Source organism: Sarcophilus harrisii, chromosome 3 (assembly GCF_902635505.1).
Source record: "Sarcophilus harrisii chromosome 3, mSarHar1.11, whole genome shotgun sequence".
Taxonomy (NCBI): domain Eukaryota; kingdom Metazoa; phylum Chordata; class Mammalia; order Dasyuromorphia; family Dasyuridae; genus Sarcophilus; species Sarcophilus harrisii.
This window is the reverse complement of record NC_045428.1, coordinates 315,055,333-315,199,511: the sequence shown is the minus strand read 5'-3', so window position 1 is coordinate 315,199,511 and position 144,179 is coordinate 315,055,333. Positions and strand designations below refer to the sequence as shown.

Genomic DNA, 144,179 nt, shown 5'->3' with positions numbered 1-144,179 from the left:
CATACATTCATATACCATAATTTGCAGCCTTTCCCCGGTTGGAAATACCCCATTAGTTTCCAGTTTGATGTCAAAACAAAAAGAGCTATTATGCTATCAATCCTTTTCTCTTTCTTTGATCTCTTAGTAGGGACCTTGCAGTGATATTCCTGAGTCAAAGACTTTGGATAACTTTGGAGGCATAGTTTAAATTGCTTTCCAGAATGGTTAGGCCAATTTACAGTTCCACAAACAATTTGTTAATATATCTGCTTTCCCACAATTCCTCCAATACTTTTTATTTTCTTTTTGATCTACTTTGTCAATCACCTAACTCATTTACACCAATAGGTATTACATGGTACTTCAGAATAGTTTTAATTTTCATTTCTTTGATTATTAATGATTTGGAGCATTTCTTTTACTTAACTATTGCTATCTTGGATATTTTCCTTTAAAAACTTCCTAATCATATTCTTTGACTACTTATTAATTCCCTTATTTTCAAGTTGACAAAGCCGAGGCTGAGAGAGATAGAGTAACTTCCCGGAAGTCACACAGTGAATTAGTGGTAGAACCAAGATTAGTCCAGGATCTTCTGACTCCCAGCTCTGTACTCTTTCCTCAGAGAGGACTTCTTCAAGCATGAAATGTGAAAGGAATGTAGTTTATCTGTAAAGATCCTTCTTCTATTTCACAATGTTTTCATGGGTGGTCCTCTTCAGCTAAGTGCAAAACTATTCCAACATACAAAGCAGAAAAGAGTGATCTTAGAATCATGCAATCTTAGAATATGAGAGCTAGAAGATATCCAGGAGACCACCTAGTCCTGTCCCCTCAATTTACATATGAAGAAACTAACATTGGATCCAATAAAAATTTGCTCTTTGATTAATTTATAATGCCTAAAAGTGTTTCTACACTAGAGGAAGAAAGAAAGAAAAAGGAAGAAAAGAAAAGAAGGAAGGAGGGAAGGAAAGAAAGAAGGAAGGAAGGAAGGAAGGAAGGAAGGAAGGAAGGAAGGAAGGAAGGAAGGAAGGAAGAAAAGGGAAGAAAGAAAAGAAATAAAAAAGAAAAGAAGAAAAGAAAATATGTAATCTGTCAAAATTATAAAAAAAATAATGATTTCTTTTTGGATTTGGGGTAGCTCTTCAAAACTTATTAGAGACAGTATCATAAAGCTTTAGCAAATACCACCTTCCCCCTCCCCCAATTTAGACACATCTTTGACTATTGTGCAGTTCTATATTTGTTGGGACAATAATGGAGATTCTGACTAGACCCAGAGGTGGAAATCAGTCAAGATGAATGGAAATACAAATTTCATTAAAATATCTGGAAACATCCAATCTATCACCACTTGAACCCTCCATGCCACTCCAAAAGCAAAACAAATGGGGAAGGGGGAAGGAGGAACTGGAGTAAATAATATGCCATTTTATAATTGGTGAACCACTTGCATTCTCATAGAATCTTTCAAATAATCCTCTGAAGAGAATAGTGCATATACTATTATTATGTCTTGTCTATAGACGAGAAAACTGAAACTCAGTTTTAATAAGCATCTATTATGTGTCCAAACCCCTTGTGAAGGGTAATATAGTGGTAAGAGAGAAGAGGGGAGAAGAATTACAAGAGAGCTAAAGAAGAAAAAATCCTGTCCTTGAAGCAGTTTTCCCCTACACTATGAAGAGAAGCCCATTTTTTAATAACCAAAAAAAGTTGTCATGCTTTCTATACTTTTCATAAAATAATGTACAAAAATAACTTACTTAGTATGTATTTTAAGTAAAATTAACTATTATATAATAATACAAATATCTCAAATACACAATAATGTTAACAAAAAATAATGTAACACCTTGATTTGTTTATAAAAGTCCTTTATAATTTTCATATTTTAACAAATATGAATGATCATCATAAAAATATTGCATGACAGATAAGCTTGATTTTTGGCACAAAACTTCTTTTAAAAAAATTAACATGTATAAAGTATTTATTAGTGCCAAGAATTGTGCTAAGTGCTTTATTTACTCCATTATTTTCTCATTTGATAATCACAACAACACTGGGAGGTAGGTGTTATTACTATTCCCATTTCACAGCTAAGGAAACTCAGGTAAGTGATTTGCTCAAGGTCACTTACCTAATGTATCTGAGACCAGATCTGAGTTTGTCTTCCTTACTCCAAGCTCTATGTTGTATCCTACTTGTTTTCATAAAAGCGTAGTTTTTATCAAAGTAATATATCATAAATGATAGACTATTTATATCACATTGATAGGTAAAACATAAAATGATTTTCAGATTCAAGTGATTATTTCAATTAGCTACACAAATGTATTAATTATCTTGTTCAATTGGAAAACCCAAAACATATATTTGTCTGTAGTCAATGGTTTTCTTACCCATATTTAGAAATGTCTTGGTCTTTAAAATAAAATGATCATTCATTCTGTATACTACTCAAATAATTAATTAACTGATTTTCACTTTATTTTATTTCACTTGAAGAATAGATTTATTTAAATTGATAAATGACTCAAAAGCTCTGAAATGACTCAAAAGGCTCTGAAAGAAGAAAATCACCTCATCTTGCCGCCAAATCACACCACTTTCCAGCCAAAATCAAACTCTGCCAGTTCTTGAGTACACAAGGACTCTACCTCTGCTTTCTTTTCTTTGTTTCTTTCTTTTCTCTTTTTTCTTTTATTACAATTATCTAAACCTCTTCATGCATCCCTTCATTCCCAGACTCCTTAGAATTATTATTTTCTTTTTCTTACTCCTATTTATGATCTGTTACTGATCCCTGCAGTCAAACAAGGTTGCAATGAATTTGCCACCTGTGCTTGGGGAAAACCCTTAGAGGTTCTTTTTTCTCACCATGGATGATTACCTTTTAACCTTCCAGAAAAATGAATATACTACACATTTTTAAGAAGTATAAACAGTCTGGGGGTCATGAATACCGGTGCCTTCTCTATCCCCAAAATTAACTTTGTTTGAAATTGTTTCATAAGGTTTGAATGAATGAATCAAAAGCTCCTTTTAAAAATTTTACATTCCAAGGAATTGGAGAGAAAATTTTATTTTTTTCTGCAAAGTGCATTTGCCTTTTTTTGTCGACATTGTTATTCTTTATCTCCTCAACCTTTAAAGTCATTCAATGAAGTAAGCATTTATTAAGCACCCACTTTGTACAAAGTATTATTCCAATATGTGAAGTAATATAAAGCTAGATGAAAATGTGAAAAGGGAATAGAAAGGTTTTTTATCAATTATTCCTTTGTAAAGGAGATCTGACTATAGGAAGGAAGGAAAGGAAGCTCTATAGGGAACAGGTAGAATGTGAGCTTTAAAGACTTCAGAAACTTCTTTAATGCATTAATGTAGCATCGGTTCTCAAAGACTATGCCAGTGGAAGACAGGCTCTTACAAGTTCTACCAAGCAGAGGTTAAGAGGTTCCTGAGTATGAAGGATTAAATTTATTTTCAGAATTTTTCAATGGATCAATCAAGTTTTGCTAAGAGTATGGGGGTTATTTCTCTTCTTTCTCTTTTCTTTAAAGAAACATTCTTTTTTATATGGTATTACTCTCTGAGAGGAAAGGTAGAAAAAGAAAAATAATTGAACCTTTATGAGTGAGGTGCCAATATTTTAGGGATATAAAACTTTGCACACTAGCTATAATACTATTGACTCAAGCAATAAAACAAATTATAATAGGTTACTATAAATATCCACTTAAAAGTTATCATAAAGAAACTGTTTTGAATTGTTAGAAAATATACTAGGGAAACTGTTATCAAACCTAAAGTACCAAAAAAAAAAGGTTAGGGTTAGGGTTAAGGTTAGGATTAGGATTAGGATTATCCTGAGCCAGGCCTAGCATGAAAGAGATACTCTTTAGAGTATCTATAGTAGTATAGAGTATTCCCTATAGGAAATTTAAACATGCACAGATTGTGGTCTGAACTAATAGCTTAAAAGGAAAGGGAAAATGTGTCAAGTCTTTTCCAGTAGATACTAAAAACCAGGGAATTTAAAGTGAATATGAAGCAACAGAGAAAACATTAACATCTACTAACCCATATGTGTGCTTTATAATTTCTATTAAGTCTTTATTAAAATGGTTTACATGTACATCAAGATCATCCTTGATGAGAATATAAAAGGGGAACAGAAACACTTTTATTTCTAACTTTATTTTTATTTTTTTATTCTGACTTTAATAAATACAAAAGAATAAAATCACATTTCTATAAAAAAGCATTTTATTTATAAGGAAAAATGTATTATATTGGAAAAAGTAGATATCCATTATGTAGAGTTTGCTTTTTAAAATGTATAATAAATTTGACGTGTTACTTTCAAAACTATCCTGCTTGCCTATATTTCTTTCTAAATTTTCTTCTGTTTTTTTTTTTTTTTTGCATTTTTTTGGAAAACTCTAACTCATGTGGGCTGGAAGTACAGGTGTCCATTGTTACACAGCCCCACTGCTAATCAGCATAAAAACTTTGACCTACCCTGTTTCTGTCCCTTCTTAGGCATCCTATGGTTTCACCACCAGTACTACCAGGGGCTCACTATTTTAGTGCCCTAATGAGGTTTCTTTTCTTTGAAATCCTGTCACTAGATTTCACACCCACACAACTAAAAAGAAAAATCTCTCTCATATTGCCAGGCTTTGAAAGAAAATTTTCTATGACTGACAATATCTTCATATTCACATAACTGACTAAAAATATAGAGAAGCCTCCATACTGAAAAGCACAGGAATCATATTGCATTTATTGTTTATTGGTTCCCCCCCACCAAGCAGTAAAATAAAATGCAAACTTATATGTTCTTCTCCAATAAACTCACTTATGCATGAATTAAGATGATGCATGATTCTTCAATGGCCATAACAAGGATAACTTTATTCAAGTTACCTCTGGTTACCAAAATAAAGCAAGGCATAAAACATAGAGATGTGTGCTCACCAAAGGCCTTTCTTATCCACATGAAGCATTCCTGGAAAGACTCCAAATGGAAGAAGTTCTTATAGATATTGAAATTTTCCAGGTGCTCAATTGTAGATGACTTTGTGCTGATTACATCAAGCCCCAGAATTTTAGAGGGCCTCCTCAAGCAAGTCAGCTCACTGTCCTCCTTTCTCCATATTTTTCTAGTACAATTTTTTACACTCCCCTAAAGAGTTCATAGCACTATGAAAAATCCCTCATCACAATGTAGGGGGTACCCCCACATTAACAGCTCTCATTCAAGATCCACTCCCTAATCACTGGGAGTCAAACTTTCAGGAATTATGCAGCCAGGGTGGAAATCAGCTGAACCATCATCATGGAAAAAACTAATAAACAAAACAAGAATATTATACAGCATGCATTTGGCTGGGCAGTTCATGTCCATCAACACACATATCTTGGACAGGCATTATAAATGAGCATTGAGCTGGTTTTGTAATTAAATACTTAGAAGGAAAGAAGGCTGGATTGCTTAAGAGAAAATGTTCAGTATTTTCAGTGCTCTCAAGCTTCTACTCGTTACAAAAATTCATCTTTTTAATACCATATCCTCACAGTAATGCTATGTGGCTGTGAATGAGCCAGACAAGCCACAATCTCCAAGGGATCAGTATTGCAGGGGACTTTAAAAAGTAGAATCAAGAGATCTATCACAAGTAGATAAAGGCTATAGCAATAATGCATTAATAATGACTTGTGTGCAAGAAAAGCATAAAAAATTCATCATCAAGGAAATGTTTGATCATAAAAGGAAATGTAGCAAAAAGGAAGGTTTATATATATATATATATATATATATATATATATATATATACACATATATATGCATGTATATAGATATATGTATGTACGTATATTTCAAGACCTGCTTGATTTTCATAACATATTAAAAGACCTAAGGGAAGAACTACAGTGTATTGATCAAATATCATATAGGAAGAAATACGCTCCCTCCACTCCTCCCTCTTCCCCATGCAAGTTGTATTAGTTTTTAATTTTCTTTAAAAAGTATTAAAACCATCCTAATAAGGAGACAAACGGCTCAAACTGTTGACGTCACTTTCTGATCATCTCAGTACAAAAACAGTTACAAGATACTTCATCCTTTTTCTGAGGTTTGGAGGAAAAATGGGGAACTCTGATGCAGGGAGACCTTTATTCAGCTGGACCAATACTAAATAACTTTGATGCAAATCTTTGTTAAATCCAGTTCTCCTATTATGAATAAGAAAGTGCAATGTTGTTAAATATTGAATGATCTACTTGGGTCTCATTTGGTTCTAAAATCAAACCTAGGCTATCAAGGGAGTAGCCTGAGTCAGACCCAGATCAGAAGCTTCAGGGGAGATTTATGAAATGACATGGATAAAAGGAAAACCAAATAAGAAGGCTTGGACAGATAGTAGATTTTACTTAGAGGAGAAATAACTCTTATCAGAAGATCACGAATCCCTTGAAGCATTAAAGTATGAGTAAAAATTCAACAAAAAAAAAGGTAGGAAAAGTATTTCAGTTAAAACAAACACATTGCCCAGATTATGACATGCAGTTGGATATATGATTCATAAAGTTTGTTCATCACCACACACACACACACACACACACACACACACAAACACACAAACACAATAACACAATCTCTTGGACAATTATTGCACTTTGACTGTGAGCTGAGATTACACTTGAATACGTGAAGGTGAGAAAGTTATATTGCCTAGTAGGAAAAAAAAAAAAAGAAGTGAAAATCTGAAAGGTATATTTAAGGGGGAAAGAATGGATGAGTTCAATAGTATTGTAACACACATAATAAAGCTCAATACAAGATATAACTGCAAAAATAGCCACACCAGCTTCTCTTGAGCTTTTTTATTGTTTATGGCAGTTCACATTTTTAAGACACCATTAAGTATTTTTAAGACTTTCATTAAGGTAGACATTCTTAACCTGGGGCCCATGAACTCAGTTTTTTTTAATATTTTGATAAATGTTCTTCATTATTCTTATAATTCTATGTATATTATTCTATGCATTTAGAAACATTATTCTGAAAAGAGGTCCACAGGCTTCACTAGGTGGCCCAAGGACTCCTTGACACAAAATAAAATAAGGATGTTAATAAAATATTAATAAGATTTAGAAATTGCTTTGTATAGAAGTATTATTTTGAAGCTATCATTATTAGCCTTCTGCTCATGTCAAATGCACAGAAGGCTATTAAAGCCTAGGATATTAATTACCACAAGTAAGTAAATGTAGTATAGCATCTGGAACAGAGTAGAAGATATAAGTTCTAGTCTCAGTCAACCAGTAACAATCATATGACCTTAGACAAGTTATTTCAGCCTCTCTGAATGTCTGTCAATTTCCTCATCAGTTAAATAGTGTTAATATTACTACACTTCCTAACATCATAAGGATAAAATGAAATAATGGATTGTAAATCACTTTGCAAAGTGAAAAGAGGAACGTTGTTATTAACTTCAACTTGAGACTTCACTCTGGATCAAGTTATATTTTTGGCTGGTTTAAAATCAATGTAAACTTCAGGAACAGTTTGACAATGAGATGTAAATGGGACCAAAAACCTTGAGTACAGGAAATCAGGATAAGGGTAAAGGTGTTTGTCTAATGTCCTTCCTTCCTCTCTTGGGCCCCATTTTCTCATTATATTTGCAATGATGTCACTGTTACAAATCAAGTTCTGGAAGTATTTTAAGACTGACAGCCGTACAATTTGGGGGGTGAGGAATGAAAACAGTTATGGAGATTGACTCAGAAATGCCTGCCAAACCAAAATACTCCCTGGAGGGTCATTGATGTCAGCCTATAGTGGAAGCCTGAAAAATGTTGTATCCATGTGTCTTTGTTCTCCCAGCTCCAAGTACTGTGCTCACTTAGAGACCCTCATGCATATGCTGGCCAGGGGCAGAACTTCAAAAATTTGCAAGGGCTGCATTCCTGTGGTCTTGCACTTACGGACATAGAATGAGCCCAGAATCTGTGGAGAACTTCCACAAAATCATGAAACTGGTCAAACTTGTCTTTTTCAAAGAAGAATTTTGATTTGGGTGACCTTGGGTAAATAAATCACTTGGGTTCTCCAAATTGTTTTACTTGCTTCATTGATAAAACAAGAGAATGGACTCTAGGTGTCCCTTATGGATTAAAAGTTATGATCCTACAACTTATACTGCAGATCTCTTCCACTTTCTGATGGTTCTCTCTTTTCTGCTTCTACTTATTCTCAGGGCACAATCAGTGCTATTCTCTGGTTACCCAGATCCCTTCACAGGGCACTCAGTTCTGTTGGAACGTAGGCTTCAAAGGTTTTTCTACCCTTCTCAAGAAACCTGCCTCCAGAAAAGTCTGTCCCTGAATTGTGAAGTGTGTCATAATGGAAAAAACATTTAATTAAAGTTAGAAGATCTGGGTTTCCACTGCTAATTATTGGTATGACTTTGAGCAAGTCAATTCCCCTCTCTGAATTTCAGTTTTCCTATCCTTAGCATAAAGATGGACTTGATGATCTTTAAAGTTCATTCTGAAAGGAACAGCTAGAAGGCACAGTGAATATAATGTCAGACCTAAAGTCAAGATGAATCATCTTCCTGAGTTCAAATCCGATCTCAGACATTTACTAACTGTGTGATTTTTGGACAAGTCACTTAAACCTGTTTGCCTCAGTTTGCTGGAGAAGGAAACAGCAAACCATTCCAGTGCCAAGAAAACCCCAAATTCAGTCACAATTGGACACAAATTTTTTAAAGCTTTTTATTTTCAAAATACATGCATGGATAATTTTTCACCATTGACCCTTGCAAAATCTTAAGTTACAAATTTTCCCTTCTTCCCCCATCTCCTCCCCTAAATGGCAAATAATCCAATATATGTTAAACATGGTGAAAATATATGTTAAATCTACTATATGTATATATATTTATACAATTATCTTGCTGCACAAGAAAAAAGGAAAAAAAATGAGAAAGAAAATAAAATGCAAATAAACAACAATAAAAAGAGTAAAAATGCTATGTTTTGAGGCACCCTCAGTTCCCACAGTCTTTTCTCTGGGTGTAGATGGCTCTCTTCATCACAAGATCATTGGAACTGGCCTGAATCATCTCATTGTTGAAAAGAGCCCCATTCGTCAAAATTGATCATTATATAACCTTGTTGTTACCTGTACAGTGGTCTCTTGGTTCTGCTCATTTCACTTAGCATCAGTTCATGTAAGTCTCTCCAGGCCTTTTTGAAATCATCCTGTTGGTCATTTCTTAGAGAGCAATAATATTCCATGACATTCATATACCATAACTTATTCAGCTATTCAACTGATGGGCATCCACTCAGTTTCTAGTTTCTTGCCACTAACATTTTTGGGCTGCCACAAACATTTTTGTACATGTGGGACACTCTCCCTTCTTTAAAATCTCTTTGGGATATAAGCTCAGTAGAAACATTGCTGGATCAAAATTGCACATTTTGATAGCCATTGGGGCATAGTAATTGGACACAAATTAAACAACACACCAACAAGATGTGAAAGACTTCTAACCCTGACCCCGACTGGGGGTAAGTGTACTTTAAATGACAGTAGTTGTTAAGTCAAGAGATTGACTAATAGAGTTTCAGGCAGTGTGAAAAAGTAATTAGAAGTGTTTCTATTTAGTAGTCAGTTCTATAAGGATATTCTTGGTAGAGGAGCTTTGAGCACCATTCATTTCCAAGTGTATGGCCAAAAATACTCATACAGGGTTAAACAATAGGATACTTCCATATGGCACTATAAAAGAAATCCTAGTTCATGTCAGTAGGTTCCCATTCACAGAAATATATGTGCTTTACTAGGACTTCTCTCAGATGCAATTTTGAACTAGGTAAAATTTATATTTTGTTCCCTTCTACCTTCCAATCATCACATACTGTTAGCTGCCTATTGGATGCTCTTTTCCTCCTCTTTCTATTGTGGCACTTTACCCAAATCTGTTCTCTTCCAGTGGCATTCCATACTTTGGATCTTTCCTGATTTCTTGGTTTTCTCTTTCCCTTCCCTATAGCCTATCAAAATAGACTATCTTGTTCTCCATGTTCCAACCTTTTAGGGTTCTGATCTCTCTGCTTTCTAAAGTGACATCTAGCTAATCTAAGAAACAAATATACTCTAACTAGTCAGTGGAAAAAGGATAAACCTCCTTTGCTGACAATTAACACATATGGGCTGTGGCCCTTTCTGACCACATAGGGATCAGCCCTGCCTTTGAGCTGATTGTAAAGGACAAAATATGTATATCCATTTTTAGGTGTCACTCATTGTCCCTGTCCTAATTCTAGGAGAGTACTCTAATGTGTCAATGGAAGAGGAATAAGCCTCCTTTGCTGACAGATATCTATGTATTTTTATAGTATCCTTCTTGCCACAAAGAAAAGATTCTGATGTTTGGAATCGTAGAATAGATAATAAGAGAAGATGGACTAGTCAGCTGAGAAAATATTGTGAAGCAGGTTGACTTAGCACACCTCCAATTAATCCATGTAGGCTGTGGCCTTCTCTGACTACATAGGAAACTAGCCCTGCCTTTTTGTCTAGGGAAGAGGAATTGAGTGCAATATGTAGAAAAAATAAGTATATTTATTTGTTGTGTCACTTATTGTCCCTGTCCTGACTTTCCATCCTCACCACCCTTTTGAAGGGCTGATTCATGCTCCTGTTATATCCTTAGACCAGGTGTGCAGATGACAGGTTTCATATGAAGCAGAAAATTTTGCAGTCAGCACTTTAGTCACCTGAAAATAGGAGGAAGATACTTATTTAGGTTTTTTTAACATGCAATTTTTTCCTCTCCTATTTCCCCTCCTCAGCAAACCATTAAAAAAGAAAAGTAAAATGGAGTAAATATTCATTGCCCAGCAAAGCAAATTCCTCATTGGCCTTTTGTTCAGAAATGTATCTCTTTCTATGTTTTAAGATTATTCCTTCTCAGACAGTGAGTAGGTAACATGTTTTATCTTCATTCTTCTAGATTCTTCGTTTGTAATGATAATAATCCCAGTTCTCAAATCTTTTAAAATTATTTTTCTTATAACGTTGTCATTGAATTAATTGTTTTCCTATTTCTGCTCATTTCACTTGGAAGTCTTCTCAATTTTCTCTTTCAGTCTTCTCTCCCATTTCATCGATTCCAAATGAGACAACAATATTCCATTACATTCATAGATTATAATTTAGTCATTCCTCAAAAAGTAAACAACCCTTAGTATACAGTTTTTTGCTATTACAACAATTCACAGAAATATCATTGTACATATTCTCTTATCTTTTTGGGGTATAAGCCTCTTAATGATATTGATGGGTCAAAAAGTACATACAATTTATTGGTTTCTGGAATATAGTTCCAAATTGCCTTCTCCATCAACAGTACATTATAATGTTCCTATTTTCCCACACCTTTTTCAAACATTTGTAATTTTGCTGAAAGACGAAGTTAATGAGCTAGATTCTTTGGTTCAAGTTCTGTGATTATAGTAAGAGGGTAGTTTCCTAGTAGCATGACTCATTGATCAGTCACTATAATATTTATGGACTTTGAATTTGGTGCACTCATTGGGGTCTATAATGCATTAAAGATACAAATTTTGACTTCACAGAGCTTACAGTCCAGTTGGGGAGATAAAAAAAAGGACAAATTATAAAAACAGACTAAATGAATGGTATAGATATTGCTTCTGGAGTTCAAAAAATTTAGAAATGAATGTAGCCTGGATGAGTCAGATAATGAAAGGGATGAATTCAGAGAAATGTGGAAAGACTTGTTTGAACTGATATAAAGTAAGCAGAATCATGAGAACACTTTATATAATGATCTATAATATTATAAAAGGAAAAAAACCCAACTTTTAAAGATTTCAGAATTCTAGACAATGCAATGGCCAACCCTAACTCCAAACAACCAATGATGAAGTAAGTATGCTTCCTACTTATTGACTGAGAAGTGATAGATCCATAGAGTGAGACATATCTTTTCAGACATGGCCAAATGTAGATTTGTTTTGCTTTATTATGCTTTTTTGTTTTAAAGGGGGAACAATAATTGTAATTGTGAAAAAACTGCGAATGAAATATTTTTTAAAATGCACAGAAGAGAACAGATAGAAATCAGAAGGAAAGACAAATAGGACAGTTTTAAAACTAACCTTTCTAATTCTTTTTTAAAAACTAAAGTTGATACATAATAATTCCACATAGATTTCTTTTTTTGTAGAAGAAAATGTTCATATTTATTAATATTGTCAAACTCAGCATAATGACAAAAATTAAAAGCTTGAAAGAGAAAAAAGAGTTGGGAAATGTTTCTAGGAGGAAGTAGTCTTGAACTAGTCATTGAAGGACAGATATTATTTGAAGTTCATATATATTCACCAATTATTAGGGCTAGAATTGCCCTTATAAATTACTTGATATAACCATTTCAGTTAATACCTAAGCAACTGAGATTTAAGAGGTTGTGACTTACTTATGGTCATGAATCATTTTACTAATAGAGAGGAACCAACATTTTACAAAGGCACTAGAACAAGATGAACAATTACACCGAAAATGATACCTGTTAATGGCCTATACAAGCCTATCTCTTGACAGAATGTAGTTTACTAAAAAGAATACTAAAATTGGGTTCAAATCCCAGAACTATCATTTACTATAACTTTGGACTAGTTACTGAGTCTCTCTTTTTTCCTCTGGAAAATGGAAATAATAATACTTGCAATATCTATCTCACAGAGATGTTTCTAGTAAAGTATTTTTCTTAAAGCTTAAAAGCACTATGAAAATATGAATTATTATTATTATTGTTAGAGTCCTTCTATTCCTGAAAAGAAACTAATCTATACCCTCCTCTTGGTCCAAAGCTGTCCTTCATAGGTTCAGACTTTTCCCCAGACAAATGTTACTACAACATCTCCAAGTGATTTAGCCAATTTGGTCAAGTCAGAGAAGAAATCAAACTAATTAATTGGATTTGGCTTATTCAATCCAAATGCTCAAACCATATTGTTACCATAAACTGACTCACTATAAAACTGTGAAACCAGAGAAATTTGTTCTGGGAACAACTGACGAACCAGCACTCACTTCTGTATCATTCATTCTCCAATCTTTTGAGGACACTTCTCTTATCCAGTTTATATCCTTCTTCTTGCTCTCTTGCCTTTTAACCCTAACATACCAGGGCTCCAGGGAAATCTGATTTCATTTATTTGTACCCTATATCAATATAAATTAATATGCTTCAACTGTTTCCTAAAAGTCTCCTCTTTCTTTGTGTAATGATTAACCTCTTAAAGGAATTTGAAACAAAAACCTGTAGAACAAGTGAGGGAGTCATTTGAGGGAATTAGAAAGCTTTGTGAAACTCTGAAATCACTAGTCTAGGTACAAAGGGAAAAGAGTATAAGATCTGGAATCTGACAGCCTGGGTCCAAATCAGTCACTCAATCAAGATGTCATCCTTGACTCTTCATCCTCACACCCTGTATTCAATCATTTGTCAAGAGCTATCATTGTTACCTTTAGCATAGCTCTTGAGAATGCCCCTTTCTCTCATCTGATACCATTACTCGAAGGAGGTCTTCATCATCTTATACCTGGATTTTTTTACAGTAGTTTACTATTTGGTCAACTTGACTCAAATCTCTTCCAACTCCAATCTATCCTCCTTAGCTATTAAGTCAATCTTCCTAATGTCTCCATGTCACATTTTCTTCCACCTCCATTCAATTAACATCAGTGACTCTCTATTGCATCCAGGATCAAATATAGCATCTTCTTTTTGACTTTTAGAGCCTTCCATAATTGGCTTATTCCTAACTTTATGTTCTTCTTAATCCTTCACTCTCTCACATGGTTGTTGTCCTTCATGTTTGGAGAAGACAAAATAATATCCCTATGTCCCAATCAAAGGACAATGTATCTGAGTGAGGCTGGAAAAAACAATATGAGCTCAGAAGGCTCTACAACAGGTTAGGCACAGATAGTCTGTATGAATATTTGGAATTGAGAGATCTCTAAAATTGCACATCTGACATGCTGATTTCAACCTCATTGAAGGCTCTGATAACCATTGCTGATATCCCCTTATATCCTTTGCAATCCAATGACATCGGCTTCCTTGCTCTTTTTCCAATATGTATCTCTATTATCTTCCATTTCTGGACAATTTCATTTACTATTCCCCTTTATCCATGCCTGGACCTCTCTCCCTCTCCATTTCTGCCTCTTGATTTCTTTGGCTTCCTTTAAGTATTAACTAAAATTTCACCATCTGCAAGAAGCCTTTTCCAATACATTTTAATGTCAGTGTCTTCCTTCTGTTGATTATCACCATTTTATTTTGTATATATGATGTTTATATGGACTTGTTTGCATGTTGCCTCCCTAAAACTCTGAGAGATAAAGGATGATCTTTTATCTATCTTTGTGTCCCTAATACTTAGCTCAGTGACTGGGACACTGTAGACACTTAATAAATGGTTGTTGTTGATTGTTTAAAGGGATGCAATTCTGGAAGACAAAAAATTTAGTCCATTTCCAAGGGAAGCTAAAATGATCTAGTAGCATGAAAATAAATACATCAGGACATATATTTTTAAAAAGGCAATATGGAAAACAGAATTTAACTAAACTTTAATATGCAGCATTGGCTATCCTAAATTTATTTGGCATCAAAAACAACAAATAAAATGCATAATGCATTATACGCTATGTACAAAATATGATATGACTAATATAATCAAAATGTTGGATACTTAGAATATACAAATCTGTATGTCTGAACTTTTTTGGCAGTTGTTAAACTTGAGGATTGTACTTGAGAAAAATTATCTCTATTTTAATGGAAAGGAGATAATTCCATTCCACTTTTCATGCAAACTCCTCAAATTAAGGCTTCCTAAAAGAAGAAATTAATTTATATTTAGAAATTTTGTCTGCTTCTCTGTAGCCTAGAAAGAAGCAGGTCACTATATGGAGCAGCTCTTTTTTGAACTCAGCAAATTCCCAGGTGGCCTCATTCTGAAGTAACTAATGATATACCTTTCACTGGCCTGGTCATCTGGGGCATATGCAGGTCTAGTCCAGTAAGCAAATACTTATTAAATAAAGCACCTGCTCAATAAGTATATCTTCAGTGAAGAATGGAGGTAAATTATGAGCTGCTCCAGTGCATAGTGAGATTCTTGAGGGCAGGAACTATTCCCTTTTTGTCTCTATTCCCTGGCCTACCCCAAGGCCTTGCATATAATAACCAAATATTCATTCAATCTCTAGCTAACTAATTAAGTAATTTAACTCTAGCTAGACTAATTGATGGCAGAGACTCAAACCTTTAAGTCCTGCTCTAAGATTATGATAATAACCTTATTAGGTTCCTTGCTTCCAGTCTCATAAATCTAAAATACAGTATCACAGGTTTTCTTCACATTGATTTCAGATCTTAATGCACAGGTCTGACTTTGTCAATGGTTTGCTTAGTAAACTATTAAGGGCTCCCCATAATCTTCAGAATAAAGTCAAACTTCTTTAGCCTAGAACTGATGATTTTCTATAATCCAACAACTTAATAAATGTGATGACCGCGTATTTAAAATCAGCCGGAGTCAGGAATTCAGGTTAGGGGAAAATCTTCGATCTTTATCCTTAGTGGAGGTGCAGAAGGATCCCGATTGCAATATGAGCAGCTGCAACAAGAAGCTACCCAGCAGTCTCTCCCCTCCTCTCGTCCTGCCCCTCTGCCTCCACCCCCCAAAATCGTCATTTCCTACACAACACATCAGGACTTGCACAAAGAGTGGGCAGGGGCCATTCTTTCTCCAAGCATATATATTAATAGAGTATGGTCCAATTACTATTTAGCCTCACGTGCTTGGGACCTCAGTGCAGCAACTCGAGCCTCAGCCCATTACAAATAACAATAGTAATAATATTTCTGCACCTTGATCTTCTGCAGTCTCATTCTATGATTCCTCCAGGACAGTCGGGTCAGTCTCTTTTATATCTGTGGAATGCATCATGAACGTTGCTATGTCCATGCATGTGTTGGGGCTATTTCTAATACATGGAATCTCCTCCCTAATCCTCTCTAATCTCAGTTCATACTCATCTCTTATACAAATTCCTTCCTAATAATTCCATTCCTCACTGGCATTCCATTTCTGGCCACCCCTAACTTATAATGTCTGTACCAGACACACTGGGACCTAATTGTATTTGACTTAGGAACTGATCTTTTGTCTAGTACCTGTGTTTGATTGAATTATCTTTGCAAATTGTGTTTCCTGAAGCCAAGTCCATGATATGGGTTCAGAGGCAGAGAAGATGCTAGAAAGAAGAAAAGCAGGAATGTCAAGGGATTCTGAAGTTCATAAGAACACAGAACAGGACAGGAAAGTATTTAGAAGTGCTCATCTGAACTCTCATTTTTTTCTTTTTCATTTTTAACCATTCCAAGCATTACTCTATTAGACTGCCAGCCCTAATATCATATAGTAAATGTACTGTGAACATTTAACTATAGAGGAAGACTTTGATACCTGGCTAGAAAATGCTCTGAATATGTTGAAGGATCAGGAATGAATCAATACAGAGAAATGAAATTGATTTCTAGAGAAATTCAGAGGATCTGTCTTTGACATCTGTAACACCTGATTGGGAAAGTGCCTGATTTTTTCCCTTGGCTGATGATCTTACACAACACAAAGATCAGCAAAGGAAGCTGATCCAGAAAAAAACAGAAGTGTTCCTTAACTGGACACTTGTAAAAAAATCTTTAAGGCTTCAGAACTTTTCATGAGAGCAAGAAGAGTCTGTGTGGTCTAAATATTCTCAAACTATTGGGAGATCATTGGAATGCGAAATTCAAACAATCAGGTGCCTCACACATGCATCAATGTTGGCCTAGGCCGGTGGTCCTCAAACTTTTGTTCTCAATATCTTTATCCTATTAAAAATGATTGAGGATCTGTCCAAAGAGTTTTTGTTTATGTGGTTTATAGTTATAGATATTTATCACATTAAAAATAAAAACCAATTATGAATTTGTAGACTCTCTGAAAGGATTTCAGAGATTCCGAGGATGCTCTGGACCAGACTTTGAGAACCACTGGCCTAGGCAGACTCAAGAAAGCCCTTTCTCTTGCATTCTGGCTGCACCAAATAGCTAGACTCAAGCTATAACCGATTCTCTACATGGCATTAGGAAAAACATTTTATTATGTAATCATGGAGGCACTGCATGATGACTTTGGGATTTGGGATCAAAAGAGAACTCCTGAACTAGTAAGAAACTAGTTACCCAATATGACAAGACATCACTAAGAAGTATGAAACCTGTAGTCAGGGCATCTAAAGGAAAGAACAACCAACTTCTGCTGAATATTTTAAAAGTATAAGCACCACGTTTTTGGAACTTGTGCACACTGACTTTGCATCTCTGGAGAAAGATAGTAAAAATATAAGCCATATCTCAGTGGTGACAAACCATTTCACCAGGAATGTTAAGGATACCCAATCAAGATAAAGAAAGTTTCTAAAGTTGCTAAAATTTTAGTGGAGAAACATTATTCTATAGAAATATCTAGTATTGGGGCAGCTAAATACAGTAAATAAAGTACCAGTCCTGAAGTCAGGAGGACCTGAGTTCAAATCTGGCCTCAGACACTTAACACTTCCTAGCTGTGTGGCCCTGGGTAGTCACTTAACCCCAATTGCCTCAGCAAAAAGAAAAGAAAAGAAAAAAGAAATTAAAAGTTAAAAAGAAATATCTAGTATTTCAGCAGAGGCTTTAAGAAGATGCTTTTCAGAGAAATAGTCAATACTCAATAAATATTTATTAAATACCTACTATAAGCTGGTTACTGTGCTAAGCAAAGGAGATACAAATACAGAGAGAGAGAGAGAGAGAGAGAGAGAGAGATAATTTTCAAAAGTCTTACAATCTAATGAAGGAAGAAAACACACCAAAAAGCTGAAAACCAGGAAGCAAAGGGGGAAAAGATTCCCAGCATGGGGGCATGAGGGAGAAATTGAAGAAATCCAAAAGGAGTGTAGTCAGGTGGGAAATAAAGAAACATTTGCTTTGGAAAGAATCAAGAAATCTGAAACTATACTTCACCATCCCCAAGATGACCCACAGCTGGAGCATTTTAATCACACATTACTAAGCAAGCTAGGAATTCTAAGGTCTGAACAGAAATCTCAGTGGAAGCAACTTGCTATATTTCTGGTACATATATATATATATATATATATCAGATTACCAAAAATGATGATATTGGATGAGTTTCATGCCTTACGTTTTCATTATTACTTAGGCATCTCAAAAGATAATGAGAATGTATGGATAACTAGTCATCTGTCAGCTGAGAGGTCAGCTATAGGAAACCTTTTGACCAGCTAGAAGTTCAGCTGGTGAGAGCTCCAAAATATCAAATGGTGGTATGATGCTTGAATTAATTGTTATTGTGAGATGAGAGTCTAGAGAAAGGTTGGTGCTCCAGAAACATACAAGTGATTTTCTCTATTGCAAGAAGTGGAGAAAGTATTCCCAGAGATTACTTGGAGGAAGAAGAGCCTACAAAGATAATTAATTTCAAACACCTATTACCTAGAGAGGAATTATTTGAAGTCCATGGTGAGCAGAAGGAATAAAAGGAAGAAAGAGCTACTTAATCAACTAAACAAATCCTGAGAAGAGACTATTCACTAATGGGTAAAGAAGCCATCTAAATGAGACAGAAATTTTCTAGGTAACAATTCATATGAAGAAGATAGTGTGGTCCACTGACTCTGCTTCAGCCTGAGGTGGACCTCAGTCCAGAAGTCAAAGGGACAAGAAGACTAAACTCGAAATTTGTACTTTTTCTTCCTTATTGCTTCCACTTTGGCATATTGGGGAACTGTGACAGTCTGCTATGTTTGATTGTGATAATAGCTTCTCTGGGACATCCACCGACTTATGCAGGTGGAATCTAGGTATGTTGATCTGGAGTTGTTGATCATCAGCCTAGACCCTCAACCAGCTCATGCACATGTGCAGAATGGTCAATAAGTCACAGAAGAACTAGAATTATCTGTCCATTAAACAAGTTAGCATAGAATAGCATAAGACTTGGAGCTGAAAGGAGTCTTGGAGATCTAGTTAAACACCCTCATTTTGCAAATGAGAAAACTGAAGACTAGAGACATTAAATGAATGCTAAGTGTGAGAAATAAAATATAAGCTTAGGTCTTCCTGATTTTCCAAGACCAATGTCCTACCCACGGACCTTGTTTCATTACAGAAGTAATTGCAGAAAGAAATGCATGTTGCCATATGACATTAACAAATGTACCTGAAAAATGTAGACAATTAATATTAACAAATGTACCTCTACAATCTAAAATCTAAGAAACAGGGAAAGCAGATAAGTCCCCGTGCATAATTTCTGAAAGAACTCAAATGGTTATCAAGTGCTCACTAATCAAGAAGTTTGATTTGGTAACCCTGCCTTGGAGTGCCACCTGGTGGCAGATTTTACTCTGAGTTAATTTTTAATCTTACCACTAAAAAAGTATGTGAGCAATACAAATCCAACTATCTGCCCTTCTTCACTTTTGACCAATAAAGATTAGGAGTGCTCCCATGGATGGAGAGAAAAGTCCTATACCTTTCCACATCGTATGTACTTCAAAGATGCAGTGACCCTAATATGACAGATCTCAAATGCTTAAGAAATGATTGGGTGCTACCAGAGAGAGAGGAGACAGAACAGAGATAGAGACAAAGACCAAGAGATACAGGAACAGAGATAGAGAGAGATAGAGAGACAGAGGGAGGGAGGGAAAGGAAAGGGAAGGAGAAAGGGAAAAAGAAAAGTAGGAAGGGAGAGTGAGAGGGAAAGAGAGGGAAAATGAGGGAGAGAAAGGTAGAAGGAGAGAGAGAAAGAGAATATTTATGTGAAATTTTCAGCTATCTTCCAAAAGGAGGGAGAAAGACTCTCCAGTTTTGTGCTAAAATTGACAGGACTATTACAAAGGACAAAAATCAAAGGTGAAGTGGCCAGGAAGTACAGGAACTACACTGAGCTGAGTAATTTTCTCAAAAGCCTATAGTTGAGCAAATATTTACATGGTACCTACAGTAACTGTACAAGCTAAGTTATTCAGGAATGATCTGATTGATCAGGCTAGTAGACTCAAAACATATGGGCAAGAAGAGAACTTGGAGAGTAACAAAAAACAGGTTCTACATTGTCCAAAGAAAGCTGACCAAAAGGAAGACCAAAAATCCCAAGATAGTCCACACTAAAGAAGAAAAGAACAAAGGCTACTGGAACCCAGGCTATTAAGCCAAGGTTCTCCCCTCCCAAAGAGACTAAAAAGTTTAGCACGGAAGATCAAGGATTCCCTCTTCAGGAATGGCATCCAAAGAAGTCAAGCAGTATTTTGCTCTTGCAAAGAGTGAACTAGGTACATGTGGACTATGTGAACTCAACAAGTAGTTCTAGAAGTTGTAATCTACTGGATTGACATAAGGGACCAGAAATAGGATTAGAGATAGTGATTGCCACAGATCCCTAAATAATTAGATTCTGTCCTCATTGACTTTTCCCGGATCCTTTCCACCTAGACTTAAAGGATTCTGTTAAGCTCTGACAGCAAAGTTTGAAAATGTAGTAAATCCAGTTTTGATAGACAATATATCCCAAATAACAATTATATCACGGTCATTTTATGGGGAATATGAAGCCTACAAAGTTTATGCAAGCACTTGACTTCTATGGAACAAGAAAGAACCTATAATTTAGGTTATATAATACTATGTTTTCATTTTTCCAGGGAAGTTGTAGCCACCCACAAGAAGGTGGGCATGGTGGTCCTGGTATGTTCAAATATAGAAAACATTTTCAGGATTTCTGGAACCAAAATCAAACCAACTCTATCATTATTTCTTGAAGGATTATGTCAGTCTACTCTCCTTGTGACCTCAATTACAATCCCTATATCTTTCAGGACAAAAATACCCCTCCCTGGCCACTATTACCTTTTACATGTTGTCTCTTTCATTAGAAAGTAAGCTTTTTGGAGGAATCCATCCACATCCAGAGAGAGAACTATGAGGACTGAATGTGGATCACAACATAGTATTTTTACCTTTTGTTGTTTTTTTTCTTTCTCATTTTTTCTCTTTTGATCTGATTTTTCTTTCACAGCATGATAAATGTGGAAGTATACTTAGAAGAATTGCACATGTTTAACCTACAATAGATTACTTGCTGTCTGGCGTGGAGATGAAGAAAAATTTGGAACACAAGGTTTTGCAAGAATGAATGTTGAAAATTATCTTTGCATATATTTTGAAAAATAAAAAGTTATTGTTATTTTTAAGAAATTTTTTAATGCAAAAAAAGAATATAAGCCTTTTGAGGACAGAGGCTGTCTTTGCTTTTATATTTATATCCCCCAGGACTTAATACAGTACTTGGAATATAGCAAGCACTTAAAAATGTATTTTTTTCATTCAGTGATTCATTCATTCATGATGATTTTGAACATTTTAGCCAAGAGAAAACTAACTCTAGTGCAGAAAAAATTCTGCTGCTAGCTCAGGATGGCAAGAGATATGTGCCAGAATTTTAAGACCTGTGCTGGCTGTGTTGATAGAAAAAGGGCATGAACTACTAACCTAGAGACTATGAGTAGCAGCAAGACTCTGGGTCTTGTATAAAAGGACTTCTCATTGCTGCATAGGGATAAGAAGAATAGAAGTAATTTCTTAGTGAAGCACACAGCTCTACCCAACCAGGAACCAGAGTTCCACAGTCTCTAAGGCTTGATGGAAAGAGAATTTTTCTCCTTGTGTCTTCTCTGCCAAAATCCATCCTGATCAGAGTCAAGATTTTGAGAGAAATGTACTCAAGGAGACACTTGATTTGGCAGTAATTATGTTATCTAAGATTATATCATTCCATTCTCAAGGAGACCTACACCCAATCCCATCTGGTTGAACCCATTGAGAACTCTGAGATCTGAGCAAGAGGCTTCCTAGGGGAAAAAAAAAAAAAACTTTATAATACCTGTATATGGGAGTGACATTATTCATTTCAGTCATGTGCTACTCTTCATAATGCTAATTGGGGTTTTCTTGGCAAAGATCCTGGAGTGATTGGGCATTTACTTCTCCAGTTCATTTTACAGGTGAGGAAACTAAGACAAACAGGATTAAGTGATTTATCCAGGTCACAGCTAGTAAGTAAACTCTGGAAATTAAGTCTTCCTAATCCCAGGCCCAGTGCTATCCATTGTACTATCTAGCTGAGTTGATCTCATATATTGACGTTTGGGAGGTATTTAGTAAAGGTGCCTTGCTAACCCAGCCTCAAGCACTCTTCTGCCCAGGAAGAGGAAAGAAGCTAAAGACAGAGGTTATTCCTTCCTACCAATATTCAAGGTATAAGATTTTTAAGGGGATGCAATGGTACCTCATTATATGTCATCATTAATTGATTCCAGGAAGCATGACAAGAGGGAAAAACATTGAATATCAAAAGAATTTTTCCTATAAAGATTACATCTCCAGTCTATAGCCTAATCATTTAGACTTGATAGAAAGCCCTGCCCAGAGCTCCTTCCTTCTTGATGTAACTCACTTTCTGAGAGGAACCTCAACCTTTGTATTCTTCCTCCACCCATCTAAGCTTCCTGGGGAGAGAGCAAGTTTGGAACAGGACCTGGATGTGGAGGCAGAAGCTATGGTACTGAGCCCTCTGCTGTAAAGGCTTTTGGCTTCCACCCTAGAGCTAAGGGTTGCCAGAAGTCCTGGGTCTTCCACTTCCTCCACTTCACCTTCACCTGGGCTCCCGCTGCTGCTGCTCTAGCCACCACCACTGCTCTTGCTTCTGTTGCTTCTCTTCCCACTGAGAAGGCGGCTCCATGCTTCTTCCAGCATTACTGTTTTGGGAACCAGGCTATATGCTGCAGCCACATGGTCCTACAGGAACTGTTTCATGAAGCACACAACCTCAGCATCATAGGTTCCAACCTGACTGTCCTGCCCACCACCACAAGAGCAGCTATGCTGAGCTAACTTTACATTCTTACTGCTCAACCAAAAGAACAACCAAGTACGATGAGTGCTGAGCAAGGATCAAGTGCTGAAACATTTTTTTTCTCCTAAAAATGCTCAAATACCCAATTTGATGAGTTTTGGAGATAAAAGTACCAAGGTATCACTGAAAGGGTTGATTCTTTAGGGGCTGGAGAATGAACCTTTCATTCTGGAATAACCATTGTCCCATAATTGAGACTGCAATCCAATGGAACTAAACATAATGACTCACAGAGGAATAAGAGTATGAGAATACAAAAGTGACAGTTGGTCACTAAAAACATGCCTTTATGACTGGTATATTGGCCAATGACAAGGCTGACATGCCAATACAACAGTTGTAAAGGGCGAGAATGCTCCTCTTCTAAGTCTGCTGGTCTGTTGATGTGCATACTACCTTTAGGAAAGGATAGCATATAGATAAAAGTGTATGCAAATTATAATTGATATGTAGTCCCTATCTGCAATAGTTCTGTCATATATCATGTGCATGTGATTTCTGTGCATGCGACTATATATGTAATCTGATCAATGTTATAGTTACACATACATACATATACAATTTTTATTTAACATGATATATGGATGGTATATCAATATATATTTATATCTATACTCTGTGTAATTTGTAGGCACTATAAATTTTGTAACTGAAGGAGTATTTTATTTCATTTCATTATATGTTTATTAGAAAGGGACTAATTTTCCCATACTGTCATAATTCTGAGATTGAGGAACTTCTGAAAAAAGGGAAGCTATGCTCAGGGATGCCAGGGGCTTTCAAGGGATTCAGGGTACACTGATGAGGAACCTGGCATGGGATAGACAAGATAAATAGACAAACAGACAGTGGCAAAGAACACTTCAGTCAAGCAGAACCTGAAAGCTATCACAATCTGGTGGTGCTGGAGAAAACAGATGGTAGGGGGTCCAGCAGTTGAGATAGAAGCAGATCAGACATTCAGATATATCACAGCAGGAAAGGGAACACACTGAGATTCTAGAGAAGCCAGACCATGAGACAGAATTAGACTTCATTAGGATTTCCCATGACACTCATTCTACTGGGACCTCTACTCTAGTATTAGTGAATTTTGTTTGAGCATAAATACTATCCCTCTGGGATTAAAAATCAGGAAGCATCCTTCTGTCCTTGCAACCTGAACTAAGGTACAAATCCCATTCTGTTCTATACATGCTTTGTAATAACATACTCAATATTCAAATGCTTGTTTGAAGATTTTTGCTTTCACATGTGGGAATGGAAAACTGAATGGACCTAGAGGAGATTGAAAATAAGACAAATTTAGGAGTTCCTAGAGAAACTTCTGAGAGGCAGCAAACCTGATGCATACCAGTGGACACGTAACTTGTACAGTCATCTTCATACCAATGTTTCCCCTCATCCTTGTTCTCTCTCTCTTTCTCTCTCTATCTATCTATCTCTGTCTCTCTCTGTCTCTCTCTTTGTCTTTGTCTCTTTCTCTCTGTCTCTCTCTCTCTCTCTATTTCATCTCTGTCTCTGTCTTTTTGCTTCTCTCTATGTCTCTGTGTTGTCTCTCTGTCTCTCTCTGTCTATGTGTCTTTCTCTGTCTCTCTGTCTCTCTCCCTCCCTTCACCCCTCTGTCTCTCCCTTCCCCCCCCCCGTCACTCTCTCTCTCTTTCTCTGTTTGTCTGTCTCTCTGCTTCTCTCTCTGTCTTTCTCTGTCTCTGTCTGTATATATGTCTTTCTCTGTCACTCTTTTTCTCTCTGTGTGTGTCATTCTGTCTCTCTCTGTCTTGTCTCTGTGTCTCTGTCTGTCTGTCTCTCTCCCCCCTCTTCTCTCCCCTCCTCCTCTTCTTCTCTCTCTCTCTCTCTCTCTTCCCCCCACTTCCCCCTTTCAGTAGAATTAAACCTGGTTTGCATGCTTCCTTCTCCCAGGAAAATATTACCTGATAATGTTGCAAAAATGGGATAAATAGAAACTAAGTTGAATTTATGGGAGTATTGTTTTATTTGCTGTTCAAAATCCGCTTAAAAGTTATAATTAGTTGAAATGGGTTATTGGTATTTTTAAAAAGTAATTTTTAAATAACTGGCCGAGGCAAGTTTTAAAACCAGGCAATTTTTTCAGTCCATTGCTACTAGCAACAGGATATTGTAGAAGTGTAATCTATTATATACAAATTAAGCCAGCAACTCCCCTGGAGAAAACTAAAATTGGAGAAGCATAGAAGGGAAATTAGGAAAAAAAATCCTTTTCTAATTAGATTAAAGAAAAAAAGACAAAGGAGGATTTTTACAATTTCAGTGGCATTTGACAACTTCACAAAAATGTATTAAGTTCTCAGCAATTTGCTAGGTTCTGGGAGAGAAATTATAACATCATATTTCTAGAATCATAGAATCTTAGAGTTAGAAAGTTAGAAAGGAGGTCAAAGATGATCCAGTTCAAGTCAGTCATGTCCATGAAAAGTAGTTATCTACTCTCAGCAGTTAGGTGGGAGAGTACTAGGCCTGGAATCAGGAAGATATGGGTTCTAATATAGCCTCAGACATTTACAGTTGTGTGACTCTGAACAAGTCACTTAAAAAAAAACTCTTCATAGTCTATGCCTGCTGAAATGAAAGTGGGCAGAAAAGGAGGGAGAGAGAAGAACAGAGGGAGAAGGGGGATGAAGGAGGTAAGAGGAAGAGACAGAGACAGAGACAGATACACAGGAAGATAACAGAGTGAGAGACAAAGAGAAAGAATAAAGATGAGAGGAAACAGATTGGTATGAAGATGACTATATAACGCATCTGTCCATTAGTATGCATCAGTGTGCTTTTTAATATATTGAATCAAAGTTTGCCTCCTTAAAACATTGTACCCATTATTTTTCTGCACCCAAGTAGAACAAGGCCAATGTTTCTTCCCCATGAAAATATCCAACATGACGGATAATCACTTATTATGTAACTAACAGTCTCTCATCATATCAGTCTATTCTTCAGATTAAATATCCATGGTTCCTTCAAATCATCCTTATAAAACACAGTTTTGAGCCTTTTCACCAACTTGTTAACATCCTGTGAGGCATTTCAATTGATCAAGAACTTTCACCTCACATTTCTGAACACTATATTTAACAACATGGAGCTTTTGGCTGTCCTTGCTTACAGTTTGCAGTTTATTAAAACACATGCCTTTTTCAAATTTCCTAATCATATCTCTTCCATCTTGTCCTTGTATGGGGAAACTTTTTTAACCTAAATTCAGACTGAACTCTCTGACCCTAATCAAGTCACTTCAACCTCTATTTCATAGTTCTTCAGCTATAAAATGGAAATAATAATAGCATTTGGCTTCCCAAAGTTGTGAAGATCAAACAATATATGCAATATTTTTTAAATGTTTGGCACAGTACCTGTGACATAATAAGCATCATATAAATGCATGTCTCTTTCCCCCATCCCTAACTCAGGAATTTTACTTTGTCCCTACTCAGTATCATTTAAGTAGATTCAGTCTACCATTTCAGCTTTTCAGGATCAATTTTTGAATCATGATTCTGTCATTCAAGGTATTAGCTACATGCTATGTGCCTTCTAAAAATCTGATAAGCATGCCATCTATGCCCCTATCAAAGCTATTAGTAAGAATATTGAATAAAAGTGAGCCAAGGACAGATCTCTATGACACTTCAGCAGAGGAATCTTCCAGCCTGACACTGATCCATTATCTGCTATTCTTTAGATCTGATCAATTAGCTAGTCCTGAATTCATTTAAGAATATCAACACAGAGACTGTAAAATGGAAGCTGTGGTACCATTGTAGCTGGCCCCCTTCCTTAGGGACAAAAATCAGAAATATACTCAGCAGGATAATTCAAGTAGATAGCTCTGAGCAAGACTGGAACAGCCCTTTCATTATAACTGATTTCTCCTATCCTAGTACACACTGCACTGGGACATTGGAGCACCAAGATCTTTGAACACACATGGATACAGATTTCCCATGACAGTTCCTTAATGCCAGAACAATATAACAAGGAAAAAACAAGGACCAGTTACCCTAGGTAATCAACCAACTTAAAGCATTCACTGGAATCTCCACTGACTTTCATCTGAACCCACCACCACATTCCCCTTTGAGGCTGATTTACAGAGGCCATCAGATCCTACCCAATCTCTGGCATCTCCAAATTCTGTTCAGAAATGCGAGCATTACTTCTTGTTTCAAAGGTTTGCCATACTAACAAAAATATTGGAATGAGGAATCCCTTATCTTGGACACACATCACTTGAGCTCCTTTCTGGTTGCAAGCACCCCAATCTCCCTATTCTATCAGCACAGCCTATATCTCTCCCTCTGGTCAACAATGACAGCATGAAATACTCTGTCAAATATTTCGCTGACAAAGCATTAACTCCTTTCTCTAAGACAAAGTTATTTTGTGAAGTCTTTCCTTATCTCCTCCCAAATCACCTCATATTAAACTAATTTGTAAATATTTATATTTATTAACTTTATTGCTGCAGTAGATATCTTTATGGGTACTGGTTGCCTCCCCAATTGGAAGTCTATCCCCATTAAGAGTAAGATCTATGACATGTGCAAAAATGTTTCTAGCAGCCCTTTTGTAGTGGCAAGGAACTGGAAACTGAATGGATGCTCGTCTGTTGGGGAATGGCTGAATAAGTTATGGTATATCAATGTTATGGAATATTATTGTTCTATAAGAAATGATCAGCAGGATGAATACAGAGAGGCTTGGAGAGACTTAGTGTGAACTGATCCCAAATGAAGTGAGTAGAGCCAAGAAAACATTGTACACAGAAACAACAAAATCATACAATGATCTATTCTGATGGACATATCTCTTCTTGACAGAAAGATGATTCAGGCCAGTTCCAATGGTCTTATGATGGAGAGAGCCAGTCATCTGTATCCAGAGAGAGGATTGTGGGTCCTAAGTGTGGATCACAACATAGTATTTTCACTTTTTTGTTGTTAGCTTGCATTTTGTTTTTTTCATTTTTTTTCCTTTTTGATCTGATTTTTCTTGTGGAGCATGATAATTGTGGACATATATATAGAAGAATTGCACATATTTAACATATATTGTATTGCTTGCCATGTAGGGGAAGGGGTAGGGGAAGGGAGGGGAAAATTTGAAACAAACATTTTGCAAAGGTGAATATTGAAAATCATCTAAAAAGTTTTATTTAAAAAAAGAGTAAGAACTATTTCATCCTTTGTTCTTTTATCCTCAGCACATAATACAATTCCTGATACATAGTAAGCACTTAATAAATATTTGTTAATTGGTTTATTTATAGTAAGCATGTCAAAAAAAGGAAAAGTCTGGCATTACTAGGTTATGGTGATCATTCTTCCCCTTTCTAAGTCAACTTATAAATATTTATTAAGCATCTACTATGTGCCAGACATCATGCTAATCATTAGAGGTACAAGAAAAGCAAAAGAAAGCTTGTGTTCTCAAGAAGCTCACAATCTAATAAGAGAGACAAAATACAAAACTATGTATAAACTATGTGTGTAACTATGTATAAATAAGATATATACAGTGTGGCATATAACAAGTTCAAGAGATATAATTTCGAGTAGTTATTTTATTAATAATTAATCATTAATAAAAAGAATCAGAGGCCTCTCAAATGCCAAATTTTGGCTCATGGAACCCCCTCAATGCTTATATTTCCTTAAAAAAGGAGGTGTTCCTGAAGATAATAATTGATTATGATTGGTCAACAATTAATGAGAAGAATGAATATTATAATGAGAGATGGAACTATTCTAATGAGTGGTGGGATATGTGATTATGTCATTTCCCCAATCTTGGGTAATCTGGACAAAGAATCTATCACCTCCTAAATTTAGAATTCATCTTAGTTTAAATTATTTGTAAGATTCACTTACTTGTTGGGTAGGGCAACAATTCCCACCTAGGATCAAAAAGCATAGAAAGGAATTTGGGCAATCTCATCTACCAACAATGTCTTTCATTTCAGAACAACCTACAGATTTCTGAAAAATCCCAGTCCTAATTCAATAATTGATTCTTAATATGAGAGGAACAATAATTTCTCTCATCAGAATAAAAAAAGGGATAATCTCAGAGGAAAGACAGTAAAATTAAGGAGGACTGGGAAAGACTTTTTGCAGAAAGTGCAACTTTAGCAAAAGACTTGAAGGAAGCCAGAGAAACTAAGAAGTAAAAATAAAGAAGGGCATTCTAAGTATTCATAAATCATTCCTTTAAGAAAGAATCCTAAAATGTTACTGGGAATCAATCATGCTCACTAGCCTAGTTGATGTTGAATTTTTTTTCCCCTAATAAAAATTGGGATGACTTTTACCCTTTTCTTGAAGTACCTCTCCTATTCTTTCATCATAAGGAGCAGCTTCATAATCCTATCTTCTAGTTCTTTCAGTTACTTAGAGAAGTTGTCTAGACTCATTTATCTGAAATAGAGATCAAACAGTAAATAGAAGTCTATTAAGTGCTTATGTTGAAGGCACTATGCTAAATTCTGGAGATACAAAGAAAGGCAAAAGTTATATAACCCTTGTCCTCAAGGAATTTATAATCTATTGGGGAAGAGTCTAAAATAAACAGTAGAAAAAGTATTAATTTGTCATCAAAGGATTTAGGTTTGTATGATCTATGTGACCTAACCTCTGTGACCTGTTATTTCCTTCTCTTGGAACTTAGAAATGACAGACTAAATGACCTTTAAGAGCTCTTCAAGCTCTAAATGTATGATCCTAATTTGTGGGAAAGACCTTTGAAGAGTTCCAAGGATTGATAAGAAACACATCCAATGAACAAGCATGTTAGTGTGCAGTAAGTTAAAAGGGACATTATTCCTTTTAAATAATATCCATTCTCCTGTCCATAGGGAAAAGCTCTCAATATGCAAATCTCAAGTGAGAATGTGATCACTTGGATGCTGGAGACATCTGATAAGAATAATACGACAAGGAGATAAACATTATGTATTGTGTTGAGGGGAAGGTTAGAGCAGAGAATGGGGGAGGGGGAGACACAAGGGGAACTTAGGGGGAAGGGCAAACAGATCAGTCCCTGGGAATAATCAGTGATGAATCTCAGAACCTTTAGAGACCATCCTGCTGAATCATTAGAAGAAGAATCCTTCCCCTTATATGCTAATCAAGAACATTTTACTCTCTTTTTTCCTTTAGACTTAATTGTAGGAAAGTCACCTAGAAATAGCATTTTTGCACAGCTACAAACGCTCAGAACTGACAAGGTGGAAAATATAATATGCAGTATAACCTTTCTAGGAATGAGTGGGTTCAACTCACTTTTTAATGTTGTAGCCTTTATTTTTTTAATTGCAATCAGCAAATGCATCTATATAGATTTTCTAATCTATAATGTAAGTGAGTGGTCCTTCCAGAACACTTTCCAGTGACATTTAGAAGATCAGAATCTTCATGGAAATGGAAGCCAAATTAACCTACAGTTTCCACCTTTTCATTCTAAACTAAAATAAACTAGGGAGAATGGAGAACTGGAAACTGGAAACTCAGGAGGAAATCTATAAATGTCCCCTTATTCTTGCAAAAGGTCAGAAATATATTTACATATATTTTACATATATAGTTTTCTTACGAAAACTGACTGAAAGGGATCTGGAAGCTGGAGCAACTTTACCTCAGAGCACCACCTTGTGGTTCATGTGGTATTAGTCTCCGATCATCTATTCCACTTGCACATTTTAGTGCTATGAATAGATAAAATTCCACTCCTGCCAATGTCAAAATGAAACATAGACTATCATCTAAGTGTTTCATGTAGCAGGTCCTCAAAAGTATTTTTTTAATTTAGAAGTCTTGTGAATTTTAAGCTTGAAAAATATCTCCTTTTATCTGATTTTTTAAAATTGTATTATTTCAGTTTCAGTTTTTCACATTCTTTTTTCACTAGAATTGTTTTCTTTCCAGTTTAAGATTTAATGTATGTTTTTCTGTTAGGATTGTCCCCATCATAATTTTGGTGATTTTTTAAATTTCCTTTTTTAAGAAAAAATACATTTCTTTCATTTTTCTCTCTCTTTTTCTCACTAGAAGCATTTTCTTTCCGGCTTGGGATCTGCCATTGTTTTTTATGGGAATGTCCTCTTCTGAACAACCCAGCCTGTCTCATGGGATTCCAAATGCATTGTATATTGTGAGTACCAATATGCTTTGGCCTAATAAGATACTGACTCTCACTAATCAATACTTCTTGGAATTATGTATCATTCATTATGTTGGTTTTTAATTGAATGTGTAGTTAAAATCATTGCTACTGTCTATCTTATTTTTGCTAGTTGCTGTTTGTTCTTTAGTATATCATTATTGCAAGATATATACTATTTCCATATACGAAAAGAATTTTAACCCAAATTTGAATTCAATATGGTATGTAGTGTTATCTCTTAAAACACAAAGAAGACTAAATTCTAAGAATACCTTGAATGTAGAAATAAGAACATTGTAAAAAAAAATTTGGAAGGGAAAAATGTAGGAATATAAATAAATACTAACAGGAATAAGGAAGGCAGAAAAGACTTAGCTTGTTTTTTTTTAATTGCCAGAAATATGTGATTATTCAAAAATTAGTGATGTGATCAAAGCAGGAGAATGTAGTCAGAAACTGGTCATTAAACCTTTCTCTAAAGAGGAAGATTTCCTTAGACAATTTCAAACCATTATGAGCTGAGGATTGCCAGTGAACACAGTGAAATGTCTAATTAAGCTTGAAAAAGATAACTACAGATTATATTGAGTCTAAATATTCTATACCATAGAGCAATCATAGGCCCAAGTGACAATTTTTTTTTCTGAAAAAGACCCATTCCTTTAGGGAAGAATGAATGGATAGTTGAACCACTATGCAACCAAATTACTACAGTTACATTACAGAATTACATGAGATAGTTAGATGGTGCAGCAGATATGCTCTAAATCCAAATCCAGCCTGAGACACTTAACCAAGTATAACCATGAGCATTTATTCATTCTATGCCTCAGTTTTCCCATCTGTAAGAGGATAAAAATAGTACTTCCCAGAATTGTTGTGAGGGCAAAATAATATTTGTAAAGTATTTTCAAACCATAAAGCATTATATAAATGTTAACTATTCTTATTAAAGGGACATCTTTAACATCTAGCAGAGTCTAAAGGATACAAGTTCTGAAATCACATAATATCAATATTTTGAAAGACTAGAGAGAAGCAATATAATTCTGGCCAAGATGCACATGAAGTGTATTCGAGTTTCTTATGACCACCATTCAGCATATAGGCAAAAATCCTTCTGAATTTGTAGGAATCTATAGAATCCAATGAAGGCTGATAAAGGAAGCTGATGTTAGACAGCAAGTGGGCAAAGGTTTACACCATCACTGCAAGAGAGTACAATTAATTATTAAAGAGGAGGAAAATGGATGAATTATAATGATTTATTAGAGTAAAATTATATGATGAATGACTGGGTTTGCAAAGAAAAAGCTAACAGAAAAATACTAATTCAATTACAAATTGAACTCAACAAGTATTTGTATTTATTTATTATCTACCACTTGCAATATATTGTGTTGTGTGCTCAGGATACAAAAAAAATGCTCCAAACATCTTCTGAATAAGCCACAAAAAAAAGACAAGAGAACACTAATATAATAAAGAACTGAAAACAAGCCATATGCCCTCCAATGTGACAATGGCTAAACAAATTGTGGTATGTGAATAAAATGGAATATTATGAGGCTATAAGAAATGACAGATGTGATGACTACAAAGGAGACTTAGATGAACTGACAGAAAAAAAAGTAAGCAAATGCAAGGGGAAAAAATAAAAACACAATGTCTACAAAAGTATAAATGGAAGGAACAACCACAAAATAATCAAAATTATGTTGCAAATATATTACAAAATTACAAAGAATAAGCTTAGCCCCGAAAAAGAGATTAAAAAATACACACTTCTTCATTCTTTGGCAGAGGTCAGGGATGGGAGAAGGGTTTCTACAATTGTAGAACATTTTTTATATAATCAAATTTTAATGTATTATATATGTATGTGTACATTGTATATGTTTTGCTGAATTTTTTCCTTCCCTTTTTCTTTTTTAAAAATTATTTGTTATGGGGGCAGATAGGTAGTACAGTGGATAGAGCACCAGCCCTAAAGTCAGGAGGACCTGAGTTCAATTCTGGTCTCAGACACAACACTTCCTAGCTGTGTGACCCTGGGCTAGTTGCTTAATCCCAATTGCCTCAGCAAAAAATAAAATAAAATAAAATAAAACTAACTAAATAAATAAATGAAATATTTTTATGAAAGGGAAAAAAGATACAACAGGAAATATCAAAGCAAAATATATCAATAAAAATCTATTTTTCGGCTATCCACATCCAAAGAAAGAAATATGGAATCTGAATGCAGATCAAAAGCATTCACTTTTTTGTTGTTTTTTTCTTACTCATAGTGTCTTTTTTTCCTTTTGTTCTGAGTCTTCTTTCACAACATCTAATGTGTAGATTGTTTGTGTAGGTGTGTACATTGTGTAATGTGTAGATATGTTTAATGTTTAATGAGATTGTACATGTATAACTTTATCAGATTGCCTCTAGGGGAAGTGGAAAAGAGGAAGAAAAAAACTGAAACTCAAAATCTTAAAAAAGTGAATGTTGAAAACTCTCTTTACATGTAATTGGGGAAAAAATAGTATTAACTGGGGGGAGAATCTATTTTCAAAAAGAAATTTAAAAGAATGAAATAAACATGAAAATGCCCCTGGTTGCTTACTTGAAGTCAGGATCTTATAAAAGCTTACTGAAAACAGAAGACAAAATGTTTCATTTGGGGAAAAAAGGGAAAGATGCCCTAGTGATAACAAGAGCTTGAAGTGAGAATGCCACCAGATGTGAGCAAACAAAGAATTAGAATTTTGTTCTGCCTCCACTGGTGTTTAGACAGACACTTGAGTGATGATGTTATGGTCCTATGATGAACGTACTTGAGAGAAAGATGAGGAACTGTTGGATCAGAAGTTAAATTCCCAATAATGGGCTTAGAAAATGAAAACAAGGTCAGAAACAAAGTTGCTCTTATCATCCAAACATTAAGCCTAACCTCATCATCTATTATATGGGTCCATTCTCCTTGAACTCCAAGTACTTTGTGAAGATGACTATGAAGAACAAAGATGTAAAGTGTCCTGCTGTGCTGGATAGTGGATTCCAAGTGACCATTAGAGTCTACTCCTGAAGAACAATTAAGAAAATTACTTATGGAAGGAATTCCATAAAAAAATTCCACAAAAAAAAAAAAGCTTTTGGAAGGAATAAACCCTTGTGGACTGAGTACCAAAAACATGGATTACATCAGAATAAACTTGAAGGTTGCTTCAGAAAGTCATTGGTGCCAAAAAGAAGGAAAAAGCAGAGAGGGGGAAATAGACTTTACTATGATCCTATTAAGTTTAGATCCAGAGAATATTTATGGTATATCAATCACCATGACCATGACAAACTCCAGCCTATTCAAACTATGAATAAAATGCTGCAGTTAACAAGCTGAGAATCAATACCTGAATATCTGCACAGAAGCTGCATGATAATATAAGCAAATGATGTCAGAAAATATCAAAAGACTGATTTCTTCAGTACAGAAGTGGATCTACAGGTTGACTATGATTACTCTCATATGCCTAAAATGATTATCCTAAAGGCAAGTCAGGTCAGTTTGATCTCCTCGAAGTGAGAATGTGAACAAGCTTTCAAGGACTTGGTGGAGTCCACTGATCCAGATCTGACCAGGTGTCAACATCTCTTAGAATGTTGTAGAAATAGTAAAATTAACTAATGGACTAACAAATCCTATTTACTTACTATGTTCCAGGCACTATGCTTGACAGTGGAGACACACCAAAAAATAATTCCTGCTGATTATATATACATAATAATATATATATATATGTGTGTGTTTGTATATATATATACATATATGTATATATATCACTACACAACATCACTAATGAATGCACATCTATTGTATGCATGAATATAAATTTTAAACTAATATGTATTGATTTGTGTATTAAGTATGAAGGTATGTTTTATCTTTTCTTTTTGCTTTTTTTTTTTTTTTTTTTTTTTTTTTTTGCTTTTTGCTGAGGCAATTGGGGTTAAGTGGTTTGCCCAGGATCACAGCTAGGAAGTGTTAAGTGTCTGAGCTCATATTTGAATCCAGGTCCTCCTGACTTCAGGGCTAGTGCTCTATCCACTGTGCCACCTAGAGCTTTGATATCTGCTTTCAAAGTACTGTCTTACTGCATCTGAGAAGGATGGAAAGAAACAGCGTGGTTTTGTATATGGAGTATTGCATTTGGAGTCAGGGAGACAAAGTTTAAATCCTACCTTAGATACAGACTAGCTTGTGACCGTGAAATAAACTACTCGACCTTGTTGGTCCTTTTTCTTAATAGGCAAAAATGAGATGCTTCCACTCTAAAATCTCTTCCAGCTTTAAATCTATTATCCTAAGAATTAAGACAGCTAACGGTCAGAACTCCTCCTTGTGGCTTATATAGAGATTGCACTCTGCGTAGCTCTTTCGATCCTACCCCATTAATAAGATTCATAGATGGAATGTTGATCATTTTATTTCAAAGTCATGAGCATTTGTCATGAGTGTATATCAAGCAAGTCTTCCCTTTCCATTATAATTATGCATCACATAAACCTATGATCAACAGGTCCTCTTCCTTTTTTAATCTTTCTCTTGCCCTTATTATAACTAAAGAATATCCTTTTGGTTTTCCTCTCATTTAAAAAAAAATTACCTTCTTTTTTAAAAATCAGAATAAAATTAGCTGATTTCCAGTTTTGCAGACCCTTTCCTATTTTTCATGTTTTTTGAAGATCACTAACAATAAATACAAAGTGGAAGAAAACAAGATAATAAGAAAAAAAATAGTTATGATCACTAATCCCTTACTATCTGGACACATTCCCTCATAGAGGCTTTTAAGAGGCATGTTGGTATAGTGAAAAGAACTCTAAACCAGCAACCAGAACTCAGATTCGAGTCCTGTCTCTGATTAGACTGGCTCACAGTTACTTCATCTGCAAATAAAGAAGTTCAACCAGATGATCTTCCCGGCTCCTTCTAAGTCTGAAATCCTATGATCTATAGCTCTTTTATTATCTGAGAAACTAATTTCTATTTCAAGGTCTGAATGTCAACAATCATTTGCATTGTATTTGTGGATTGCTTGCTATATGCCAGTGTGATTAGTCTGATCACCATCTACAACCTAACCTAACAAATCACATTTTGCCCTGATTATTCAGGCTAGTTTCCTTCTATCAATCAATCAGTGTGAAGACCATGTATTTTAAAATCAGCCGGAGTCAGGAATTCAGGTTAGGGGAAAATCGTCAATCTTTATTCTCAGTGAAGAAAGATCGGAGGTGGAAGAGAATGGGCAATAGCAATGTGTGCAGCTGAGTCAAGAAGCTAGCTAGACCAACAGCCACACGACCAGCAGCTACAAGCATGGACCCCAGGACCAATCTCTCCCAGCTTCTCTTCCTGTCTTCCTCTGCCTCCACCCACCAAAATCGTCATTTCCTATACAATACATCAGGACTTGCACAGAGAGTAGGCGGGGGGCATTCTTTATGTATATTAATAGAGTATAGTCCAATTACTATTTAGCCTCATGTGCTTGCGACCTCAGTGCATCAACTCAAGCCTCAGCCCATTACAAATCAATAAGCATGTATTAAGCATCTATAGTGTATCAAGTACTTTGCTAAGCTTCCTTGGCATTTCTGATACTACACACTGGCCCAAATTTCTAACTATTCATAATATACTTCTAAAGGATGATCACAACTAACATACAGCTCTTTGAAAAGCATTTTATACACATTATCTCATTTATCTCACAACAACCCTATGAAGTAAGTACTTCAGGAATATTAGCCTCCTTTTCATAGGTGAGAAAACTGAGGCTCAGTCTTTAATTGGATAACTGACTAAATAAATTAGTGTTGGCTTCTTGTCGAGATTGGTGAAGGAAGGGAGGGTAGGGAAGGGGCATGAAGGCAATGAAAAATGATATCTGTGATTTCATTGTGTAAGGACTTCCAGTGTTAAGACCCATTTTGTCAATGAAGATCAGCAAATCATCTCTAACTTGGAGCCACAGTTGTCTGTGACACTGAAATTAAGTGACTTATTCATGATAACACAGCTAGCACATGTCAGATGAAAGTCTTAAACCCAGATCTGTCTGATTCCAACACTGATCTTCTGTTCATTACTCCATGGCTCCTTTCTTGAAAAACTCCTTCCTATGTATTGAGAGATTCCTCCTTCAGAAGTGATTGAATTATTGGAAAGAAAAACTTTTTCTTCCAGATGAGTTTGCACAAAGGTAAACATCTCCATTCTGTAATACCTTAGGATATCCCCACACTTAGGATAAACATGGTTATCATGGCCAATCATAAAAGCAAGAATTCACCAAAGGCATCAACATAAGGCTGCATTTATTTTTTTCCTTCAAAAACAATATTTAATGAAACTGGTTTTCTTTATTGCTGGTTGACTCAAATATTTTATAGAGTGTTTCTAAAACATGTTTTTAGGACTTTCAGTGGATACAATATTGCTTTTAATTACATACATCAGTATGAGAAGTAACATCAGTCAGGTTACAGAATCATACACTAGTTGAGTTGGAAAGGACTTAGACTATGTAGTCCAATCAACTTATTTAACAAATAAGGAAACTGAGGTCCAGAGAAGTGAAACGAAAAAAATTCTAATAATTAGAGCTATTCAAATGTAGAAGGCCTTTTATCATTTACATGATGCTTTGAAGCAAAGAATCTATGACCATTTGAAATGTATGGTAGAAAGAAATGCTTCTCAGGTACAAGTTGGACTAAATAGTCCCTCTTGTGATCCTTGATCCTCCTCCCTTTACATTCTCCATTTTCTCCTTCTATAAACACTTTACCCTTGAAATATACCAACTATATTCAGAAAAAGCCCAGCCATACATAATTAATTTATGTAGCAGATATTAGTCCAATCATCAATATTAAATCATTAAAAAAAAAAGCTTTTCACACCATTCAATGATTAAAGTTCAAGGGAATAAATAATAATAGCTTGTATTTATAAAATGAGTTACTTTCCACTTCAGTGATTCTGTGCAATGACTTATTTAAGATTCTTTAGCTAATACAAGGCCGAGCTAGGACCCAGTCTTCTTACTCTAAGTCACATGTTCTTTCTACTACATCACACTGCCCCTTCCCTCTTGAGTCAAAAGTCCTACATGATAAACTACTAGTATGTAAATTCCTTGAGGAAAGAGGAATGGGTTCTTATATATCTTTGTATCCTCACTAGCACCAAGAATAGAATCTTGCACATCTTTCATTCAATATATGTTGAATGAAGGAATAAATGAACTACACCTGAAGAAAAAAATAACTTGGGTTTTATTAACTTCTACAGGATTATACTCTGCTTCATGGGCAAGTATAAAGAAAAGGGCTTTGTAAACCCTAAAGTGCCTATTAAAAAGGGGTATATAATCATTTCTGTGATCATCATCATCTTTTATTTATTAAGCTTTCATTTTCATTTTAAAGTCCTTTCACTCTCCACAGCAACAAGAGCATAATTCGGAGAAAAGCCTTATGACTTGATTCATTATTACCCAGCTTTGGATAGCATAGTGATGAAATTAACTCAATTCAACAAATAATTTTTAAGCACCTATCGTGTATATAAGATTGCACTAGATGCCAGGGGTAAGAGAAACAAAGTTAAATTTTAGATAAAACACACTGTCTTTATGGAGTTTATAATCCAATAGGATAGTAAAATACATACATAGATAGATAAATATAATATATGATAAATGTATTAGAAAAGGGCAACACACCCCTGAAATATTCTAACTACACTCAGAAAAACTCATCTTTCCCAGCAATGGGATATTTCATTTTTACTGAGCTTCTTCCCTTCCTCATGTCTCTTGAAAAAATGGTGGCTGCAAAGGTACAAGAGGTGTATGTGTAAAATAACACTGATTCAATATATTTGCTTTCTTCCTGGGCTTATTTATGGTACAGGGAGGCTAAACAAGGAACATCAGAATCCTTACAATCACAGCCATCATCACTATCTTGTCAAATACATTCTATCAAGTGGTTAGTCATTTGGGGGTACAAACTCAAGGTCAGCTTTTGGAGGCATCATAGAAGAGAGACTTAAGTCTAGAGATCATTTCCTCTACTTTAATGTTGATTAATTTAATTCCACATCCACCTCTGAGAGCATTTGAGTTTTATTGGGTGAATATGAGAAGGAAGGCATCACCCTAATTCAGATTCTAACTTATCTCACCTTCCTTTTGTAAACCCTTTTTTCCTTTAAAACATTTACTCTTGAAATATGCCAATTATGCTCAGAAAAGAACTTGCCACAGCATAGCTAATGCACAAATCAGCTATTAGTCCTCTCCCCAATAGCACTGTCATTGAAAATGCCTCCACACAGTATAACCAGAGTCAAGGGGGTAAATAATAATAGCTCACTCTTATGTAGTGTGTTGTTCACAATAGTACAGAAAGGTACAAAATATAAATTATTATTATCCAAGTTTTATAGTGGAAGAAACTGAGATCAGAAGTCAAACATCTTGCCCACAGTCACAGAGCTAGTAGGTGTAAAACAAAATTCAATTCTCAGTCCTTTTAACTCCAGATATAATATTTTCTGTCTACTACATTGCACTGCCTTTTCAAACAATAAAAAAGCACTTGATTTTCCATTTTCCCAAGAACCATGGCAGCTATAAATCACTTTTATATTTAATCACATAACTTTGAAAACACTTGCAAGCAAAAGCAAAACATGTCCATTCCCCAAGGGTATTTGATACTGATGTCTTGTTAATGAAAATCTATTACAAATGACCCTAAGTCACCACATCACACTTACCCAGCATTCCTAGAACATGCATTAGTGTCCATCATGTCTGGGGGTGAATATGAAATTAGAGACAGAATCGGAAGACATGCAGGTCCTGCCTTTAGACAGGAACCAAGCAGAAGACATGTTCTGGCAGTGTTTACTTCAAATAAGGGATCATTTTATGAATTGTACTATGTTTTTATTTCTATACATGCAAATAGGTGTGCACTGTTGGGGCTTAATAAAGAACATCATAACCAACAAATTCTTTAAGAGGACACAAAGAAACTGTATATACACACTTCTCATTTATATCCTCCCATGCATGTTTTTAAGTAATGTTAATGCACTGGGACTGAAGAGTCCCTAAGGGGCCAACAGAAGGGCTTCCCTGGACTGAACATTTCCAATGTACTCTTTCCAAAGCTAGACTTTTTCATGTCATCATTAGAAAAAAGCAATCTTTTTCTTCAACAGAAGCTTATTCCTGATGCATCCCAGTCTGAGTTTAGATTATTCCATGCAGAATCATCCGAGTCAGTTAATCAAGTCCAAAAAGAGATCATTTTTGGTGTGCAGTCAGAAGAAAGACCAAGCTTTCTTAACCCATTTTATTAAATTGTCATCTAGGATGCTAAGGGGAAAATCAGATCATGTACCCTTAAAAAACACAGAGCTCATGAAAGAAATCCATTTGCCTTTTGATACTATTTCATCTGCTTCTAATCTAACCTCATACTCTACCCAACAATACTACCAGGATGGCCAAAGCTTGTTGGATTTCCTTGGGTATTATTTTGCTAAATAAAAGATACTTGTAATAGGCTATGTTGAATAGAGTAGTCTCAGGTTCAGACATGCAAAGATTTTGCATATTTAAAAACTGCCTTTGAAATTAAGAACCATTTCCAAGGACTTAAACTACAGAAAACAAAGGGCTGTTCAAGTCATGGTATAAGGCCATAATACCACTCATCTGGCTAAAGCCACTTCAGAACCATTTTCATTTCAAATTTTAGACAAATTGACCCTCTGGAGTCTTTTTTATACTGAGCCTTAGTCACCAGCAGAGTGATAGGATGATCCTTCACTTGGATAAGATTACTTTGTGAAAAGAGCCCCTCTGTTCAAAATAGATCTGACAGCCATCCTGGGCCTAACTATAAGGACACCCACAAACCAAAAGTCCCTCATACCACAAGTTTTCTTCCCTATTTCTGGATCCTCTCTATAGCTCAATTGTGTATTTTTCCAACTGACTCACACTCCTTCAGCAACAACTGCATCGTTTGTATTGAAACTCTATCCTTCCTATAGTTTTTTACAAAGTATCATAAGATAATTGGACTTAGAGATAAGAGACCTTAAATATTTTCTAGTCTAAATCTTTCATTTTATAAAAGTCTTATTTGAAGGATAGGGAAGTTGAACAAGGAATAGTAGGATTCTTCTCCCCCTCATGAACCAAAAAGAAATTTTCTTCCACTCAATACTATCAAATGGAGATTCATTTAGGCCTATAAGCTAGAGCTTACATTTGGGAAGCATGTAGTCCTTGACAAGAGTTAAACAAATTAATTCACTGCTTCTATCTTTCTTTGTATACCCTGAGCTTTTCATAATGTCTGGCATATAGTAAGTGCTTAAAAAATATGCTTGTTGACTGACTGATTTTTTGTTGTCAGTTGCTTTAGTCAAATATCTACCTGGTTGAAGTCAGCTTCAGAGAGTAAAAAGTTTTCTTGAGTGGGAAGTAGAGAAAGAGAAGAGAGAGAAGAATTAGAAGGAGAAGATATATGCCCCAGCAATAGATCAGACAACTACTTCTCTTGACTCCATTGCCTCTCTATTTTTATAGGTATTCAGAAATTGTATTGGATGGTAATATTCCAAGCCTTGGCTACTATCCTAGATGAAACTTCATTACCACAGAGAATTCTGATGACTTGTCACTGTCACAGATTTGGATATGCAAGACTTGCATTTCAGAGGCTATTTCCTCCTAGGCACTGTATGTACAATTTAGGTAAGCTGTCCTCAGTTTGCAACAGTTGGTAACTGAGCAGTGATCTTATGGCCCAAACAGATTTGTAAGTCACTGCTTACAACTTGAACATTTCGAGCAATACTTGAAATAAGCAAATCTGTATACAATAAGAAGTCTGAACATTCCCTTATAATTTTTTCCTTTGTAATGTGTTTTACCCTGTAAATGAAAACATGGTAGATGATCTTCTCCCCAAGATGCTGGTAAAAACTGTTTGGTTTTGTTTCTACATTTCCACTACATATTTCCAAAGAATTAGGAGGTTGGGGGCAAGGACCAGGAGGTAATTCAACATACAAATACTATCTCTATTACAAAATCAAACCATAAAAGAGCTGTTATCAAAATGCTATTCATCATATCAGCTTCAGACAAGTCACATGTGGACTTTCAGTGGAAATATACAAGATATACAGAATCCAAAGGGGGGAAAATAGATTGACTGACATATCCATTAAAAACAGCAGTGCTTACCTGCCCCATATTTACAATTTTCAACAAAAATGACATTTTTATATGACTGTGAGTCTGCATTGTAACCAAACAATCAGAGGACAGCTAATTCCCAAACAGGACAACTGATTGTAAAATCTCCACAGATACCAAAGTCAATTTCTGAACCTGGCCATGAGCCTTCTGGACTCATGGCTGCACAGGTTTTGAGAAGACCTGATCTGATGTCCCTGGACTTATTCATCAGGGGTAGCTACAGAATTTGAATTCACAGATGGATACTCTGCTTCTTTGTGGCTGGAAAAGGAAGATTTGTTGTGTTTGATGTTGGATCCACTCTAGTGTAGGCACGACAACCTTGGATAGAGCTCCAGTTGAGGAGTCAGAAGGATATTCATGCCAATTCCTTGATGCTATTCCTGAAATATAAGCAGAAGGAAAAATGACAAATATGCATTTTTAATTTTTGAGGTTTTAATAAAGATTTGATTTCAAGAATTTATTGCTCTGCATAACGTATTTTTAACTTTACATGAAGATAAAAATGAAATTTTCTTACAAATTATATTTTCCAGTAATTTTTGCAGTAAAAATAACTGCTACATAAATCCCTCCTGATCTCTGAAAAAGTTACACATTTCCAAAAATAAAGTTCCTCTTTTAGTCACATAACATTAATTGAGGACGAAGAACCACAATAGAGTACATGGTCAAAGCAAGGAGAACAGAATAAACAAAATTAAACCAAAAAATAAGTTCTGAATATAAACTTATTGAAAGATATGCACAGAAGCAGAAAATATAGCATATATCAGGAGTACTGCTTCTTAGCTAGTAATCTCAACATTTGAATAGAAACCACAAAAAAGATCAATCATGTTCCCATAAAGTAATTCATTTCTTGTTAAAAAAAAAAAGAAAGAAAGAAAGAAAGAAAGAAAGAAAGAAAGAAAGAAAGAAAGAAAGAAAAAAAGAAAAACCCCATTTGGGCATTTATGTATATTATCTATGCATATAAATATGTATATTTATACAGTATTTGCCATATAATATGCACATTCTTATTCAGCTCTTTTTAAATTATGGAGGAAGCTAAGGATAAAAGTGAGAATTCAGCAATGTGGGGGAATTGATATAATTCAGAATCATAACATCACAGAATCTTAGAACTAACCTCTGCTGCTACATAAGTCATATTGCACAGCTTTACTGCCAAAAAGCCATCCTGCATCCAGATTGATGGAGTGTACTCTCCTAGACTGTGAATCAGATCTTATTTTGAATTTTGTCTCCACCATCTATTATCTGAGAGACCTGGAATAAGTTATTTAATCTTCTCTGCAAAATGAATGAGAGAGTTGGCCTAAATTATCTCTATGGTAGCTTCCAGTTCTAATATTCTATACTTTTTGAGCCTTAGTTCACAAATTAATAACATGGAAATAATCATCTTTGTCTTACTGACCTTGAATGACTCTTCTCAAGGAGAAGATAATAAATCAAGGAAGATAATAGAAATGAAATGGCTTTATCAAAGATAGTCTGACATGCAAATGTGAAATTCAGCTATTATTCTTATGTTATTATGAATCTTATTCTATCATCTTTTTATGGAGTACAGATGAAAACAATCCTACTTGCAAGTTGCTATCCTTTTTTTTTTTAATCTGACTTAAATAGTGTAAGGAGATCTACTGCAGAATTTTCTCTGCCTATACACATCAAACTTTCTGTGCCACTTAAGAGTCTCAGAGATTCAGTTGCCAGAGGCATTAAGAAGTTAATAGATATACACAAGGTGATATAGTCAATAAATGTCAGAGGCAGAATTTGAACCCATCTTACCAACTCTGAAATCAGCCCTCTCTCCACTTGATCATGCTGATATCATTCTTTTTTTTTTTTTTAATTTAATAGCCTTTTATTTACAGGATATATGCATGGGTAACTTTACAGCATTAACAATTGCCTGATATCATTCTTTTAATATTCAATATTCTGCAGACTGTTGAAGGATAATTTTTTTAATAATAGCCCTTTATTTTCAAAATATATGCAAAGATAGTTTCCAACATTCACCCTTGCAAAACCTTGTGTTCCAAATTTTTCTCCCTCTTTACCCCATCCCTCATTCACTAGCAGCAAGTAATCCAATATGGATTAAACATATGCAATTCTTCTTTTTTTCTGAAAATAAATTCACATTTATCATGCTGCACAAGAAAAATCAGATCAAAAAGGAAAAAGAATGAGAAAGAAAAAAAAAAAACAAGCAAACAACGACAAAAAAAAAAAGGTGAAAATATTTCAATCCCCACAGTCCTCTCTCTGGATGCAGATGTCTTTCTCCATCACAAGTCTATTGGAATTGGCCTGAGTCACCTCATTGTTAAAAAGAGTTACATTGCAAGGTAATTTTAAAAACTGTTTTTGTGATAAATAAAAATAGTTGCATGTAAGTTCTTTGTCATGCTTATTAAGTAGGGAGAACAGGAGGATGAATAGCTGTTAGCCCAACTTTTAAAATCCTGTTTGCTTTTTTACTCTCTCCATATACACATACATACATCCTAAAAAGATTTTAGGATAAACTGTGGGTGGCTCTAGCAAAATAAGACCTATACAGGAGTCTTCGTGTTCTCCAGAATGGCTGTATAAAATAGAGATGGCTCTATGTTCTAGGATCATTCTATTTATTTGTTTATTTTTTGGTGAGACAGTTGAGACTAAGTGACTTGCCCAAGGTCACACAGCTAATAAGTGTTAAGTGTCTGAGACCTATTTTGAACTCGGGTCCTCCTGACTTCAGGACCGGCACGCCACTGACTGCACTGTCTAGCTGCCTCCCTCATTCTAAATTGAAGCATGCAGAAGATAAGTGATTTGCCCAGGATCACACAGCTAATAAGTGTCTTGCGATCAGATTTTTCCCTCAGATCTTCTGAATCCAGGTCTAGCGCTCTATCTGGCTGTTCCTGTTGTAAGGTTTTCAAAACATCCCTGAAAGTTTGGCCTTTCTTCAAATGCTGATTTTAGGCTTTGAATGATCTTTTAGAATAGGATATTGGGAGTCGTCTCATGGTACTTGCAGCTGTACTAAATGACTGGTGCCAGGGTTAATCAATAACCCAAAAGGAAGTTTAATTAAACCTAAGCTTAGAGAATGTCAACAAACTAGGTTATTGTGAGAGCTGACACCTGTCTCATCCCAGCTAATCAATGGAAAGCCTATTCTTATAAATCAATTAAGTTTTAAAGGGAGTTGTTCCTACATAGGAGTCTTCATGTTCTCCAGAATGGCTAAATAAAATAAAGATGGCTTTATTCTGTCCTCATTCTAAATTAAGGCAAGCAGAGCTGAAGTGATTTGCCCAGGTTTCACACAGCTAATAAGTGTCTGAAGTCAGATTTTTAATTCAGGCCTTTCTGATTCCAAGCTCAGCACTCTACCTAGCTGTCCCTGTTGTAAGAAAAGCATTTCATAAATCTGGAAGTGGGGTGGAAATGTGATTTCTTATTGAGGAGATTACCAAGCATAGTACAAAGAACTATGGATTTGGATTTGGAGTCAGAGGACCTGGCTTCAAATCCCATTCTGCAGGTACTTCTTGTGTGATATTAGGCAAGACTCAGGTTTCTTACTCTATAAAACAAGTAGATTGGACTAGTTGATCTCTAATTTTCCTTTAAGTTCCCAAATCCTCTGGTCTTTATCTCTAGGGTTGTGGTTCTTCCTTCCATTTTTCCCTCCTTTTCTCCTTTCTTTCTTTCCTTCCTCCCTCCCTCTCTTCCTTCCTTCCTTCTTTCTTTCCTTTCTTCCTTCCTCCCTTCTTTCCCTTTTTCCCTCCTTTCCCCTCTCTGTCTACATGTCCTTAAAAACATTTTTTTTCTCTTTTGTACTCTGAACCTTCCCAAGATATCTTGCAGTTTACTGGATAGACTTCTTTCTTAAAAACCTTAAGGCCTTAAACCAAAATCCATCTGATTCTAATTGGCCACCAATGCTTTCTAAGCCAAGCCCCATTTAGTCATTGTCTGGCTTCTAATAGACTCAGATTGAAGGTAAATAAAACAATCATTTCTGCTTTGGCCAGAAACCCTGAGGGTCTTCCCATCCCAGATTCATTATTCATTTATTTATTTATATAGATCTATTTTGGACTAGACGGAAGAGGAGATTCTTAGCCTCAAATGCTACCTAGCCTTAATCATTAATAGGAGCAGCCTGTCAGACTGAAATCTATTGAAGACCTTCACTTAAAAAGGCCATGGTCTCCCATTTCACCCAGGGCATCCTGCTTTATATTTGGTTACTGGACCCAGATGGCTCTGGAGGGGGAAATGAAACAGGTGACCTTACACAGCCCTCCTTTACTTAAATCCAATTCACTTGCATGTCATGACATCATCTTCCTGATGTCATGATCCTCTTCCAGAACAATGGACCAACAACAACAGCAACAATAGACTTGTGATGGAAAGTGAGAGAGAAAAATCCAGAGAGAGAACTATGGAGACTGAATGTGGATCAAAGCATAGTATTTTCACCACCTTCATTTTGTTGTTGTTGTTATTTGTTTGCTTGATACTTTTTTCTTTCTCTTGGTTTTTTCTTTTTGACCTGATTTTTCTTGCCTTGTATTTATTTTGTACATGTCATCTCCCCTTATAGAATGTAACTTTCTTTAGGGCAGAAACTATCTCATTTTTCACTATTTCCAGCACCTAGTACACAGTGAGTACTTAATAAATGCTTGTTAATTGATTAAAATTACCATCCTCCTTGGATACCAGAAAAAGCCAAACTGAAAACAAACAACTAGAGTTGGCTTTTTGTTGGTTTCTGGTTGCTATTTGTGTTGGACTGGTTGTTTTCTTTTGAAAGTGAAAACAGAATATTGAAGAATGGAAAAGATCTGGAAAAAAAGAGAGGTGCCTATGTAACAGGACAGTTGTGTGAGGTGCCTTGAAAGAGATAAACCAAAGTGTCTGCAGAAAGATCACTGGGAAAGTATCAAAGGCCATAAACCAGCCCCCTAGAACTCCCACACACATTTACTAGAACTCCCTCAACTAACAGCAAAATCTTTTGGTCAGAGAGTTGTAAATCACCAGGTCCTACATCCATGAGCTTCCCCGCCCCCCCATTCTGTTTCAATAATTTGCTAAGGATTAAGGATCATTAAAAAATGTTGTTAATTCTAGAATCACTGTCAGACTAGAAAAAACAAAGGCTCTGGAGTAAAATCTACAAAATGTAGTGTCTATTGGCTCAGAGCATATTGGAACAAGAGCTCCAAACTAAAATGCATTTGGAATTTAAAACAAAAAAAAAGTTATTTAGACTGAATTTAACAATTTTTTAGCTCGTATATTTAACAAGTTTTTTTGTTAATTTCTGTATAGTTCTATTTCTGTTTATCATATTTTATGATGTTAGAAGATTCTTCTCTAAGTTGTTTTTCTTTCTCCTTTTTTTAGAAGGAAAAGATGAAGCTATCTCCAGACAAAACCCAACTTCTGAATTAAACTGAAAGAATGTAGTCTACTTTGTGAACTTATATGTGTGTATATGTATGTATCATGTATATGTCTACATAGGAAACATATATACATATGTATACATTATGTTATACATGTTTTGTATGCACACACATATGTGTTCATGTATGTGGATCGATAAATAAAAGTGTAGAATTTTTCATTTTCTATCAAGAAGTTCTAAGACAGTGTAGAACCCAGCATAAGATAAAATTATTTAAGTGTATTGTTCCAGAAGTCTAAAGGAAACAGCATACAGTGGAAAGAGTATTGGCATTAAAAATAGGAAATCTAGGTTCCAATTCTGGCTTAAATATTTTGAACCTAGATGGGCCACTTAAACTCTCTGGGCCTGAATTTCCTCATCTATAAAATGTGATATTGAAACTTGTAATACCATCCTTACAAGGATATTGTAGGGAAGGCACTTTGTAGTCCTTAATTATCATTATCATCCTCATTTTTAGCACCATTACCCCTTACTATATCTCTGAATATTAGTGTCTTGCAAAATACTCATCCTACAAAAACACTTGTACTACCTATCTATGAGATGTGGTGAAGAAAGTTCTTTGTAAACCTTGAATCATGTAGGAAATAGGAATTTGGTGAAGCCTGGAATATATGATCACCATCAAAAAATATGAGCTGGCCCTTGGAGTCTCTTATAATTGACTTGGAGGCAAAAGCAATAGATTTCAGGTCAGAGGATTTGAGTTCATAACTCAGCTCTACCTTACTACCTTACTACTACAATCTGCAAGTCACAGTTCTTCATCTGTAAAATGAAAAAGGTAAATTTAGCCATCTCAAAGATCTTTTTCAGTTCTCAATACATAATTTAAGACTAGACCTTCCTCAGCACTTTCCACCATCATTTCCTCCAGACTGAGCTGAAAACATTAATTTCATCTGATCCCTTCAAATAGCAGAGTACAAGTCCTGGCTGAGTCTACTAAGCTGGAAAGATTCCTATGCATTGCTTGAGGACTAGCCTAATAAAAATGAAGAGGCTCTTCAGTAGTTTGGCTACTAGATGTTGACATTTTGGGCCTTAGAAAACCCTAAATATATTCCAATTGAAAGACAGAAAAATTCCTTTCATTAATGTACTTTCCTGAATGATCTTACAAAAACTTCAATTGTCTGGGGCAAAAAATGACTGGCTTCTCCATTTCATATTGAATTTCTCCTCTATATCTGACAAAATCAATTTAATCATTCAATCTCATTCTCTAAAAAGGTACTCTGTTTCTCCCATAATTCCTCTGAACCTTCTTGCCAACAGTCCCAGGAGTCAATTCTGGCAAACTATTTTGGCTCATCCCACTCAGGGTCTAATAGTTTGGATAATTCCCCTCCCAATCATGGTCCAACAATCTATCATTTAACATTTGTTGATCAGAAACTACATGCTTAGCACTCTGCTAGGCACTGTATTTCAAGAACCAGTCAAAAGCCAAAATGTCTGGACTTAAGAAAACATATGGGAAAATGAATACAAAATAGAATTTTAAGGAGTCATCTCTACCTAAACAACTAAGGATCCAGAATGCAATGCAAAAAAAAAAATAGAAGAAACCAATAAAATGGGAAAGGGAAGAAATCTCTTCAAGAAAATTAGAGATATTAAGGGAATATTTCAAGCAAAATGGGCATGATAAGAGACAAAATGGTAGGTACTTAGCAAAAATAGAAGATATTAAGAAGAGGTGGTAAGAATACACAGAAGAATTACACAAGAAAGATCTGAACATCACCAATAACCACCAATAAACACAATAATTATGTGGTTACTAAAATAGAGCCAGATATCCTGCTGAATAAAGTCAAATGAGCTTTAAAAAGCATTGCTAACAATAAGGCTAGTGGAAGTGATGCAATTGAAGCTGAGCTATTTAAAGTCTTAAAGAAGATGCTGTTAAAATGCTGCATTCAATGTGATAGCAAATTTGGAAAATTCAACAGTGGCCACTGAATTGGAAAAGATCAATGTAGATTCCAATCCTAAAGAAGAACAATACCAAAAAATGCTTAAATTACCAAACAGCTGTCCTCATTTCACACACCAGCAAGTTATATTTAAGATTCTGCAAGCTAGACTTCAGCAATATGTGAATCACTAATTACCAGACGAGCAGGCGGGTTTTCAAAGAGGCAGAGGAACTAGTGACCAAATTGCCAATATTCAGTATATCATGAAGAAAGCAAAGGAACTCTAGGAAAAAACATCTACTGCTTCATTGACCACATTAATGCTTTTGATTATGTGAATCCCAAAAACATGTGGCAAGTCCCCAGAGAAATGGGAGTACCAGATCATTTATTTGTCTCCTGAAGAACCTGTATGTGGGCCAAGAAGCAACAGTTAGAATAGAACATGGAACAACTGATTGGCTTAAGACTGGAAAAGGAATGCAACATAGATATATGTTGTCACTTTATTTAACTTAGATGCAAAATCTGAATCTTCAAGAAAATCATGCAAAATGTTAAGCTGGATGAATCAAAAACCAGAATTAAGGTTGTCAGGAGAAATATCAACAATTTCAGAATAAATCAGCCAATACTTAATGAAATTAACTGAGAATAATCACTGAAAGATCAGAAACTGAAGACAAAGCTTAATATTAATACTTTGGCCACATAACAAGAACTCATTGGAAAAGATCCTGATGATGGGAAAGATTGCAGGCTAAACAAGAGGATGGCAGAGTATGTTATAAATAGATAGTGTCATGGAAACAACAAACATGAATTTGGACAGACTTCAAGAGGTAATGGAAAATAAAAGAGCCTGGTATGCTATAGTCCATAGGATCACAAAGAGTCAGAAATGATTGAATGACTGAATAACATTTAATTAAAATATGAGTTGTTCATGTGGAAAAAGCAAAGGTAACTAGTAGACTGCCTGAGTGCTCCATTGTGCCCTCATAATGTCAAGAGAAAAATAAGGCAGGCCCCCAGCATGTTAGGTAGATTCCCGGTGGAATATTCATGAAAGAGTAGGAGGGAAAGATACCTGGAATGAGCAGGTGTGAGTGTACTAGTACCAAAAACACTGAAGGCAACAGCAGCAGTGGGAAGATCACATATTTATTTGATTATTGAGCACCTAACTAAATGTGTATGTTTTTTTTTATTACACTGTTTTGCATTGTCAATTAACCTTTCATTTATGTCTCCCTTAAGATCACAGGACTTTTAAGAGGGCAGCTAGATTTTATATCCTTAGAGTCTTACTTGAATAAAATAGAGAAAGAGAAGATCAACGAATTGGACTTACAACTTTAAAAGCTAGAGAAAGACCAAATTAAAACCCCCCAATCAAATACTAAACTTGAAATTGTAAAATTGAAAGGAGAAATTAATAATACTGAAAGTAAAAAAACTATTGAAGAGGGCAGCTAGGTGGCTCAGCAGATAGAATCCAGGCCTAAAGTCAGAAAGTCAACTTTAACTAGCTATGTGATCCTGGGCAAGTCATTTAACCCCAGTTGCCTTGTTTTTTTCATCTGTAAAATGGGCTAGGGAAAAAAAGGCAAACCACTCCAGTATCTTTGCCAAGCATACCCCTGAAAAGCCAGACATGATTGAAACAACTGAACAACAGCAAGCATCTAGAAATGTAAGCTGTTTAAAAAAAAATAGGGCTTTTAGAGAGATGAAGAGGATGCTTGGAGAGCATCCAAATGAACTCCTTCATTTTACTTATAGGAAAACTGAGGCATAACTGGTAAAAAGCAGACCTGAGGGCTAACTAATTCCTATACTGTGCTCCTTCTACCCAATCCCTCACTAGTGCTACAAAGTCCTTAATAGCAGGGACCATGTTTTATACTCCCCTGTATCACCAACGACCAAGGGATCACACATTTCCTACTTCTTCTCTCCAAAATAAGAAGAGAAACAGAGAAAGACTGAAACCACAATATGGAGGAACCCAGACTTTGCACTCTGCTACTAGGGTGAGTTATTTATGGTTTTGGTCCAGTGGGAAGAGGAATACTTGTCTAATAGCCCCAAGTGTCCTTTCCTACCAAATCTAAGCTCTCAGGCCTTACACTTAATGCTTTTAAGTAATTCTGAAGGATAAAAGAAGTACTAATTAGAATGCCTTTCAGGAAATTCCAAATTCATTTCTATTCTGAAGGAAATCTAAACTATGGAATAGTTCTCAATCTGAATCTTTAGGATTTCATGGAAATTAGAATACTATTCAGTGCTCCTAGCCCCACAAGGAGAAAAGTTACTGTGAATTCATTATTTGTTTTCTAAATTTCATTTATGAGCTTCTGTAAGTCTCTCTCTCTCTCTCTCTCTTTTTTTTTTTTGTACAGGCACACCTTGTTTCACTGTACTTTGTTTTATGTTTTATAGATAGTAGCTTTTTGACAAATTGAAAGTTTGTGTCAATCCTGCAATGACCAAGTCAATTGGTGCCATTTTTCAAATAGCATGTGTTTACATCGTATCTGTGTCACATTTTGTTCATTCTTGTGATATTTTAAACTTTTTCATTTTTATTATATCTATTATAATCATCTAAGATCAGTGATCTTTGATGTTACTATTATAATTGTTTTGAAAGACTACAACCATACCTATATAAGACAGAGAACTTAAATGATAAATGTGGTATGTTTTCTGACTGCTCTACCTGCTGGCTGTTCCCCAGTCTCTCTCCCTTTCCTCAGACCTCTCTATTCCCTGACTTACAACAATATTAAAATCATGCCAGTTAATAATCATACAATGGCCTTTAAGTGTTCAAGTGAAAGGAAGAGATCATCTATGCACCAAACTTTATTGTTGTCTTATTTTAAGAAATTCCCCCAACAACCCCAAAATTCAACCACCACTATCCTGATTAGTCAGCAGCTATCAACACTAAGGCAAGTAAAAAGACTAGGACTCACTGAAGACTCAGATAACAGTTATCATCTTTTAGCAATAAAATATCTTTATTTAAGTTACATGTATATATAATTTTCAAGTATAATACTATTGCATACAATGTATTATTGAATAATGTAAACACAACTTTTATTTGCACCAGGAAATAGAAAAATTCATGTGACTTCCTTTTTTGCAACATTCACTTTATTGCAGTGGTCTGGAACCAAATCCACAGTATCTCCAAGGTATGCCTGTATTTTCTTTGGAATGGAATAAAAGTTATTCTATACCTAATGAATTCATTGTGACTTTGAATGCTATATGGGAATCTGGAGAACCCTTTAATCTACAGATGGAAAGCCACGAGTTATACTTGGAGATTCAATCAGAATAACCTCTAAGCATAACAACCATAAGAAAAAATAATATTGGGGATGGTCACCAAGATAGAAACAATTATAAAAATTCAGAGCTTGGGCAACTAGGTGGTGCAATGAAGAGGAAGCTGGACCTGAAAGTCAAAAAGACTGGAGTCCAAATATTAACTCTTATTAGCTAACTTTAGGCAAGTCTGTTTGCTTCAGTTTCCTAGTCTGTAATAATACCTACCTTCCAGAATTGTTGGGAGAATCAAATGAGATAATTGTTGAGCACTTAGCAGTATCTGGCACATAGTAATTACACTATATAAATGTTAGCTATCACTTAAGCCATGGACTACAAGTTACATATTAATTTCTTCGCTTCTAATTACATGCCAGTTCTTAAAAAAAAAATTAAGAGAATAATGTTAATTTTCAATTTTGTTGTTGAGTCATTTCAATTGTGTCCAACTCTTCAAGGCTCCATTTTTGTGGTTTTCATGGTAAAGATACTGGAGAGATTGCCATTTCCTTCCCCAGCTCATTTTATGCATAAGGAAACAGGATTAAATGATTTGCCAGGGTCACATAGCTAGTAAATGTCTGAGGCCAGCTTTAAACTCATGAAGATGAGTCTTCCTGACTCTAGGTCCAAAATTCTAATCACTGGGCTAGCTAGCTGCCCCACTTTATTGTCTCCCTGGAAGGGAATCAAATCCCAGTTTCCTGTATGACAGGTGTAGATACCACTATATTAAGGAGTATAATTTGCAATAGGAGGTGATTATTTTAAATATATATAATGGCTTATCATGTCCTCAGAGATCATTAACTAGTATTTCTTTGTAACTGTAAACATTAATAAATTACCATGCTTTGACTTATAAGCAAAAAAAAAAAAAAAATTCTCACTTTCATTTACTTGTTGAGTCAGAGAAAAGTTGATCTGTAGAAAAAATATCCTTTACTCTCCATTACTTTAATTGCAGATTTATTTGATCTGCATTTGCTAAATTTCAACAAGGAACATAAAATAGAACTCCACAAGCCATTGAAGTTAGAAGGGAATCAAAGACCAGCCAGTTCAATTATGAGGAAATAAGACCTCTTTCCATTAAGTGATTTGCCAAAAGTTACACAGGAAATTATTGTTAGCACTAAGATTGGAACCAGTTTCCCTACTCCAGAGTTCATTATATGATGGAAGAGAGAAGAGGATAAATCAATCCCTGACTCAAGTTTACAGGCAAGTTGGAGATTCCAATAAACGATACATGAAATAATCAAACAATGCTAGACATAATATGACCAAATACTTGAGTGATGAAGTACTAATTATAATGTACATGGAAATTCAGAGAAAAGAGGGATCAGTGTAGGAGAGAGAAGCCTAGAATATAGAGATAGGAAAGAAAGGTAGGGCATTCTTAGTAGGGAGACTAGCATGAGCAAAGGCACAGAGTTGGAAGTGAGTATGGCATGTGCAGTGTCAATGAAGAAACTAGCATAAATGAAATAGATGAAGGAAGGAAGGAAAAAAAAGAAGGAATAAGGATTTTTACTATGTGATGGGCATTGGGCTAAACACTTAACAAATATTATTCATTTGATCCTCATCATAGCCTTGGGAGATAAATGCTATTATAATCCCCATTTTATAGTTGAGGAAACTGAGACAGACAGAGGTTAAGTCATTGGTCTCTGGTCACACAACTAATAAGTATCTTAAAGCCAAGTTTGAACTTATTTTTCCTGATTCCAGGCCCAACATTTTATTGACTATGATACCTAACTGCCCATTTTACTTACTTATGATTATTAGAGAACAGTGAGAAATAAGATAAGTCTAGATTTTAGCACAGTGCCTGGCTCATTGTAAGCCTTATTGATGTTTATTAATCCACTAATTGATAAGGAGAGTGGAGCCTGAGTAGGGATTGTGTGAAATCTTGACATAGGAAATTTTTAAAAATGTAATTGTTAAATAGGGGGGGGTTGCCAAGCAAATAGTCACTCAAAAAGTAGAGTTGGCTTCCCTTTAGGTACTATTGGTTATAAATAAGCTTTTCTATTTCCTGAGATTCTGAAGAATATAGATCTAAAATTCTGTCATCATATAATTTTATGACTAGACTCCTTCTCCCAAACCAAGTTCATTCTGTGTAATATAAACAGAGGAAATGGACTGACATTCATGGGGAGTGGATTAAAGACAGATAAGACCCTATCTAGAGATAGTTCAATCACAAAAGACTCTCTTCATTAAAATACCAAATAAGCAAGCAATTTAATTCTTATAGATCAGTTATATTATTCATTTTTATATTACTCAAAATGAAGCATTGTTTTCTAATTCCTCATAATGAACTTTAGCAGTGAACTGTGCACAGCTTTATTTTTAATGCAAAATTGAAATTTGGTGCCTATGGAAAGTAAGAACCCTTTGCCTCTGACATTAGTCCAAAGAGCCTATTGGTCTAATAAAGCTGAATGCCTTGTTCCTAGTTTCTGTTTCACCAATTTCCTTATGATTTCTCCCCTTTCTTTCCAGTAGGTTGCCTAAACAGTTGAGTTACCATCTGACAGCTGTTCAGGTACCCTAGGGCATATTGATACTTATCTGCTAGAAAAGGGTGTTGACTAACAGACTTGATTAATGTTTGCAAGGCACTTAGAGATCTCCAGATGAAAGCCATTCTAGAAAAGTAATGTGTTACCACATAGGACAAGCAGCTTTTTAAGAAGATAATCCCAAGTCCCTGTTATTCCATTGTTCAAAGTCTCCCAATCAGGGCACAGTGACAGTGGGGAAACTTCCTTCTATAAACAGCCTAGAGTTTTGTTGTTATTTTTAAGAAAAACAGAATTGTTGAAACATCCTTCAGATTCAAAGCAAACAAATTGAGGTTTCAATACCTTCTCTGAAGCACTATCAGTAAACTATAAAATCCTTCCCTAGGCAAGACTAGATTTGGTCAGGTACAGGTGCCAATATAACTGTATGTTTTCATCATCATTTTTATCTCCCCAGATAATTGTTAAGTATAATGGACATTGCTTCAGGCAGTCTAAACTGGAGAAATGAAGAATTGGAATTGATTCACAGAGCATTTATTAAGCACTTACTAAATGTACCACGATGTTTTTTATTCATAGGAGGAACATAGAGACAACAAGGAAACAGTCTCTGATCTCAGTGAGATTATATTCTAATGGAGAGGGAAATAAAATACATAAACAGATAAGTAAACACAAAGCAATTTCAGTTTGGGAGGTATATTGTTAAATACTAGGTAAATTGTGAAAGTCTTCATGGGGTACCTAAGTTTAGCCTTGAAGAAAATTAGGGATTCCAAGAGAATAAGATGAAGAGGGAAAGCAGTCCAGACATGGGGAATGGCCAATGTGATGGATGGAGAAAGGAGATAGACTGCTGCAGAGACAGAGAAGGAAGAGGCTAGAGGCAGGAAGATGAATGGGGAGCCCATTTTAGTAATTCAGGTGAAAGGTGCTGAAATCCTGAACTATGGTAGTATGTGGGATGAGTGCTAGACCCCCCTTTCCCAAATTAACTAATCAGAGACATCTTCAAGTACAAAGAGAATGCATTTATTTAGTCCCTTCTGGGAGAGATGCAGACACACCTGGGAGTCATCCTAACTTCCACCATGTGCTTCTGGCCAGCCGGAAGTAGAACAGCTGGTTAAATAGGAAAAGGTCCAAGCTTTTTCATTAGGTTCATTAGACTAAAAGGACAGAGGCAGCTAAGTGGTGCAGTGGATAGCGCACCAGCCCTTAGTCAGGAGAATCTGAGTTCAAATCTGTCCTCAGACACTTAACGCATCCTGGCTCCAAGTTGACGAGGGGAGCCCCAAAACTCTTTCTCTGACTTTGAGAATGAGCCATGAGGTAAAGTACTTTGAACCTCCTTGAAGGAGAGACTACCCTAGGGAATTAAATAAAGTGGTTTATCTAGGTGGGGCTGGTTGAGTCCTGAGCTATGGAGTTCCAGTCCTTCAATTCCAGCTCAAGCTAAAAACGAAGCCTCCTCTCTCCCCCGCACCCCCCCGGGGTAGGCCTCGATTGTAGCCAAAGCTTCCATTATAAAAAAAACCAATCTTAAATCCTCTCTTTGCAAAGGACCTAGCATGCCAGGGCCATGCCAAGGAAACCTCTGCCGGCTCTTCCAGCTACTCTCTCTTTATCCTCACTTATTTCCCTAATGAGACTTTGATTTCTCTACTAGAAACTTTACTTCTCTTCCAGGACTCTTCCACTACTTTACTTCCCTCTCTGGAGTTTGCCACTAAGGAATTCAGCCTTTCTATTCATACATAGCAAAAGCTGACTTCCCAATGCTTACAATAAACCTCTTTTACCATTCTAGGTTTTCATGTTCATAAATTCCTTTACGAAGGATCTCTGCGTTGCCAGAAGAGGGGTTCCCAAAACTCCCTACCCATGTGCTGAATCTCAAGGGGGTGCAGGAGAGCCAAACCTCTCCATTTGGTTCCCTGAACCCCGAACCTGCCACTAGACCTCATCATTTAACTCCCTGACCACCAGGAACCCTAATCTCATAATTTGGTTCCCTAACAAAAGGGAACCCCAAAATATTGATCTCATCATATGGTTCCCTAACCACCCTAAATCTAGATCTCATCAAAGTCACTTAACCCCAATTGCCTTAGCAAGAAAAAAAAAAAAAGAAAAGAAACCATCCAATGTGAATTCATCCAATACATTGTCTAGTCAAAGCAGCAGGCCCTTTTGGAAAATGGACTCCACCTACTTATTTTGGGACTCACCCAGAATCAGAAGTAGCATGTGGTGAACAGGGAAATTCCCCCAAAAGGAGAGGCATACTAAGAAAGTATTTGTGAGAGGGGAAGGTATAAACATTCATTCTTATGGTAAATCACTCTTCCCAAAATATGCCTTCAACTCTTCTGTCACCATTCCACAACCATATTCCAGTTTGGTTTCATCACCATGCTAAATATCCCTTAAGGTTCCTCCCCCCTCATCTTTCTAAACTATTTTTACCCCAGCTATAAAAAAAAGCCTAATTTCATTTCTGTCCATATCAGTTATACTTTGTTTAAAACAGGTTTCTTGTTGTTGAGACATGCAAAAAAAAAAAAAAAATTTTCAAGGAAAGAAAAAGACTTGTGTCATTTGCTCATAAATTTCAGTCCATTCCCCAGAGATATCTTCCTAGACTTGTTACGAGCCTTCTGGCCTTGCTTTATGATTGTTAAATACTGCTGAATGAGCCAATGATCCTGGCATGACTTTTCTTTCATCTCAACAATCCTTAGTAAGAGCTAGGATATGAATTACAAATAAGTGTGTTAATAGACAAAGGTTCCCTCCTGAAGAGTTACAGCTGAACCCACTCTACAAGGGGAAGTCATCATTGGCCCAAGTCTCAGCCAAGGGATTTTTGCATCTCTTTATCTCTTGACTACTAAATTACAAATCAAATTCTACAGCACTCATGTGCGCCTTCATCTATGACACAAAGGGTCTGGTCCAAGATTAAGAATGAGATCAACAAAAAGAGATGGGGCCTAAACTGAGGGAGGGGACTCAGGAAGCTCAGGAAGACACTTATGCTTAGGAAGTGGAACTTCAATCTTCATTCCAGCACTGACTTCTTTGCTGCAGCTGGTTAACCACTAGCAGGGTAAGTCTCCAAAATGAACAGCATCTTCCTTACCTCCACTTTCAGTGCCCTTTCTCTCCCTTTCAGTTCAACCCTAACTCAGCCTTTCTAGTTTCTCTCTCTCTTGTGCTACACACACACACACACACACACACACACACACACACACACACACAAACAGCCTTCAAGCAACATGGTCCCCCATACTCTCCCCCCTCAATCTCTCAGTTTACTTTGAGCCAGAATATTGCCTTTTTAAGGAGAAAGGGAGCCTGATCTTTCTTTCCTTGGCTCAATCTGGGGTCCCAAATACAGAATGGGGTTGATGTATGGAGGAGGGGGAGGAAGAGAAAAAGGAGGAGGAGAAGAAGGTGGAGGAGGAGAAGGAAAAGGAGGAGCACTGAGGCAGGTAGGGAGTACAGCAGTAGAGCACCAGCCCTGAAGTCAGGAGGACCTGAGTTCAAATATGACCTCAAATACTTAATACTTCCTAGCTGTATTACCCTGGGCAAGTCACTTAAACCCAATCGCCTCAGGAAAAAAACAAAAAACAAAACAAAAAACAAACCAAGAAGCACCAAAACAACATTGCAAAAAATAAATAAAAGAGGAATCTGGAGAAAACAATGTTTAATCTAAAGGTTAAAAATCTGATAATGTTGGCATTGCATAAAAGGAAGGATGAGGCGATACATGGCAGAATGGGGAACATTCCTACTCTAAAACCACACCAGTTAGATAGCCATCTAGTTGTTGATGCTAACAAAAGCCTTCCTATTCCTCAGAATTTGGAAACGTAGAAAGTATACTGGCTGAAAAAGTCAAAGAATTGTATTCAGCTTCTACCTCTAACAAATACTTTGCTAGCCCTGTGACTAATAAATGTCTCATCTATAAAACAGGAATAATAATCCATGCTCTATTTATCTCACAGGGCTAATTTTAAGTATAAAATTTGGATAACATATATAATTTAAAGTAATAATCTATTCACTTTTGAGTTCCTATCCTCTTAATTTTTTTTTTTTTTTGGTCTAAATGGTAAGATCATCTAAAATTCCAGACTGACCATAAGCTTTCAGCAGACACACATCAAATACATCATAAAATGGTCACATTCTCCTGAGACCACACTATAAGTGGAATTATCATCTTTCCTCACAACAGGCAAGAAACAAATAGGTAGGGGGTAAGATGATCAAAAAAGCTTTCATTGACCCAAGTAGATAACAAAGACATCTGTTCCAAGCTGATTGTATTTTTGACTGAGTACATAAATCAATTACATATCATTAAATTTTTATCCTGTATTAGGGCAAGATACCCTAACATGTCTAGAGGAAAAATTGATGTCCATAGAAATAAATTATCTTTAGAGATCATCAAGTGTCTCATAAGAAAACTGAAACTCAGAAAGATTAAATGGCATACTCAACATTACATCAGTACCAAATGGCAGAGAAGACTAAGACCAAGTCTCCTGATTAGAAAGTACAAAACTTATTCCCCTACACTAAGAAGCTCTGAAGCTGGGATCCACAGGACTCCCACCTCCAAGGAATCCATCAATAGATTTTAGAGGGTCCATAAATTTGGATGGAAAAAGTTACATCTTTATTTTCACTAACAACTCTTTGGTTTCCTTTGTAATCTTATGTATTTTAATTTATGGATATAAAAACATTCATCTGTGAAACAACCCAGAGGTTTCATTGGACTACTAAAGTAGTCCATGACACATAAGAGATCACGCTGCTTCAATCCCATTTTATTTAACTGAGGGTTGAAGAATCAATACAAACTTCAGTTTTCTCTTCTGTAAAATAAGCAATAATACTTGTTCTACTATATCACAATGTTGTTGTAAAAGTCAAAGAAAATAATGTTATATAAAGCAATGCATAAAGTATAAGATACAGGTGTTTTTATTATTACTTTCTTAAAATCATCCCTTTCAACAGATATAGAGCCCAAGATAAAAAACAAAAAACAAAACAGGAAATAGAAGACAGTAATCCTCATGCCTTGGGGATATAAAGACAGAAGAAGGAAAAAAAAAAAAAAAAAGAATCCTGCCCTCAAGAAGTTTACATTTTGTTAAAAGAGCATCCTTCCTCTTGGTGCTATGATGGAGTTGACTTTTTAAATACTCGTTGTCTAGCAAGCTCCTATGGGTCAGATAATATAGCAGTAAGGAACTCTACCCCTACAAGAAATTCATAGTCTAGTTGGGGAGACAGAAGTGACACATGTACATCAAATGGAGAACTATTAACATATAAACTATGTGCTTCAGACTGCAAGGACTATAGAGTAAATGGGGGAAAAAAAGGCAATTTCTTCTAAAGTCAGAAACTAAGAGATAGTCAAAAATAATGTTTATTTAGCCCAAGAAAAGAACATTTGGAATTAATAGGTGAATTGTATCTCTATATACAAGCAGAATAGAGAAGTAAAGACCCACATGAATTCTTTTTTTTTTCAATGATTCAAGCATTTCAAGCAAAGGCCAACATCTTCACAATGGAAATTATTCAAGATACAAAATGAAGACCAAGATCAAGAGTGTTAAATTAATGGAAAGATGGAATTTCCCCCCCCCCCTTTATCTTTCTTGGAGAAAAGAACATAATATAGTGAAATGTTAACCACATATTCTATTTCAGGAGCAATTTTAAATATGAAATCTCACATTTTACTCCTGTTTTGATATTGACTTGGGAATCATTGTGATAAAATTGGTCAAAATGGCTGGTTCCTTTTGTGAGCTGTGCTTATGTCTAATCAGGAGATTCTAATTTTATATTAGGATTATATTGCAGGTATTTTTCTATGCCATATTCACACCAGCCATGGATCGCAGTACTAAAAGTGCAGACAGCAGAAAATGCATATAATATTAATGCTAAGTAGCTATTTGTTGAAATTTATAAATATGTTCTGTGAGTTAGTGTTATATATTTTATGAGATAATTAAGTAATCTGTAATGATTTGGTAAATGACAGTCACCATAATTAGTGTCTTGCATCTGGCCAACAGGTTAACTACATGCAATTATCTAGAATAAAAATAAATGAAAACATGGGATGATATGTCCCTCTGATTAAAGCATCAGACAAAGCTGTCTCTAGGCCACTGGGCCATAAAGATATTTCCAAAAGAGATTTTCTAATCTATATCCTTTCTTCTACCTCTCCCAAAAGCTTTCCAGCTCTTGCAGCATTAATTCTTTGTACCAAAAAGCACAAAGGCACTTCAAATAAATCTCCTGGCCCTGCTACCCAGAAGGGACTGCCTGGGTGACAGTAAAATGCAGCTTGATCCCCCCATATGTGAATGCCAGCCTGTTCTTTCAGACATACAAACAGTATAAATCAGTGCCTGTGGAGATCCCATTCATCTTCTCAGACGATCAATAATTGGCTACCACATATCTATCAAGTAGGGTATGTGGCACTGCATCCTAATAGGAACAAAACATCCAGGTCCATCCCTGCTACTGGTTCTTAAAAGGTTTGCCAAAGAAAGCTGAGACTGAGACCCATGTTCCCTCATATACCCTCTAGATTGCCACTCTGCCAGTTCTGCCATACTTTTAGTATATTGTAAAAATAACTATCAACTGCTTTTTTCCCAAGGGTTTTCATGAATAATTGAAGACAAATAAAATGTTAGAAAGCAATCCACATGATTGCCTGGTCTTCCTGGTACTGGGCTTGAGAGAGAGAGATGTTTTTATGCTCTTTCTGTGGTTTTCTGAAGCCTGGATACTCTTCCACTCAAAGACAGATTTCTCTTAGATCAAGTTGATTCAGAAAGTAACTAGATGCTACTCCTAACCAAACAACCTCTCCCATAGGTAAGGTAGTAGCTGGCTAGGTAGGATCAATTGAGGGATCTACATCCAACTAGCTCACTGAGTTCTAAATTGTGTCTGAGACAAAATCCCCATACCACAAATTTTTTAAAAAGACAGGGAAATAGAGGAAGGAGAAGAAAAGATTGAAGAAAGAAAGAGAATGAAAGAGATGGGACAAGGAAGAAAGGAGAGAAGAAAAGAGAGGGGGGAAAGAGGGAAGGAAAGAGGGAAAAAATAGAGGGAGAAAAAAGGGATGGATAGAGAGAAGGAAGAGGAAGAGAAAGGAAGGAAGAGCAAAAGGAAGGAGAAGAAGCAGGAGGGGAAGAGAGAAACAAAAGGAAAGAAAGAGGGAAGGAAGAAGAGAGAAGGAAGGAGAAAGGGAGGAAGGATGCACTGGGAGAAAGGGGAAGGGAGAGATAAAATAGAGAAAATTTTCTCATATAAAAGAGATATGTAAGGAAGAACTTTTACAATAAAAGAGAAAATGGGGGCCAATCTTGAACCTCACTCTCGTTGGAATTAGTTCAAAGGGAAATATATATATATATATATATATATATATATATATATATATACACATACTCAGCTGTATATAGAAATATAATTTAGCCATAAAGAAACAGGAAGTAAAGAGAATAGGGTGGGGAGAGGAGAGATGACAAAAAAGGAGGATAGATTAAGGGAAGCAGTGATTAGAAGCAAAATAGACTTTTAAGAAGGGACAGGATAAAAAAAAGAGAAACTGGAAGAAACAAGAAAAATGGAATAAAAGGAAATACATAATCAGTTATCATAATTTTGAAAATAAATAGGATGAATTTGCCCAGAAGACAGAAGCAGGTAGCACAATGAATTAGAAACCAGAATCCAGTGATATGTTGTTTGCAAGTGACACACTTGAAACAGAAAGCCACACGCAGAGTTAAAATAAAGGACTGGAGCAGATTCTAATATGTTTCAGATGACATAAAAAAAAAAGGCAATGGTACCAATCACGATCTCAAAGTAAGTTAAAAAGATAATCAGGGAAACTGCATTATGCTAAAAGATACCATAGACAATTAAGTAATATCAATAACAGTAGTAGCAAATTTCTCTGATAAAGGCCTAATTTCTCAAATATACATTGACTATAGAACTGAGCCAGATTAATAAAGCAAGAGCCATCCCTAATTAATAAAATGTCAAATGATATAAATAAGTACTTTTCAGGAGATGAAATCAAAGTTATCTATTATATGAAAAAAATGCTCTAAATCACTATTGATTAGAGAAACAAAAATTAAAACAACACTGAGGTGCCACTTCCATCTCTCACAAATGGCAAATGCTGAAGAGTATGATAAAAAAAAAATAGGTACACCAATGAATAGCTGGTAGAGGAATGAACTAGTCTGTAGAGAAAATTATGCATACCCTTTGATCCAGCAAAACCACTAGTAGATATATATAGTAAAGAGATTAAAGAAAAAAGAAAAAGATCTATATGTGCAAAAATATTTATAAGCAGCTCTTTTTGTAGTAGCAAAGAGTTAGAAATCAAAGAGATGCTCATCAGTTAAGGAATAGTTGAACAAATTATGGTATATGATTATGATAAGAGTGCTATTGTGCTATAAGAAATGATAAGAGGGTTGGCTTCAAAAAATATGGCACAATCTATATGAATTAATGCAAAGTAAAGTGAGAAGAACCTGGAGATCACTGTGCACAGTAACAGTATTATTATAATGATGATCAACTATGAAAGACTTATCCTCTCTGAGCAATACAATTCAAGACAATTTCAAAAGACTCACATTGAAAATAATGCTACTCCCGAGAGAGAAAATTGGTGAATTCAGGTCAAATTGAAGTATAATTTTTCTCACTTTATTTTTCTTCCTTTATAAAATATATGGCTAATATGGAAATGTTATACATGATTTCACATGAATAATTGATATTTTTATATATTGCTTTCTTCTTGGTAGGGGGAAGGGGATGGGAGGAAATGAGAGAATTTGAAAATTCTTTGAAATTGAGAATTTAATAATTTCAAAATTGAAAAAGAAAAGGATGTTTAAAATAAATAATAAATTTAATTGTTTAAAAATTTTTAAATGAGGTTAATCACTATTGATCAGAGAAATGCAAATTAAAACAACTCTGAGATATCTGAGAGGTGTGTTTTGACTACACGCCTCTCAGATTAGCTAAAATAACAGGAGAAGATAATGACCAATGTTGGAGGGGATGAGGGAAAACTGGGACATTGATACATTGTTGGGGGAATTGTAAATGGATTCAACCATTCTGGAGAGCAGTTTGGAATTATGCTCAAAAAGTTATTAAAATGTGCATACCTTTTGATCCAGCAGTGTTACTACTGGGCTTATACTAGAGATTTTTAAAAAAGGGGAAAAGACCCATATGTACAAAAATGTTTGTGGCAGCCTTCCTTGTAGTGGCAAGAAACTAGACACTGAGTGGATGCCCATCAGTTGGAGAATGGTTGAATAAGTTATGGTGTATGAATATTATGGAATATTATTGTTCTGTAAGAAATGATCAGCAAGAGGATTTCAGAAAGGCCTGAAGAGACTTACATGAACTGATGCTGAGTGAAATGAGCCGAACCAGGAGATCATTATACATGGTAACAACAATACTATATGATGATCAATTCTGATGGACGTGGCTCTTTTCAACAATGAAGTGATTCAAACCAGTTCCAATTGTTCAGTGATGAAGAGAGTCATCTACACCCAGAAAGAGGACCGGGAGAACTGTCTCATTCTTTCTTTTGTTGATTTCTTGCATTTTATTTTGCTTCTCTATTTTTTTTTTTACTGGTTTGATTTGATTTTTCTTGTGCAGCACAATAATTGTGTAAATATGTATGCATATATTGGATTTAACATATATTTCTACCATGTTTAACATATATTGGATTACTTGCCATCTAGGCAAGAGCGTGGAGGAAAGGGGGGAAATTGGAACACAAGGTTTTGTAAGGGTTAATGTTGAAAAATTATCCATGCATATGTTTTGAAAAACAAAAAGCTTTAATTTAAAAAAAATTAAACTATGCCTGTTCAGAAGTGCACTTGGAATGAGATGTGCAGGTTTTGTCCTTGGACAGTGAGTATGATATATGAAGAGATACAATAATGTGGTATATTATAATAGCCAAGTAATAAGACAACTATGTGGTACAGTAGAAAGAAAATGCCACCTGGAGTCAGAAAGAGACCTGAGTTCAAACCTTTAGTAGCCTCAGGTACCTATTAGCTGTGTGATCTTGGGCAAGTCATTTAACCTCTAATTGCCTCAGTTTTCTCAGCTGTAAAATGGGATAAATAATTGTACCTTCTTCCAGGATTGTTACAAGGTTCAAATCAAATAATTGCAAAGTGCTTAGCACAGTGCCTGTCACATCATTAATGCTATATATACATTAGTGATTACTATCAGCATTATGAGTAGCATTAATGTTAGTGTTGGTATTAATTATTAAAGGATGCAAAGTCTGATAACACACCTGGAGGTTTAAAGTGCATTGTAATGGTCAAGCTCCCATTCTCTCTTTGTCCTTTGTTTGATAGAGAATGTGACAACATACTATCTGGGACTAGTCTGGTGAAGGTAAGGCTACAATGAAGGGGAAATGAGCCTTGGAAAAGGATAATAATAAAGTATTATCACTGTTGCTGAAAAACAAAGGCATTACAGACTCCAAAGAAATGGGGATTGGAGCTTACATATCCCTAGTTGGCATTGGATCTTTATAAGAGGGACTCAGGAGCTGGAGCTGAGATAAGGGGATTAAATTACAGGGTGGTATGAGGAAACTGGAGAGGAGGAAAAAAAGAGAGAACAATAGAGAGTTGCAGCAGGGAGGGAGAGCAGGGGGAGAAGAGGGGAGTGTTCTTCAGAATGCTTTACCCTTGGTGAATAAACAGCTTTTATAGCTGCACTTATGTGAGTCAGATTATCTTCAGAGCAGTATAAGGTTTCAATGGTAGGTATTATTTATAACCAGAACTGGAGATTTCTTTAAATTAGAGGAAACTTCCAGGGAGGACACTCCTTTGGCCAATACAGATTAGCACGTTTCCCCACTTTTAGTCTTAGAGAATTGGCCAGCTCACCTAAAGGTTATGAGGGAACTTGAATTCGAGACTTCCTGACTCCAAGGGACTTTCTATTCACTTATAGTTATATGATGCTTTAAAGTTTATGAAGCATTTTCCTCACAACAACCCTATAAAGGTAGTATTTCAAGTATTATTTTCTTTTCATTTTATAGAGGAATGCCACCAAGACTAACAACAAATAAGAATGGAAGCTAAGAATCAAACTTGGGTCATTCCTGAGTCTTCTTTCCTCCATGCCATGTTAGTTCTCCAAATAATCAAAGGGATAAGAAACTTGTGTTTGGTCTTAGGGGAAGAAGTTGAATGTGAGAAAAAATGACTCTGGCTTAGTGACTGAAAAGTAAAATAATAACTGATATTTATCCAGCTCTTTAAGCACTCTGGTGGGATAGATATACAGAGACACAAATAGGGATGTATGTGTGTCTGTCTTTCTGTCTGTGTGTGTAAAATAGACATATATTATCTCATTTGACTCACACAATTCTCCCACTTGAGGAAGCAGATAGAACCAGCCTCAGAATCAAGAAGACTTGAGTTGAAGTTGCATCTCTGACACATAGTGTCATGGCTAGACAAATAACTTCTCAGTGACCCAGAAAACAAATACCATAAATTACAAAACAAGTTGATAGAATTCCTTTCTGGGTGTTCCTTATCCCAATGAAATCATAGGTCTGAGCAAAACAAATTCTCGCCCTTGCCCTATAAAGTGATTGCTACAGTACACTGAGGTTGATTTACCCAGTATCACATAGCCCTCCTTACTCCAAGTCCAACTAGAAGTATCTCTCCCTCTAAGTAGTATTCCTTATACTAGACTGAGTCTGACCATAACATCATAAAGGGGATAGAGAATTAATGTGTTTATTAAAAGTGAAGCCCTTCTTGATTATAAAAATGGAAAATTGAGAACAAATAATGAGAAATCTTATTTGCATTCTAGAGCTGATGTACCATAGGACCAATTCAGGATGATAATTAATAGACTTAAATCATGTATTCTATAGTTATTGATAGAATTTCTGCTGTGTATTACTTTATATAAGCTGGGGAATATTCAAAAACAAAAGGCAAGGTCTCTGAGAAGCAGGGAGACATGAATAATTGTTGTGAAATGTTAAGCTATTTTACTATGATCAGTGACAAATTGAATGATATAGATAGGAAATATTATCCATAGTTGTTCAGAGAAAGAAGAAATAATTACTATCTAGGCTTGAGATAAATGCTCTAGGGTAAGTGTTATTCATTAGCCCATTCTACCCTTCCCATATTCTCACTCCAGTTTTAGCCCTTCACTTTTTTTTGCTTTTCCTTCCCTTAGTCTCACTGTTCCCTGGCCTTAGACAGCTGCTCTTCCTATTATCTCCACTCTCCATAGCATGTCCTCATGTAGAATTATAACTGATTCTTTAAAACTTACCTAAAATGCTACCTACTCCATGAATCCTTCCCCATTCTCCAACAAATAACTTAATACCTGCCTCACATAGCATTTAATCTGTATCTTTCTTATTCCATTATCATATATTATTTTGTTTTATAGCTATATATTTATGAAAGTCTTAAAGATGGTCTAGTAAGAGGCAGAAAGGTTACAATATATACTGCTGAAATCACAGAAACTTGATGAATGGAAACATATTAAGTGCATGTATCACATTCCCATGACATGACTATAAATTCCATGAGGAAATGAATTCTTCTTTCCCACTCCCCAACTTTCCCTACTCTACCCCACTATTCATAACAGTGCTGGCGTACGATGTTAGGCACTTAATAAATGGTTTAATTCCACTAATTGAATTGTGTTAAATTGCCAAGCCACTGTTGAATTTAATTCTCCATGGAACTCTGAAGGGATCATTTCACTTATCCCTGGCTCCATGCCCTTATCTCCCAGGCTATGAAATATAATTCATGCCCTCTTTGACTTTCAAGAGAAGCTGGAAAAATGCATTAGATGAATAAATAAGTCTGCCAAGTTTTGAGAAGTCCTCAGGGAGGAGCCCTTCTTTCTGTCCAAACCTCTGAGCTTCTGTATAGTACTTCCAAGGCCTAAGTCTTATAGGAGATATAGCAAGGACAGCCCAAGTCCATCCCATCAAATGAGCTTGGGCTGGATTTTCCCATCCATCTTTTTGTAGATAGCTAAAGAGGAGGTATGAGGTTGATTCTCATAATAAAATATATTTTGATGAAAAATCCCTATTATCAAACAAAAAGCACAGAGATCTGCTCTAGCCAGATCAAAAGTAAACAAACAAAATCTTGTGAATTGAATGAAAAAATTACAAGCCAGAAACATGCTTTCTACTAGGTTTATTTTTGCTGTGCTCAGACAAGCATTAATTACAAACAAGGTTTCAGGGAATTGATTGCCATAACAACATTTTGCTTAGGCCTTTAAGAGCCAAAGGCAATCTGATTGTATAGAGTAAGGAAGTCAGAGACCTCTATATTCTCTGGAACTGAAGCCAGGGAATCCCAGAAGAGTGATATATGAGGAGAGAAAACCTCTCCATCTTCTGAATGAAATAGATTGTCTGCTATGTTCTATTGGTCAGATGATCATTCACATTACAATTCTAAATTATTGGAGTTTTGAGATAAAATCTAAATCCTGATAAAGAATACTGGACTTGGATTCAGAATATCTTGATTTGAATATTAGCTCTGCTATTTACTAGCTGTGTGACAGTGGATAAGTTATTTCTTTAGGTCCCCATCTTCTTATCTATAAAATGGGAATAATAATATTGGCATTACCTATCTCACTGTTTTGTTGTGATGATCAGTTAGTATAATGTAATAAACAAACTACTTTAAAAATCTTAGAGTCTAATTTTTTTTAAATCTTAGAGTCTTATAGAAATGTAGATTGTCAAACTTATATAGCTCACCAAAAATGGGTGGAGTAAGGAGACAGAAAGACAGAAAGAGGGGAGGAGAGAGAAAGGAAAGAGAGACAGACAGAGACAGAGAGGGAGGGAGGGAAAAAGGGGGAAAGGAGAGGGAGAGGAAGAGACAGAGGGAGAAGGAGAGGGATAGAGGAGAGAGAAAGAGAGAAGACAGAGAGAAAGACAGGGAGAGAGGGGGACTTCTAAATAAACATGACTGAAATGACTTTTCATCCCAGTATTTTTGCTAATAATAATAACATTTTTAAATGGAGTCAAGAAGATTTGACCATGTACAAAAAGGACTAAACAACTTCCAAACTCCAGGTCCAGCACCTTATGTACTATAATATGTACTTAGTTGATTTTATATGCCTCAATAGATAAGGCCTAGAAAGTGGCCTAAGTCATAGTTAGACTGGCTTTCTAGTGGTGGTGAGAGTACTCACCCTAATAAAACTCTTTATGTGTTCCAATCAGTGTATAGACTTGAACATATTGCAGTCAACTACATATTTCATACTTCTGAAAAAACTGACACTGGGATATGATTTCATGCTGATATAAATTAGTTTGTAAGGTAAGGTAATTGTCAGTCTTGACTTCAGGATCATAAATGTTTCCCACTAGATCTAGACATCTTAATTTCACATAGCACATCTGGATAACTAATTAAATTCTTTATCCAGATATTTTGGAAATGTATGTGACTAATCTATATTCCCACTTTGTAGATTCAACCCTAATCAGTCCTACCATATTTGATCTCTCCATTTTTCAAAAGCCTACAAAGTCTTCTTGTATCCTAATAGATTAATTTCAAATTCTTCATCCTGAAATTGAAGGCCACCTGTAATTTTACTCCACCATAACTAGTCAATGTATCTGTTATAATCCCATGACTACTACTCTATTCCAGCTCTACCCATCTTTTCTCATTATTCTTAATACAATTGCCCTCATGCCTTTGCAAATCATATTCTCTTCACTGAAATGTCATTATATCCCACAATTTCACCCCTATTTAATCCCTAATTTTCAAGATCCAGATGATCAGTTATGGGTACCACTTTTAAAAGAGTGATTATTGAACTAAAAGATATTCATCTGAAAGAAATCAACATTAGTAAAAAAAATTGAAAAGTATTGAAGGAATAAGAAATGGTTAGCCTAGAAGAGTTTCAGGGAGATATGAAAGCTGTGTTAAAATACTTCAAAGTCTGTCATATAGTCAAAGTAATTAAACTGTGCGATTTTAGAAGGCTTAACTAGGATAAATGGACAGAAATCAGAGGAAAGAAGATTTCTCCTTAACATAAGGGGAAATAGGAACATCTAGGTGGTGCAGTAGATAGCGCACCAGCCCTGAAGTCAGGAGGTCCTGAGTTCAAATATGAGCTTAGACACGTAACACTTCCTAGCTGTGTGACCCTGGGCAAGTCACTTAACCCCAATTGCCTCAGGGGGAAAAAAACCATAAGGGGAAATAATCTAACAAGAACTGTCTAAAAAACAGAATGGGTTGCCTCAAGAAGCAACCAACAGGTAGTAACTACAAAGCTCAAGCAAGGCATGGATGGCCACATGCTAAGGATATCTCTGGAAGAGGAAATTTATTAAATGATTTCCAACTCTCAAGTTGTATGGCTTTATGATGTCTTATATTTCATGGACAGGCAGAATGGTGTCAGAGAAGAACAGGATTTGGAATTTTTTTAATCCCTGTTTGACATCAGTCTTGTTATTTAATTCACATATAATAAGTATCAGGAGTTAGATTTAAATTCAATTCTCCATGACTTTACTTAACTCTTGTTACTTAACTGTTTCCCCGTTCAGTTTGTTTTCTTGTAGTTAAAATAATGCTTTTTCTACCTACTTTGAAATGTCTTTCTGAGAATTAAATGCATTAATGTATATAATGAACTTTGTAACCATAAAGTACTATATAACCATTTATCCCTTTTCTTTTTCTTTTCATGACCAAATTCCTAAAAAAAAAAAAAAAAATGTGGTATATCCTCCTTACTTTCCTCGCCCACTCACTTCTTCCTTGAAATCTAGTTTACATGCCACCATTTGATCAAAACTATTCTCTCCAAGGTTACCAATGATCTCAGCTTTCAAATCAAAAGGTGTTTTCTTGGTCCTTATCTTTCTTGACATTTTTTAAGTATTTTTATATAATTAGGTGCCCCTGCCCCTTGGGATGTTTTCTCCCCCTTAGCTTTGTGACACTACACTCTCTTGATTTTTCTACAGATTTGTCTAATAATTTTTTCTAGTTCCTCCCCTGAATCATCTCCCTCCCACTTAGTGTGGACATTCCCAAAGATTCTTCCTATTTAATTAAATAGTTATAAATAGTTATTTTATCAAGAACTTAAATTCCTTGAGACCAAGCACTGCTTTGTTATTGTCTATGTATTCCTAGCATAGATCCGCAAACATAGTAACAACAATAGCTAATATTTATATTGCACCTACTATGTCCCAGGCATTGTGCCAAGTACTCTACAAATATTATCTCATTTGAGGGACCTAACAAACATTTGTTGAATTGAAGTCATTATTATTATTATTATTAACTTAATATCTCATGTACTTAGAGCATAATCATTAATGCTTATGGACTGACTGCAAAATGATGATAAACATTGGAGATACAAAGACAAAAAAGAAGAGTTCTTGTTTTCAAGGAGCTTAAGGTAGGGCATTAAGAGAAGTCTATACCACTTAAAATATGGTTAAGTTCATTGGACCGATAAGGTCCTTTAAGATCTTTAAGGAGGGAAAGATTACTTCTTACTGGAATATTCAAGAGACACTTTATGAAAAAGATGGTACATGAACGGATCCTGAAAGGAAGAAAAAGATTTTAATATAAAGGGCACTGGAAGTATAGAGACAACTCATTCATGGCACACAGGACTCTTAACAGAGAGATATATCTCCTCCCAATATATATTTGCATTCAAAGAAATCAAGAATCACTTTGAAATATTGGGGACTTAATATATTATCCCTAATAAGAGAGGGAGAAGTCTCCTTAAAAGAGAGAACATCAAAAGAACATTTCTTATCTCTTGGAAATTAATTTAATTAGGAACTAATTAATTCTGAAATTGGAATAACATGAAGAAGATACTTTTAGATAGGCAAAGATCCTACAAATAGTCCAGTTTGAGAGAAATATAATGTAAATCTCAACTCCTCACCTAGAAAAATTTCTTAAGGTCAGGGAACATGACTTTTCCCTTTTCCTTAAAGAAACAGCATGGTTTAGTGGAAAGCTTCTTAAACTGTAGTTCTTGATTCCATATGGGCTTTCATATCTGAATATAGGGGTCACGAAATTATTTTTTAACAATAAATATTTAATTTGTATACTCAGGAGCACATAAAATTTCCTCAGGTGAAAAGGAGTCACAAGTGAAAAAGTTTAAGAAGCCCTGTTTAATGGAAAATACTGGACCAAGAATCAAAAGATACAGCCTGAATTTTTATGTCTGCTGTTGATGCATGATGTGACCATGGGCAAGTCACTTCATCATTCACACTTTCTTCACCAATAAGTATGGAGGTCAAAATCAGTTCTTAAGTTCCTTTTACATTTACATTTCTGTAATCCTTGAAGATTCCATAGCACCTAGCCTAATTCTGAACCTACAGAAATTATTCAATAAATCTTTAATGAATTGAATTAGTATTTAATTTAGCACCTAAAGAGGTTTGGAATTTACCTGTAAATGTCATTTGTCCCAGTAATGGTGTGGTCTCCCAATGATCTTGTCCTGTCTAAAAATATCTATTTTATCTATTAAGATAAATATATCCACCATGGCATGGTGGATAGAGTGTTAGACTTGAAGTTGAGAAGATCTGAGTTTGAAACCTGCCTAAAACACTTATTAGCTCTATGATAGTATATAAGCCACTTAAAATCTTGTTGAAGCTCATTTTCTTCATCTATAAAATGGGGATAATAATAGGATCTACTTCAGAAGGTTCTTATGAAAATCAAGTGAGAAGAAATATATAAAGCATTTTGCAAATCTAAAAGTGCTATATAAATGGTAGCTCTTGCCACAAATAATGAACAGTATTTGGACTTAACACTCTTATTGGGGCAAAATTTTATTTCTTTGCGGCTGCTGAGGCTTTTCTATCCTGTATGTCCCCAAGTTTCTGGCCCATGTCGTCACAGAAACTGCATATGCAAAACAGTCCAGTGGGACTAAGTGGCATACTTTATTGTCCCATTCCTATAGAATGTTGGATATGTCAGACTTCTTAGGGAGAATGCAATTGCTGATCTCTACAGACAGGCTATTCATTGTAAAGCCCTAGTCAAAAAAGGGGCATCTCTTTCCTGCATCTTTCATTGACAATGATTCATAAGGACAAGATGAAGCAGAAATAGAAAACGTTACCCTGAGTCCTCAGGAACTGTGTTAAATGAAGAAGAAAATTGTTTAATTTAGTATCCAGATTTGGCATCTGGGAGTATATTGTCTGACATTGACCTCTATGAGCAGAGGCAATATAATCTGTCCCTTTCACCCCACCTTTTCCTTATATAAAATTCTTTGTCACAGGAAAGCCACCCATGACTTCTTAAGCTCAGAGGAAGAAATCAGAGGCAGACCTGGTCCACAGTGAAAAATTGGACAGTTTTAGCTTCTATGTTTCTAACTTCTAGTTTTTGAGCCCCTTTTCAGGTACCTCTCTTCCCTGACTTCTGCTGGCCAGGCCTTTCTGCCCATGACTCCAGAGACCTCCTATTGCCTCAACTCATCCTTCTTGTTAGCTAAGGAGCTTCTCATAAATTGACTTACATTGTACTATTAGAGAATTGTTCAGTTCTTTTTAGGGTTTTCTTGGCAGAATTACTGGAATAATTTGCTATTTCCTTCTGTGGCTCATTTTACACAGGAAGAACTAAGGCAAACAGAGTGAAGTGATTTATCCAGGGTTGTGGTTAGATTTGAATTCATATCTTCCTGACTCCAGGCCTAATGCTCTATCACTGCAATGATCTGCCCAAAGAAATATAAATTTTGATTACTGAAACCTCATAAGATATTTTGGGCTTTGGAGGTCTCTTTCCTACTTATTTATTCTATCCTTAAAAAAACTGGGACAGTTCTACGTAACATGCAATTTCTTTTATGATTTCTTGAAATGGAGCTCTGGAAAACCAAGCTTTCATAAAGCTAATTAAGATTCAAATGGAGTTACTTGACCATTCATGCTTCAACCCAAATTGCTATGGCTCTTACTGATTGGTCAATAATAAATCCCAATCCAAGCTTCACTTGGTTATTGTTTGGGTTTCAATGGCTCAGAATAAATGTAAATAGCAATTGTTTCAATTATGGACAGAAACCCAGAGAGTATTCCCTTCCCAGTTTGATTTTTTTTTTACTTTGACAAGATAAATTAGACCATCTTTTGCCTCATTTCTTACCTTACCTTAAATCACTGAATGGGTATTACCTCAGACAAACTGAAAGCTGGGAAAACCTTAGCTTAAAAAGGCCAAGGTCTCCGACCATATCTAGGGTCATTTCCAGTTGTCCTGAACTATGTCTTGCCACTGGACTCAGATAACCTTAGAGAGACTGAAGTTATTAACTTCCCACAGATGCACTTGGCTTACATTTAATTTACTTGTAAGACTTCCTCGTGATATCGTTGGTCCTTTTTTAAAGTGAAGAACAAACAACAAGCTGTTATAGATCTGATATATATGTGGGGGGCATGTATATATGTATATATATGTATGTTTATATACATATACATACACACACACACATATACACACACACACACACACACACACACACATATATATAATCCTAGATAGAGCAGCAGAGGTTGCAGAAATTGTGATCCAACAATCTCATTTTACAGTAAAGATTGAGGACAATAGAAATTAAAAAGCTTCGTGCTTCATGCTAGTTTAGTGAAAAACTAGTATTAGTAGACAGGTTTCCTGATTCAAAGTCTAGGACCTCTTTCCATTATACCACAACCTAAATGAGAAAGCTTTGGTCCAAAGTAATGAATTTCTCTAATAGCCCAGTGACAGGTTAAATGGTTCCTTTCTTCCTCTAGACAGGTACTTTAAAAAATGAAATCTTTAAATCAAATTTAAATTCATTCTTATTCTCAGATTAAGAATATGTTACTCTTTAGTAGAATGTATATTGTTAGTTGTGTATTCAGTAGTCAGGATGTCTCCTTATGGCTAATGATACCTCAGGTAGGATGATACAATATACTAGTTTTGTAATCTGAGGGCCCAGATACAAATCTCAGCTCTGTCATCATTAGATCTTGGGGGAAAATCCCTCACCGCTGAGTCTTAGTTTTCACATCTTTAGAATAAAGAAATTGATCTCTAAGGTCCCTTTTGTGGAACAATGACCCTTACCCAAATTAAAATCAAAGATTTGAGGTTAAAAAGAAAAAAAGAAAAAAGGGATTTATTACAATCTTGTGAGAAAGGACAACTCTTAACAGACAATGTGTCAATAGAGAAGTGCAAAGCACAAACTGCAAAACACAAGATTTATTGACCAGAAGTCTCCTCTTCTCCTCCTTGATCTTTTCTCTCATTGTCTGGGGGAATCCAGGCTTACTTTCTAAACATGGAAGTCTATCCCAGAAACAAAAAAAACTCTTAATTCAAAATTTCCTAGATAACTGTTATACAAATAGATATTCTCATTTCTGAGAGAATTATGTTACCTGAATTCCAAAAACCATTATTGTCTTTAAAAGAAGTATTTAAATGTTAATTAAGAGGTAAGGGAAAACAGGAAGGGAAATGTTCATCCAACACAATTGAACACCTGCAGCTTTTTTAAGGTATAGCTCAACTTGTTATTGTCAAGTCTCAAGCCCATATTCCCATGAGAGTTCTTTATTCAGTTTATCCCATATATTTTGAACACTAAAATCTATGGTCATTTGATGTACATTTTGTCCAGCCAGCATGGCAGCTGAGCTAAGAAATCTAAGTGGAAATAGACAATATACAAACAGTTGCAGAAAAAGATCTGATATAAATATACTTTTGCTGTAGTCATTTTTCAAAAGTTTTATTTTCTTAATAAAAATATTGAGTTTTATTTTGAGTTGTAGGTAATACAAATATGTATTTGGAGATTTATTTTATATTTACTATATTTTTTTATTATTTGATGAATGTTAAGCTTGTAAGTTAATGGAGATGATTTGTTAGATTTGGGTTTGGGGTGGGGGTTGTTTGTTTTTAGACACTAAGAGAACTGAATGGGTTTAGTGGATAAATGCAAGGGAGAAATTCTAGAGGGAAGGGGTTCTTAATTATACTTGGATAGATTTCAAAAGTCTATGAACATAGTTGAGGGGGGAAATTACATCTTTATTAAATTTAGCATTTCCTTCAATTACAAATATAGGCAACAAAAATTACTCTGAAAAGTAGTTCATACTGTCAAAGGTATCTATCATATACATAACACACACACACACACACACACACACACACACAAAAACCCTTAACAACTTGTAAAGGATTCCCTAATATATGTAGAAACTATTTGACTTGACCATGGTCTCATATTTACTAAATATCTGAAGGGATATTTGAACTCAAGTCTTTCTGATTTCGTCTCCATTCTATTCATCCAAAACAAGCTGCCTCAGTTAAATCTGTAATAATAAAAATGTTTTTTTCAGAATGGAAAACAGTATTTCATCTCATGAGAGTGGTTTGCCATTTTTTTTCCAGGTCATTTTACACATAAAGAAACTGAGGCAAACAGCTTAAGTGTCCAAAGTCACATAGTTAGTAAATGTTTAAGGCCAGATTTGAACTCAGGCAGAGGATTCTCCCTGACTCCAGATCTAGCTCTCTATCCACTGTGGAATCCATATGGTCTTTAGCAAATTGCTTAGTTAATAATACTTATATAACACTTTAATATTTTCAAAATCTGAGGAGTACATAGCAAGATTATAATCTTTATTTTACAAATAAGGAAGCTGGTTAATTGGTTCCTCACAAAGCAAAATAGCTGGCAAGGCAGGACTCAAATACAGGTCTCTAAATTCTAAGACCAGTACTCTCTCCACTATAAGAAATCACCTCATTTAATATCTCAGAATCTCATTCCATTTCTCATCTGCAAAACTGAGGTATGATTAAATTATCTCCAAGGAGCTTTAATAGCTATCAATCTTATAAGGAGTCTACTATTTGAAATGCAAATATCCTTGGGAGGTCTATCACTTTAAGCCACTTTTAGAGGGTATAGTTTTAAGCTTTAGTGGTTTAAAATTTTTACTAGTTTAAAATTACAGTCAGCAAAAAGTTGAAAATGACATCAGAGAGGTGATATCATGACCTGCAAATCCATGACATGGATTTAAGTGAGGGAGGGCTGTGCAAAGGTCACCTGCCTCACTTTCTCCCCCAGAGCCATCTCGGTCCAGTGGCAGGATGTAGAATGACTGAAGATGGCCCTGGATGAAATAGGAGACCTTGGCCTTTTTAAGCTAAGGTCCCAAATGGGGTCACAAAGAGTCAGGCATGATGGTAACAACCAAATAACAATAATTGCCAAGTTCAGGAAAAAGGTGACAAGGAAGCAACAGTAAGAAAGGTGAGGGGGTAGGGAGATATGAAAGGGGGAGAAGTTTCTTGGTGCAATGGATAGAGACAGCCTTGGGGACAAAAAAGCTCTAAGGTCCAGTCTTGTCTCTGAAACATACTGACCCTGTGAAACTCTGACAAGCCACTTCATTTTTCCCAGACTCAGCTTCTTCATCTTCCCTATTGCCTCCAGGATCAAATCCAAAAAATTCTGTTTAGCTTGGCATTCAAAGTCCAAAGCCCTAGCCACCTCCTACGTTTCTAGTCTTTTTTACACCTTCCTCCTCACCACACACTCTTCCCCTCCAGTGATCATATCCTCCTGGATATGCAAGATATTCCCATCTCTCCACTCCAGGTATTCTCTCTGGCTGTTCCTCATCATGTCTGGAATGCTCTCTCTCTTCATTGCTGCCTACTGACATCTCTAAATTCCTTTAAATCCCAACTAAAATCCTGTCTTCTAAAAGAAGTCATTCCCAGTCCCTCCTAATTCTAGTATTGTTCTCTCTATTAATTATGTCCTAATCATCCCAGAATATAACTTGGATATAATTGTTTGTATATAATTGTTATCTCCCCCATTAAATTGTAAGCTTCTTGAAGGAAGGGTTTGGTTTTTGTCTCAGTGCTTAGAACAGCTCCTGGAACATAATAGGGCTTTAATAAATGTTTATTCATTGACTTCTCTAGCCCTTAATAAATGTTTATTGACTGACTCATAAATCAACTATCCAAATTTTCAGTATGAAAATTTCCTCTCTGACTCAATGCAGTATAGTGGGAAAAGCATTGAGTCTGAAGTCAGCAGTCCTAGGTTCAAATTAAGGTTCTATTTCTTAACTCTTTATGTGATCTTGGAGAAGTAACAACTTCTCTAGTTTCCACTGCTTTATCTGCAAGAAATGGGGAAGTAGGGTAGATAACCTGAGAAGTTTCCTCCAGTTCTAGAGCTGTGATCCTCTGACCACCTCTGTCTTGGGAGATAAGTCCTTAGAAGGAGCCTGAGACAGACAGTTGCCTAGAATCATACAAATAGTGTCCAAAATTCATTTAAATTGATGCTTTCATGATTCTAATCGCATAATTCTAACTACTGTGCCTGGTAGGTACTGCTCCCCAATGAATAAACTACCCAATATTTATTCAGCCCTACTGTATACAGAGCACAGCGGCTGGCATTTGAAGAAAAGCAAAGTTTAGAAAAAACAGTCATATGTGGCTCTTTTCAATAGCAAGGTGATAGGCCAATTCCAATAGACTTGTGATGAAGAAAGCATCTGTATCCAGAAAGAGAACTATGGGGACTGATTTTGGATCACAACAAAATATTTTTACCTTTTTGTTGTTTGCTTGATTTTTTCTTTATTTTTTTTTCTCTTTGAACTGATTTTTCTTGTGCTGCATGATAAATGTGGGAATAAGAATGGAAGAACTGCACATGTTTTATATTGGATTACTTGCTGTCAAGGGAAGGGGGTGGGGAAAAAGGAGGGAGAAAAATTTCGAACACAAGATTTTGCAAGGATGAATGTTGAAAACTATCTTTGTATATATTTTTAAAATAAAAAAACTATTATTTGAAAAATAATAAAATCACAAAAATAAATAAAATAAAAGTCATAGTGTCTGCTCTTAAGGAACTTCCAGGCTAGTTCAGAAATAAGACAAATACACTGATAGCTATGATATGCCATATAAAACAAAAAAGTGGATAGTGACTGTCAAGACAAAGAACCTGAATTTGCAGTGAGAGATCTGAAGGCTAATTCTTTTTCTCCTGCTTATCAGCAGAGCAGGCAATTCATTTAAATTTCTCTGTATCTCAGTTTTCTCTTGGGGATACTTCTCCCCAAAGGGCAACAGTGGTTCTTCCACTAAATACTAGAGTGCCCTTAGATAAACCACTTCATTTTGGGACTTCAGTTCCCTCATCTATAAATGAAAAATGAGCACTTAAATGATTCCAAGGTTCCCTCCAGCTCTCAATCTATGTATGCTCCAATGAAACATACATTACCTACCTCATAGTCTGATTGTGAAGAAAAGGTTTTGTAAACTTTAAATTGATATTATATAAAAGGTGAAAAAAGTTTACACAACTCCTTCTGTACATTTTCTATTTTGTACTATTTCTATTTTACAAATGTGGAAACTGAGCTTAGAAAAATGTGTGACTTTCCTAGGGTCTTCTCTGATTATCACCAAGTTATACTATCTATACCTTTTCTTTGTACACAATTGTCTTTCCTGTTAGATTGCACGCCACTTGAAAATAGAGACTGCCTTGTGGTTTTTTTTTTCTCATATCCCCAGTGTTTAGCAAAGTTTCTGGCACATAGCCCCTTAATGAACTCCTGTTGATTTGTTTTGTTGACACAAAACTAACAAGTGTCAAAGTCAGGATTCAAAGTCTAAGTCAAGCCCTCTTTCCTTCAGTGTCTATTTGGGGCATCCCTCAAATCATATCAGGTAGGCAACCACTTCTTCTGGACCAGACCTGCTGCTGACCATACTTTTCATTATAAAATCAAAAGAATCCTCAGAGTCTCAATGAAGTATAACATGTAGTATAGAACCTGTAGTCCCAGATTTCATCTAATAGGTCCATTACCATTAGTTATACTACAGCCACCCTCTCTAATACATCATTGACCAATGTGAGAGTCTTAGAGACTCAAATTGAATTCTCTTTTACATACATTTACATATATATACAAATATATAAAATATAAATATATATATATATATATATATATATACAAATATATATATTTATTTATCTAGCAGCTAATCAGCTGTGTGTGAGATATGTGGTACTGTATCTTGGGTTGAATCCCAATTCTTCCAAATGACTTTCCCACTCTTAATTTTCTTATCTATAAAATATGAGGATTGGCCTGGATGATCTTTATGAGCCCTTCAAGCTAAATCCTATGATCTAATGATCTTAAGTGCAAACATTTCCCTTTTATCCTTTTGTTAACTGTACGAGTACCAGATCTTCTTACCTGGCTAAATAAACCTTTTGCTAACTATACTAGTACCAGATCTCTTACCTGGACTAGATAAACCTTTTTCTAACTTTACTTGTGCCAGATCTTCTTCCCTGGACTAGATCCTTGATATCTAAGCTTTATTTAAATAGTATTCCTCCCAATGTAAAAATAAAAGAGCTGCTGGCTGGAGGGCCTCCTTTGCTCACATGCTGGCTCGTTCTCCATTCCCTTTACTGTTTTCTCTGGTACACACCCTCCCTCCCTGTCTCCATCCTTCCCCCTAGGACTCAGATGGATTTGCTCGGATGCCCTCTAACCTGCCACCAGCACTCAAGCAGCTGTTCCCCATCATGCCTGAGATCCTGCAGGATTCAGGGAGGCAGCTGTGAGTTGAGGCCGATCAGTGAGAAGTGTCTAAAGGCAAACAATGTCCTCTTTCAGCACGTCACTCTGCTAGGACTGGTAGACTGAGGATGGCAGCTCCAGACAACTGCAGAGGAGCGTAAGTGAATGCAGTCAAGTCTCGCTTTAGGCAAAACATCTGTGCCTATTGCCCAAAATGAGGCTGACCTGCATTCTAATTTCATGTCAACTGAATCTTGCTTTAAAGGCATGAAAGAGCTTTTTGTTTAAAGGAGCCCTGCTTTGACATAATGAAGTCAGCTTCTAAAATGCAAATAATCACACCCCCTCATTTCTCTGTTTCTATATCTGACTTCTTTCAAACCTTAATCTGCAATGACATCATCTGAACTGAATTTGTTCTGCAAATTCATAAATTGAAGCAGGGCCAAGATGCTGGAAAGTTGATAAAATTTGTCTCTGAATGGTCCCAAGCTCTCTTTTCCGTTCATGTCCTTTTTGTGCCATCCCCCCTCAACCAGGGCTCATATGCTGCCCTAAATACTGCCTGTCAGAGAGAGACATGCACAACACTAATAATGGTGAACCGAGGCAATTCTGTGTGGCCTGATTCTTTGGAGACTGCATGATTGCTGGTGACTGCATAGGAATCCAGAGTGGTAACTGAGCAAGATGGATATGACATCTGGTGCCCCCTAAAAAATACCACCAAAGGTTCCTACCCTACATAATGATCCCATATATACCCGACTCTCAAGTGGCAATTGTTTAACCTCTATTTGCCTCAGTTTCTACCTGCAAAATGGGGGTGATAAGGCACCTATTTTTACAGAATTATTATGAAGATCAAAGAAGATATTTGTAAAACATCTTAGCATATAAAAACCTGTTTCCTTCCCAACTTGTAAAAAGTCTTTATATGAGAAAATAGATCCATTCTTATACATTTTAAAGTTCCCAGCAAACTGCCCAGCTATTATATTCATCACAAGACAATGGCCAGAACAGCCTTCTCTTCTGCCTCACCCTGCTCCCAGAGATAAGAGGGAATAGTAACCGTTGGTTCTTTTGTTATTTTTAGTTTGCTTACTTAATTTAGCTACAAAAACTCACCTCCTTTCACTAGAGAAGCTCTCATAGGTTGGTCTCGGCCACGGCCGGGCTTGGAGTCATCACCTCAGCATGACAGGGGAGAGCCCCCACATGGGCCAGAAGGTTATGGTGACATTCCAGGGGGCTCCCAGAGGTAGAACCAGGTAGCTTTATGTCTGAACATGGGCATGAGCTTTGTGGGGAGCTGCTCCCTGCACACGAGGCCTGGGGGAAGGCTCTTGGCCTTACTGAGCCACCAGAGGCAAACAGAGGTATGAATTTTGGTTGATCCTCCTGTGTGGCCGCTGAGGAGTCTCCAGGGCTGAGCTGGAGGTGAAGGTCCTGGATATAGGAAAGGGCTTGACCATTCAGCTGAGCATATTCAAAGTTGATCCTATTTGATGAGACTTGGCTCATGTGGTTTAAGAAACTTGCCTGGTTTTTATGATTATGCCAGGGATTTAGCCCCAAGTTTGGGTTTGTGGGCATTTCTTGAAGCTTCCCAGTTGGAGAGAGAAGGGGATATCCAGAACTGGGAGGGTTACAGTTGCATTCATTTTGTAGCAAGACACAGTGGCTCCCCACCTTCTGTCTCTTACACAGAGTGCTGCCCTCCTCCTTCCTGAGGCACCACTCAGCTAGGGGTTTCTGTTCATAGCTTATCTTCAGGGCTGCCACCTGTGCCATGCAGCTTTCCAGGACGGGCATTATGTCAGGTTCACCCCTCTTAAGGCCAGGGCTGATCTGGCTTTGAAAGCATTTTAGGCTCAAGGGTGAACTTGGTTTTTCATGGGCACTGGGGCAGGAAGAGGGACTTGGGACTTTGTGTTCATCCAAGGCATCTACCAGAATGACTTCTCCTGACTCTCCTGGCTGAGAGGGAGGCTCTGATGAAGACTGACCTTTTTCTTGCTCTGTGGATATCTGTGAGGGGGCATGCAGAAGTTCTTTAAATGGATCTCCAGTGGCTGGAGGGGTATCACCTAGAGATCTGCTCTCCCTGGAAACCAAATCCTTCTCAGACAAGTACATCTGCCATCCACCAGCTCCTGGATGGGGTATAGTAGCCATGCAAGACCTGCCCCCTTCTGAAGCACATCTGTGCCCCTCATCTGGAGATAGATTTTCCCTTTGAGGTACTTCTTTATGTTTTTCTGCTGTTCCATGGTTAAAATGTCTCCTGTTGGTCACTTGCTCTAGACAAGACAGTGATTCTGGGTTGAGAGTTTCCTTCTCACTTGAGCCTTCCTTCCCAGATCCCAGAGGAATAGTTGCTCCTTCTGTTTCTTGGACTAATGGGAGCCCCAAACAAGCAGGAGGGTCCCCACCTTCCTTTATTGGTGCTGACAAGGTCTGAGCCCGATCTGAGGGTGAAACGAGCTCTGTGTTCCTACGGAGCCAGTTAATGATGCCCATGGTGAGAGAGAGCTCTGTGTCACACAGCTTCAAGAGGCACTCCTTTCCTTTCCAAGTGCTGTGCAGGAAGCTCTGACTGATGATGTCCAGGGCCGGCTGAGGAGCTAAGTTCTCCTCAGCCCCTACATGGAAACTGTAGATGGACAGGGGGATTTCAACCGCCTGCTCAGAAAGGCTCTCTGACACACACAGGTCATCGTCCAGGATGGGGCTGATCTTGGTCTCGCTGGGGTCATAGAAGAGCTCATAAAGAGCATCACCGCTGTAGCTATCCCTAGGGAACCGGCCACCAGGCACCCCTGGACTTTGGGCCTCCTTTCCCTCCTCCTCTAGGCCTGGAGAGAAAGAATCATAATAACCTTCATCACTGGTGGAGGTGGATTCCTGATGCTCACTCTTTGGAGTTCCAGTGTCTATGGAGCTATCTTTGGAGCTGTCAGGGTCACCACCAGGGGACAGTGGAAGATCAGCCAGCAGGGCTGGCTCATATTTGGGCCTTTCAGCATCAGCGGCCTTGGAGCCCTCTGGCTTGTGATCAAACAATGCACTTTGGTGTCTCCTCACTGACCAGTTGATATTGTCCCAGAACTTGGCAAAGTCAGTAGCCTCATTCTGAGCCGGGGAGGCCAGCTGTTCTACCCCTCCTTGGAAAGAGCCCATGGCAGATGTGTTCTCTCTGGCTCTTGGCCTCCGGGCCAAAATCTCCTGGCTGCCCTCCAGCTCCAGGGAGGCGGATACCTCATCAGCAAAAATCTCCCCACAGCCAGTAAGAGAGTCAAAGCTCTTCAGGGAAGCCACATCTTCACACAGGGCCCCACAGTAGTCGTAGGAGGAATCTGACTGTAGCTCACTGTCAGACAAGTCCTGAGCCAAACTATCAGCAGCCAGGGTCTCCCCAGGTTTGAAGAAGCCTAGCCTTCCCGATAGTTCCCCCTCACCTCCTGGAGATGGCAAGTTTTTGCCTTTCCCCATCAGCATAGCCAGGCTCTCTGACTTGTTCTTCTTAATGTGGAATATATCCCGTAACCCCTTCTTGGATCTCTTCAGAGAAATCCTCTTCCTGGGGATGCTCTTGGCTACAGCTGGCACAAAGGGCATTTGGGGCACAAAGTGACGGTAATCAATCATTTGCTGGCCACTGCAACTGGATGGGCTAGGGCTCTCTGCTGGTGTTCTCCTATCATGGGCTCCTGGGTGGCTTCCCAGACCAGAAAAGCTAATACTGTTAACCAGCCTTCCTATAGGCTTGTCTGCTCCCATCACACAGTCATGAGTCTTGCTCTTCCGTACTAGTTTGTAGGAAGACCCACAAGAAGCTCCAAGGTCTTCATCAGGTATCAAACGTGTGACCTTGTTGGAGAACCTGTAATGTTTATGGGAAGCCAAGCCTGCTTTTTGGTTCTCCTCCTCCAAGGGTCTTCCATCAGTTTCTGCTAATCTTGGCCTGAAGGTCCCAGCTTCCTTATTCTGGAAGGCAGCCTCTGCCACTGTTGGTTTCTCATTGGAAATCTGTAAACTGGACTTGATGAAGGTCTTTCCCCTTCTGAGCTCCATGCTTCCCCTTTACAAATGTTTCTGTGGAAAGAAATTACAAGAGAGAGTAAGATGGAACTGATAGTTGTTTTAAAAACAAAACATCACAGTCACAAACTTATAAAATCTTAGAACTGGAAGGGATCACCTTAAAGATCATCTAAGCCAAAACTCTCAGTATTACAGATGAGAAAATTGAGACCCAAACATGTTTAATAAGTTACTTCAGACCATCTTGAGATTCAGTGAAAGGACTAAGACTAAAGTTCAGATCTAATGATTCCTAAATTACCTTTTTGTTTCCTTCTCAAACAAAACATCACAGTCACAAACTTATAGAATCTTAGAACTGGAAGGAATCACCTTGAAGATCATCTAAGCCAAAACTCTTAGTATTACAGATGAGAAAAATGAGAACCAGACATGTTTAATAAATTATCTCTGACCATCCTGTGAGTCAGTGAAACGATTAGGACTAGAGTTCAAATCTACTGATTCCTAAATTACCATTTTGTTTCCTTCTCAATTTAATCAAGTCATTTTAAATATTAATGAAAGGTATTCATTAAGTACTTATTCCATACTATCCTGCTAAATACCACCAAGAGATATAAGAGAAAGAGACAACATAGTTCCTATTTTCAAGGAGCTTAATTAAAGAGAAATGAAACAGTCCATGGAACAGCATGAGACAGAATTTAATAAGAAGCTGAGTTGTATAATTCAGACCCTAAGTGCATTAGGAGATAAGAGAGTTGATTTGATGATGGAAACCCCATGAAAAGCCTTGAAAAATATGTAGAATTTTTATAGGTATGGAGGATAACAATAGAATTTATACCATTGAAAAGGGAGCATAAGTAAATCACATGAACTAAGAGAAGTGGGTTTTGCCAAAAACCTGAGGAAAACAAGAGTATTTCTGGTTCTAAGGGCTATAAGTAACTAGTATATTTAACCTGCAGAGGATGCTGATGTTTATACCCAAGTGCCAAAGGGATTTCTGTAGCAAGGAGTAAGCCATAGAGAGCTGAAAGAGAAACTAGAGAAAAGATAGCAGTGTATAAATTGAGTCAAATTTCATGCCAAAGTTTCAAGTGGAATGGAAATTGAGAGAGACCGATCATAAGGGCAGACAGAGTGATAATGGGAAGTTGCCAGGATCAAGAATTCCAAGACCAGCAGAGTATAAAGCAGGAGCAGAATCTAGATCAATATAGCAGGTATCAAGATATTTAAGTAGCAGCAATATAGTTCTGCTATCAAGCGAAATCCTTTGAAAAATTGTCTGCCACAGTTCTATCCTATCGAAAGCAGGATTGTTTTGAAGGAAGGTCTTTTTCAAGACCAAAATGGAGGACAATAGGATATACTTTGGATAAATGGGGATGGATTCTTTGAGATTGTCTTTGTGTTCCTTGTGGTTATCACTGTACTATACACTTAGTAGGCATTTAATAAATACTTATTGGACTGGATTTTTCAACTCTACATGATAGGTTTGGGGGTACTAGGTGAGATACCTGAGATTCTAATGGAATATCAAAAGATAGTGGATAGTGAGTAGCTGAATGTTCACCAGGATAATGAGATGGATTCCTAAGGATATAGTTTTCCCAATGCAGAAGAATATAGAGAGTTGAGAATAATGGGTTTTCCCTAGTCCTTAATAGGATGTCAGTACAGTACAAGAGATACATAAAATTTAAGTGCTTTCTGTATAAAAGGTTGCTGGCTACCAAGTGATGTGGCTTTTTGCCATAACTTATTTAAACCATCTACTAAAGTGCTGCAGTCTAACACTGATGAAAAGAGCAATCATACTGATGAAATAATAGATTTTTGAGGTAGCACAGAAATCCATAAGGGAGCCATGAAAGACTGACAAATATCTTATTCAAATTAAAATATTACATGGTTATAGCATTCCACTGATTTACCAGTGTAGCAACTCTAATACCAAAAAATATATATTTTGCCATGACTTTCTCTTAGTAAACTTGTGCTGGGTCCTAAGGATCCACCCTTTCTTATGAGTACATACCTATTTAACTGGAATTTTTCAGGGAACCAATATCAAGATGACCAATCATTTGTGTCGGTTGTCTCTTTTATTCTCTAATTGAAAACTAGGATGTTTGCCAATCTGTGGTGTTCTATCTCATTCTCCATCATTTCAGCATTACTGACAGTGGTTCTATAATCATACCTACAAGTTTGTTTGGCTTTTTTTGTCAGTAGGTTGTATTATGATCTAACTAGGCCAAAAAAATTGAAGTTAGTATTTTCTTAATCTCCTTGTACCTATACTATTATCTATACTACTTATCTATTATCTATACTATCTGATCTCAATAATATTCCATAACATTCATATACCACAATTTACCCAACATTCTCCAATTGATGGGCATCCATTCAACTTCCAGTTTCTAGCCACAACGAAAAGGGCTGCCACAAACATTTTTGCACATACAGGTCCTTTTCCCTTCTTTAATATCTCTTTGGGATATATTGCTCCTATACTTTTAAGCATAATGTTTTCAGCCATGTTGTTAAATGGCCTTACATGAAGACAAACATGGAATCATAATCAGCTAGTACACTGATGGCAAATTCTTCAACTTGAAAAGGCTACAAGCCAAAACTAAAGTGCAAGAAGTGTTAGTACATGATTTTTGTTTGCAAATGATTGTACACTCAGTGCAACTTCTGAAGATGAGATTCAACAAAGTATGGATTGATTCTCTGCCACCTGTACTAATTTTGGCGTACAACAATTAACATCAAGAAAACACAGGTACTCCATCAGCCAACAGCTCACCATGCATATGTGAACCATCAGTTACAGCAAATGGTGAAGGGAAAGAGATTAAATTTACACTGTGTAGCTACAAAGAAAAGAAATAGGATCAATGTATAGAAACAAGTGGAAATAATGGATTTAAATTCAATAAAAGAACTTTGTAACAATTAGAACTGCTCAACAATGGAATAAGTAGCCTTTTAAGATAGTTCTCCATTAATAAAAGTATTGAAGCAGAGACCAGTTAGCCACAGATCAAAGATAATATAGAAGTAATTTGTTAATAGTGTGGAAAATTAGATTATATGACTAATAAATTCCCTTCTATTTATAAGGGTCTACAATTCTAAACCAAAAATAGAGATTACCATGAAGGAAGCTGTGGTCAATATCAGATGCTACTTCAAGGTCAAGAAAAATGGGGAAAGACAAAATCACATTAAGACAGACAATTATGCACAAAGGTAGAAGGTCATTGGTATAACATGGTTAGTGAGAAACTTATAAAACTGACAAATTTCAGTGCTATTTGGTACAAATATCTAGCATGAAGAAGGAACCATAGGAAAGATGATAGCTATATTTTACTATTTAAAGAAGTATCATATGAATAAGGTTTTAGACTCACATGTAAGGGCAAAGGGCAAAGCATATGACCATTCTATCAAGCAGAAAATAAGAAAAGGTGAGTTTCATCTCAATATAAAAAATTTCTAATAATTAGAGAGCTCCTAAAGATAAAGTGACTTGCCAAAGCTATTTACAGACATAGAAGGGTATGACAAGGAAACAGATACTCTTTATTTATGCCATTTCTACTTTGCCACACTGAATTCCAGGTCATATAAATATATTTTGCAGAGATGTCCATTACCCCAACTTGCAAAAGGCTGGGAATCCCTGGTATAGGCTTACCATGTACCCATAAAAGGGAGAGTTTCCTAATATTCTCTGAGATACTTGGGCAATATCTGTCATTAGGGAGTGAAACGAGAATCATCTCAAGAAAAAGGCAGAATATATGGTTTTTCCTTCCTTATTAGATACTGAGATATTCTTTAGATGGGAACTGTGGTATTTAATGAGGGAGAAATCCCTGCTGCAAAAGGGAAGCTATCCACCCATTTTCCAAACAATCAATCTATGCATTTAACAATCATATAATAACAACACAAGTACCCCTGTGTGGCCACTCTGAGCAAAACTATGCTATGGGAAATACAAAAGAAGGAGAAGAAACAGTCCTTCCCAAACTGGTAAATGATTAAAGAATATAAATAGATAAATTATTCAGGGGAAAATTTAAGCTATTGATATGTATATGGAAATGCTCCTACTCAGTAATAATTAAAGTAATTCAGAGATTCTACTTGATCAGATTGACAAAGTTAACAACAAAAGGGAAACGAATACTGTTGTAGAGCTTGTGAGAGAATAGGAGCTGTGGACTGCTCCAGCTTTACTGAAAAAACAATTTGGAACTATGCCTCCAAAGTTGTTAAACTTTATATATCATTTGACATAGCAATACTATTACCAGGACTATATCTGAAAAGTGATGAAAGGAAAAGAACCAACTGTTCAAAAATACTTATAGCAGTCCTTTTTTTGTGATGGCAAAGTACTAGAAAGTAAATGGGTACCTAAAAACTGAGGAACTTCTGGACAAATTATGGTATATGAAAATAAAGTAATTCTATAGTACTGAATAATGAAAGGAATAGTTTTGGAGAGACTTGTAAAGTCTTGTGTGAATTTATTATGTATGAAATGAAGCCAATACAATAACTAACCACAATTCCAGAGGAAACTCGGGATGAAGCATGATACCCACCTCCTGACAAAGAAATGGTACATATTGAAAATATATATATACTCAAGGTATATATTGAAAAATATTTTGAAGCATTTTTTGTTTATTAAAAAAGTAATTTAATGAAAATAATACTATTTTTAAATGATCTCTACTCTTACAGCCTCAGCCTAGTTAAAAAGAAAAGATTAATACTTGAAATAACTTGACAACAAACCTAAATGATAAGTGTTTTGGAACATGCAGTAAGTGCAATTGAAAATCAAAGAAGGGATAAGTTAGAGGCAGATGGAGTAGTTAGGGAAGGCTTCATGGAGGATGGTGGCCTTGTTGTTGTTCATCTTTTGTTCTCAAAGAGGACCAAGATCTGGGTCTTCAAAAATATAGAATTTGAATAATCAGAAAGAATGAGAAATCATTGCTGAAGACAGAAGAGCATGAACAAAGGTTTAGTAATGGTAATAACCACTGGCAGGTGCCAAGAACAATGAATTATTAGTGGGAAGCATCAACATATCTGATTATCAGAAAGAATTACTTCCCCTCCAGAATTGATTTCTATTAAGAACAAGTCAGATACGATTTTCTACCTCTTAGATTTCAGTGAAAGCTGGGAAGGGATCCAGCAAAAAATCTGCTTTTCAAACTAGGAATAATCAGGTATAGTATCATTAAAGAAAAAGTTGGCCCTGACTTAGGGCTGAACTGATTGCATCATCCTCTGCCAGAGCTATAAATAGGAGGCTACCTATGTGGTATTTAAAGAGCACCACAAATACTCTCCTGATCCAAACAGCTTCCCCACCAACCTGAAACTGATGTCTGAAATCCTACCATTAAAAAACCTTAGGGTTGGCAATGATATATGCCTAAATGTCCCCCAGGATGTGGTGATTGTCACCTTTTTGTTAATCATTACAACCTCAGTATAAATTAATTTATCCAATGCTTTCTAGTAGAAAAGCCAAATGAGAGGATCCAACCTCTTAGCATCTACTATCTGTATGACCATGGGATAATGTGAATTTTGCTTTACAATTAAGAGGATGAGAGCCAACAGGAACAGGAGGTGATCATCCCACTATATTCTACTTGGTGTGAGTGAGGTGTTAGGGGAGAACTAGCACTTCTGGTGGGAGTGCTTGATCTTTTCAGGGCTACTCATCTACCTTTGGTATCCAACCAATGGTATACCATTGGTCACCCAATGCTCATGTGTAGTTCTAAGAAGCTGTAGCATCCACAGCAGCCACAACTTAGTGCAACTGTCTTGGCCCATAGGCAAAACCAGTTTGAGAGCAACTGACAGACCTTAAACTCATTAGTGATTTATGAAAATGTCTATCCCAACCATGTGAAGACTTCCCCCCAGGAATGAATGCCTGAGAACAATTTGTTCCAATAGCCATGAAGGCAATTGAAACCAGTGATATCAAAGACACCAAAGTCATCCACTATCCCAGATGATGATCAGTAATCCTGTTTTTGTCTTCTCACTGGATTTCAATGATGGTGGAAGAGACAATGAGGCATTAACAACTTTATGCAACTCTTGTCTTTCTTAAATTCATTTTACACACAAGTCAAGACATTACTCTGTGATGTCATTGGTCCGCTTCAAAAACAAAGGACAAAATGCCTCATCCATGTTCAGTTCAGCTCAGCATCATAACTTAAGAAGGGCCTCGATAAGCCAGAAAATGTCAATAGTGGGCATTGAGTTTATTGATATGCGAATATGTTGAAAGAACCAGGTATAGTTGTGTTGGAGAATACTCAAGGTGGATATGACAGCTATATTCAAGTGATAAAAGAGCTGTCATATAGAGGAAAGAAACTAGAATTGTTTTATTTTGTCCCAGAAGAAAAAATCAGGAGTGATGGATAAAAGTTACAAAAAAGGTGAAGTTAGTTTTGATGTCAAGAAAACTTAATTATAGCTGTCCAAAAGCAGAATTGACTGTCTGGAGAGATAGTAGGCTTCCCTTTCTTTGAGTTCTTCAAGCATAAATTGGATGATCACTTGTGGGATATGTTAGAGTAAAGTTTTGTTTCATGTACAGGTTGGACTGATTAGTATGTAAGGTACCTTCTAATTCTCAAATTCTGCAAGTCTTTTGTCTAGAACAGTGTTCTAACTCCTCAGGGTCTTGCCAAGTGACTGATGTACCAATCTCTGATAAACTAAAGTATGACAAAATGCTCGTCATTTTTTGTTTGTTTTAATAAAGGAAGAGGGAGGGAGTGAAGGAAGGAGGAAGAAAGGAAGAAAGAAAATATGTTTTGGTCTGTATTCAAATAATATCAATTCTTTCTCTGGTGATGGATACAATATTTCATCATGAGTCTTTCAGGATTGTTTTGGATCACATTGCTGAGAACTGCTAAGTTCTTAGCTACAACTGGCTGCTACAAATATTTTTGTACATGTGAGTCTTTTTCTTTTTTTTTTTCTCTTTTGTATACAAACTCAGCAATGGTATTGTTAGATCAAAGGGTATGTACAATTTTGTAGCCCTTTGGGCATAGTTCCAAATTGCTCTCCAGAGTGGTTGGATCAGTTCATAACTCCACCAGCAGTACATTAGTATGCTGATAGTGTTTTTTGGTTTTTTTTAAGAGTTATGTCTTCAGGGGTAGCTAGGTGGCAAAGTGGATAGAGCACCAGGAAGACCTGAGTTCAAATCTGTCCTCAGGCACTTAATACTTCTTAGCTATGTGCTTGGGCAAGTCTTAACCCCATTTACCTCAGGGGAAAAAAAGAGTTCTGTTTTCCAGTTTATACTCTCGGCCTAGGCAAGTCACTCAACTGCTCAGTGTATCAGAAAGATCTACAAGATTCTAAAATGCAAGCAATATACTAATCTGTATTGGTAGAGGGAGTTTCCCCACTGGGAATACATCATACTTATAGACCTAGTTGGGGGAGAGTGGAGGACAACAACAACAGGAGAAGGTGGAAGAGGAAGAAGAGAAAGAAGGAAGAAAAGGGAAGGGAGGATGGAGGGAGGGAAGAAGAGAACGAGGGAAGGGAGGAATCTGGCAGTAAATTGTGCCTGAAACCAAAAGGAACAAAGGAGTAATTACTACTCCTGAGGCAGGCTATCAGAAGAATTAGGAGCAATAAGGTCTTTTGGCAGCATCCTTCACATTGTACCACGACTGCCTTTCTGCCTAGTTATACGGAAGTCCTTTGGGCAATGATTATGAAGTTATCCTCAGCAGGAATTTCCAATCATTTCCATTGGCTAGCATCCCTCTTTCCTACACCCCCATACTGTGAGACAGGAAATGGGCAAGTGTTTGGGCAAAAGCAAACTCTGTTCTCAGGCAGATGTCACCTGCCATTCTGGAAGCTCTCCAAGAATCATCCCCTCAGATGACTCATAAGCCCATGTTCAAATTAACTTTTCTTCACATCAGCTCATCATAGCTACCACATTCTCTGGAATTTTTCAAGCACTAAGTCTAAATTCAGTCAGCTCCCAGGGGAAAAGTCAGCAGCATTAAAGTTAAAGGATTTGGAGTTATAAGGAATGCAAGAGGCCACATGGAGCAATCTGGCATAATCTCTTCCTTGAGGACTGTCATGGGCATATGCCTTCCCTCCCCCCACCCTCACAAATAGCAGTACACCTGGAAATCTTGGCTTGGAGAACTGAGAGAGAAGAACATGAAAAAAAACAGAAAAATTAAGAGAGAAGCCCCAAATCTGAGTAAAAATATTTCACCTGCTCCCAAAACCCTGTGACATGGTTTGAAATTTCCTTTCTGTCCAACAATTCTAACCTGTTCTCCTTCCAATAATATAACAAATAATCACCTCCCTCCTTCTTTTCCTTCCTGAGAATTGTATTTCCACTTTAGTTCATAGTCAAGATCAAGAAAAATCTCCCAGAATCCTAATACCAGCTGCTCAGAAGAGAAAATTATCAGTTGCTATTATTGTATCATGAGCTTCCCCTCTTATGAGCAGAGTTATGGAAGGAATAAAAGATGAAAACAGAGTGATCAGACCTCTTTTTCATGTCAAAAATTAGAGGGCACCTTAGGAGTTTATATTCCTTAATTGACATGGAGGAGCTTCACAAAGGTAATTATTTCAAAATAGAAGCTACAAAAAAACAGTGAATTAATGGCAGTGAATTTCAAGCTAATTGCTGAGTGGGAAAGACCTGAGTTCAAATCCGGCCTCTGACACAAACTGTGCTGCCCCAGACACATCACTTAATCTCTTAGTGCCATAGAAAATTGTTGGGCTATAAATTATGAAATGCATAGCTGCCAGTCTGCAGTGATAGAAAGAATTTCCTCACCTAGTTCCCTAAAACAGTGAAATCATTAATCTAAAACCCCTCCTCCACTAAAAAAAAAATAAGCTAACAGATTACCCTCCTTCCTGCTGATGGCTACATCTCAGATGAGCTCTCCCCTGGTCTGCCTCCATTCTACTCTTGCCTTCCTAGCATTGGTCTTATCCTGCAGTCTTTACTATTCCCCATTCAGTTGAACTGAGAGCAATTTCTGCAAATGATCCAGTGCATTAAATTGCTGGTTACAGCTCTGCTCATGGAACTTAAGGAGCATCCCATTGCCTCTCAGATAGAGGCTAAAGTTGTCAGTCTGGCATTCAAGACCACATAAAATTTTATCCCTTATCTTTCATTTCTCTAATACAAATCCTCTAATCTGGACTGTTAATTTAGTGTTCCCCATATTCCACTGATTTATTTAGACCTCTATATATTTCTTTGTCTTATTCCCAAGAAATCCTAGGATGTCAGAGCTAGAAGGGACCTTAGAAATATTTGTTCCTGTTCTCAGATTGCTTGTGACAAAACTGAGGTTCAGAGAATGACCAGAGGTCATTCTGATTATAAGGATCAGAATCAGGATTCACTCAAACACAGTTCTTATTTCAAATTCAGCGTTTTGTCTATGTTATGCTTCCATCTGGAATGACTCTCTCCTTCTTTTTCTGCTATCCAAATTTTAATAATCATCCTCCAGGGACTAGCTCCTCCAATGGACCTTTTCCAATGGTCTTCCATTGACTTTTCCTGAACTATACAGAGAGGTTGCTAAACATTTAACAATCAGCTGTAGGTAGCAAAGAGAATGTGTGTAGCACATACTTTTAAGTTTAATCTGCATTATTTACATTTTTCTCTATCACTTTCTTAAGCCTATACAATCAACAAAACAACAGATCATACCTTGATTTGTAGCACTTGCCATATTCAAGTTATAAATGCTGACACTGAAAATTTAATAACGAGCTCTCTCAAACCAGTGCAAGCTTGCTCTAGCAGACCCTACACACACACACACACACACACACACACACACACACACATATATATATATATATGTATGTATGTATGTATGTATTAGAACCTAATAATATTCTGCTAAGTTTTGTGCCTAAATTGTATTAGTCTTGATTTCCTAGATATATTGTAAATTTTTTGAGAATCATTTTCTCCTTTGTTTCCTCACTATGGTGCTTGGTACACAGGGATCAACAATAACTGAATAGAACTGCATTAGACTATATAAAAAAGCAAACTGGACAGATGCAAACATTTCAGATGATCTAAAAGAAAATATCTATATGATCATAGCAGAGGATATTTTTAACAAATGGCATTTTCTTAAGCAATAAATACAATAGTAACAATAGCTAGCATGTATATGGTATATACTACAAATACACTATTTATTTATTATATAAGTATGTAGTTAAAAGTTATATAACATTTAGCATTTATATAGCATTTTGAAGTTTGCAAAGCACTTTTTAAGTGTCTCATTTTATACTTACAACCATGCTGGGAAGTAGATGCTATTATTCATTCCCACTTTACAGATGAGCAAAATGAAGTAGACACAGGTTAATTGATTTGCTCAAGATCAAATAACTAGTAAGTGTCTGAAACTGAATTTCTATACATTGCATCATCTAGCTTCCTAAGTAAAACCATAAACTGAGACTCTGTGATATAAATACAATGGGTCACAGCAAAAATATCAGTCACAATGACAAGTGTTTGCTGGATTTTCTATGTTTGCCTAATAACCAATCCAAATAACCTAGTCAGTCAGAGTAGTCAGAGACACCTAGGTTAGAATTCCTGTCTAACTTTGGACAAGATTCTTCAAATGAAAAAGCTAAGTGGGTCAGGAAAGCCTGAGTTTAAATCCAGCCTCAGATACTTACTAGCTGTGCGATCCTAAACAACTTAATCTCTGTCTGTCTCAGTTTCATCAACTACAAAGTGAGAATAAAAATAACACCTACCTCACAGGATTGTGAGGATCAAGTATGTTAATATTTGCAAAGCACTTAGCACCTAGTCTGGCATATATATAGCACCTGTCTAGCACATGGTAGGTGCTATATAAATGTTATTTCCTTTCTTTCTCCTTCCTAATTTTGTGTACTTAAATTTTCTCATTTATGTAATGGAGATATAGAGATAATAATACATGTAACTAGCTTACAGAGTTGCCTAAATAGCAAATGAGATAATGTTCATAAGATACATTGAAGATCTTAATATACATAGAAAAATATGTATATTACATATATATACATATATATCAAACATTTTGTTGTTGTTGTTACTTTCCTATTAAATTTTAAGTTACATAAAATCAAGAGTATTTATAGGAAAGCACCTGTTCTTCTGACTGAAAATGTAACTATTGTAGGAAGAGGAGTTTTAAAAACCTAACGGAATTTTAAACTCCAGCTTGTCCTTTGGGCACAGTAGAAACTATCTCCTCACAATCCCTACTGAGTAAATTCATTCACTTTTCCCTGATCTCCTCTTCTAGACATGAGAAGATGAGTATTGATGGACAAGAGAGCCTGGTACTAAGGCAGTCTTCTCTCACTGAACACTCTTCTCACTATGAACAATTTAGTTGTCCTCAGTTTACACATATATATAAAAGGAGAAGAGTGATATTTGAAATTATTCATTGTCTACTTCACATAGATGTGAGAAGGATCACTCTTTTTTTAGTGAATTAATTAGACTGTTAGAAACATAATGTGTGTGGGGAGGAAACATGCCTGAAAGTTACTGAAATATTCAATGGATTGATGATCTCATCAATTTGGAGTCCCCCCATTACACAAGCCATCCATGCTTTCCCATCATGTGTGACTTTCATCAGTGTACTCCCAAGTGTACAACACAGAGGGGTCCACCCAATATGTTAAAGAAAACCTGAAATCACAAAGATACCAATGGAACACTTGGCTTTCTACTTATCATCCCTCACTTTCACCTCATAATCAACCCATCTTCTCTTTCTATCATACAATTCCTTGATAATATCCTTTGTTCCCATTTTTATTGGGAAATCTTCAGGAACATACAATCAGTCCAAATCCATTCTTCTTTCCTATTTCTCCTCTGTGTAATATTCATCTTCAGTTCTTCAAAGGCCTATTCCAGGTCTCACTGACATATGGCAATAATATCAAAATTTTTATATTAAAGAGAAGGATCTTTGTTGTTATGAGAAACTTACAGTCAGTAAAAATGTTTTGCAACTTCCTAAAAGCAATCCAGTTACTTTTCTCCTTTTCAAACCTGGCCCAAATACATTATACTGTGTTGTATTATTCTGCTGTCCAGATGCACATAATGAGCAAATGAAAAAGCATTTATTAAGCACTTATTGCCAAACACTAGGGAATCCTAAGCACAAGGGATTCAAATAAAAATATCAATATAATCCCAGATCTTAAGGAAGTTCACACTATAACTAAGAAAGACAACACATTAAAAAAGTGAAGCTAAAGAGCCAATGAAAAGTCCAGTGATCTTTAACTTACATCAGTAGGTCAGATGACAATACCATAGGTCTGTAAGATGTTGGACAAGCTGTTTAGAGTGTCCATTCAAATGTATGTTGAAATCTGGGCAGAAAATAGTATTTATCCATTTGGCCTGTCCCATGTGGACAGACAGGCCAACTTCCTTTAAGTAATTGTAAATCTCTTCCAGGAAGTTCCATAATGTCTTGGGGCTTGATATAATCAATGCAATATCATCTGCAAACAGAAAAATCTAAAGAAATTTGTCTGAGAGATATGAAACTTAAATTCTAATCTCAATTCTTCCTTTCTAGATGTATGAGTTTGGATAAGGCACTTTAGTTTCATTATCTTTACAATTGAGTAGATAACCACAGAATCCTTTATACTCCAAAATCTATCATCCTATAATATCCAAGGTCACTTCAAACTCAAAGACTGTGTTATTCAATAACGTAATTGGAAATTAATTTAAACTCTTGATTGTCTGGCATTCAACTGGTTAATTAAAATTCCAAATTAATCAGACCCTTTCCCCCCATACCTCTATCTGAATGATATCTAATGTGTAACATGCTGACCCTGAGGCCCTGAAAGGCTGAATGGCTTTCAGAGGTCTTAATTAAGGTTTATATTATGTTTAGTTCATTTTGAATTTAATAGACTTTATCATATTATATTTATTTTTAAATTAGATTCATTTAGGATATGTGTGGTAAATCTATTCATTAAACTTTTTGATTACCCACAAACCCCTGTTGCCTGACCATACCAGATGACTAAGAATTCACAATACATGATGAAATCTCAAAGGAAAATGCAGAATTTATTCAGGTTCTATGCCATCATCTCTCCTATAAGCATTACATTGTTTCTATCTCTAAGCAGAGGCACCAGAATCTCCATATCTTTTAGTTACTAATATTAGTCCCTATGTCCCTCATGGACAAAGACACCCAGAAACAACCCTGTATGAAATAGGGAAGCTGATCTTCCAATAAGCCATATGTCTATTTATTCCTCTTATAAATTCCTTTAGCACTTATTGTCTGTAACACACATGTTGATATTCATCATGCAGTCTTTTTTGTTTGATTTGATTTAGCTAACAATTCTATGTATGTAAGTCTTGTTTCCCTGAGAAGATCATAAATTACTTCATGGCAGAAACTGTCTTCCTCTGAACCCCTCCTAGTGCCTAGCACAGGGTTGAGCACCCAATGGATACTCTTTAAATCTTTCATGTGTTGAACTGAAGTATCATTATTTCAGGACAGTCTTGTCAGATATCAATAATTCTGAGATTACTGCACAAGATTTGGGATTGTAAAAAATTTAAAACTATGGATCCAATTTAGATTTATCACAAACCAATGATGTCTTTATGAAGTGAAACACTGTGATATGTCTTTTGTAGTACACTATAAACTCTATGAAATGTGTTATTTATGTGTTTGTATACCACCCTATCCCTGACCACCTAGAATAGTGCTTTACATATAAAAATTTGCTGATTGCTTTAAAAATGCATAGATTCCATCATTCTGTCAGGTTGTTTTGAGTGGGGGTGTTTCCTATTTAATTTCAAACTCCAGGCCAGTTGATTTACTTCCATCATTTAAAGAGTTTTTGTTCTTTCTCTCCACCACCACCACCACATCATGACTAAATCAACAAACTGAATGTTTTGGTTTCACATAGGCTCAAATCAAATGGCATGAAAAAAAATCCTTTCAGGGAGCAGCTTTTTTAAATAAAATGACAAAATGATCAAGTTTTTCTATCGGTAATTTAACAGAAACTGTTTCAGACACCAACATATTGAATAAGGAAGGCTTTTATCTTTTTAGTTCATGTTTTATGCAAGATAATTATAATGAATGACATTAAGTGAGAAAAAAACTGAGGAAAATAAAAGAATTATTTGAGACTACTTGTCAGAGAGCAGAAAAACAGCCTATTCCTTTTTAAAGTGGGGCTACACTAAGAACAAAAGCTTTCAATACACCCCAGTTTGTTCATAGGCTTCCAAAACACAGCAGGTGGAGCTAAGGCCAGTTTTGAGGAGGGGCAGAAATTTCATCATCCCAAGAAAAATCCTAAAACCTCAGTGTATAAATCAATAATAACTCCCTCCCCTCTCTCATCCCCAAATCTGGGAAGGATGGTCAGCTCTGCCTGCAGAATGATGAGACGTGGTTCCATTTCTTAAAGCAAGATGAGCAGAATGGAGACAAAGGGCTCATTTGAGGATTGTGGATTTGTTTAAAAAGGAAACCTCTACATCACTGGCTTCCTTCAGAGAGGAATATGAGAGTCATATGATATTATTTCCCAAATTACTAACCTGTAGGATAAGAGGAGAGCTTACTGGGCTAGGAAACAGCAGCCTGGCCACGGCTGCCTTATTCAGTTTCCTTAGACAACTGCTTTGGGTGATTTACACATACACACATAGACACACACACACACACACACATACACCTCACAAAAACATACTGGGTTATCGCCTCTCTGACAAATTATTGTGGCCACACTGCACATGCCAAAGAAACAATGCTAACCATTCTCCAAGTTTTTAACACATGCCCGAGAAAAAGGTTTGAAAAATTAGGCCGGGGGTGGGGCAGTAGTGGGGGAGGAATGAATCATTCCAAAGGGAATGGAGAGTGCCAGAAGGCATAGCATTGGAGATCTCAATGCTTCCTCTCCCTAGCTGGTGGGTTGATTCTTAAACAAAACCTGTCCAGCTGTTGGGCAGGTATAATTGCCTCCACCAGCATGCCTGCTAGTGTCAGTACCTCGCTGGTTATGGGAGAGGAAAGAAATAGAGAAGGTGGTTACTTACAGCTCTGGGGTAGCCCGGGCAATGGTAGGCAGGACGCCAGGCAAAAGGAAGCAGAGACGATGTTTCCCCCAGCGAGCCCTTCAGTTCAGCACAACGGCCAGCTCCTAGCCCCTGGTCCTCCTCTGAATGATTCGCCATCCCCGCAACCCCCAGAATTCCAGGCCACTCTGCAGCTAGGCGAGGGGATAAGAAAGAAGAAAGGATTTATTGCTGAAAAAGAGCTCCATGAACAGGAAAATCTAACTCCCGCCCTGCCTGGCCCACTTTTTCCTCCCAAGAGAAGAGTCTTTAAGTTATTTTCCCTGGTAGGAGCTCCTGCTTCTAACATCCAGCTAAACTGGGGCGGACACTGCTTCTGTGGACTATAGGCAACGACTAGTGGATGAGAGCTGAAACCTGCAGCAGACTCTTGTGGCAGGCAGGGAAGGGTTAACCACAAGGGCTCTTCTCACTGGTTTTGCTGTCAGAGGAGCCTCTACATCCAATCAGATGGAAGAGTAGGGTAGAGATGGGGGTGGGTAGTGCGGAGGGGGGAGGATGAGAGGGAAAAGGAGGAATGCTGTCTTTCCGTGGAAGAAGTAAATAATTCTGCACAAACAATAATAAAGTGATGCAGTCTTTTGCCTAAGATAAATGACCATACAGTAAAATTCCTTTACAGCAAACCAAAGAAGCCCAACTCAATGTCTGATGGTCAGTCGGGGAAATAAAATGACTTCTATTTAATCTATCTCTCTATGTAATAGCACTGCTGTGGTTTGGAGTCTCTTTGGTTCCAGTTCTTGTGGTGATTTTTAGATTCTAATAGAGCTATGCCAACTATAGGAACTGCTCTCCTCCTATCTCTCTTTCTCCTCCTTCTTCCACTAGCTTGTTTGATCTCCAATCCCAAATCTACACTTCAGTATGAAGAGGCAACTAGCTGTGAGAACAATGCATGATCTCTCCACTCTGTTTGCCTGCCAAAATTCCCTTGAGAGAGGATCAAAACTATTGCCTCCAGTCAGATATGTTCACAAACCGTCGAAGGAGACTGGTTGGTCAGAACAGGTTGCCTGCATGTGAGCATTGTGTTATTACTGAAAAAAAAAAAGTTTCTTCCTGATTCAAGTTCAGGAATTCCATCAACAGACTCTTAAAAAGGTTGTTTCAATAGTGACAAAAGTTGCCTATTGATTCCCTTCCTAGGCTGCAGTAAATGGTAAGGAGTAGGGAATTGAAGATCTCACTCTTTTGAGAAAATGAATGGTTTTTCCCCAAAGAAAATCAAGTCTTGCCAGAATTTTTCTGTTTCCCTCTCCTGTCCAGAGACATGCTTGTTGACACAAATAAGGATATCCCTCAAGCAGAAATCTTTACTGAGCATCTACCAAGCTCAATATCAGACAAACTGGGAGGAGACAGGCAAAAAATAACAAGTGATTTCCGCACTTGAGCACCTTAAAAATCTAGCTGAGGAGGGTTCATATAGTTGAGTAATACATAAGACAGGGTGATTGGAACAACCAGGGCAAGAGTCAGTCAGAATACATAGAGATGAATATGGGTTGACGTAGTCCTGTAAGGCTTTATGGAGTACTTGGGATCTGTTTGGTTTGACAGAATACATGGATAGGAGAGTAGTTGGAGAAGCAAGGTATGGCCCAATTATCTTAAATTATGAATAACAGGTTGAGATGAAAAGGATTTTCTTGTTCTGTTCACTAAGTCACTCTACTGTTCTAGCAGCAAAAATGTTAGTAAAATATTAAAACTCCAAGGAACCTTAGAAAAATCATCTAATTCACATACAAACACACCCAGTTTTATAGATGAAGAAACTGTGGATCAGAGAGGGGGAGTGACTTGATCATGATTGTACATAAAGTTAGTGCCAAAGCTGAGACCAGAAATCAGTTCTCCTAATATCCACACAAATGTGTTCCCTACTAGTGTCCTTTGGTGAAGCTTTATCTAGAACAGCCTAATTATTAGATACAAATGCCAGACTTATAAGAAAAGAATAGCTGACTGACTCATACCTACCTCAGCAAAATTGTAAAATTGGCTTTAATTTCTTTTCACTTTCATTTTTATCAGCAAAATTGCAAAGTTGGCTTTAATGTCTTTTCACTTTCATTTTTAACAAGCACTTATTAATTTACCACTTACTAGACACTACTAATGAAAAATATTTGGAAAAAAAGATTATGAAAATGATTACAGCTTATACACCAGCATCAGTTGCTGGAAAATTGTAAAGAAATTCAATGAAGGACTTGATAAACTCTTCCAAATCAAGTTAATATCATTCTCTTGCTTCTTAACATCAGTACAAAAATGGAGAAAGTAAATGGGGAAATATGTGTATGGCAAGAAAGAAAGAGAAAGAAAAAAAGAGAGAAACAGAGACAGAGAGAGAGAGACAGAAAGAGAGAGATGTATATATATAAAGATATATATGTAATACACAAACATAATGTTATGAGAAAATATAGTTCAGGAGAAAGAAATCAGTAACCAAACATTATACTGAAGCCTCATGCTTCTTAACATGACTATTTTCTTTAAAAAAGAGAAAGGAAGAAAGAAAGAAAGAAAGAAAGAAAGAAAGAAAGAAAGAAAGAAAGAAAGAAAGAAAGAAAGAAAGAAAGAAAGAAAAAAAGAAAGAAAGAAAGAAAGAAAAGTAAATATACATAGTAAGCACTAAATAAAATCACACACTACCACAAAGAAATTAACTACGTTTTAACATGCAGGAAATTGCACGTTGGTGTTGGAATAATCCCTGAGTTAGCTGTCTGTGTGCAATCTGAACTAAGATCATAATTTGCCACACAAAAAAAGAAATAATAATGAAAAAATTGTGATGAAAAAATAGTTATTTAACCTAAGTTAAATAAGTTGTTGAAAACTTAAAAGATGGGAAATGGATAACTAAGTTATATTAAAAACAACTATTATAATTTCAACCAGAAATTTAACAAATATAAGTTAATTTTCAAACTAAAGAGATCAAAAGAGTCCAGAAAGTAACTTAGCTAACACATATGATCTTTATAATCCCTTCTAGTTTTAGTGATCTTATGATATGACTTACCTGACAAATGGAGATGGCTGGCAAAGGCAACAATGAGTTAAAAAATAAACTCAAGTAAAATCTTATAAAGAAGAATAATGGATTATTATGAGCTGTATCATCTTTAAAGCAAAGAGATGCAGCAAATGGTAAAACAAATTTAAAGAATGCTTCACAAGATATCCAATTAAGCAAAGTCATCTCAAGGGCAGTTAAGGATGAAAATGGAAGGAGAATTACAAAGAGAAGAAAAAAAACCAAAAAGAGTGCCAAAAATGATTTCAATTGCTTTCTCCATCAAATATAATAGGATCACTCTACTTAGTGTTTCTGATATTATTGTCTTTGAGGTGCCTAGAGAGGAGATAGAAATGGCACTAAAGAGAACAAAAATAGAAAAGTCTTTTTTGTTCCTAATATGTAGAAAGGACATCAGTGCTGGAGGGGATAAAGTTGTAAAGGAAGTGAGAAACTAATATAGAAAGTATTTGAATTAAGGAAAGATAACAAAGGCCTGGAAAAATAATATTTTAAAAAGTGACATCATATGTAAACAAGGACATTTTCAATGAGAGATTAGAAATAAGCAGGTTTTTACATGTGACATTTAACAATGAATCACATCTTTATAATTTCACAATTAATTAAAAGATGTACAGATATAAAATTGATTATTTTAAAAGAAACATATTTAATTCAAAAGAACTAAACACTCCCCTGTAGGTTCTTTCCTACTTTTTAGACTCTTCTTGTACTTATATACATCAAGATCAATCAGGATTCCAATCTAATCAATCAAAACGAATCAATCAAAATCCACAATGGAGAAAGGATTTCTTGTGATGGTTAAGTCTTCTAGATGATCCTGTTTATAGATGTCATTATGCTGATTGTATAAAACCTCAAATTAACATGGAGCCTAGAGATCTATAATAACTCAAAAATATTTGTCCTTCCCATTGGTAGAGGAAAGACCAAATGGATGAAAAATTTCTATTGTCCATATACTAACATTGAGTTTGTCCAATGTAAATCTGAGACAGACAGTACAGAGAAACAACGAACTGGTCCCAAAGTTGAAAAAGAAGAGATTGAACTGGATTGCTTTGAGAAGTTGCAAAGATCTCTTACTTACCTCAAGCTTTTCTTGAAAACAAAGGCTGGTCTTAAATTGTTAACATTTTACCAATATTGCTATTTGGCAATAACACTTAAAAATAAAGATGACCATCACACAAAGGGCAATGACAAGATGTATGCATGGTAAGTGTGAAGAAACTGTTAAATATAATTAAAAAAAAGAAATTCCAAAAAAAATTTTAAACCATGAATAATAAATAACATCAATTATATATAATGGAAAGAAAAGATGGGCTGATCATGTATATAAGCAAACATGGAGGGATAATAGATAGATAGTTGGAATATTCTATTTTACCCTCTTAATGTTAAGAGAAAGCCAGGAAAGTCTCAAACATGTAAGTGGATTCCTGTGGCAGATTTTTGGGAAAACATGGACATGAGACACACAGGTAAAGCAGGCATAGGTGGATTGTCATCTATGTCTTTGAAGGTACTCCTGAAACAATAGGCTCACGAATCCATCTATCCCCAGTATCCATAATTAATAAATAAATACAAAAATGAAATAATACTTATCCATTAGAAGCTTACATACTATTGGAGAGCAGGAGTAAGGAAACAATACGAACACAGACAAATAAGCAAAAAACATATACAAAATAATTTCAAAGAAATATCAGGAAAGACCTTGGGTAGGGAGTGATACTTGAGTTAAGCCTAGAAAGAAACAAGATATTCTAAGAACTTGAGGTGAGAAGAGAGGACATTTCAAGCACAGAAGACAGTCTGTACAAAAACATGGAGACAGAAGATGAAAAGTCATGTATAGGGCACTAGGCTCATTACCCTAAAAAGTGAAACATATGAAGAAGAAGAATGTGTAATAAGCCTGCAAAGGTCAGTTGAAACCAGTATGTGCATTTAAATGCCAAGCAAAGGAGTACATGCATACTTTATCCTAAAAGCATTTGGAAGTCAATAGTGCTTCTTGACCAAGTATTAATTAGTGAATTATCAATTAATCAATTTAATATGGTCAAAATTAAAGGATATGGACAACAAATTAATTAATCACCTAGCATTTATTATATACTTACTATGTGACAGGCTTTATGTTAGGCACTGGGGATAGAACTACAAAGTGAGAATTCTGTTTTAGGAATATCAATTTGACGATTGAACAGAGAATAAATTGGAAAGGGCAATAATTGGAGGCAGAGAAACCAATTAGGAAGCTATTATAATAGTCCAGGTGAAAAAAAGTGAAGGCTTGAAGGAGGATGGCAGTTATGTAAATCTAAAGAATCAAATAGTTATGAGAGATTTTGTGGAGAAAGAACTAAGATTTGGCTATTTGTATTCATGTTCTCATTCCTTTTTTTGTACATCCCCTGATTTATTTTTCCTTCTCCCTTCCCAAACATTTAATATCTTCACAGTCTCCTGCTCTAAATTCTTTTCTCCTATACCTTTCAAACTCTATCAAAAGTTTTCCTCTAGCCATTCTCCAATTGATAAATGGTCAAATGATATGAACAGGCAATTTTCTGACAAAGTAATCAAGGCTATATATAGTCATATGAAAAAATGTTTTAAATCACTATTGATTAGAGAAATAAAAATAAAAATAACCCCAGATCTATCAAATTGACTAATATGACAGAGAAAAATATATTGTAAGGGATGTGGGAAAATTGAGACACTAAAGCACTGTTGATGGAATTATGAATTGATTCAACTATTCTGTGAAGCAATTTCGAATTATGACCAAATATACAATAACACTTATAGGTCGCTTATTCCAAAGAGATAAAAAAAACAAAACAAAAAAAAAACCTACATGAACAAAAATATTTATACTAATAGCAAAGAACTTAATAACTGAAGTGAAACCATCAATTGAGGAATGGCTGAGCAAATTGTGGTATATGATTATGATGGGACATTTTTTGTTATAAGAAATGACAAGCAGATGCTCTCAGCAAAACCTAAAAAGACTTATATGAACTGATACAAAGTGAAATGAGCAGAACCAGGAATACATTGTACATAGTAACAGCAATATTATATTATGATCAACTGTAAATGACTGAATTATTCTCAGCAATAGAATGATTCAAGAAAAATGTATACATCTCCAGAGAAAGATCTGATGGAATCTGACTGCAGATCAAAATACACTTTCCCCTCCCCCCCCCTTCCTTGTGGGTAAGGTTTTTGCTTTTGTTTTTTGTTTGTTTGTTTGTTTGTTTGTTGGTTACTTGATCTGTGTTTCCTTTAACAACATGACTATTATGAAAAGTGTTTCATTTGACTGCACATGTATCAAATTGCTTGCCTTCTCAATGAGAGAGGAAATAAGAAAAGGGAGGCAGGAAGAAAAATAATTTAGAATTCAAAATTTTTAAATAAATGTTAAAAATTGTTTTTACATGTAACTATGAGGGAGGGCAGAATTTAAATAATCCAAAAGTTTTTTAAAGTATGTAACAAATTCTACATGTTTTTTAAAAAGGAGTTTTTTCCTATTGTCCTATTTCTTAGTGAGGGAACAACAGGCAATAATGAGTTTTGATTAATCTATTTATCATTAACCATGAGACCTTTACATTATTAACCTTTTATTTTGATTTTATAATCGTGGGACTTAAAATTAGGATTTAAATCCAAATTCAGAGCTCTTTCCCTTAATCCACATTGTTTCTGGTAATAATCTGAATTTTGCTTTCATTTGATAAACTCTTCACCTCAGGGCTCTTCCCCAGTATCCTATATGTAGCTTTTAACTGCTTTGCAGATCTTTATTTTAAGTCATTTTCCTCATTCTAATTTAATCAGTTTTCCTCCAAGGATTGTAAAGAAACTAGAGAGTTAAAAAAAAAAAAAACAAAGCAAATGTGCTCTTTCTTGACCAACTCCCAGATTTACTCACAACATCAGTGTTGTTCTCCTAATTTCACAGATTAAAGAAACCAAAGATACAGACACACTTCCCTCACCCAGCATATATTTGCTATTCTGCAATCACTCCTTTTGCTCTAGTTCCTGCTTCATCAGCATTACTGGGATGGTTATAAATGAAGGCAAGGTGGAATTATGGTCCAATGATAGGAGGCTTCTGAGTAGGCTTCTGAGCAGACTTCTAGAGAGGAAGGGAGGCAGACTAAAATTATCTCCATCTATCTTTTGGTATATCCATGATCCAATCCTCATTAAACAAGGCACCTTCATTTTAACTCCCACAGTTCACAATGCATAGATCATAATCTCCATGAAAAGAAATAAGGACATAATCATGAATATTTGTCACTTGGTATCAAGTTTAAATGCCTTCTTAGTTTATCAATTGAAATTAGGCCTTTTGATGATTTCAGAAAGGCCTGCAGAATCTTGCATGAACTGATGCTGAATGAAATGAGCAGGACCAGAAGATCATTAAAGTATTAAAGTATCATTAAAGTATTAAAGTGTTGAAGTATACTTCAACAACAACACTATATGATGATCAATTCTGATGGGCATGGCCATCTTCAGCAATGAGATGAACCAAACCAGTTCTAATGGAGCAGTAATGAACTGAACCAGCTACGCCCAGCGAAAGAACTCTGGGAGATGGCTATGAACCACTACATAGAATTCCCAATCCCTCTATTTTTGTCCACCTGTGTTTTTGATTTCCTTCACAGGCTAATTGTACAATATTTCAAAATCCAAGTCTTTTTATACAGCAAATTAACTGTTTGGACATGTATACATATATTGTATTTAACTTATACTTTAACATATTTAACATGCATTGGTCAATCTGCCATCTGGGGGAAGGGATGGAGGGAAGAAGGGAAAAAGTTGAAACAAAAGGGTTTGCAACTGTCAATGCTGAAAAATTACCTATGCATATATCTTGTAAATAAAAAGCTATAATTTAAAAAAATAAAATAAATGATGGATGAGAGGGGGGAAAAAAGAAAAAAGAAAGAAATTAGACCTTTTTAGTTTGAGAAGAAAGAAACCAAGATGAATTTTTCTGAATCCTAAAATGTCTATGGAAACAAAATTCAGTAATGCTCATCAAATCTCAGGCATAAAAAAAAAAAAGGATGGGGTGCAGTGGGAGGGCAGAGTTGTTCAATAACTTTGGATAAATGAAAAGGGAATATGACACAGTACAAAACACTAGATATAAAGTATTTGGATTCAAATCTAAATTGTGTTACTTACTCAACCATGTATCATGCAGCAAGACCTCTCCTTGAGGTCTCAGTTGCCCCACTTGTATATTGAAAGTGTTTCATAATCTCTAAAGCCCTTTCTTTCTCCAAATCCTAAAATATTATATTCACTATCTATTTTTTAAATGTTAAATGATTATTTACTTGAAAAAAGCTCAATTTAATTAATTTTAGTGGATTCTATGATCTCATTTTTAAAAATTTTATTAAAGCTTTTTATTAGGGGCAGCTAGGTAGTGCAGTGGATAGAGCAACAGACCTGAAATCAGGAAGACCTGAGTTCAAATCGGACCTCAGACACTTAACACTTTCTAGCTGTGTGACCCTAAGCAAGTCACTTAACCCCTATTGCCTTAGGGGGGAAAAAAGGTTTTTATTTACAAAATATATGCATGAGTAATTTTCCAACATTGACCCTTACAAAACTTTCTGTTCCAAATTTTTCCCTACTTCCCACTCCCTCCTCTAGATGGCAGATAGTCCAATACATGTTAAACATGTTAAAATATATATATTAAATCCAATATATGTATACATATTTATACAGTTATCTTGCTGCACAAGAAAAATTGGATCAAAAAAGAAAAAAATCTGAGAAAAAATACAAAATGCAAGCAAACATCAATAGAAAGAGTGAAAATGCTATGTTATGGTCCACACTCAGTTCCCACAGGCCTTTCTCTGGGTGTATATGGTTCTCTTCATCGTTGAAGAATTGGAACTAGTTTGAATTATCTCATTGTTGAGGAGAGCCATGTCCACCAGAATTAATCACTGTATAATCTTCTTGTTGCCGGGTATGATGATCTCCTAGTTCTGCTCATTTCATTCAGCATCAGTTCATGTAAGTCTCTCCAGGCCTCTCTGCAATCATCCTGCTGGTCATTTCTTACAGAACAATAATATTCCATAATATTCATATACCACAATTTACCCAGCCATTCTCCAATTGATGGGCATCCATTCATTTTCCAGTTTCTGACCACTACAAAAAGGGCTGCCACAAACATTCGTGCACATACAGGTCCCTTTCCCTTCTTTAAGATCTCCTTGAGATATAATCCCAGTAGTAACACTGCTGGATCAAAGGGTATGCACAGTTTAATAGCTTTCTGAGCATAGTTCCAAAATGCCCTCCAGAATGGCTGGATGTGTTCACAATTCCACCAACAATGTATTAGTGTCCCTGTTTTTCTACATCCCCTCCAACATTCCGCATTATCTTTTCCTGTCATTTTTCCAATCTGAGAGGTGCGTGGTGATATCTCTAAGTTGTCTTCATTTGCATTTCTCTGGTTAACAGTGATTTAGAGCATCTTTTATGATCTCATTTTATATCTTTAGATGCATCATATCCAGAAGGGGATAAGAACATGAATTGTTTTGTGATCAATTGAGTGGATGAAGGAAAGAAGGATGGAAGTAAATAAGCATTTGTGCTAAGTGTTTAAGAGATACCTCGTTTGAGTCTCACAATAACTGCTATTATGATCTCCATTTTACAGATGAGGAAACTAAGGCAAAGAGAGGTTAAATGACTTGCCCAACTTCATACAGTGGTAAGTGTTTGAGGCTGGATTTGATCATCCTGCCTCCACTCTCAGTGCTCTATCCCTGTAACACCCACTGCCTATGTCATTTAGTGATTCTTTGTACCAGGTTCTTCATTTGAGCTTGAAGGATATAACTTGAGAACCAATGGCAGGATATCCTTTTCACACAATGGAGAATAAACTTCTGAAATTAAAGGGTGTTCAAGTTTTAGAAAGATTTAGGTAAATGCCTAATTTTTAAAGTTCTTGGAGTTCCAAGACCCTTGTTCCAATTATGACTCTAATGCTTAATAGTTATATCACTTAGAATAACTCATGTAATATCTTTTGATCGCAGTTTCCTTGAATGGAGAGAATCATATTTGTACTACCTACTACCAGGGAAACCCCAGTAATGTCTTTAGCTGGCTCACTTTGCTATCCCCAAAACCTAATTTATATAATAAGCACATACTACTGTAACAAGTTCATAAAGGTTATATTTAAAGTGACTTTTTCTCTCCCTCCTCCCTCCCCCACCCCAGAAGAAAGAAAGACCAGAATCTAAAATGAGTCCTTTGAAAATTAGGAAAAATCTGTTTTTCCAAAGGGTATCCAATCATCTTTTTTTTCTGGTAAGTTCCATTTTCCCCTTTGAGGAGTGTACAGGATTCAAAGTACCAACAAAAGAAAAGGTCCAGATTGCATCTCAATGTAACTGCTGTGCCAACCTTTCTAATATTAATTAAGCAATAAACACTTATTAAGTACCTATTATGTGCCAGGCAAAAACAAAAAGAGACAACGTCCCTGCCCACAAGGAGCTCTCAATCTAATGGGGGAGACAATAAGCAAACAAATATATAAAAACAAGCTAAATCTAAGACAAAGGTTAAGTGATTTTTTTAATGTTCAAACAACTAGTAATTTTCTGAGGTAGAATTTGAACCCAACTCTTTCTTCTAAATGTACACTATCCATTATTTCTTCATTTTAAACCTGATTTCATCTGTTAAAACCATATAGTCATACTCATAATCCTTATTATATAGATATCAGGCAACATCATCCCAGTTTTACAGAGAGGAAGTGAAGATTCAAGGAAATTAAATGCTTTGCTCATTGTCATCCAGTTAATCCATGGCAGAATAGTACTAGAGGTCAGACCTCCCAAATTCTTATTTATTATTCTTCCCATAATGCTGCTACATGAATGTCCTCCTCCCTTCTCCCTTGCTTTTCCAACAAAAAGCCACCCAAGCTTTCTCATGGATACACTCTCTGGTTGTGAATAGGAGAGTTTCTGGTCAATAATCCCCTGAATTTTATTTTAATTTCTCTGAGAGCTTTCATAAATATTCTCTCATTTCATCAGTACAATCACCCAAGGATAAAGGTATTATTCCCAACACACAGTTAAGACAGTAGGACTTGGGGATGTTTGATTTATTCAATCTAAATTCAATTCAGATACATGTGCATTTGAGTCACAGTAAGAAACACACAGTAATTTTCAGGTACTGGCCCTCTTTGGACTGTCTAGGTTCTTAGATATCAGTGTCTACCAACTAGTTTCCCCATGACTAGTATATGGAATCTCATGAGCATAAAGATTGTTCCTGTATCTGATCTTGACATGTTTCATCTCCTCTCCTGGATTCTAAGGTCCTTGAGAACAGGGATTCTGGATAATATAGCTTCACATTCAGGACAATATTTTCATAGACATTCAATAAACAAAAACGTTATTGAATGAATGAGATGAAATAAGTTTGTAAAGATCATATAATTAATGTTGATTAGGACTAGAACTCAGCTATCCTGAATTGCCAGTCCTGTGTTCTTCCCACTAAGCTACACTGACTACCACAAAAACCAGTCTTTCCTCCCCTGGGACCATCTTATAAGTGGAAGCACAGATTGGAGATACCCCTCATTGTGAGCTGATCCATTCCTAAACAGTCATTTAGCTGAGGAAATGACACTATTCCGTTCCACAGATTACTACTAAACAGTTTTGGAATTTATGGAACAGTTATAGAATTGAGGCAAATTTCAGGAAAATATTTAAGCTTCATGATGGGCCCCTCTGGAGTGAAGGAGAGAGAGATAGAGAGGAGAAAAAAAAATACTTATCACACACTTCTGCCCAAGGAGCATCATCCAATCATCCTTCAGAATAGAGTACATACAAAAAAACTTAAAATAATGAGTTAGAAAAAATATCCCTATCCTATAGTAATAATAATAATAATAATTAACATTTATATAGCACTTACCATTTGCTAGTACACTTATACCGTGCTAAGTGCTTTACAAATATTATTGCATTTGATCCTCACAACTCTAGAAGATAGATTCTATCATCAGTCCCATCTTGTAAATGGGGAAGCAGAGGCAGAAAGAGGTAAATTAACTTGCCCAAGGTCACACAGTTAAAAAGTGTGTGAAACTGTATTTGAACTCAGATCCTCCTAACTTCAAGCCCAGAGTTCTATCCACTATTCCACCTAACTTTTGCCATAGGGTGAGTTATGAAGCTTCAGGTTGTGAACCATGATGGCACTTCCCACTAGATGGCTCTCAATATTCAATAAGGGGTTTTAGCTTAACATTATTATGAAACCTCAACAAAATTTAAAACTGTTACTATTTAAAGAATGATGCACAAACTCAGGAAGAGATTTGGAAATACTAAGCTTTCCATATGCTCACTGGAGTCTCACAATAATCTTAAATAAACATTAACCTTATAAAAGCAGGTAGAGAGCAGCAAGGGTCATTGTATAAGCTGTATAAAGTACAGCTTTACTGTACTTTACTGTACAGCTGTACAAAGACTGGTTCCACAATAAGAAGTGGTACATGGCAAATATGGAAATATGTCTTAAAAGTATTTATAACCTGTATCAATTGCTTTCTGTCTTGGGGAAAGGGGAGATAAGAGAGGGAAGGAGAAAAAAATTGGAACATAAAATCTTATAAAAATAAATAAAAATAAAGATAGAAAACTATCTTTACATGTATTTGGAAAAATAAATTACTATTTTTAAAAATAAGTAAATAAAAAAACTGTGATTACATTCAGAAATGTTGCTTTTTACATTCATGCTTCCCTTCCCCCTCTCCCCTATTGCACCCATAGATTAATTTATCTTCTTAACTCTCACCATGCTTATAATCTATACTTCACTGCTGAGCTGAGCACTCAATACTTCTCTGTCTATATTGTTCTTTACTGCATGCTTTTATATGTCATTCACATGGCCTAAGCAAAGAATGGATATGTGGTAGGCACACAAAAATATGTTGATTAACTCCTACCTTAGCCAAATAACCTGCTTTAAAAGAGAAGAGCATTTCTTTAGGAAAGGCAAGATTCTCTCCTATCCTTCCAACACACTCCCATATTTTCCTGATATTATCAAAGATTAATCAATCAATACAGGCATTATGCTAAGCTTTTAATTTCCTTTTTGACAAGGTTATTATGCTTACAGAATAAGGGAATGTTATAAACAATAATATGTGTATATTTTAATAAAATACTTGGAAAAAAATTTGTCCTGCTGTCTTTGTAGGCAAGATGGAGACGTATTGTTTTAAGAATAAACTTTTCTTAAGGTCATATCATGTACAAAGCACAGTGCTAGGTGCTGGAGCTAAAAAATAAATACAAAGCCAGCCCTGTCCTCAAAGTTAGCATTATCCTGGAGGAAACAACATTACATAGAAGAGAGTAAACCCAAAATAAATAGGAGATAATTTTAGGAAAAAAGAGGACACTTCCAACTGAGAAAGATCAAGAAAGGCCTTCTGTTGGAGGTAGTTATAACTTAAGTTATGCTTTGATGGAACCTCAGGATTCTAAAAAGTAAACATGAGGTAGAAAATGCAGTCAAGATCCAGAGGAAAACCTACACAAAGGCCCAAGTGTGGGAAAGAGAATACTGATATGGGAAGAGATAATAGACTGGGTAAACTGGAACAGAAAAAATATGAAGGGAATAATATGAAATAAAATATGAAAAAAGTTGTGGAGGATTTAATGACAGACTAAGGATTTTGTATTTTATCCCAGAACTAACAGTGCCATTAAAAATGTTTGAGGGTGACATAGTTAGATTTATCTTCTAGGAATATCAATATAATTTTGTGTGGAGGATAGACAGGAGAGAGGCTATATTAGAAGCAGAAAAATAAAATAAAAGATTATTGCAATAGTCTGAGAAGTGATGAGAGTCCAAATTTGGGTAGAGCTTCTCGATGGAAAAAGAAAATGCTAAATGTGAGAGATGTGGTAAGTTCATGAGACTTGAAATCTGATTGAATATGATTGTTCAGGGAAATGAAAAAGTCAAGAATGATTCCAAAATTGTGAATCTGGACAATAAAAAAAAATGGTACCCTCAACAGAAAGAGAGGTTTGGAAAACAGAGAGTTTTTGCATTAAATTAGTTCCTTTGTGAATAAAGGAATAAAAATTCCTTTTATCACAAAAGAATCATTTCTTTAGGATGTTCATACATAGAGGTAGTTGGTAATAGAGATCTGAAACTTAGGAGAGGGATTAGAGCTAAATATACAGATATGGGAATCAACTATGTATCAATAATAATTGGACTCATTGGAACTGGTGAGATCACTAAGAGAGTGAAGTTTTTAAGGATAAATGTACAGTTCAAGATGAGTTCAAAAAAATCAATTGTACAAGTACGACATGGGGAATGTGACTAGGAAACTATATCTAATAGATGTAATAGGCAAAATAGTTTAATGAGATGTTAGAATATATAAGAATATATCCTGAATAAAACTCTAAATGAGGTCTGACCAGCAAAGAATACAAGGGGATAGATAGATAATCATTTCCTTATTCCTGGAACCTATCCCTAGGTAATATTATATAAGATCACATTTGCTTTCTCGGTCATTATCTCACATTGTTCTTTTGTAGGTGACTTAAATCCCCAGAATTTCTTTCAAGTAAACTACCATCTAATCACACATCTCCCTTCTCAGACCTGTGCAACTGACTTTTTAAGATCAAAATGTACGAATTTCACATTTGTTCCTATTCAGTTGCATATTATTTAATTAGGCCCAATGTTCTAACCTATCAAGATCTTTTTAAACCCTGACCGTCATATTCTGTGTTAGATATACCTCCCAGCTTTGTATCATCTGTACATATAATGAGCATACTATCTATAACTCTCTATATCCCTGAAAAATTACAAATATCACAAGATCAAGAACAGATCTCTGAGGCATCCCAAGCTGACATCAAAATCATTAAAGACTAGTCTTTGGAAATTTGGAAATTTCACAATTACATTTTAATCTGCTTTGGGCTGCACACTCGAATGTTTTAGGCTACATATAACCATTTTATACCACTGATCTAGTCCATATCTTTCCCTCATTTCCACAAAAATAGCCCAAGATTTTGTCAAATGACTTGCAAGAATCTAGAAAAACTCCATTTACAACATTGAGTTATAGTATCCAAGCTTTTCTCCATAAAATTCCTCAGGAACCTGCTATTTTTTCTTCATGTTTTCCAACCATTCCAGAATCTTTCCAAGAATTCAAATCAAGTTTGGTGTCCCATGGTTTACATAACTCAATTTTTTTATCACAAAAAAAAATTGAGGCCAGATATTTTTCTCCAATTCTGTGACACTTATCACATTCTTTGTGATCAAAGATCAACAGAGGCTAAGTTGTCGCATGCCCCATTTCTTTGATCAACAACGAATGTAGTTCATAGGAGCTTAAGAATTTAAAGTTATCCTGATGGTCAGGTACCCTGTTCTTTTCTATATAATATATTTATATATTCTTTATTGGTCATTTTTTTTGTTCTGTCCTCTCCTGCCCAAAGGTCATATTCTTAGCAGAGAAAAAAGCTGCAAAAATAATACTTGGAAAACTCTGATTTCTCTCTATAGTCAGTTATCATCACCCTAGAACCTTGAGCAAAGAGAATTTATTTTTTATTTATACCTTTTCTCTAACAAAGCAAAACCAAAAACAAACAATAACTAAAATAAAAATAAATTCTAGTTTTGTCCTTAGTTTTTCTTGACAACCTCAGCTTACTCTGAGCATCAGCTGACACTAGTCTTACAAGATAATGCTTTCATATTCATTGTCTGTTATCTGCCCTTATTCCCATTTTTATAGAATCTTTTTAAGAGTTAACGAGGTAATACAGTAACCTACTGGGCCTAATTCAGGACTATCATAATTCAAATCTAGATTCAGTTTACTAGCTATGTGATTCTGGACAAGTTATTTATAACCTTTTTTCTGCCTCAGTTTCCTCAGCTGTAAAATGGGAATAATAATAGGATTGTTAACAGGACTGTAATGAGGATCAAATGAGATCATATTTGTAAAGAATTTAGCACAGTGCCTGGAATATAGTAGGTGTTTTAAAAATGTTTGTTTCCTTCCCTTTTTCTTTTTTCTTAAAAATTTAAAATAAAGACTTAGATAATAATCTCACAGTAAGAAAAGGCTGGGAGGGGTTATAATTTGCATCCTTAGAAAGAATGCCCCTATCAGCATGGGAAAGCTGAAATTTCTCCAAGGAAGAAGGTGTTTGTCCTTCTTGTCTTTCTGCATTCTTTCTTTTTTATTAAAGCTTTTTATTTATAAAACATATCCAAAATGTTATCAAACAATAATTTATTCAGCCATTCTCCAATTGATGGGCATCCATTCAGTTTCCAGTTTCTGCAAAAACTTCACTACAAAAAGGGCTGCCACAAACATTTTGGCACATACAGGTCTCTTTCCCTTCTTTAAGATCTCTTTGGGATATAAGCTCAGTAGAAACACTGCTGGATGAAAGAGTATGCATAGTTTGATAACTTTTTGAGCTTAGTTCCAAACTGCTCTTCATAATGGTTGGATCCATTCACAGTTCCACCAATAAAGTATCAGTGTCCCAATTTTCCTACATCCCCTCCAACATTATCATGATATTTTCCTGTCATTTTAGCCAATCTGACAGGTGTGTAGTGGTATCTCAGAGTTGTCTTAATTTGCATTTCTCTGATCAATAGGGATTTGGAACACCTTTTCAAATGACTAGAAATAGTTTCAGTTTCTTCATCTGAAAATTGTCTACTCATATCCTTTGACCATTTATCAATTGGAGAATAGAGTTGAATTAATTTGAATTTGAATTAATTCTCTATATATTTTAAAAATGAGACCTTTATCAGAACCTTGAATGTTTTTCCAGTTTATTGCTTCCCTTCTAAACTTGTCTGCATTGGTTTTATTCAAAGAAAAAATTTTTAGCTTAATATAACCAAAATTATCTATTTGTGTCTAGTTCTTTTTTGGCCACAAATTCCTTTATTCTCCACAGATCTGAGAGGTAGACTCATCCTATGTTCTTCTAATTTGTTTATAATATCACTCTTTATGTCTAGATCATGAACCTATTTCGACCTTATCTTGGTATACTGTGTTAGGTGTAGGTCAATGCCTAGTTTCTGCCATACTAGTTTCCAATTTTCCCAGCAGTTTTTGTCAAATAGTGAGTTCTTATTCCAAAAGCTGGGCCTTCTGCATTCTTTCTGAGTCAGATCACATTTGGAATACCATATTCAGTTCTCAGTGCCACGTCATAGAAAGAATATTGACAAGCTGTACCAAGAGGTTATTCCATACACAGATAGCTTAAAGTCTTAAAATATAATATATGTTTATTGGGAGGTAGTAGGAGAAAGATCATTGATCTAGATATATGAGACCTTAAAGGTCACTCAGAAAGTGAAACAATCTTCAGACTATGGCAATAGAAAGAACTGGAAAGACGATCTTTCAAAAAACACCTTCCTACTTTGGCCAGGAAATGTATATTTTCTTTTTCACACAATAGGACATGTCAGTTACTCAAACAAGAGCAAGGAGCTTTAGGTAGAGGCTCAAAGTCCCTTTTGGGCACTTCTGATGTCATAGGCAAAGAAGCACTGATTGGTGGGGGTAAGGGGAAGGTATGAAAGAGTTCAGGAGAAAAAGGTTCCATGGAGGGGGAAAATAAAGGAGTTCCAGACAGGAACAATGAGCATATCCAGAGCAGAGGCAGGCTGTCCCAGAAAAGTCTAGGCCAAGAAAACTAGAGAGATTTTCTAGAGCAACACTTAATAACATATATATTTGTAACGATCAAGTTAAAATCATTTGATCCCATTTTAGTTTCATACCTTATCCATATGAGAATACATCTCAGTCAATCAAATCAAGAGAGCTTAGACCAAGTGGGAAAAGTCTTTGAAAGTCATTTGATGAAATAATGCCAGAAATTAGGTCTCTCTTATTTGGCTGAGATTTCATTAAGCCCTATGGGTCTCATATGAAAGCATTGAATTAAGTAGGTTGGGGGAATATGAGAAAGTAGAGGAAATTTGGAGTTTTAGCTGAACCCTCTGAGAACAAACCACCTGGTGGGGGAAGAAGGAGAGAGACCTAAATAAATGATATTTCAGAAAACACTTGATGCTGTCATCTTAAGACAGCTGTCAGCCTAGACCACATCAATGATACTCCTTTACATTGTCCTGGAGAAATAAAATTCAAACTAAATACATTCCTTTATCCTTCTCCAAACATCATCTATAGCTATGGCTGAAATGTTCAGATCACACTTTCTTTCATAATTGTCTTTAGAGTTTTTTATGATGTTTTTTTCCAAGATACCATGTTAACTTAGTGATTATGTAGCAGCAGCTCTGGCTAGTTAATTGGAGTTCTCTGAAATGTGCATTTCTTCTCTTTTGGTTGGAGTATATATTTACTAATTAAAATTAGTAAATTTACTACTTTGAAGAAGAACATGAGTTGAAGAAATCCAATGTTTGTCCCTGCTAATTACTAATTTAAAAAACAGATTTGTGGGTTTCAATTTTAGTTCACAGAATCACACATTTGGAGAGAAAGTATGATTCATTGCTTCCATTTCTTTAAAAAAAAAAAAAAAGTGAGCAATAATCCTTCCTTACCTCACTTCAGGAGGAAGGAAGTCATGAAATGCACTTTGAAAGTTAGTACAGTCATTGCCTAAAGCACCATAAGGAAAAGTACTTAGGAGCTAGAAGTAATAAAAGGATATAATACAGGATGGCTTTTCTTCTATGATTCTCTACTGATCTGTTTCATGAGGAAATGGCTCTATTTAATGGTTGTACCTTAAATAGTAAATATCATATTTAAGGTCAAGTAAGAACAACGAAATTCTCTGATTACATTATACTGCACTGCAGCACTATTTGTCCCAAGGTCCACTCCATTTCTCAGTCAGATTTATAAGATGACTATTTCAAAACCCAGCATTAGATTCCTAACCCCATTATTAAGGCAAATTTTTTATAGGAGATGTACATAATATGTCTTGAGAGAAATCCAAGTAGACTTTGAGTGTGGTAAAACATGAAATTCATTAAGTTCAATGTTTAGATAACTGATTTTCTTCTCCTAAGAGAGATGTCTATATGTGTGTGTATTTGTGTATAAGTGTGTTTGTGAGTGCATTTGTATGTATGAATGTATATTTGTACCAGTTACACATAAATATATATGTATATACATATATGTGTGTGTTTATGTTTTTAGTTTTTTTTCTCTGACCCTATTTCAATGTTCTCTACCTCTTTCTCCAAACAATCCACATAGTTGCCTCATGTTATCTGTGATCTCTTCTTTACCAGGAAAAAAAATTTGTTATTATTTCCATATATAAGAACCATCTTCAAGTCTTTATTGCTGCTGCCAACACCAAAATTAAAAACCAAAGATCATGAGTTAGAAGAGAACTTAGAAATCCTTACTTTTACTTGTTATACCTTTTGTTTTATAGATATCTCTCCATTTCCCTTTTCCCCACCCACCACTATTGCTTTGGGACTGAGGAATGAGAGAAATTGTCACAGGACAGGATGAAATGCATCTGTGATAGAAGGCTGCTTTAATGAAGGCCAATGAGAGAAATGAGAAAGTTTAGCAGAGACAGATATTGGATTTCCTCAACTCGTGTTCTTCTTCAAAGATGAACTAGGTAGGAGGGCAAACAATGGACATTCCTACTCATGGCGGGACAGCCGAGGACAGCTCTGGCCAAAGGAGGTTGTCTTCTCCCAAGTTAAGATCCAAGGTCCAGAATTTCAGAATCTTCATTTAAATGTATCTCCTAATGAATCTGTAAGTAAAATACTGAGTGAAAAGTGTGCTACATTATCCAGTGGCTTATCCATTTATCCAGTGATTCATAGGTAACTAGGTGGTAGAGTGGGTAGAGCACGGGACCTGAAGTCAGACGAGTTCAAATTTAGCTTCAGACAATTACTAGCTGTGTGATCCTGGGCAAGTTATTTAACTTCTATCTGCCTTAGTTTCCTCAACTGTAAAATGGGGATAATAACAATACTTTCCTCTTTATCAGGATTGTTGTAAGGATAAAAGGAGATATTATTTGTAAAGTTCTTAGAACATATAGAATAGGTATTTAATAAATGCTTATTCCTTCCTTTTCCTCCCTCTATCCTGAGTAAAAGTATTGTATAGTTGATATATGGGTATCTCTCTGTAGCGAGTGGCAGTCAGATACCTACTGGTTAAATACATTTTAGGAAACAAAAAAATTCGTCCAATTTCATACAATTAGTATTTAAGCAGGGCCAGAATTCAAATCCATGTCCTCTGGCTTTAAATCCAGTGTTATTCTCACCTCTCTACTCTCCAAAGTGAAAGAAATGGCTCCATTCATCAGAGTTTAAAGAAACCAGCCAAGGCAACAAGAGAGAAACAAAATGGTTTTATTTAAGGCAAGCATATGTATGCTTTCAGTTGGATTATTCGAAAATAACGAGAACAGAAATTGTTTTCCTTTTTTTCCCCACTCCCAGAGCCAGCGCTGTTCCTTACACATAAGAGGCACTTGTTGAATTAAATTTTATACAGTTTCAGAGCAATCCAACATGGTTTCTCTGAGCCTAACAGAAGGGGCTACTTATGATGTTACCTGAGTCAGTGTGTCTCAAATCTAGAAATAGTTGCCTCATAAGCATCAACCACGTTCAGAGCAGAAACATCTGTCATTGGTCCAGTTACCTCTCTGAACTTCCCTAGAGAGTATGTACCAGGAAACCCTGAAGACATCCTCTGACTATGCATTCTGCATATTAAATAGCCAGATAATAGTGGCAAATATGGAGATAGAATTCAAGTGAATTTTCAACAAATATATAGAGAAAACTGGATTTATTCAGTGATGGATTCTCTGGGATGGCATGAGACCCTGTCCTCCGTTCCCAATCTCAGTGGGAAAACAAAACAGGGACACATCTGAAACAGTTAATGAACAACACCCAGTATTGGACTCTTTCATTCCGACAGTGAACAGAAAAAGAAAGAATTTAGCTGTGTAAGAGTTACCAAGAAAGGCTTCATGAAGGAAGTAGGACTTAATGATATTGCTGTGAAATTTAAATACAGTGATGCAAGTCTATAGCTGATCGCATTAGATCAGATTAGAAAGCTGGTGTGGGGGGAGAAAAGCTTCGTTGGCAGTCATGGAGAAAAATGAGAAGGTGAGACACCGAGCAGGTCACTAAGAGGGCAATTTTATCTAGAAGGCTTAGGAAAAGCTCCTAGTGTCAGTGACAGTAAGCAATAGCAGCAGCAGCCTAGTCACCATCATATGTTAATGGTGGCAATCAGCATGGTGATAATTAAAATAAATGGTCTTAGCAGGAGGGAAGAAGCTATCAGGGCCACAAGAAAGGGGTGGGGGCAGGAGAAGGGGGAGAAGTTATTACTGCTAATCCACAGTGGGAAATTAGAGTCATGGAAACCTGTCATTGCCCCCAACTCCAATTAATTAAAATCTGGATTTGGAAAGGTAGTGCCCTGGGGGACTGGAAGCAGCCAGAGTGGAAAACTCAGAGATTACACAGCAGCTCTGGCTGGATGGGGAGGGCGAAGTGTGGGGAGAAAGGGGAAGAGGCAGGAGGGGGAGAGGGGGTCTAAAAGGAGCCCAGCAGACCCAAGAGTCACATAATCCTGACTTGCCCAGCAGATGATCAGGGTCCTGTTATCATGACTATCCCATCCTGTTTATCTCTGGATAAATAAATTATGAGATGATGCATAAAATCAAAGAATGTTACAATTGGATAGGACCTGAGGGCGATCATCTATCCAGTCTAAGCCTTTAATTTAACAGATGGGGGAGTCCCAATGTCCTTACTTCTGACTCTCCAGGCTTTTCCACCATGCCTCAGCTACCTTCTCACTTCCCTCTCTAGTTTACAGCTCCCCTTTTTCTATTAAAAGTGTAGTAAACTTATTAATTAATTGGCAGAGTGGGATTGAATTCTAGATTCTCAGAATATGGAAAGAGTTTCAAGTCTAATATTCTCCTTTTACTTTTTTTTGATCAGTCGTTTTTCAGTTGTGTCCAATTCTTCATGACTGCTTTTGGTCAAAGAAAGTCTCAACAATCAAGTATCCAATATTTGAGTGGTTAAAATATGTACTTTACATTTGTGCATCTCCTTATACTTTCTTTTTTAATTAATTCACTTTTAAGTTCTCTATCTCAATCAAAGGGCAGCTAGATGGCACAGTGGATAAGGGAGCCTGGTTTTTAATCAGGAGGAAAACTCATCTTTCTGAATTCAAATCCAGCCTCAGATATTTACTAGCTAGGAGCCTGGGCAAATCACTTAATCATGTTTGCCTCAGTTTCCTGTCTATAAAATAAGGTGGAGAAGGAAATGGCAAATTGTTCTAGTAACTTTGTCAAGTTAACCCCCAAAAAAGAGTCACAAGAAGTCACAAGAAGATATGACTAAGCCATCTCAAAACTTTCTGACTTCAGACTTACCCATATGTGTGCTATGGCACCACTTAGCTACCCAGGGATCTACAAGCCCCTACCAAACTAGAAACTTTTAGAATAAAAGACAGGCTGTGGGCTGGTTTCTGTCTTTTTCTAACGACCAATCTGATTAAGTTAGAAGAGACTAATCATGAAATTTAGAGGCAGAAAGGATCTAAGAGATACTTTTATTTAACATCTTTAATTTTATGGCTGAGAAAACTGAGACCTAGAAAGGGTTCCATCATATCACAATAACTTCTATTAATTAATTATTCTAAATGGTAATTTCCTTGAAAACTGAGAGGTTAGCACTTTAAAATTTTTAAATTTTAAATGTTATGCAGACAATTTTCAGATGATGAAATTGAAACTATTTCTAGCCATGTGAAAAGATGCTCCAAGTCATTATTAATCAGAGAAATGCAAATTAAGACAACGCTGAGATACCATGACACACCTGTCAGATTGGCTAAGATGAGAGGAAAAAATAATGATGAATGTTGGAGGGGATGTGGGGAAACTGGGACACTGATGCATTGTTGGTGGAGTTGTGAAGGAATCCAACCATTCTGGAGAGCAATCTGGAATTATGCCCAAAAAGTTATCAAACTGTGCATACCCTTTGACCCAGCGGTGCTACTATTGGGCTTATACCCCAAAGAGACACTAAGGAAGGGAAAGGGCCCAGTATGTGCCAAAATGTTTGTGGCAGCCCTTTTCATAATGATTAGAAATTGGAAAATGAATGGATCCCCATCAATTGGAGAATGGTTGGGTAAATTGTGGTATATGAATGTTATGGAATATTATTGTTCTGTAAGAAATGACCAGCAGGATGAATACAGGGAGGCCTGGAGAGACTTACATGAGCTGATGCTGAGTGAAATGAGCAGAACCAGGAGATCATTATATACTTCAACAACGATACTATATGAGAATGTATTCTGATGGAAGTGGATTTCTTTGACAAAGAGAAGATCTAACTCAGTTTCATTTGATCAATGATGGACAGAAGCAGCTACACCCAAAGAAAGAACACTGGGAAATGAATGTAAACTGTTTGCATTTTGGTTTTTCTTCCCGGGTTATTTTTATCTTCTGAATCCAATTCTCCCTGTGCAACAAGAAAACTGTTTGGTTCTGCACACATACATTGTATCTAGGATCTACTGTGACATATTTAACATATATAGGACCGCTTGCCATCTAGGGGAGGGGGTGGAGGGAGGGAGGGGAAAAGTCGGAAGAGAAATGAGTACAAGGGATAATGTTGTAAAAAATTTCCCAGGCATGGGTTCTGTCAATAAAAAGTTATAATTATTAAAAAAATTTAAATGTTATGAATGAAAATCTTTAAATTCTCACATACTTCCCTGCTTTCTCAAATACAGCATACTAAACATAATCTAAGCTTTCCTAGTTAACATGAAATCATTAGGAACATAAATCATTGTATTGTACTATCGTAGAATGAACAGAAACCATAAAGGTATGTTGACCTGTTTGATTCCATAATAAATGGCCTTTTACTGTTCTGCTTTTTGAGTTCTTATGTTTGCTTTCTGCCTCCTTTTTTCACTATCAGACTATAAATTATTCCATTTCCCTGAAGTAAGTGTGATCACCTCTAGCAATCTCCACACTCTCTTCTAATTTGTCATGAACTTAAAAAACAAAGAGTCAAGCTTGTTAGAATTGTGTACAAAGTAAAAGCAAATAGGTTCTAAATGAAGGCCTGAGTAAAGTACACAACTTTATGCACATGGATTTTCTGGCATTGTTTTTGGCTGCTCCAAGGCCTTGGTTCACTAATAAAAAAGGTAGGTGAAGTTGCCAGATGGCTAAATTATCTCTGTATTTGAACCAAAATGGATTAAACTAAGCAAGCAGCAAAAGTTAAAAACAAATTAACTGGTTCAGTAACTTTTATGTTCTTTTTGTTCGCTTACGTCCAAAAGACAAACCATATTCTTATGTGATATGCTAGGTATTGCTTGTATTACAGGGGCATATGTGAGTGATTGTAGGTGTATGAATGTGTGTGTGTGTGTGTGTGTGTGTGTGTGTGTGTTTATTTTTGTTCCCTTCCTTCTCTTCCTACTATCTCCTACTCCAGCCCAGTTCATCATTCACCAAAGGTTGTACCCAGGCTGGAGGTCAGGTCTAAAGACTTCATCAAATCAGTTACTTGTACAATTACAGAAAATGTCACTTTCTTCAGGATTTTGCACCAAGAAATGGCCCTAAACAAGAAAGATTCAGATTGTTTTTTAGTATTTCATCTTTCCTATGCATACTTTGTTCCAGGACTTTTTACTTACATAAGCAAACTTCCTGCTTTTTATGAAGCAGGAAGTTTACTTTGATATCAAGGGCCCTCACACTTCCTCCTTTTAAGGGACTACAAAACTGCCACCACCAACATTCAAAAGTCAAGAATTCCCATGTCTCTCCCTAAGGCAAACCTTCCACAGCTGTCCCCTTGTAGCCCATGTACCTCTGTAAAATATTTGTTATTTGCTGTTGTTGTTCAGTAATGTCCAACTCTTCATGAGCCCATTTGGGGTTTTCTTGGCAAAGATACTGCAGTTTGTCATTTCCTCATCCAGCTCATTTTACAACTTACAGCTGAGACAAACTGGGTTAAATGACTCATTCAGTAATAAGTGTCTGAGGCTACATTTGAACTCATGTCTTTTTGACTGTAGGTCTAACTCTCTCTCCACTGTACCACCTAGCTGACCTAAAGAAAACATGCCACATTATTTCAGTGGAGAACATAAACATTTGCTATACACTTACAGTTCCTTCAGCAGCCAAAACCCACAAACAAGTTTCCATTCTTCCCACCCCAGAATTACTTGAAATTTTACATTTAACAGATCTCATATAGAGGGTCCCAAAAGTCTTAGTGTGGTTTTAATTTTTTATAACTTCAGAAGTACAAATGTTGCAAAACTCACAAAAAAAAAGACTTGAAAGTTTAGTATTTAAATTTCCTTTGCTTTTATTTAGCTTTGTAAATTGTAAATAATAAATTATTTTATTTGGATTTTAACATGCTGGGATAATTTATTATTATGTATAGTTAGCATGATGATTTCTATATGATACTTCTTCAGACCAAGAGATCAACAGAGGAGGTCCTCTTGCTTGGTCATCTAGGTCACCTAATCTATAGCTATTAGATTTTTTTCATGTGGAGCCACTGCTAAGTGGTTCAGTAGAAAGAATGCTAGGTCTAAAGTCTAAAAGACTGATATTCCTAAATTCAAATCTGAGCTCTAACACATACTATCTATGTGACCCTTAGCAAGACACTTTGTTTACCTCAGTTTTCTCATCTGTGAAATGAGCTGGAAAAAGAAATGGAAAACTATTCTATCTTTGCCAAGAAAACCTTAAATGAGGTCATGAAGAGTCAGACTCAACTGAAAAACAACATAAGTCAAAACTATTTCATATGCAGCAAAACCTCATTCTTTGAATGATCTTAAGGCTAAAATTACAAATGCAATGCTTTCTACCACTGAGTAGCAGCTGATGAAAGTTTTTACAAAGTTCAAAAATTGAACAGAGCAATTATAGCACAAGGCAGTGATTATGTTGAATTTCAATGAGAAACATACCAATATTTTAAAATATTCATTTAAATAACCTTTTAAATGTTATTTTGTAAATTTATAATAGTTATATTTCTGAGGATATTAAAGCTTGGAAGTACACTAAGACTTTTGGGATATTCCATATTTAAGTTCTATATCCAATAAAATAGTCAATAATTATAGCAACCTAGTGTTTGATAAACCCAAAGATCCCAACTTTTGGGATAAGAATTCACTATTTGACAAAAACTGCTGGGAAAACTGGAAATTAGTATGGCAGAAACTAGGCATGGACCCACACTTAGCACCATACACCAAGGTAAGATCAAAATGGTTTCATAATTTAGGCATAAAGAACGAGATTGTAAATAAATTAAAGGAACACAGGATAGTTTACCTCTCAGACTTTTTGTCTGAGAAGGAGGAAGGAATTTGTGACCAAAGAAGAACTAGAGAACATTATTGATCATAAAATAGAAAATTTTGATTATATCAAGTTAAAAAGCTTTTGTACAAACAAAACTAATGCAGACAAGATTAGAAGGGAAGCAATAAACCAGGAAAACATTTTACAGTTAAAGGTTCTGATAAAGGCCTCATTTCCAAAATATATAGAGAATTGACTCTGATTTATAAGAAATCAAGCCATTCTCCAATTGATAAATGGTCTAAGGATGTGAACAATTTTCAGATGACGAAATTGAAATTATTTCTACTCATATGAAAGGGTGTTCCAAATCATTATTGATCAGAGAAATGCAAATTAAGACAACTCTGAGATACCACTACACACCTGTCAGATTGGCTAAGATGACAGGAAAAGATAATGAGGAATGTTGGAGGGGATGTGGGAAAACTGGAATACTGATGCATTGTTGGTGGAACTGTGAACGAATCCAACCATTCTGGAGAACAATCTGAAACTATGCTCAAAAAGTTATCAGACTGCATACCCTTTGATCCAGCAGTGCTACTGCTGGGCTTATACCCCAAAGAGATATTAAAGAAGGGAAAGGAACCTGTATGTGCCAAAATGTTTGTAGCGGCCTCTTTGTAGTGTCCAGAAATGGGGAACTCAGTAGATGCCCATCAATTGAAGAATGGTTGGGCAAATTGTGGTATATGAATATTATGGAATATTATTGTTCTGTAAGAAATGACCAGCAGGATGAATACAGGGAGGCCTGGAGAGACTTACATGAGCTGATGCTGAGTGAAATGAGCAGAACCAGGAGATCATCATATACTTCAACAACGATACTATATGAGGATGTATTCTGATGGAAGTGGATTTCTTTGACAAAGAGAAGATCTTAACTCAGTTTCAATTGATCAATGATGGACAGAAGCAGCTACACCCAAAGAAAGAACACTGGGAAATGAATGTAAACTGCTTGCGTTTTTGTTTTTCTTCCCGGGTTATTTTTACCTTCTGAATCCAATTTTTCTCGTGCAACAAGAGAACTGTATGGATCTGCACACATATATTATATCTAAGATATACTTTAGCATGTTTAACATGTATGAGACTGCCTGCCATCTAGGGGAAAGGGTGGAGGGAGAGAAGGGAAAAGTTGGAACAGAAGTGGGTGCAAGGGACAATGTTGAAAAATTACCCATGCATATGTTCTGTCAATAAAAAGCTATTAAAAATTCTATGTCCAAGTATTATTCATTCAAATAATTCTTATTCTTACTACAAATGAATAGGCTGCAACACATTACCAGCCAAGGATTATGGAAGAAAGCCGGAATAAAGGATGGTATTAAAGGAGGAATTCTTAACTTTTTTGTGTGTTATGGACCCCTTTTGGTACTCTAGTGAAATGTGCCGATTATTTCTCAGAATAATAGTTTTAAATATATAAAATAAAATGTACCAGATTAAAAGGGAAACAAGTTATATTGAAAGTTACCAAAAGATTTTTTAAATGAATTATTTCATGGATTAGGTTTAGATCCTCTGCTTAGTGGGATATATGACTGAAAAAGATAGTGATCATTATAGTCATATGGCAAAAAGGAGATAATCCATAGACAGTCCTCCCACTCTACTTGTCTCCAGACCACATCAAGAGAACTCAAGGATGGCCTCCAACAAATTAGGTGGACCTCCCATGGAGGATTTATGGGAAAAGATAGACAAGAATGGAAGAGGATGAGAGAACATGGATGGAATGTGAACCACATGGTTGGAGAATATACCCAAGAGGATGAGATCATAAATCTAGACAACTATTTGTTTATAAGAAGTAAGGTTTGTTTTTATTGATGGTTACTATGTTTAGAATAATTTTTTTTAAGTAAAGGGTTTCAATAATATTGCAGTGGTAACAGATGTTGTTATCTGCAGTCTATATATAACTCATCAAATAGAAGGTCAACCAGTATAGACTAATTCAAGTCAGAAGGAAAACAAACAGTGAAGCAGAAAAGACAATTTCCAGACAACTGGCAGGGCTTTGTGTGAGGCTAAACCTTCTTGTAATTGAGTTGAGGACTTCAAAAAGGAAGGTGGCAGAAGGATTAGAGAAGAGCCCCTGGATTAAATGCTGAAAGGGAACAGGAGCCTTAAGCTGAAACAGACCCAGAGAAGAAAAAAGAGAAACACAAATGGATCTAAGGAAGATCATTAATATTACATCAAAGCCAGCTGCAATAACAGATGCTGTTGGGCAGAGCATCAACAGAAGAGCTGAACTGCATCTTCAAGAATAGGATATATAAATCACCATAGTCCATTTTGTTCTCATGTTGACAGGAAGGGTTAATGGAGAACAGGAGGGGAGGGGCAAGAAGAAAGAAAGGAGACGTGTTAGTAGCAGTGTCACATATTGTACTCTTCTGGAAACCAACAGAACCAGAAGACAGATTCTGATAAAAATTTGACATCCATTGTCTATAAGGAGCTGATACAAGTTCAAGGTTCAAAAGATTAGCAGTCAAAGGCTATGAAAGGCAGTTCTAAAAAAGAAGAAATATGTATTGCCAATGAAATCTCTAATAATAGAGAAATGAAAATTCTACTATCAAATTGACAAAGATAATAAAAAATAAAAAAATTAAATGTAGGTATATTTGTATTAAAATAGGTGCGCCTATCAGAGTTTGGAAAGCAATGTGAAATTTTACAATGAATTTAAAAATATGTTACCCACTGGCATCAATACTGAGACTCTACCTCTATTGATGGGGGAAATACCCCCAAAAAGGGTGTACTCGATGGGAATAAGTAAACTTTGTTATATGAATGTAATGAAATGTTATTGCAACATAAGGAATAATGAACATAGACTAGCAATCTGGGAAGGCTTATAAGAAATAATACAGAACAAAAGGAAGAAGAGGTAGCCTGACCATAGCCAAGTAAATACGGAAAGAAATAACAAAGCCAAATTAAATACAATTTTTTAAAAAGCATTTTTAAGGAATCCTGGAGATAGAACAATTTGTTTATTACCATGTTAAAGTCACATACTTTTTGTTTCAGGGTTAACAATCAGAAAATGATAAAAGTTTAAAAAAACATGCAATTGTTTGTAATTATATTTTAGTAATTGTTTTTCTTATATTCTTTTGTACATAAAACTTGTATAAGCTTACAATATTGATGATAAAAATAGCCTGGATACTTATAATTGAACATTGGAGCAGGAAAGAAAATAGTTACAGGTAGAAAATGGGAGAGAAGGCTTTGGAACAGGAAGAAAAAGAAGACTGGGGGATCAGATGGTTAAGGTTTTTTCCCTTCATTTTATAAATCTTTTACTTCCCAAGGGGCAGGCATAGATCCCTAAGGCTTTGTCTAAACAATGACAAACCAACTACTCAATTCAGTCACTTCAATTTAAAATTCAGTCAGTTTTGGCAGTGCTAGGGAGGAGCAAAGTAAGTTCAATCAATTATCTGTCATCATATAAACAGGACAATCAGTTGAAGAGTAGCTTTTAAAAAAAAAATTTGTTCCACACGTTGTAAAAAGAATCATAGAACGACAGAACATATTCTGCTTGTCAGCAATGTGGGGAAGTAGGAGAGCCGGACAGTAAAAGGAAAATGTCCTCCTCCTCCATGGTCTGGAGTCATTAGTACTGCAATGTAAAGATTTTTGTCATTTGACAGTTAACAGAGGTCATATTTAGGGCAGCAAGATGGTACAATAGATAAAGTACTGTGACTGAAGTTAGGAAAACTCATCTTGAGTTCAATCTAGCCTCAGACACTAGCTAGCTATGGGATTCTGGGCAAATAATTTAACCATGTTTATCCCAGTTTCCCCATCTTTAAGATGAGCTAGAAAAGGAAATGGCAAATTTCAATATCCCTACTAAGAAAACCCCAAATGGGATCACAAAGAATCAGACACAACTGAAACAACTAAACAACAACCAAGTCTGGGTTACAAACCTGAGCCACAATGGGCAGAGTCCAGAGCTATCCCATCAAGAGAAAAGATCAGATCTGGAGCAAAAAACTGAAAAGTCAGTGTTAGAGGGACAGGAAAGATTAGGCTTAGGAATTTGGTTGGAAGAGAAGAAGAGGGAAAGAAAAGATGGTAAACTGCAAAACTAGTGATCTAGAGTGCAATGACTAGGGACAGAATGCAGAGCTAAAAGAGAGAATGGGGAGAATATGAAGACCCATAAATGGCCAGTGTTAGAAAAGCTAGATAAGTGGTATTATAGAAAGCAGAAAGGACCTGAATTCAAATCTAGATTGTTCTACTTTCTACTTTGGGATAGTTACTTCAAATCTCCGAGCCTAAGAGGAGTTTGGACTAAAGGATCTGGAATGTGTTTTCCAGCTTTAAGTTCAATGATCTTATGGCTTAGATAAGGCCTGAATCTGAAAAACAAAGTATTTGAAATGGGATCATGCAAATTGTTTTTCTGTGGTTAAGCTGAGCATAAGCAAAAAAAAAAAGGTGTATTATATTCAGCAGACACAGGTAGGTGATAGATTCTGGGAAATCTTTCCTCTTCAAGTTACATTCCTGACTTCCTTCACTATGACCCAGCTCTTCACCCTGAAATCTCATTGCTATCCATACATTGGAAGTATTCTTCTTTTTTAAATAGTATTATATTTTTTCAAGTACACACAAAGATAGTTTTCAATTTTCACCCTTGCAAAACCTTGTGCTCCAAATTTTTCTCCTCTCCTCCCTTTCCCCTTCCCCTAGACAGCAAGTAGATATAGATTAAACATGGACAATTTTTCTAAACAAATTTCCATATTCGTCATGCTGAACAAGAAAAATCAGATCAAAAGAAAAAAACACAAAAAAGAAAAAAAATCAAGCAAACAACCAACAACAAAAAAGGTGAAAACACTGTGTTTTGATCCATGTTCAATCTCCATAGTTCTCTCTCTAGATGAGGATGACATGTCTATTGGAATTATCTTGAATCACTTTATTGTTGAAGGATCAAGTCCATCACAGTTGATCATTCCATATCTTGCTATTACTGTGTACAAAGTTCTCTTGATTCTGCTCACTTCAGTTCATGCAAGTCTTCCCAGACTTTTCTGAAATCAGCCTGCTCATCATTTCTTGTAGAACAGTAATATGGATGTACTCTTTACCCCAGGTTTCTCCTTCTGACTGGGCAACTCTTCTGAGAATCTCCCTTTAAGAAGGACTCTCAGCCAGCCCTCTTTCATTGCTTTCCAATTTGTACTTCAGTCTTCTTCTACCATACCTATTGGTATTTTCAGTTCTTTTTTTCACCTTCCTTTTTGTATATGTTATCTTTCCCCATTAAAATGTAAGTTCCTCGAGGGCAGGAATAGTCTTTCTACTTGTATATGTATTCCCAGCAATTAGCACAGTGCCAACTACATAGTAAATTCTTAATCAATGAGTGGACTGAAAGTCTGACACAGAAAGAGGCAAAGGGAGTAGTATAGATCCTAGTTGTAGGCAGGATGAAGAAGATCTAGGAATCCTGAGAGAAAAAATACCAACACCAACTTAATCCTGGAGTTACTTAATACAAAATCTTGGACAATTACAGTGCTGACCACTATTTTGATCCCTCAGACCTTAGATTATATTTCTATTTCATCTTGGACTACCTGTAACATCACAATCCGCTAATCTGGATTACTTGACCCTATGAATGATTTATTTTTTATCTTTGATGGAAACTCTGGTGCCTTAGACCACTATTCTTAAATATCAGAGCATTTTTAATCTAAATTTGGCTTTCCTTTCATAGTAGTTGAAAGACTTCTGAACTTGAAAGTCAAGAGATCCAGACTGGAGTTGTTTATTACATTACCACAGAGAAGATATATAACCTCTCTGAGCCTCAGTTTCCTAACTTGGAAAAATAATGAGGAACACTCAGGTGCTAGATCACACAAATTAGTGAAGAGGATCAAATGAGAAAATGAATGTAAGGTTTTTTAAAATCTTAATTGACCAAGGAGAAATGAGAACAAGCGGGAGAAAGTGGCATATGTACATATTCATTGCAGTATATGCACTTAAAACAGAGTCCCAAAGGAGAAAGACTTTCTACTCTGTTATTATAAAGCTGAGTCTCTCCACTTAGACTCAGAATATAGAATCCTCTTGACATATGTGCTAACGGGCCTAGCATCTGCTGTAACAGACGTGGGTGAGGTCATGGTTAGGTAATATGAAAATATAATTTACCATCTCCAAGATCATTCTGTATCAAGGGACTTCTGAGATGTCTATGTTCAAGAGGGTCACAGAAGGAGGAGGAATACATTGTTGACAGAGTGGAAAAAGAATTAGTATAGGAATTGAGTGACCTGGGTTCCCCGTCCCAATTCTCCCTCTCCTACCCCCAAAAATGTATTTTCTAGCTCTGTCATTCTATGACTTTACAACTCTATCAGAGGTTGACACCATTTCTATTACATTATGTAAGCAACTGCCTCCTCTGCCTATGAAAAAAGTTAGACCTGTGGGCGTATGAAACAACAAATATCTAGAAAAATACTAAAAATGCATAATACAAACAATAGGTTATGTTTATATATACTTTACAAGTCCTTTAGATTACTCCATCTGACTTTCACAACAACTGCTAAATAGAGAGAGGTCTAGGATTATGATCTCAATTTGATAAAGAAATTGATATTTCCTTAAAGTCATGCAGATTTTAAGTAACAGAACTAAGTCTTGAACCAAGGCCCTCTAAGTCCAACATTCTTTCCTCTCAGTTTAGGAGAAAATCTGATTGTTTTCAAATATCCAGAAGTGGCAAAGCATGGTGGAAAGAATTCCAGAGTCATGAGAACCTGCTACTTCCCATCTGTATGATCTTGGATAACTTAACCTTTTTGTATATCAATTTCCTTCCATCTCTAACTCTATGATCTTATGATCCTATTCTACAAACCAAGTGGATGGTGGCCTAAAAGTGACTTATTTTCACCCGGATCTTTGAAGACATAGTCAGTGTCTTAATCAGCTTTTTCAGTTGATCCATCCCTAACTTTGTTTTAATTTACCCATACTATTCATTGTAGATTTAGAGATAAATAAATACGTCATGGTGATTAGGGGAAGAAGCAGGTGGAAAGGAAAATCAGTTTTAAAGCCAACAAGCCATCCAAGATGACACCCATAAAACTATACTGCATCAAAATTCTCAATAAACCTATGATGTTTGCTTTTAATAATCCCCTCCATGGGATCTCAGCAGCCTTGACCATAAGGAAGATGAATGGACCCTGGGATCTTACCAACCATGATAATAATAATAATTTATAGCTTTACTGGTTTACAGAGCACTTTCTCCAGAATAATCCCGTGAAGTAGGTAGCCATCATAGCACAAAATTATCTCTAAAAGAACAATATACACAATGACCTCAATAATTTAAATTATAACAACTCTAAAAAGCAGTTGAAGTATAATAAATCATAATGAACAATTTTAATCTTGGAGAACTGATAAAATAAAAACATACCTTCCTCCTATCAGTAGAAAGTCAGAAACTATGGATTTAGACAGCATATAGATTCTGACAGCATAAACTGTCAGATTTGGTTGGCTTTGCTCTCTATCCACTGCACCATGCTTTAAAAAAAAATTAACAGAAATCTATATTTTCTCCCTAGCACCCTTCATTCCATTAAAAAGAAAGAAAGAGGAACAAGAGGTTTGGCAATTGTTAATGCTATAAAGTTACCCATGTATATATCCTGTAAATAAAAGGCTATTAAATAAAAAAAAAAAGAAAGAAAGAAAAACATTCCAATAACAATATTTGTTCCTTGAAATGAATGAATATAAATAGTCAAACAAAATAAATTCCCTCATGAGTATAAGGTAAAACCTCAAAATTGTTTTAAATTACATTTTTTTCTAATTATTAGTTGTAATGGGCTAGAACTCTGGAGAAATATACTTGAGACAAGGATTCTTACAAGGTGTTAACTCAGTGGAATTGATAAAACAATGGTTATCTAGTTTAGCATGGTGACTAATAGTTCTCTAGTTCAATATGATTGATTTAATCTTACAATAATGGTTCCCTAGTGATATAATGATTGGCTTATACTCAGTATGATGAATTGATTTAATTGTAATAGAGCATATAAACTGGGGACAAACTCAGCCACAGAAAAGAAAACTTGACCAGCCTCATGGTGGCTCTCCTGACTTCATCACTTCTCCACTAAGACCAAGGACTCAGGCTGGTCCTGAGATCCTCCAGAGAGCTAGTCTGGACACTATATTTTAATCCACTCTGGTGTGGGGGTTCTAGAAAGCAACAGTATATTTTGTCACCCCAACTTGGGGACACTAGAAAGCAGGACATTACATTGAGATGTACAGATTACTGACTGGCTGATTGGCTGAGACTGTTGAAGCAGACTGGAAGACTGAAGGAGACAATAAAGACCTTGGACTTTATCCCTGACTATTCTTTTTCCCTGATTATTCTGCTGAAACCAAGGCTGGTTCCGAGATCTCCCGAAAGCTAACCAGAACATTACAATTAGTGATTTGGAGCATATGACCCTAGATAGTCTGGGTTTCTTCCTTTGAGAACTGTCTATTAATGTATTTAGAACATGTTCTTTATTTTTATAAATAATATATGTTAATATATTATACATATATCTTATACATATTAGAAATGACTTTTATCACAAAAGCTTGATGCAAAGATTTTTCTCCTGATAATTATTTCCCTCTTGATCTTAGCTTTTTTGGATTTATTTGTGCAAAACCTTTTTAATTTTATATAACAAAAATTATCCATTTCATTTTCTGTGGTCTTCTGTATCCCTTATCGAGGTCATGATCTTTTCTTCTCTTCATAGGTTTGATAGGGAATTTCTCCACCCACCCCCCATATTTCTACAATTCATTTATGACATTATCTTTTATATCCAAATCACATATACTTTTGGAGCTTATCTTGGTGTTAAATATGTAGTATTGATCAAAATCTAATTTCTTCCATACTGCAACCAGGAAAGGTCCAATATGGATAAGAAAAGTGGGGAGGGGAAGAGAAATTAAGGAAAATGAGAGTAGTGTAAAAATAAAAGGCAACAATGAAATTAATTTTTAAAAATTTTTATTAACATCATCACTGGCTTTCTTTGCCCTAACACATTCTACCTTATATCATACCTATTTGTGAAGACCATAGCACCTCATTCCACCTCTTTCCCATTAGAGTATAGATTTATTGAACAGATAGGGATTGTCTCATTTTTCATCTTTTTATCCCCAACATCCAGCACAATGCCTGTGACAAACTATGTATATAATAAGTGTGAGGCTGGGATTTTAAAAGCTAACAATACTGTAGCAGTCTTTGAATCTGTAATATTACACTGACTTCCTCCCACTCAACCAACAATCCACGAATTTCTGACTAAGACAGAAATATTTAGTTACCATATAAAGAGCTGTGAGTCAGAATTTGCTCTCTTTTCCAGGGGGGTGGGGTGGAAATGTTTGCCTAAGGCTCAGCTAACTTGATTCTTCCTCGTCTATTAGACCCTACAATTGTGTTCCCTTAATTTCCAGACAGAGAAGTCTATTACGGTAGTCATACTATGACATTTCCCTTCTCTGCAATGCTTTCCCTCCCAACCTCCTCTAAACTAAATTCTATCCATCTTTCATGATCCAACTCAAATCCTAACTCTCCCAAGGAAACTTCCTTGACTACATAATCCTATGATGAGCAAGTCCTTCTCAAAATTCCTAACACAGTTTGTAGTAAGTACTTTATATTTTAGGCACTTAACTTTCCTTCGATTAACTTTGATTATATTTGTCACCTCAACCAGACCATAAGGTCTTTAAAAATAGGTATGTATCCCCTAGTATGGGACTGCCTGGGCACATAGTATAACTCAATCAATGTGAATCAACTAATTAATTAATTAATTTAAAGAAACTACTCAAAGAAAGATATATAACTAGGCTGAGGCAACCTGAGGTTTTCCTAGGCACTGATTGAGAGGGTGCAAAATTTAACTCAACTCATTCATTGTAAAAGAAACCTTTGCAGTAATGAATTCTCCCCTCTTGCTCAATTGAATTAGTTTTCATTCTTTTAATATCTTTAAATAATGAATTGCAAGGATGACTTGAGGGCAGGTTTCATGCTACTTGTCTCAGAGATATTTTGTGCCTCTTACTCAGAAGCCAAAATTATTACTTATATCTCTCAAAGGTCATGTAATATAGTTTGTGATATAGTTATATACTATAGAATACTATATATAATATATATACTAATATAGAATACTATAGAATCAAGAGACATGGATTTACTCCTGACTCCAACATTTAATAATTTTATGATCCTAGAATGTAATTTATCTCTCTGTGTCTCAATTTCTCCCACTATAAAATGAGAATAATAATATTTATGCCACCCAGAGTTATTGTCTTATTCCTTTGTAAACCTTAAGGCACTATAAGAATATAAGCTATTATGAGTCTAACTATAAAAACAACTCAGTGATGCGTTGGATAGAGGAATGAATCTGGCGCAAGAAGACTTAAATTCAAATTGATCCTCAGATACTTATCAGCTATATGATTGAGCAAATTACTTATCTTCTCTCTGCCTCAGTTTCCTCATCTATAAAAGTAAGGGGTTAGACTAGATTATTTCTAAATATTAAAATGTAGGGAAATTATTTCTATAGATTAAAATGTAGGAAAATCTTATGAACAAACCCTCCCCCCCCAAAAAAAGATGAAAAACTCATGGATCTATAAGGAGAGTCAACTCTGAAGTCTAAGAAAGAAATTTGGATCTAAGTAACAAGAGAGAAGTTAGGATTTATTGAGATGTTTTTATTTCATTAGCTTCATGTGGATATGTTCCCTCAGAAAACAACATATAGAAATTGAATAACAGAAAGTGAACATGTTAAATCATATTTGGGAAATTAGAAATGTTATTGTTATCAAATTCCATATTTTAATGTTAGTATTCCCCTAGCAATTATCTAGCTATGAATCATGGAAACTTATGGTCTCAGAAGAATCAAAACTTCACATTGTTGAGGTTAGGAACCGAATGTTGAGGTGTAGACCACATGTTGAGGTCTACATTTGGGGTACCTAAATGAAATTAGGGTTTAGTTAAGGTCTAGTGGCAGGTTTGGGGTACAGGGAATCAAACAGAGTTCCCCTGCAACCCCCTTAGATTCGGCACAAGGATACGGCGGTATAGGTCTAGAAGCGGCAGGATTCCCAATAAAAGCATTTATTGGCCCAGAGAGCTAGATTAATAAAAGAGGTTTATTATTGAGTTTAGAAGTAGGAGATAGGTGAAGGTAGAGATAAGGAGGGCACTGGACAGAGGGTCCAGTGGACAGAGGGTTCTCACATGGCGACCATGTTTGGAATCTCTGCAAAGAGGGGTTCCCAGTGTGGTCCTTTTAAGTCAGAGACTTAGCTCGAGGGGCTTTGGAGTGTAGCCCCAAAGTTGGCTCAGATCCGGGTGGGGCTGGGATAGGTCCGGACCTTCTGTTGGAATTCAAAGGGACCAGGATTTGTGAGTCAAAGGGTAATTTACATTAGCTAGGGGAGTTGGGAATCAAAGATTGGAATCTTTCCTCGAATCAACATGACCCTAATGACTTTGGAGAGACACTTGGTAGCTATAAATAGTTTTCAGAATATTATCAATGATGACTTGGATGTAAGAATTGTCAGTAAGGTATCATTCAAGTGATATATGATCAAGAAAGGAAATAGGTCAATCATGTAGAGGTAGTAAGATATATTAGCCCAGACGTAGCATTCGTGTAACCCAGATTTGTCTGAGCATACCCAGTTTGGTTAACAGGAATGTATTCCCACACATGTCCAGGTTGTCTAACACAAAGTCTTCTTCAGTCCATGTGGGCAATGGAAGCCTCCTTTGATTGGTTGCCTGCATATTTAAAACTGGCAGACTGAGTCAGTAGTTCTTTTGTTCCCCAACACTTTCTTTTTAGCCCCCTTTTATCTTTTTTTACATTACTATATATTTATAGAATAAAAGAAGCATTTATATAACATAATACAACAAAAAAGATGATTTAGGTAAAACTGTAAATATATTAAGCATAATTTGCTATTCCTTTCAGATATACAACAAAATATTAATGTAAATTTCTTTTTTCTACCCTCCCCAATCCAACCATTAGACACATGTAGGTGTAAATATATATAAGTATGTGTATTTAAATTTATTCTGTATATACTTCTATTTATCAGTTCTTTCTCTGAATGTAGATTTTTTTTGCCACCACTCTTTCTGCTCTAAGGTACTTTTATCAGTGTGGGCACCATAAATTGAACCCTCATAACATACTACAGTTCCCCAGGGACTTCCTCTATTATCCTTTTTTACCCATTTGCTCCAAGAAATGGGCCTGAGGGTATTTATCTTTGTTCTGTATATTTGTCTTTCTCAATTTCTAGGTGTCCAAAATAAACCCCATGGGATCACAGAGTCTGAGCTATGATGACCTTGGAACCTGGACTCCAGGAAAGATGCTTCAGCCACCCTGCCCAGCAAGAAAGCCTCTGAGCATCAGAGAATTTGGAACTAAAGTCTGAGGAGGATTCTAGATTTGGAACTGGGACTGTGCTCTCTGGGAACCAAGCTAAACTATGAACCTAATCCCTTCCCCTCCCCAGAGATTTGTAATACAAAGAGATGTATAAAGATGGGAGATTTCCTGTTTGTGGGGAGATTACATTTGTGATTATAACTTCGAAAGCAAATATTTCTGTGTGAAAAGCACTCTATTGGTGGCTAAAGGAACTAGGGTACAAGCTACCAGCCACTACAGTTAAGAGGAATATCATCAGCAAGGGTTGGAGGCACTGACAGAGAGCCTACATACCCCGCCCCAATTCTTCATAAGGGTACTGGAGAATCCTAGGGGGAAGGCAAAACCCCCCCCCCAAAAAAAAAAACCTGATTACTATCTGTGATGACAAGGGTAGTCTATGTTGCACTAGTATTGATGAATTAATAAAAAACCTAAAGAAAGAGCGTTAGTCTGTTATATAGATCCTTTTAGGAAGATTTATGGAAGGACATATAAGAAATGTATAGGAAGAAAAGACATGGATGGTCTTTGATATGAAGCAGAAAAGTGAGTGTCCTTTGAGACTCAATAAGATTAAATAATCTGTCCAAAGACCCACAATGAGTTAAAGGCAGAGTTTTGACTAGAGCACAGCTGTCCTGATTCCCAAGAATCTTTGTCACAGTCCTTGAATAACCAGTTTGTCTGCTTTTCCTTTATTTGTTCATCCTAGGGAAAACATAGACATCTATCTTGGTGTTTATCTTTCTATTATGTCACGGATGGTAAGACAGTTAAGAGGTACAATGGGTAGCACTAGAGTAGGCGTCAGGAACTATTCAGCTTAAAGCCACTCTCAGACACCTGCTAGCTGTGTGATCACACACTTATTTTTGATCTGACTCTTTTTTTTCAACAATAAAAATGGGGGATAATAACATCACCTTCTTCCCAAGATTGTTGTGAGAATAATATAAATTAAAATTTGTAAAAATGTCTGCAAACCCAAAAGGTCTTTGTAAATGTTAGCTATTATTATGTCAATAAACCACTACTCAGATAATCTGGGAGGTGCATTGTCCTCAGTTTACCTTTCTGTCCAGAGACTGATCTCCTAAGGATTCTGATGAACTTCAAACTACATCTGAATGAGCAATATGACTTGACAGCCAAGTAAAGCTAATAGAATTGTAACACAGAGCTTGTTTGACTCCAGAATCCCTCAATATGACTTGACAGCCAAGTAAAGCTAATAGAATTGTAACACAGAGCTTGTTTGACTCCAGAATCCCTCAATATTTTAAGTTGAAGGTGAGGATTTGGGGTTGGTTTGGGGGTTTGGGGTTAGTGTGTCAATTTTTTTGGTCTGGAAATAGGTATAAGGAACTCCTAGTATGGAAACTTCATTTACCAGCCCAGATTAGCAAACCATTATGTGATTTATAGTCCTAGGATATTGTACTAGTAGTCTAGTAGTGGGTTAAGTGTCCTACTCAATCACACCAGTGACAGCCAGTATGTGTCAGAGGCAGGGTTGTAATCCAGGCTTTCCTAACTTCATAGCTAGCTCTTTATCCTCTATGGTATTATTATCAGATTCAAAAAGAAACAAATCCCTGAGAGTAGCATTCTGAAATTTTGTCATTATTATTGCTCAGTCATTTTTCAGTTATGTCTGGCCCTTTGTGACCTCATTTGGGATTTTCTTGGTAAAGATATTAGATTTATTTGCCATTTTCTTCTCTAGTTCATTTTACAGATGAGGAAAAGAAGGCAAATCAGGGTTAAATGAGTTATCCATGGTCAACAGCTATTAAGTGTCTGGGGTGGGATTCAAACTCAGCCTGACTTCAGATCTAACACTCTACCTAGCTGCCAAAACGCTTTAATAAGGACAGAATAGCAAAGTAAATAACAAATTAAATAGAATCATTCTCAAATGTCAAACTGAAATAGAAACAGATTTCTGCAGGCTACACATGGACTCAGAAAATCACAAATCACCATTATCTATGTTGGTTTGTGTCTTTATTTTGTTAAACATTTCCAGATTATATTTTAATCTGATTCCAGAGTTTTGCAGGCTGTATGTGTGTTTGACTTTCCTAGTCCTGTATCACAACAACTGGCTATGTTTATTATTTAACCTTCTCCTTCAAAGCTCTCAGTGTAGTCCTAGATTATCCCCTTTAAGGACAGCTAGATGACACAGTGGGTAGAGTGGCAGGCTTAAAGTTAAAGTCAGGAAGACCTGAGTTCAAGTTCACTTTCAGATATTTACTAGCTGTGTGACTCTGGGCAAGTCACCTAACCCTGTTTGCCTCAGTTTCCTCAACTGTAAAATGAGCTGGAGAAAGAAATGGCAAACTGCTCCAGTATATTCACCAATAAAAACCCAAATGGGGTACCCAAGAAGTGGACATGACTGAATTACAAACAAGAGTACCTTTTATTTCTTTCATTACACTGTGCTTCCACCACTCTCAGCTGCTACCAGATTCCAAGGGCAATCATGTACTGCTACAACTTCTTTCTTAGTGTGAGATAGGCCAGTGACAGAAGCATCATTGCTTTTTTGTGAGAATATCCTGGACCAATATGGCAAGAGGTCTAATTAATACATTTTCAATTCTTTTGTTAGAAATGCTTATATCACACCAACCTGACACTCAGAAAGGATCTTCAGGTAACTGCCAAGATCTTCCCTAATCACATACCCACATACATGTGGACCCCTCATTCCTATATGAGGTAGATGGAATAAATTTCCTTTTACCTTTTATGGGGATTTTTAAAATCTCCTTTTCTTATTTGGAATCCAGGGCCATTGCTCCTGAAAATTTTGGTTAACTAAAATTCTACCTTAATATTAACTTTACCTGACCCTGTCTCATGAAATGTGAAAATTCTGTAAGAACCTTGAACATTTCTCTTTTAAGAAATCAGAGAAATAAATCTCAACTGTCCCTAACTTCTTGGTGGCATGTAAATCCTCCTCCTCCATCAGCCTATTTGTGAATCCTCTAAATGTAGTTTGATCTATAACCTGACTTAGTTTACCTATGGTTTGTTTGACAACATTTGTTTCCTTAGCAGCTATATAAGACTATAATTCTATTTAACTAAGTTTGTTCAACTTTTATGACAATTGAAGAAAGTATGGAATTATGGACCTTTCTCTTTAATTTATATAGCCTAAAAGAAATGCACAAAATTGCAATATGTAAATAAATTATTTCTCTGTCACTGTGATATAATTATACTTATAAGAAACTTTGTCAGAATTCTAATAAGGCTTCAGATATTTTCTGAGACCTGAGTCTA

General features: G+C 36.0%; 1 protein-coding gene across 1 annotated transcript; it reads right to left on the bottom strand.

Annotated features, from left to right (window-relative positions):
• Positions 1-37,702: 37,702 nt before the first annotated feature.
• Positions 37,703-101,800, bottom strand: AMER3 (APC membrane recruitment protein 3). The gene is made up of 3 exons (XM_031959838.1): positions 101,392-101,800; positions 83,163-86,132; positions 37,703-43,084 (listed from the first exon to the last, which is right to left on the bottom strand). Exon 2 carries the CDS (start codon positions 86,109-86,111, stop codon positions 83,184-83,186), a length of 2,928 nt encoding a protein of 975 aa, XP_031815698.1. The 5' UTR covers positions 86,112-86,132; positions 101,392-101,800; the 3' UTR covers positions 37,703-43,084; positions 83,163-83,183.
• Between the last annotated feature and the right edge of the window lie 42,379 nt (positions 101,801-144,179).

What these genes read in the sequence shown, in the direction of transcription:
- AMER3 (XM_031959838.1), bottom strand. Translation starts at nt 86,111, where the DNA reads ATGGAGCTCAGAAGGGGAAAGACCTTCATCAAGTCCAGTTTACAGATT.